The following is a 142,664-nucleotide window of genomic DNA, read 5'->3' on the forward strand; positions in this document are numbered from 1 at the left end:
AAGGAGCATATCTTCTACTCTCTTGACCTGCAGAATTATACTGTTGAATCACGGGAAAAATTTGAAGTTTGAAATCATTATCTACTTCTTTTCCATTTTCAATTGCTTCAATAAGCCCTCTTTCTAATCTAGTTACAGGAGTGGGATTTGTCCAGGGTCATATAGCTAATAACTGGCTAAGGCCAGATTTGAATTCAGAAAAATTAATCAAGAAGACAATAAACCTCATACTCTATCTACTTTACTACCTAACTGTCCCATATCAGAATATACTTTTCTCTTTGTAGATCTGGTGTTTTTCTCTTGGTAGATACCTGGACTTAGGAACTTTCAGACTTGAAGCTGTCCTTAAGGTAACTCCCAAAGTTGGCACTGCCCAGAAAATTTTCCTTCTCTGGCTAGAACACAAATTGAAAGATTTCACTAATTTGGGAATTCAAAGTCCTTTCCCTCCCTCCTATCACCTTTATATTAGAGACTGGGATCCAGGAATAGTGTCTTTGAACTTCCTTCTCAGTCCCAATTGGAGCACAAATCTATGACTGCCATATACTTCTGCTGCAAATTGCTATCCCTTGTCCCTAGGGATGAAGAGAAAACTGTACATGGGTTCAAGGTCCCCATCTTTACACTTCAAGATTCAATTAACCTCCCTAGTTTTCTTTCTTGTTTGATTTGTCTGATTCTGGAAGAGGAAGGTTGAAGCAGCCCAATAATATAGTTTTGCTGTCTATTTCTTTCTATAACTGGTTTACTGTCTTCTCTAGGAATTTGTATGCTCTACTACTTGGTGCATATACATGTAGTATTATTACTGCTTCGTTGTTTATGGTACCTTTTAACAAGATGTAGTTTTCTTCCTTATCTCTTTTAATTAAAACTAGCTTTATCTAAGATCAGAATTGCTATCAGAATTTATATCCTGTGCTTACAATAACCTGCATTTTTCTGCTTCCTCTTTAGGAACAATTTGCACATCTTTTTGTCCATTTTTTTCCTAAACATAAAGATGATATGGTTTAAAACAACAACAACAAAAAGAATATGAGTTCCTTGAGGGCAGGGACTGTCTCACTTCTTTATTTGCATCTTCAATGTTTAGCACAATGCTTTGCCTAGAATAAACATTTAATAGTTTCTTTTTGTTTCAGATGAAACATAAGAAATTCTCTTCCAGCCTTTTGCCCTTATTCTGTGTGTATCTCTGTTTCAAATATGTTTGTTGTAAACAACATATTGTAAGATCTAATTGCTAATCCACTCTGCTATATGCTTCCATTTTCTGGGAGAATTCATCCCATTCACATTCATAGTTATGATTACCAGCTCTATATTCCCATCCATCTTATTTTCTTTTGTTCTCTCTTTTCAGCCTGTCCCTCCTTAGCAGTACTATGTTTTTTAACCCACTTCACCCTCTACCTACCCCACCTTCTTTCACCCTCTCTTCTTTTCTTACCCATTTCTCCTCCTCCTTCTTTATAGGGTAAGATAATTTTTTTATACCCAATGAATGATTAAGTTATTCCTTCTTTGAGCCACAACTGATGAAATTAAACTTCAAAAATGCTCATCCCCTTCCGTTTTTTCCTTCTATTGTAATAGGTCTTTTGTGCTTCTTCATGTGATCTAATTTGTCCCATTATACCTCCCCTTTCCTCTACTCCCAAAACAATCTTTTTTCTACCCCTTAATGTCTTTTTCTTAGATATCATCACATCAATATCCATTCACAACCACACCCTCTGTCCTTGTGATGGCCCCTTAAATGCCCCAATAAGAAATACAGTTCTCAAGAGTTAGATATCATTTTCCTATCTAGGGATATAAACAGTTTAATCTTTAAATAATATATATTTTCCTCCTGATTACCTTTCTATGAATCCTGTGTTTGAAGATAAAATTTTCTGTTTAGTTCTAGTTTTTTATTAAATAAATCATGATCATTTGATTGAAATTCTCTTACTTCATTGGGGATCCATTTCCTTTCCTGAAAGATGGTATCTCATTGGATAGCTAATTTTTGCTTGTAACCCCAGGTCTTTTGTCTTTCAGAATATGGTATTTCAGGCCCTCTGATCCTTTATTACATATGCTGTCAGATCCTGGATAATCCTGACCATTGTTCCTTAATACTTGAATTGCTTTTGTCTGAGAGATTGCAGTATTAGAAATTAAAATTATAGTTCTGGAGTTTTACAACAATGTTCCTTGGGGGTTTCTTTGTGGGATGTCTTTTCAAAAGTGATAGATGGATTTTTTCAATGACTATTTCTGCTCTAGTTTTAGTATATCAGGGCAGTTTTCCTTGAAGAATACTCTCCGGGCTCTTTTTTTTGGTCATAGCCTTCAGGTAGATCAATAATTTTTAAACTGTCTATCCTGGATCTATTTTCCAGATCAGTTGTTTTTCTATTGAAATATTTTACATTTTCTTCCACTTTTTTATTCTTCTTAGTTTGACTGATTCTTGATGTTTCATAGAGTCATTACCTTCCATTTGCCCCATTCTAGTTTTTAATGTGTGATTTTCTTCAATTAGCTTTTGTATATCTTTTCCCATTTGATTAAATTTAATTTTCAAGGTGGATTTTTTGCAATATTTGGCCTATTGTGTTTTTTAAGGAATTCCCTTCCTTTTCCAATTTATTGACTCTCTTTTGTCTTTTAAAGTCTTTTATGAGCACTTCCTAGAAGCCTCTTTGGTCTTGAGACCAATACATTTTGTCTTCATTTGAGTTGGTGTTTTGGATCTTCCCTGTCACCATAGTAGCTTTCTGTGGTTAAGGTTCTTTCTGTTTCTTGCTTATTTTATTTCTTTTTTTCTTTCTTTCTATTTTTTTTTATTTCTCTTTTTGTAACTTTTATTGTTGAACTCTGTTCCTGGAATAAAAGGAGTGCTGTCCCAAACTTCCTGTATTACTCCGAGCCTTGGCTTTGAATATCATCCTTGCCCCTCAGAACAAGGAACTGAGCTATTGGACTCTGTACTCTCTTTTGAAGATGGAAAAATGGAAAAAAAAAAAAAGTCCAAGAGTTAGAGAGGAGCCACAGAGAGGGAAGACTACTAGCTCCTTAGCTAATAGTCATCTTGAGGCAGCTGATGTCTCTGAAATTCAGTGTGACAACTGGTAAAGCATATTCTCACATTCAGGATTGTTGTTTGTCTTTGTTCTAGAAGAAGATCCTCTCATCAGAGGGGTGTTGCCATAACATGTAAGTAAATTGGATTTAAATGAGGGAGATTTATGTAAATTCACCAGAGTCTCTTTCTCATCCAGAACTATTTGGGTGGCAAGAAGATTGAAGATGGCCCTGGATGCAGTGGGAAACCTTGGCCTTTTTCAACTAAGATCTTTAACAGGTCTTAGTTTGACTGAGGCAGTGCCCAAATCAATGATTAAGATTAGGTTAAGAAATGAGGCAGACAAAATTTGATTTGGGAAGGAAAGATCTTTAGGGTTTCTGTCCAAAACAGAAATAATTTCTATTTATATTCACTCTGAGGCAATCAGGGTCCAAATAATAACCAAGTGGGGCTTGCCCCTGTTGTTGATTTAGCTTTAAGGCTTTATAATAAATGTAGCCCATAAATTCCAAGATACCTTGGGAAATTTCAGTGATCAAAAAAAAAAAAAATTTACATTCCTTTGGCCAGAGCACCTGCAGGTAAGGGTATGATACCCTATGAAGAAGAAAAGAAGGAAGAAAGGAAGGAAGGAAAAGGAAAGAAGGGAAGGAAGAAAAGGAAAGGAGGGAAGAAAGGAAGAAGGAAGAAAAGAAAAAGAAAGGAAGGAAGGAAGGAAGAAGCTGTGTTGCCCAACTGACCAGTTTAGTTGAGGTCCCAGTGGGAAAACTCCACTCACAGAGATTTGTCTTTCCTTCACTAGGAGACCATGACATCAGAAAGGGTGATTCCATTACACATAAGTGAGCTACATTTAAGTGAGAGTGGGCTGTGCAAAGTCACCAGCCTCACTTTCTCCTTACATTCAGGATACTTGCCTTACAGTAAGCATGTTTACATCCTACAAGGAGTTGCCCATTAGTTGATTTCAAACTAGAGGATGTAGCCTGTAATGCCATCACACTGATTGGTATACCCAAATTGTTCAGAGATTTCCTGATTGATTACTTCCTTAAATTGTGATTCTACATGCCTTTGTCCTTTGTAGTTTTTTGAATATAAATCATATTTTTCACCCTCCACCCCATTTCCACTTTTACATTGAAGTCTTTGAAAATTAAAGTATATGTTGGTTCATATTTCATTTGGAACATCTATCTAGTTTGTCATAGGATTTCCCTTAAAGTATATGTTAAATACAATATATGTATACATGTTCAAACAGTTGTTTTGCTGTACAAAAAGAATCAGACTTTGAAATAATGTACAATTAGCCTATGAAGGAAATAAAAAATGCAGGAGGACAAAAATGGAGGGATTGGGAATTCTATGTAGTGGTTCATAGTCATCTCCCAGAGTTCTTTTGCTGGGTGTAGCTGGTTTATTTCATTACTGCTCTATTGGAACTGATTTGGTTCATCTCATTGTTGAAGGGAGACATATCCATCAGAATTGATCTTCATATAATATTGTTGTTGAAGTGTATAATGATCTCCTAGTCCTGCTCATTTCACTCAGCATCAGTTCATGTAAGTCTCTCCAGGCCTCTCTGAAATCATCCTGTTGGTCATTTCTTACAGAACAATAATATTCCATAACATTCATATACCACAATTTATTCAGCCATTCTCCAATTGATGGGCATCCACGTAGTTTCCAGTTTCTGGCCACTACAAAGAGGGCTGCCACAAACATTCTTGCACATTCAGGTCCTTTTCCCTTCTTTAAGATCTCTTTGGGATATAAGTGCAGTAGTAACACTGCTGGGTCAAAGGGTATGCACAGTTTGATAATTTTTTGAGCATAGTTCCAAATCATTCTCCAGAATGGTTGGATGTGTTCACAATTCCACCAACAATGTATCAGTGTCCCAGTTTTCCCACATCCCCTCCAACATTCTGCATTATCTTTCCCTGTCATTCTAGCCAATCTGACAGATGTGTAGTGGTATCTCAGAGTTGTCTTAATTTGCCAGAAATAATTAAATTCTTTTAGTTCAGTCTAATTAAAATATAATTCAGTCCAAGTTCAGCATGGGAATGTTGCTTTTAATAATATATAATCTAAGCCCCAAAGGCCATTGGTATGAAACTTTCTATTTATTGACCTGAACCTAAAAGCCCAGGCAGAGTTGTTGAGAGGGGAAAAGAAGAGAGATCCCCTCTCTTCAGTCTCGTTGTGTTCTGCTGGCTTCCAGGTTTAAGAAAGAAGATACATAATGACATGCTTTCTTGAAGTCAATGAAGGGAGAAAAGGAATCTAGAAAGAAGGCAACATGAGAGGAGCTGGCAGTCACTATCATATCTCTATCCCTAGTTTACTGCACTAGAGACTTCAGGGAATTTCTCCTTTTGATGAGATCTGGATCTCTCTCTTTCTCTTCCTCTCCTCCTTTTCTTTCTTCTCTTTCTCTCTCTCCCTCCCTCCCTCTATCTCTGTCTCTCTTCTTCCCTCCTTCCCTCTCTGTCTCTCTGTCTCTATCTCTTTCTTTGTCTGTCTTTTTCTCTCCCTCTGCCTCCTTTCCTCTCTGTCTCTTTATGTGTGTCTTTCTGTGTCTGTTTCTATCTCTGTCTGTCTGTCTCTCCCTCCCTCCCCTCTTTCTGTGTCCCTCCCTCCTTCCCTCCTCTCTCTCATCGAATTCCTGACTGACCAACCATAAAGTTATTCAGGCAAATCTAAAGACCTTGCTTACTTATGATCCTCTCTTATGAAAATAAGATTTATGTAGTACTTTTTGGTTTGCAAATGTCAATGTTTTTCAGAGTGCTATCTAAGAAAGACAGAGTTAGATCTTATATGTGGGTTTATTCCTCCTAAGAAGGAAGGTATGTAGGTTATCCCTAGGCTGGGTTGTTTTTCAGAAGGTATATTGTGGCTCTGTATCAGCTGAGAATAGACATGAGCCAGTCTGAGTCGATTTTGTAGCACTAAACCAACACTGCAAAGAATTTCTGATATGCCCAGCTCAAAGCATGCTCAGTTTGTCACTTCCTTGCTAGTTGAGACTCCCAGGTCAGTCTGGCCTCCTTTGGATAGTAAGAGGCTTGACCAAATCAAGGTGGCTAGTAAAAATCATTAACTGTCTTAGTTTCACACAAAAGACTTCATATCTATTATTTTCATTGGGTCTTCACAACATACCTATGAGGCAAGTGCTATTATCCCCATTTCAATGCCTTAGTTTCCTCATCAATAAAATAGGGATAATAGTACCCATCTTCCAGGATTCCTGCAGGTTCAAATAAGATTATATTTGAAAAGTGCTTTGCAAAACTTAGTGTACCATATAAATACTATATTTTATAATAAATTATTTCACAGATAAGGAAATTAAGGCAAATAGGGGTTAATCGACTTATCCAAGATTACATGGATTTGATCTCAATAATTAAAAACTCTAACCATTTCACCACCTGAATGCATTACGGTGACTAAGTTTCTTTTACCTCTTCCTCTCCCCAGGATACAGAACTGGAAGGGACTTTTAAAGTCATCAAATCTCACTCATTATAGGGATAAGTAAACTGAGTTTTAAATTGCCCCAAGGTCACACAGCTAGTAATTGGCCACGGTGAGATTTGAGTTCTGTTTTCTTCACTTGAAACCCAATCTACTCCAAGATGTTCTCTCCATCTAGAGTCTCTAATATGGTTGTGGGAAATCGACAATGGGGAGAATAACCCCACTTAGCAACCCCCTAAAAACAATCAGTGGCTTCTTTGGTCAGATGACCCCTATCAATCCTAACTTGGGCCCCAGGGCCTCAGCTGTGGGGAGAGCTGTGGACAAAGATTAAGTAAACACATGTTCAGTTATAACCTTGAATTCTGTATCATGGGTGGTTTGCAATGGGCAGGGCTGGAATGAGGTTAGGGGGGAAGAAGAGATAAGTTTCGTTCACCTTTCTCTTCCTGTGACTCCAAGATCCCATACCTTTCCCCCTCCCCCCCCCCTACTCCCTCTCTTTGCAAAAGAAGAGATGAACTAATTACATGATCTTGGCTGGGCAAGAGAGTTTTCTTTTATGAGCCTCAACTTTCTTGTCTATGAAGTCCTTTAACTTTAAACTGAAGCTCTTACTTTAGCTTTCAGGAATGAGGCTTGTGTTGTAATGCCAGAGAAACTGAACAAGATAGAGATTAGAGAGTATTTAATAATTTATTAAATGGAGAGATATACTGGGATCAAATGGATCCCTGGTTTGGTCCCAGGGCTGAATGAGACTATGATCTCCAAGAATCGAGCAAACAATGTGAGTTCCCAAAGACAAATATATATATACTTGGCTCAGATGCAGAGGGTAGACTGAGGCAGGGGCAGAGTCAGGGTCCTGAGATAGAGAAAGGGACTCTGACTGAGTGGGGTGAGCCTCTGGAGATGAGATGACATAATCAGGGGGAGGCACCCCGGACATGGGGAGAGGCATCTTGAAAGACAGTATCTGACATTCTGGTAGCTTGAGATGGGGGAGAGGCATTCTGATATTCTAAAACATAAGATCTTTTATCCTTATCAAGTGTTCTGATAAAAAGGGAGGGGAAGTTTTGCAGAACTGAGAAGCAGGGAAACCAAGGCAAAACTGAGTCAGGATAATTAGGGAAACTAAGTCAGGACAATAAAAGAGAATTGTGGCATAACAGTGTACCCCTATTGACTATATTTAACCCTAAGGTCCTGAATGATCTAGCAAAAAGATTGCATTCTAGTCATTCCTAATCTGAGGAATGTCCGATGGCAGAAATTCCAAGGTTCTGTCTGAGGAAAAGGGAGAGAAATAAAGTGGAGCTGGGGCAGCTAGGTGGTGCAGTGGATAGAGCACCAGCCTTGAATTCAGGAGGACCCGAGTCCAAATCTAGTCTCAGACACTTAACACTTCCTAGCTGTGTGACCCTGGGCAAGTCACTTAGCCCCAGCCTCAGGAAAACAAACAAACAAACAAACAAATAAATAGATAAATAAGTTGGAGCTGGAACATTAAAGTTGTTGCATGGATGTCCCAAACTCTCTCAAGCTAGAACTTTCATTAGGAGGTAATACTATTCAGTAGCCACATATTCTTTATAATATTCTTGAATTTTGTTGTAGTTGAAAAGATGCTCTAATTCCATTGACTTCCAGAAGTTCTCTTGGTCTTTTTCAGTATTCTCTTAAATAATGTCTGCCTTAGCTCAACTATTCCATGGTTTCAGTTTAAAATCCTAATAGATAACTCTATTTCTACTTCCCGCAGACCTTTTCTCAATGAATATGTCTACCTAGATATCTCACTAGTAACAATGACACAAAATGTCCAAATTTGAGTTTATCATCTTTTTGAAACCTGCCTTTTCCTTAAATCTTTTATTCTATTCATTTGTTTGTCTTTAAATCTTCATGACCTCATTTGAAGTTTTCTTGGAAAGATACTGGAATGTTTGCCATTTTCTTCTCCAGTTCTTTTTACAGATGAGGAAACTGAGGTAAACAGGTTTAAGTGACTTGTCTAGGGTCACACCACTAGTAAGTGTCTGAGGCTAGATTTGAACTCAGGAAGATGAAACTTCCTGTTTCCAAGCCCAATGTTCTATTCACTAAGTGTTCTATGGCACTTAGCTTCCCATTCTATTGGTAGTACTACAATATTGAATTACTTAGGCTTCATGTTTAACTTTTCTCTTTCCATTAATCCATTAATCACCAATCAGCTTTCAAGTCCAATTGAGGCTATCTTGGCAAAATCTATTGAACCAGCTGGGGTTCAGGGATGTCTTAATGATGTCTCTGAAAGAATTCAGGCTCAGATCATCTCCAAATCAAGTAACAATATTTATCTATTTGAATTTTATGTACTCAGTGGATCTTTCATAAGGGAAAAAGTCATTTAGCAGAAGCTAGGATTTATATAGAGATGGGAGAGTAAGAAAAACAGGAGAATTGGGCAAAACCAGAAAAATTGATAAGATTTTTCACATATAGGCATTGTATAGGTAAAGTCCTTTTCTTCTTTATGCTTGGACATATCTTAAATAAGATTTTGTACACATGAATGCTGTATGGGGAAAAAAAATAGAATCCTTTGGTGTTTCCAAGCCAATATTAGTTATCAGACATTCTGCTTTAAGTGGGTATCTGCTTGTGACTGATCCACTGGGACCCCCTGAATACTGACATGTTTATTGCTCACTGCAGAAAACTTTTGTTTATCTCATCAAACCTATCCATTTCTTTCCACCTTTACTCTTAATAGTGTCCCCAAAATGAGTGTAGAAGATTGAGTGCTGGGCCTGGAGGGAGGAAAATCTGAGTGCTAAACCGAACCTCTAACACTCAGTGTGAGCTGTTACCTTAGAATAGCTTCTTGACTTCCAGTTTTACAGACTACCATCTGTAAAATGAGGAGCTGAACTATCTCTAAATTTCCTACTAAATTGAAATAAATTAAGATCACTTCATTACCTTTTCCTTTATCATGATAAAATCTTAATTGTCCTCCTGCCTCCGATCTCTCTTCTCTCACACCTGCCCAGATTTCCCTAAATCACTGTTCTAACCATATTACTCCTCTGCTCAAAAAAGTCTTCAATGGCTCCCTGTTTCTAACTGAATAAAGTATATAAGCATTGAAAACCCTCTGTAGACGATTGCAGGCAACTAGGTGGTTTAGTGGATGGGATACCAGGCCTGGAGTCAGAAAGACCTGAGTTCAAATCCATTCTCAGACAATTAGCTTCGTGATACTGGATAAATCACTTAAATTTGTTTGCTTTGGTTTCCTCATTTATAAATGAACTGGAGAAGGAAAGAGCAAATCACTCTAGCATCTTTGTCAAGAAAACCCAAATGAGGTCATGAAGAATTGGACACAACTTAAAAAACAGACACTAGTTCCGACCTATCTTTCTAGCTATTCTCTTATACTTCAAATTGGGCTGCCCATTAACCTGAATGTTTTCATTCCATTTTACACCCTTTTTTCTTTACAATCTACCTTATACTTGAAATGCATAAATTTAAAGTGTCTGGTCGTAGACATTAAGTTGTGTGACCCTGAGCAAGTCATTTACCCCCGTCTGCCTCAGTTTTCCATCTGTAAAATGAGTTGGAGAAGGAAAAGGCAGATCACTCCCATATCTTTGCAAAGAAAACCCCACGCGGTCAGGAAGAGTCCGAAGTGATAGAAATCAACAGAGTAACATTCCTTTATTAGATCATAATCTCCAACCAGTCGGTCAGCAACCACTTATTATGTGCTTGGCTTTGTGCCAAGTGTTTCCTTTACGAAGAAATCGTCACTGCACACAAGGGCTGTGCTTCCAGGAAAACCTGCAGTAGAGTCCTGTAATAAACACTCTACCAGAAAGAAAAGGAAACACTGTAACACTCATATGGGGACTGGGGAGAAAAGAGAGCATCGCGGTTACACAGTAACCAGGTAAACAGTTTTGTCTGCTTGAGACGTCTTCCTTAAGGTCTACGGGGCCCAGGACTAGAAGAGTATCACCTGTTTCTCCACGACGCCGCCTTCCCCCAAAATCCCCGCCAGAGCCCTAATAGTTGCATTCGGCTAAATGGAATTGAATTGAGTGAGAGCCTGCGTCCAGGCAAGGTCCAATCGGGAGCTTCTGGGGGAGCCGTCACGTGTTGGCGCGGGGCCAATGGGCCGAGAGAGGGCGGGGCCAAGCTCAGGTCCGCCAGTGCGGCTCTCGGGGTCACCAGTACGCCTGGGCTGCTGAGTCCGGCAGCTGTGTGGTAGCATGGCGGCGAACGCGGCGCCGAGCGGGAAGCCTGAGGAGCAGCGGCCGCAGCCGGAGGCGGTGGCGTTCCAGGCGAGCGGTAGGGGCGGAGCCGCGGCCTGAGGCTGGTCCCGGGGCAGAAGCTGGTGGAGGCTGGCCTTCCGTCACTGCCCTCAGTCAGCCCGGAGTCCGCCGGGCCCCTCTAGCGCTCTCGAAGTTCCAAGTCCGTGGGGCCCTGAAGGGAAACCGGCAGAACCCCGCCCCCGGGTGGGGACGAGGGCGGCGTGGGGGGGTGCCCCCGGGGTCAGGGAGGCCGGGAACACACTCTCTCTCCCCCCTCCCCCAGTCTCTCGTTGAAATGGACCCCAGGCCAGGACTACACTTTGGGTACTATGGGGGAAGTCAATCTGGGAGAGCTTCCTGGAGGAGGAGTTGTTTCTGACTGATATCCCTCTGCTCCAGAGCATCAGCACATTCGATACAACCCGCTGCTTGATGAGTGGGTGCTGGTGTCGGCTCACCGAATGAAGCGCCCCTGGCAGGGGCATGTGGACCCCCTCCCCACTGACACCATACCTCGGCATGACCCCAAAAACCCCCTCTGCCCCGGGGCAGTTCGAGCCAATGGCGAGGTAACCTGACTTCCCCCTCCTTGGGCATCTTGCTCTCCTTCCCTGATCTACTCCACACGTACCTAGGCCCTTTCTTAAATATCCTTCCTCCCCCCCTTCACAGCTCAGATCCCCGCTTTCAGAACTCCCATAGGGCTTTGAGATTGGGGAGAACAAGAGCTCTCCGGTGGGCCCCATCTAGTGGATAGAGCAGCTGAGCCAGTTGTCAAGACCCTCAGACTCTTATTAACAGTGTGACCCTAGGCAAGTCATTTAATGTCTGCCTTAGTTCTCTCTTCTGTAAAATGGAGAATAATGGCACCTACACCCCAGGATTGATGTGAGGATCAAATGAGATAATATTTGTAAAGTACTTGCTGCAGTGGATGGCACACTATGGGTACTATATAAATGCTTATTCTCTTCCCTGCCCCATGCAGGTAAACCCCAACTACGAGGGCACCTTCCTGTTCAATAATGACTTCCCTGCCCTGCAGCCTGATGCCCCCAGTCCTGGTAAACAGAGATCCTGCCTCCTCAGGAAAATGGGGATTGGGGAAATTTTGACTGATGGTAATTTTTCCCTCTCAGACTGATACCTTCCACTATTATGCTTTCACCAGGACCCAGTGATCATCCACTCTTCCGAGCTGAAGCTGCACGAGGAGTTTGGTAATGGTTTAGACAATCCTCAAAATCTTTTGTATTGGGATGTGCTTGGGAGGAGGGTGTCCTGAAGCCTCTTCCTGTCCAAGATGGTTTTTTTTAAACCCTTAAGTCTGAGTCTCCCCTGCTCCCTATACACTGTGGGCCCTTCCATTCCTTCCTAATCCCAAGTAAGGCCCTATGTCATCTCCTACCTCCATCCTATTAGTAAGGTCCTGTGTTTCCATCCCTGGTCTGATATCACACTGCCGCTCATGTCTATCCCTGAGATTCGAGCTGTCATTGATACATGGGCCTCAGTCACGGAGGAGTTGGGTTCTCAGTACCCTTGGGTCCAGGTCAGTAAGGTCATCAATTGCTTATTAGAGCCCCAAGAGAAAGGAGGGTGGGATCTAGAACTCTTGGTTGCTTAGATTCCTGTAGGTATGTCTTACATTGCAGATTAGCATTGAGTTGGGGTTACTTCTGACCTTGTGGAGAACATAGTAACTATCTTCTAATTATTTGAAGAGTTGTAATTTAGAATAAGTAATTTTAAACTTGTTTTAGTAGATTCCAGAATTCAAAAGTAGTAGTATGCAGATGTTTCAGAAAGGCACCTTAAGGTTTGATATATGGAAAAAACTTCCTATTAGAAGTTGCTCAAAAGTAGACTAGATTGCTTTGGGAAGTGGTCGAGTCTCCCTAATTGGGGAGTCTTCAAACTCTGTAGCAAGATGACCACCTTCTGAACTAGATCGTCTCTGAGGTTCTTTCTAGTAATGATGTGAAAATTATTGTCTCTGATCCAATGGCTGATAAACTTTTACTTCATCCCTAGATCTTTGAGAACAAAGGAACCATGATGGGTTGTTCCAACCCTCACCCCCACTGTCAGGTAAATTTCTCATTTTCCGTTGTCCTTAGTTAGAACGTAAACTCCTTGAGGTTGAGATGGTTTTGTTGGTTTTTTGTTTCCCAGACCCTGGCAAAGTGCTTGGCATGTTGCATTTGCTAATTAAGTACTTGATGGTTTGTTTTATCCATTCCGTTTATCCCTTAGTACACTCCTAACTTTTTTAAACATTTTTTTAAATTTTATTTTCCATTGATAAGGGTAGGGGATGGATACAGAGATTTCTGGATTCCTGGGCTGTAGCTTTGTGGAGAGGAAGTATGGGGTGAGAATGGTTGTAATAGACTATGGGAATTGGATGGGGGTTCTTTCCAGGTGTGGGCTAGCAGCTTCTTGCCAGATTTGGCCCGTCGAGAGGAACAAAACCAACGGACCTATAAGAAGCAGCATGGGGGCCCTATGCTTTTGGAATATGGACGGCAGGAAGCAGAGAGAAAGGTAACCTTAGAGTACTTGATTATCTGAGTGTACCCATTTAGCCCATACCTTCCGCCCCTTATCAGAAACTAAGCCTAACTGCTAGGAAATTACCTTCTATAATTTCCTCTCTCCTCTCTCATCTCTCCCAGAAGACACTGATGACAGATTATGAGTGCCAGGAAGACTAAGCAAAAATGAGGGCAGAGGTGGAGAGAGGGAGGGACAATTCCAGGCTCTCCAGAGGCTCCTACCCCTTACAATGTTTAAATCCCTATCCCTAGCATTTTAAGACACCAACTTTCTCTTCCAGTTTGTAAGGATACTATCTCCTTCTCTCCCTGTCCCCAGGAGCGAGTGGTCCTCGAAAGTGAACATTGGCTGGTGCTGGTGCCCTTCTGGGCTGTCTGGCCTTTCCAGACACTGCTGCTGCCACGGAGACATGTGAAAAGGCTCCCAGAGTTGAGCTCTGTGGAGCGAGATGGTGAGAGGACTTAATCTTCCTCAGATGGGTCCTGCTATTCCCTCTCGGCAGTTTCTCTGGACCTTCTCCCAGTCCCTTTGGTTATTTGAAGGGGCATAGGGGGAGGTGGTAGGGCAGCTGGATGGTTCAGTAGCTAGAGATCTGGGACTGGAGACAGAAAGACCTGAGTTAAATTTTACTTCAGACAATTATTAGCTGTGTGACTCTCATCTAATCTGTCTTAAGGAAATGGCTTTGTCAAGAAAAACCCTATGGACTGTGTGGTCTAGGGAGTTACTGGGAGTCAAAGAATGTCAAGTGCTGAAACTCTGAATAGGTGCACTTGAATCAGACATTGGAGCACTTAAGGCTAATTACCTATTCAAAATAAGACAATGACTATTAGCATATGTTTGGAATTCTCACAGTTAATGCTGGCACTGTGTTTGAGGTTAGAGAATTATAGGTGAGGATTAGGAGGTGGGGTGAGAGAGGCCAGAGAACTTGACTTTGTGGCAGGACCAGGAGAAGGGAAATTCTTGGTGTTCTTGTGGCAATTTGTCTCCTTCACTTCTCCCCCTAAAGACCAAGGACTTTTACTTATCCTGACTCCTGCTGTTTCTTAGGCCTCCAGGAAGCTAGCTGGGACTTTGTAAAACAGGACTGAACATCAAAAAGGAGGTGGTAGCATTGTATCTAGGTAATTAGATGCACGTGGATAGTGCCAGGCCTGGAGTCACTAAGACTTTATCATTTGAGTTCAAATCAGGTCTCAGGCATCTGCTAGCTGTGGGACCCTGGGCAAATCACTTAACATGTGTGCCTCAGTTTCCCCATCTATAAAATGATCTGGAGAACAAAATTGCAAACCATTCCATTATCTTTGCCAAGAAAATCCCAAATTGGGATCACAAAGAACTAGACACAGGTAAAACAATAAAAACTATTATAATAAGGCTCTAGCTTTGTGAGATGGGTTTCTGTCTTTTAGGCAAGGATGGGCAAAGCAGGAAGAGTGAACCCATGAATTTTAAATGTCCTGGTTTCTAAAATTGCAGTTGTAGTTTCTGCTTGTCTAGGTACTGAATTCAGATGATAACAGCAACTCTGTTCCAGATTTGGCCAGCATCATGAAGAGGCTCCTGACCAAATATGATAACCTATTTGAGACATCCTTCCCATACTCCATGGGCTGGCATGGTGAGGTTCATTCCCCACTCACTATAGGAATATCTGGGGTACCTGAATCCAAGAGATAACTCAGATCTGATGTTTCTTTTCAGTTTTGCCCAACAAAAAACACATCTCCCATCAAGCCTTGTTAAATTATCCTATTAATAATATAAAGCATTCTGGGAGTTGTGGTTTCACCCAAGCCCAGCTGAATTGTTGGGAACTGGACATGCTGGGAGTTGAGTTCTCTGGATAAGATGTTTATAGCATGATCTCACTATATTTCCCATAATGCTGTCCTGCAATCTACCTACTGGGTAGGACAGAACAGAAGTTTAGTCTGAGATGAAACTTAGCTTTTTAAAACATGCTTTGGAAAACAGTACTATTTTCCACGGAGACCTGTTGAAAGCAGAGCACGTTCAAAACAAACAACAACAAAAAAATCGACTTAAAAATACTTATGATTTTCTCTTACTTTTACATTACCTTTATTTCAGAATATATCCCAACAAGCCGTTTCGTATAATACAGAATTTGGAAGAAAAAGGTCCACTTAGTAAAAAACCAACCAACACATGAACTGAGTTGGACAGTATATTTTACTCCATATCTATAGACCTTCCCCTCTCAAAGAGGAGGTACAGTTTTTCGGCTTCTCCAGTGTCAAGCTTTAGTCGTTATAATTTTTTGTTCTTTCCATTTACATGGTGTATGTTGTTCTGCAGGGTCTGCTTCATTCTGCACTTGTTCACATAAGTCCTGGGAATAGACACTAATTAGTTATGTGCTGCTATTAACTGTTCAAGAGAGAATGAATCCCTAATCTTCTATTTCCCTCCCTTCCCAGGTGCCCCTACTGGGGCTGAGGCTGAGGCTGACTGTGATCACTGGCAGCTCCATGCGCACTATTATCCACCACTACTTCGATCAGCCACCATCCGCAAGTTCATGGTTGGTTATGAGCTGTTGGCCCAGGCTCAGAGGGACTTGACTCCAGAGCAGGTCAGCCCAGTATTTAATAGGTTTCCATCACTTCAAGGGTCCCGGATGTCAAGGGGACAGGGAAAGGGTCTTCAGGGCTTCTGCCCCTTCTCCCAGTTTTTATTCCCTCTCCCCAGGCGGCCGAGCGATTGAGGACACTTCCAGAAGATCATTATAAGCTTCAACCGAAGGACTCATCTTGACATGTGGTCCTGTGGAGGAAGCCACGCTTAGGACAGTTCCAAGCTGCTCTCTACATCTCCACCCCCAATTTACTTCAACCCCCTTATCTCATAGGTGGAGGAAGGTCTTGAATTGCAAATAAATCTTTTGTTCCTGGCTTCAGTAGCTGCTTAGAGAGGGGAGGAGGAAGAAGACTGTTTCCCCTTGCCTCTGGTCTGAGGCCTTGAGGGGTGCCCTGTGCTTTGGGGGCCAGCCTCCCTGAGGCTCCTGTGGATAGTAGTCAAACCCTAGCCAGGCTGGAGCCAGGTTCTGCCAAAGTCTGGCCCTGTATCAGCCCTTCAGGGAGGGGGCCCAGACAAGCCGGCGGCGGTGCCTCTCTGCTGGCAGACACTCCACAAGGGTGTTCACATGGCTCGCTTTCGCCCTCCCTCCTCCCTCCTCCCTCTTTCCTCCTCCCTCCTCCCTCGGGCTGTAGGCACACTGATACAGTGATCAGTTATGAGTCTGTAGCAGCCTTCCTGGAATGGGGGAATAGGGGGCCAGGGTGGGGAAGGATTCCAGACGGGTAGAGAACTTTACAGACTACTTTAACACTAACTTCACTGAATTTTTAGGATAGACAGCCTGATGTGGAATGGAGAACCGGAAATATTAGTGTTCGTTTACATAAATGGCCAGTCCTAGGCCCATACTCTTGATTTGTGGGCAGGGTGGGGCTTGGCTTGGAGCTGGGTCTGAATCTTAGCCCTGCTTCTTAGCAGCTCTGTGACCTGGAGTGGAAGACCAGGGCCATTTTTTGTTCATGTAAAGTGGGGATGGGGAAGGGAGTCCACAACAAGGAAGAGATTTATCTTTAAAGGTCCCTTTTAGCTGTAAATTGTGTGATTTCTGGTCCGTCGTTATTTCCACTATATTATGGATCCATTCCAAGTCTTGGGTCCTGGCTCTGCTTCAGGAGCCAACAAGAACTCAAAACTTTGGGAAAGGAATTTCACCTCTAGTCCTTGGTTTCCTTGGGTAAAATGAATCCCTTGTGCTAAATCAGGCTTCTTAATCTGGGGTCTGGATAGACTTCAGGGGGTCTGAACTTGGAAGAGGGGAAATTTATACTTATTTTCACTAATCTTTAAATTTGGCATTTCCTTCAATGTAGGCAACAAAAACTTAAATATGAGAAGAGGTCTGAAAACACCAAATTGCCAAAGGGATCCAGAGCACAAAAAACCCTAGATTTGCTATCTAAGAGTCCTTAACATCTCTTGCCATTCAAGAATGGATTTTAGGATCATTACTTTCCTGCTACAGTTTGCCTCATTTCACTTGAGGTTCCCCATTTCGAATATTAAACCATAAAGTGAAGAGAGTAGGAGAAATGGCAGGAATGTCATGAAAGGTTAAGGTCTTTGAGGGAAGGGTCTCGAAGCACTTTTCTTTGAGCTGGGAGCTCTGAAGCCAGTGAAATTGTAAGGATCCTTATTGAAGTTCCCCTTCCTCTTTACCCGACTTAATTAGCCTTCAATTATCTAAATGCTATTAGCTGGCCGACTTCTACCCCAAACCCTTCCATCAATTACCCAATACTGTTTTGTCTGCAATACACTCTTATCAACAGTCTAAGGCATTTTCCAAAGGTGGATTAGTCTAACATCCTATTGGGGCAGCTGGGTGCGGGGGAAGAATGGGGACTTTCCCGTATTCTCAAATTAGGGGACATGTCTTCTGGCGAAGATCCAGGAGAACCAGCCTTGAACCTTTCCAACAGAAATCCAGGGCTCTGGACCTCCGGAGTTACAATTCTCGCTTGGGTTTTCTCAATTTGAAACCTTGGCTTTCCAACCCTAAGACCCTCACTCAGCCTCTTAACACTCCCTCGGTAGCCCCCTTCTAGACTCCCGCCCTCCCTCAAACTTGCTGCCCCTCCCGCTCGCGGGACAGGAAGTGTCCGGGCAGGGGTGGGGGCCTGGGCGGTGGCTGGTGATTGGCAGTGCAGGACTCCAATGGGCCTCAGAGCCCACCCCTTTACCCTTATTCCCCAACTCCGCCGGGACCGGAGGGCAAGAGCCGGCCCCGCTCTGCCCTCAGGGGCGGGGGGCCGGAGGCTGTGTAGCGGAGGAGGGAGCGGGCGGGCTGGCGGCGGCGGCGGCCGCGTAAGGTGAGGACCCGACCGGTGGGCGGGGGGGCGGTGTAAACGCAGCTGGTCCCTCTGCGGGGCTTCGACCCGGGTGTGTCTCCCCAGTCTAGGGTGGAGAGCTTGGATTGGGTGTTACAACGCGTGCCGGTCTCCCCGGCCACCCTTAAATCCCAGGCCCTCTTTAAGCTCGTTCCCTTTGTGCGCGGATCTTCTCGCTATCTTTTCTCATATGTCCCATTCCCTGAGATGTGTTTACGAATTGATATTTTAGATACTTGGGGAAGGCGAGAGGACCATGTTTGTGTTGGGGAAAACGGGAAGCCTGGTACCCCAACTTTGTGTGTGTGTGTGCGCTCGGAGTGGAGGGAGCTATCGGGAGACTGCAAAGTAACATGCGTAGATGCTTGAGAGTGTGCCTACGTGGGGGTAATGTGTGTGTGTGTGTGTGTGTGTGTGTGTGTGTGTGTGTGTGTGTGTGTGTCCAGATATGGCCAAGGACACTTCCTGAAGTTGGACCCCCTTACTCCATATACACCCCCTGCTCCTTCTGCTTTCCGCGAGTAGGGAGAGAGAGAAGGAAACCTGATGGGAGAGGAAGGGAGACGGGAGAAAATAAAGAAAAATGGAGAACAGTAAGGGAGACAGACACCGGGAGACGGGGGGTAGGGGTAGCGGGGCGAGAAACTAGGGAGGGGAGTCAGGGATTGCAAAGGTGGAGAGAAGTGTGAGGGGTGGGAGAAGGGCTTGAGCCAGAGTTTTGAGGGGCCTGAAGAGGGGTTTGGAGGGAGGGCGGGGCTGCAAGTTGCCAGAGTTTCCTGAGGGAGGAGTTTAGGGGGTTGAATTATCTGCCAAACGCAAGAGCTCTCCATCCTCTATCCCCGGCCTCAAGACCTTCCCCCTTCCCTCTCACCCTCTGGGGAGAAGCCCTGCCCAGCTGTGGGGAAACATCTGGTGGAGCTGGAGAAATGGCGAGAGGAAATGTGTATGTGTGGAGGGAATTTGTTTCTTTTCGTCTCTCTATCTGCATAAGAATGTTGATTATGCCTGTGCAGTGTCTTAAGGAAAGGCATGTCTATCTAATTGCTCATGGAGCTTGTTTCTCTGTCTGTACAGTGAGTGCCAGGGTATCTACGAATGTGTCTCTGCAGCTGTTTCTAGGTACCCACATCTGTACTGGTGTCTGGTCTGTACCTGCCTTTCTGTGTATGCTTTGTGAATCTGCTTGAGTGCATGTCTTAGGGGATTTCATTTGTGCAGACCTATGTACTGCCCTCTCTGAATTTAGTGGTGACCATTCAGCATTCCAGTTAAAAGTTGGGTTCTTGTGGGGGGGAGGAGAAGAGGGATACAACATGTGAAGCATTACATTCCCCTTTCTGCCTCCCAACACACACACAGGACACACACATGCATCGTTACACAAATGAACCCACCCATGTGGGCACACACAAATTTCAATTATTCACAGGCCCTTGTTTGAGTGATGGGACACAGAAGAATGGCATTAGGGAAGTGGGTAGACCTGAGGCCTCCTTTCCAGTCTATAGGACTTGGGGGGGGGGGCGTCCTGGCAGTGGAAGAGGCCCATTCCTTAGCTCTGGCCTTACCCCTAGGCTGGGAGTAGGGGAAGGAGGAGGAGGGGGGCCTGGCTGAGGGGCAGCCACATTCTGCCAGGGAATGGTGGGGGAGAAGGGGGTGGGAATTGGAGGAGCCAGGCAAGGGGAAGTGGGGAGAGGGGGGCTGCCTTGAACTCCCAGAGCTCAGAGCTCAGAGCTCAGAGCAGAGAACACAAGCAGAGCTGGAGTTGGCTTCGGGCTGGAGGGAGGAGGAAGGATCATGGCTACAGAGAACTCCAGGAATTAAGGTAGGGGTAGAACAAAACTCGGGGGGGGGGGTGTCCAAAGTGATAGAAGCCCTATCTCTCACTCCATAGGAGAAATTATCTGTGTCCCCATACATACAGTCAAACCACGATACAGACATGTGTACACACAGATACCTGCACACAGTGCCTTGTGTCTGAGACTGGCTGTTCCATGAAGTCTTTACTGCTCTGTTCCCCCTCCCCCCCACTCATCTCTGTCACACGCAATTCACGTTCCTTCTGTATCTCCCAGCTCCATTCTTATTCCTCCTTCCTTAAGGTGTCTCTCATCCCCTCCTCGGTCCCCTACCTCCCTTTTGTCTCTGGGCCTCTGGCAGCTGCTGTTGCATCTGGATCTCATTAGTCCTTTATTTCCCCTATTTCTCCCCTCCCTCTCCCTAAGCCTCTAAGGCTCCTTCCTAGGAGTGAATCCTGAAGAAAACTAAGAAAAGAGAGGGACAGGGTGGCCCAGCAACTGCTCAGAGCCAGACTGTCTCATCTCAGCCTTTTCGGCCCAGAGGGGGAGAGGATGAAGGACTCTGATTGGCTTAGGTGGGATTGGGGGTCAGAATATGGCTACATCCTGATACTATCTCCCCTGTTAGTGGAAGCTCCCCCTCCCCAATCTGAGCCATCCCAGGAGGCATCGGGAGTGAGGTGGGGTGATGGAATGGTTGGGTCTCCAGAATATCTCCCAGAGAGAGCACGTTTCTTAGGTTCAAGGGTTCAAATTTATCCACGTCTTTCTAAATGAGTCTGGCTATCTTCTGGGTCAGACATCTAGAGGAAAAGGGTTAACGGTGAGCTGGGCCAAGCTGGAGTGGGATGGGGGGAGCTGCTTTAGCAGGGCCAACATTCTGAGCTAGCCCCAGTGCCAAGGGTTGTCAGGAGGAGGCGGGGGTCTGGCACGGACCCCAACGCCTCCAGCTTTTGTCCTGGGCTCCCGGCCCAGAAGTGGGGCTCCTGGCCCAGAAGTGGGGCTCCTGGGGGCTGGGGTGGGGGTAGGAGTGGTGGTGGAGGGGGTGGGACTCTGTGTGTATTAGTCTGGCTCTGTGTGGGAGCATACGTATCAGGATTATGAGTGTGAAGTGTGCGTGTGGGCATTTTTGTGACTATATTGTCTCTGTCTCTGCCTTTGTTTGTATATGTGAGTGTATGTGGGTCATTGTATGTGGGCTGGTCTCTAGGGGAAATCTGTCCCCCTGCCCCAGAGAATGAGAGGCCCTCTCAGTGATTGATCTACTTTGTGCCTTGATTTCCCTTTTGGAAGGATAAAGATCCCTGGGAAGGAGAAAAGAAAGAAATAGTGCCCAGGAGGAAACAGCACTCCTGCAAGGGGGGAGGGATGTTCAGAGAAGTCTGGGGTTCCCTTGGGGTGACCTTACACTCTGCTCTTTTGCCAGATGAGCAGCAGTTGCTCTGGCCTGGGCAGGGTCCTGGTGATTGTGGCTGCAGCCCTAGTGTCTGTCTCTTCTACTGGCCCTGAGGCTTGGGGTCCCCCAGGTGAGAAAGCCCAGCACAGACCACAGCCCCAGAGTCCTGGTCTCAGGGAGTTCTCAGACCTTTGACTAGGGAGGGACTCTGGACCCTCCCACTAGGTTCCTTAGGAATGGGGCCCTCTAACTTAAGGGCTGATATCCTACCTACAACCACTGTCTCCTGATGTGGGAGGGAATTGGGGGAAGTCCAGGGAGCCAGCATGGGGGGGGGACTTTCTTCTCATAATTCATACCAACCCCATCCCCAGGTGTCCAGTACGGGCAACTTGGAGAGACCGTTGTGCTCTTGTGCCCAGGAGTGACTCCCGGGTAAGTGCCTCACCTTGTTCCCCAACCTCCTTCATCACTTTTCATATCTTCCAGGGATTTTGGAGTGGGATAGGTAGTTAAGAACTGAGGGTTTGGGGTGAGGTAAAAGGAAAATTGACTTTTGCTCTTGACCTCTTACCTTTTATCCAGAACTTAGAATAGCCCAGTACACACATACAGTAAGTATTTTATACATTTTATTTAATTTAATAAATTTTGTTGCTTGCTCCTTTTCCAACTTCATCCCGCTTGTCTTCGATCCCTCCCCACCTACCCCTTGCATCCTCAGGACACTGATTTCCTGGCATCGGGCTGATGGCCATGCACTCCTGGGGACATTGAGGTCAGAGTTAGGGCTGGGACAGCAGGAACTAGTCCTGGAGCAGGCAGATAACAAAGACGAGGGCACCTACATCTGTCAGACCCAGGATGGGGGCACCAGAGGCTCTGTGACACTTCAATTGGGCTGTGAGTTGTGTTGGGGGTGGGGGCTGAGGGTCATGGAACAATCCAGAGGATAACATGAGCGCCCCAGAGGGGGGATGCCCACTCAGGGCCTGGGAGGAAGTCTGGAGTGGAGTATTTGGTGCCTTCCTGGCAGCCCCCAGCTCCTGTCTTGTCTCCACAGACCCCCCGTCTCGTCCCATGGTTTCCTGCCGGGCTTCAGACTATGAGAATTTCTCCTGTTCTTGGAGTCCCAGCCGGGTCAGTGGGCTCCCCACGAGATACATTGCCTCCTACAGGTGTGTGAGGTGGGGATGAAAGAGGAATGGGATGGGCACATGGGATATGGGGGGGAAGGAAAAGTTGGAGACAGACAAACTACCCAGGACTTCTTTATGAAGTGTTTATAGGTAGGGAAACGCCAGCTGGGGGAATTCGCCTTCCCCGCAGCCCATAGATATAACCAGGCTTCCCTTCTCTCCTTCCTCCTGCCACAGAAAGAAAATCATCCTTGGAACAGAAAGAGGAAGGTAAAAAGCCCTGATCCATCCTGTCTTGTCCTCAGGCAGGGGAATGGTGTAGAAAGGGATGAGGTGGACAGAGGGTTTCAGGAGGCTAAGCCCAGTCCTTGTGTGGGGTCCACATCAGGGCAGCCCTGATGCCCACTGTGCCCTCCCCCCAACATCCAGGCCAGCGCTGTCTGCAGATCCCCGGCCATGCTTACTGGAACTTCCTGGGGCTACTCGGTGTGTGGTCCATGGCTCTGAGTTCTGGAGCCAGTACCGGATTAATGTGACAGAGGTGAACCCCCTGGGAGCTAGTGCCCGCCTGCTGGATGTGAGCATGCAGAGTATCTGTGAGTAAGACCCCCGAGTGACACAAAACAACTGTGCTGGCACCTGGGCCCAGTGCAAATCCAGTCTCAGACACTTAACAGTCCTGGCTGTGTGACCCTGGGCAAGTCGCTTAACCCCGGCTGCCCCAGGAGAAGCCAGAGCCATCTGTGAATCCTTCCCCCACAAGGCTGACCCTCTGCAAGAAAGTATTTATACTGCACAGAACATTCATGAATAACAGCCCCTCCCCACTCCAGTTATGTTGTACCTGCTGCCCTCACCAACCAGGGGCACATTTTAGGAACCTCAGTGACTCTTGTAACACAGAGAATGACCTCTGTGACATCTAGCTGCGTCAACCCTATCATCACCCAAAGCATCCTGCCCATGATCCCCTAGGATCTCCTACGTTGACGACTCCTACGAACTCCCTAAACATCCCTCTTGCCACCCCTTCCCCCTCCCACCCCAGCGTGCCTGTGAATGACCTTCTCAATAGTATCCCCATAAAAAGACGGGCATTGCACACATACTTGGTCATTGTGCAGAAGTTTGGTTAGCGGTTTCCCAAACCCTTTTCCACATAGGGACTATATCAACACATCTCCTCAAGGGACCCCTGAGTGAGGTAGCCCAGTCCTGTAGTGCAGGAAGCCTGGAATCAGTAGGATGTGAATTCAAATCCAGCCTCCAAGCCAAGTCACTTAATCCTGACTGTCTCAAAGCAAACTAATAAGGATTCCTGGCACTGCTTCTTGCAAAACTGACCCTACCAGCACAGAACCTTTTTGATTGTGTCTCCAGTGACCTTTATAGTACCCTATGACACCTTAGTCACTGATTCCTTTCCCACTAATTCCATTAGCACATAATGCATTCCCAACTTGTCAAAATTCTGACCCCTTAGTAATCCCTAACTGTACCCCACCTTCATGGGAGTGATCCTGGAGGGGAACCCGCTCCCTCGCTCTTGGCAGGACTGGCTGACTCCCCCGCCTCTCTTCTCTCTGCTCAAGGATTCTTCCCCCATCACCCACACTGGGACACTCATTAAGTCACTTTGTATGTCCCCAAGTCCTATAGTCACTTAGATTCTTCCTTTTCTTGAGTCCTTTCAAGATGGAAAGGTTACTAAGAAATGAAAGTGACTAAAATCTAACCTCAAACGGGTTGAGAGTTATGGACAACAGCAGGGGGGGGAGATTGAGGGGGATATCCTGTTATTCCTGACTACCCGGGGGGAGGAGGGTCCCACCATGTTTTCTGGTTAAGGAAGGAAAGAAACAAGTATTTAAGTGCCTATCATGATCTAGGTGTTGTGATCCTCTGTTATTACTCATTTAAATGGGGCTTTCTCAGCCCTGGAATACAGAAGTCATAATCTCCACTTTCCAGAGGAGGGCCCTGAGGTTCACAGATTATGTGACCATAGTTGTAGCTAGGATTCCAGCCTAACTGTCCTGCTAACTCCAGGTTCAGGGTTAGCCCAAGTGCGTTGTTCTGCCCCATTCCTCCACTGAGTGTAGCTGCCACACTTACAGGGAGCCCAAATCCCCCCAGGGGCTACTTTCTAGTCCCTCACCTCTGAGTGAGCTTTCTTTCTCCCCTCCCTCCAGCGCCCAGCTAGACTTTGCCTCTGCCCTAGCTTCCCTGACCACACTCGGTCCTACCTTATTCCTGGAGAACGAAGGAAAGAAACGAGCATTTAAGTGCCCACCATGTGCCAAGCACTGTGCTAAGTGCTTCACAAATATTATTTCTGTCAACCCGACCAGAACCGGCCTCTAACCTGTGGTTGGCCAGAGCCATACAAGCAGCCTAGAGACAGGAAAGTCAGGACACAAATGGAAGTTTAATTAATTTTAGTGTGAGGAAAATGGTGTTTGCAAGTGGAAGTGCCCTCTCTTCCTTCCCCCTCCCCTCCCATTCCCCAAGGAGGAGGGCTTAATGCTGCTGATCCCGGGGCCCTTTATACCTGAAAGGGCATGGCCAACACACTCATTCTTAGATCTTAAGATGGTTCTCATGATTAAAATTTCTTGGGACAATACAAGTCTTCTTGGGTTCTGTTGGAACACTCGTCTCAAATCTCAGGGGTAGTGACCACCCTGCAGTACATGGAATGAGTATTCTGTGATGGGAGCAGGAGTGCAGTACCTATCACTGACGAGGAACAGGGGTTGTGAACATGTGCTGGCTGGCTTTGAGAAATAACTGGGACTGCATTCCTTAGTGACACTTTCCAGAAAATGAGATCATTCCAGGGCACAAAGGATTATTGTTATGTCAAACTCAGGGCACATCCAGCTTGCTGAGCCTTAGCTCTGGAAAACAGGGTATCTCCAAAATATTTTAACATTTTATTTGATCCTCATAACAACCCTGGGAGATAGGTGGTATTATTGTCCTTGTTTTACGGTTGAGGTAACTGAGGCAGAATAGGGTTAAGTGACTTGGCCAGAGTTATACAGGTAGTATCTGAGATCATATTTAAACTCAGATCTTGTCTCCAGGCCCAGCACTATATCCACTGGCCCCCACCACCCAGGTTTTCTCTCAGGCTCTTTTTGGCCCGCCAAATTACTTGCCTAGGTTTCCTGCCTTACTTGGATGACCTTGCTTTCACCTTTATATTTGCAGCACTTTGACTTTGACTTTGACATCTCTGACTCTAGCCCCTAACATTCTATCCCCATTCCCGACCTGCCCTTCCTCACTTTATAAAATTGTTTTTGTAAGTCCTTCCATCAGCTGGTCTTGCCCTCTGGTAAAGCTTGAGTTTTCTACCTTTTGTCCCACCTTCACTTAACCTCAGGAGCAATTTTTGACCTAAACATCATCCAGTGTTTCACATTTTGCATTCTGCAATCTCTCTCCAAGGACTAGAAGCATCCTTGCTCCCTGCCTCTTCCTCTTTCAGAGCCCATGCTGGCTTTGGAACCCCATACAAAGCTGTTTTAGCTTCTGGTTGTCCACTCGTCTGCAGGACACTGATGGTGAATAGCAGAGAATCTTGGACAGAGCTAAAAGGCACTAAAGAGTCCATCTAATCCCACCCTCCTATTTTCCACAAAAGAAACAGGCCCAGGGAAGCTATGGGATTTGCCCACGAGCTAGGAAACAATAGAATTAAAATTCGAATCCAATTTTGACTCAAAACTCATCATGCTTCCCACTGGCCCAGTTCCTGAACCTAGTGAGTGTTGAGTTTGGTTATTAGTTCTATCAGCTCCTTCAGGATTTCTTTCTTCCTTTCCCCAAGTTACAAGTCCAGTGGAGGAAGGTGAGATCCTTCCCCAAATCCCTTAATTACATTCCTGTATTACATGATTCCCTCCATTAAAGTACTGCCCTGAGACTCTTCATTATCAAGGAGAACTCATATTCCCAAAGGCTGTTCGTGGAGTTGGAGCTTTGGCAGCTCTTACCATAAAGGAGAAGCTTCAAGTCAGAGGTCCTCTGCATTTGTCACTGGGGGACCAATCTTGCTAATTCTATCGAGTTCATTACCAAATGTTAGTCATAGTGATTTTTTTTTGAAATCTTTGTTGGTACGTGAAGTGCTTATACAAATGAAAATAGTGGATCGATTAAAGTTTGAAGTACATTTGAGTGTCAACAAAAATTCATTAAGCACACATTTGTGCCAGACACTGTGTTAAATTCATTCACCGAATGAAGTCTGGAGGGACAAGAGAAGGGGAATCAAGCCCTGGGGACTTCCAGTCTGCTCACACCAGGACACGAAATAATAAATACATAGCAAAATGACATCAGTAACACATGTATACATACTTTTATACACACGTACACACACACACACACACACACACACACACACACACACAGACACCTGTTATAGATAGTTCTCAGCAAAGTAGAGAGTTATTGCCTAAACAACTTTATGTGACAGGTCCTAATTACAGACCCTTCTGCACCTTCTTTTGGTGCACCATGCTCTTGGTATGGCCTACTACCCCAACCCCAGCTTCCATCGCTCTCTCATCTGTCTCTGATCTAGACTCAGGGGCAGCAAGGAGGAGCTTCTCCCTCCCTTCTGACCCTGAGCCCATTCCCCCTTCCCATTTACAGTAAGGCCAGACCCCCCCCAGGGACTTCGAGTGGAACCAATTCCTGGGGCTCCCCGACGCCTGCTGGTCAGCTGGACCTATCCAAACTCCTGGCCCCTCCAACCCCACTTTCTGCTCAAGTTCCGACTGCAGTACCGCCCGGTGGGCCACCTGACCTGGTCCATGGTAAGGGAAGAAGTGGGTAAGGGATTTGCTCCAGTCCGTGGTCAGGGGGCCTGGTGATGGAATGGAGTGCAGGCAGAGACACAGATAAGTGCGCTCAGATCTGGAGTCCCTGTGGCTCAGGCCCTCTTCCTTAGATCTGAACCTCCTGTTCCTGGGTGGGTGGCGACATCCTGTCCAGGATGGACCGGGGGGACATGAGCACCCATAGACTTCTCTTTGGTTTGCTCCCCACTTTTGGACTTAACAAGTAGACTATGGCTTTCTCTTGCTACTGAGTTTTTAAAAAATTGGCTAGGCAAGTCAAGACAAAGTATCTCTCCTACCTACCTGCAGCCCAACATAGAATGACACCGGGAGTGAGTTTGCAGGTTGATTAAGAGCTAGAAGATTGCCTTGTGGAATCTGAGCTTGACCAAGAATATCCTATGTTTTCTTGGACCAATCACTTATCTCTGGGAATCGCTTTCCCCATCTGTAAAATGGGAGGTTGCAGACTCTACAGAGGAGCCTCTGATACACATGTTCTTCAGTCCTTCCAGCACTGACATTTGTGACTTCTCATTTGTCCAGATTCTGAGTTAGTTTCAGATTTGGACATGGACAGCTAAGCCAGCCATGTCATGGGCCCTGGGTGAACTATTTTGGACCATCCCAGAGCCCTGGGCCTTCACTCTGTACTGTTTTATCTGGGGGCCTTTTGCCCCCGATTTTTACTCCCCTGGAGGGGAAGGCATCCACAGCTTGGCTTGGCTGTCCTGTACCCACGTCCCGCCTCCCTGTTCATCCGGCTCAGGATCAGTCTCTGTGCAATTTGTAGACATTCCAGGGCACTCCGGCAGTCAGCTCTTAGTGTAGGCACAGAACTGTTTCCCCGGGCTCCTTCCCCCTCATGGAATGCCCCTGCCAAAGAACCCCGTGCCCCCAGGTCCCTCCCTGTGACCCCGCAGGTGGAACCAGCTGGGCTAGAGGAGGTGATCACCGATGCCGTGGCTGGGCTGCCCCACGTGGTGCGCGTTAGTGCCCGAGACTTCCTTGATGCTGGCACTTGGAGCGACTGGAGCAAGGAGGCCTGGGGGACCCCGAGTCCTGGTGAGGGGAAGTGTTGGGGTTTGGGCGGATAGAAGGAGGGAAGACCCAGGCCCTGCCCCAAGATATCTGGAGAGCAGCCCTGCATAGGGCCTGGCTCCCTGCTTGTAGACCCAGCCCTTCATAAGCTGCTCTTGCTGTCTTAGCCCAGGCTGCTTTTGGCCCGAGCGTCAGACCCAGTGAGAGGCCTTCGGAGACCACGACACAGATGCAGGCGCAGGCGCAGACTGAGAAGGAGCCAGAGAGACATGCTCTCCCCAGGCCTTCTGTGCAGCCCAACTCTCAGCCACTGATGGGTGAGTGGCCTGGTCAGGTGAGCCCGGGTAGTGTCGGACAGCAGCCTCCCGGGGAATAGACAGACCTCCCAGGACCAAAGGCACAGACGGCCTTAGTGACAGCCCTATCCCCTGGGACCTCTGCTTGCTGAGGAGGGGGTCAGGCTGCTTCTCATGTGGGCTTCCTTCCCCATGCAGAGCCCGGGGACCCCCTGGAGCAGGTGGCCGTGGTGACTTCTTTGGGTGTCTTCTCTTTTGTGGGTCTGGCTGCTGGCGCCCTGGCGCTCCTGCTCTGGTGAGTGCCCCAGGCCTGTCAGCACTCACTCCCCTGGCTCCAGACCCCCTCCAATTGCCTCTCTGCCCCATCTTCTAGATCACCGAGCCCAGACTCCCTGCGATGCACCCCTTCCCCCCCCAGAATGTTAGTTTGTGCTGTAGGTGGAAGAGCACTAGCTCTGGAGACAGGGACCCCCAGGTTCTTGGTTCTGTAATCAAATGATGGGCTCCAGAGAGCCTCTCCTCATGTCCTAATGGAGGTGACCGAGACCCCCCACTGAGCCCTCCTCTGATGCAGCTACCTTGAGGGCTCGGGGGAAAGCTTGTTCACTCTGTGCCCACCACAGGTTGAGGCTGAGAAGCAACAGGAAAGGGGCTGCCCCAAAGCCTGGATTCTTGGCTCCCATGGTGCAGGTGAAGACCATGCCTGGTGAGTGTCTTGGGGGGGGAAGCAGTGGGAGCCTCCCCCTCCCATCCTGGCTAGCCCCTTGAGTCACCTCCTAGCTCTCAGATGGTGTGGTGACTCACCTTTTCCTTTATCACATCTTTGTCCCATTATCAGGGGAAGATTTAGACCCTGAGGTCTCAGTTCTGATCTTTCTGGGAAATCTCACTGGGCCCATCCCTGCCCTCTGGCCCTTTCCCCAGAAACTTGCCACCAAGTAGGTGCTTCTATCCCAACCAAAGTTCCCACTCCCCAGAGCTGGGAGTTGGAGAATAAGGCCACACACCTCTTCCTCAAGGCCTGTCCCTTTGTGGATCCTAACCCTGGTCCCCTCATGTTTCTGTTGCCCCAGCTTTTAATCAGGCTTCAGATTCTTGCTGTTTTCCTGTGGTGGGGGGTGGGGAGCACGGGGAGAAAGATGCCCCTCAAGAAGCTCCTTCCCATGATCAGACAAGCACGTGTGGAATTGTGTGCAGCCGGCCACGGGCTGGACCCCGCCGTGCTCAGACAGGATGCACAAGTTCTGCCCTCAGGTTTTCCCAGCACCTTGGCGGGAAACTCACCCATACTTGGAACTGAACAGAGAACAAGATGAGGCAGTGGGCAATTAGGAGCTAGTGCATGGCTCAGGTTATCAGAAGCTGGAGAAACTAAGGTCAATGGGAACTGTCACAGTCAGGGAAAACTTGCTGAAGCAGGACCTTGTTGGTGGATGAAGAGGAATAGAAAAAGGCATTCTCTCTCTACTGAGAATAGTTTAAGCAGTGTGGAGGGGGGAGAGGAGCTGGGGTGGAAGAAGAAAATACTTAGCTCCCTGTCTCTTCTAAGGGGAATCTTCTTCAGGAACTTTTAAGATGGTTTTCTCTGAGAGTGTGGCCGGGGAATCCAGACATAGGCCAGGGGTACTTTCAGAGACCCTCCCTCAATTTACTTCCCTTTTCTGCTTCTTTACAGTGGCTTAGGTCCAGCTTTGGAGGATCTCATCCCTAATAGGATCTTTACAGTCAGCACCAGTGTGGAAGGGCAGCCAGAGTTTCTGAAAGGACTATTGACTCCCCTCCAACTCCACCGTCTTGAGGGGCTATTATTTGGGGTCCATTTTTGTGGGACTCACAGTATCCCTAATACTTGTTATTCAGTGGGTGGTGAACAACTCCTTAGTCACATGGGGCTCTTGCAACACCCTCCCTTTCCCACTCTACCCTGCTGGCTCTGCAAGGGGAACAGACTTCCCTCTTAAACATCTGGGCCATACAGGACATAAGAGAAATACACATGAGGCAAGGTGGAGTTTCTGTGAATATGTAGGAAATACCCAAGGGTGCCGGACTCTGGGTAGGAGTCAGGTGGCTGACACAGGCTTTCTAAAGACTACTTGTACTTGTGGTTGTTTGGACACATACCTGTGTAAACCTTTCTTGGTGTGTGAGCATTGGATGTTGGTGGAAGAGGAAGCTTGGAGGAAGAGAGAATATTGCTGCCATGTATCTATGTGAATAAAGGGAATTAGGCGTCATTCCCTGGGCATAACCTCTTCTGAAAGAGAAGAAAGCCTGAAGGTGCTGGTGCCCCTGAAGTTATTTCCTAGTTTTTGTTTTCCTCCCCTCCTCATCCCTGTTTCTCTCCCTAAATGTTTTGTGCTATTAGAGGCTTTTATCCAACTCATCTTTATTAGGGGAAGACAGTGACCTGAAGGAGAAGGGGGCTGCTTGCCAGCAGATCTGATCCCCAAGGCTGCTTCCTGATTCCTGTGGCTACAGGTTCATTTGCTGTCTCCCCATCTCTAAGGAAATGACTGCCATCCCACCCCCAGTGGGTCAGCCAACATATTGGATTGGGTTCAAAAACCTCAAAAGGAAAAAGACCTAAACTGAAGGAGACTGGATGAAACAGGGGGAGGGGGGGAGAGGAGGGGAGGGGAGCCGCGGGAATCAGGCGGTTGGGCTGAGCCTGGGCTTATGACTATGACTCTTCCGCATCATCCTCTTTCGGGACAACCACCGAGCTAGAGACGGGTTCTTTGGGTGAACACAAACTGGTAATCCCGATTTTCGGTGCAGCCTGAGGGGACAGGATAAGGATTAGTTGTGAGAGCCAGAGAAGGGCACAGGACAGAACTGAGTGAGGAGTCTTAAAGGGAAGCTTGGGGGGGGGGGGGTCAAGCGGACTCACACATAAGCCTTTATATGACAGTCGCCATTGGCCTCTTGTAGATCTATCCGGTTGACATTCCGAAGGAGTTTAATGGGAAGAGTCTTTTGATAGACTTGGGTGCAGCATGAAATGCTGGGCTCTAGGGGTAGTGCTAAGGGAAGCAGAGGAAGATCAGAGATGTGCTCAGAGTGATCTTAGAGGATTGTGTCCTGTCCTCCCTCCCCAAGCGTTTGAGGGGCCTCTTCCTACAATCTAGGAGACCCCATCTAGCAGCCTTGACAGCCTAATGACACCACCCCACCACCCTATCCAAGAGGACCACTACCCTCCCAGTGTTTTCAGATCCCCCTTTCGTATCTCACCTCTCCTGGGGCTGAAGTTGAGTAGCAGCAGGGTTAGACTTAGGGTTATTTCCATTCCCTTCATGTTGCTTCTAGTGAGTTTAGCCTGTGTGTGGAACCTCTGAAAATGCGCTCCGTGGGGCCCAGCCTTTTAATTGGGGCAGGTTTGGGGGGGGTGGAGTTCCCCTCTACCTAAGATCTGAAGAAGGCATTCTTGGAAGCCCCACCCTCTTCTCTGGGTCTGTGTGGGAGTTCTGTTTCTTTCCCAGTTTACCACCCCATTCCATGGTGGAGTGGGGAACAGAGCCCTGGGGCACCAGATGAATCATGGGCAAGTGGGTCTCAGGTTCTTTATTGTCCAGTGGCCAAACATAACCTGATTAATCACCTGTTAGCAGTCTATTTCTTTCCTAATTCATTCAGAGTAAATGCCATTGGATAATAGTGACCTTTGGACAACACTGTCCTGTTTTTATTCAGTATGGGTCCTCCAGAAGTTTATATTTCTACCTTGAGTTCCCCATCTCCATGTCCTCAGCGCATCTATTTCTTGGCCGATTTTAGGTTCTCCCCTTTAGTGAGGACTTGAAGCCTACAGCTAGGAGAACAGAGGCCTTTTAGTGCTGGGCCTGTTGCTAAATAGTTGTCTGGACAAAAATCCCCCCCACCCCAAAACTACTTCCAGCTTCTTCCCAGATTACTGAATTTCTCTTGTTCTCTTTATTCTCTGATGGGAAGATATGCAATAGTGAGAAGGGGGCAAACATGGAGAGATATTTCTACAGCCATAATGATAGCTGTGACACACTCATGATCATACTATGATACCCCTCAGTGCATTCAGAATCCCATTAGTCACAAAGTACCAGTCACTCAAAACACACATGTATTCATGAGCCCTTATGAGAGGCGCCTCTGGATGGGAAACAGTTGATGTTTGTGAATGCAAACTGAAGTTGATCTGGCAGATTCTTTTCTTCCCCCACCCTTTATTTCTTGTCCCAGCCTGTTGTTCTTATCAGGAAAAAGTGATATGAGCCAATTCCCTTTTCCCCCACAGATAATGTAAATAGGAGACAGACTATAGAATGCAGTCTCAAAGCTGATTTTCTGGAGGATTGAATATGACAGTTGTGCTTTGTCCCAAAGCTCCAACTCTACTCCAATAGATTGTCCCTCTTGTTTTTCCTCAAAATGTGGAAAGCTAACTGAATTTGCTCTCTAGATTCCCCAATTTGGAGGACTGTGAGGCATAAGTGAGGAGATGGATGACAATGATCTTGAGATAATTTTTAAGGAAGTGAGTTTGATTTGGACCCTTTCCTGGAATCAGGGCAAGGGCAGCAGGGATCTAGGCTATTGGAGGTTTGGCTTGACATCCTGGGGGACACCTGAGTGGGAAGGGGAGAATATTCCTTATTTCTTGATGGAGCAGAGAGGGTGGGTCCAAGAAGAGATAAAGGTTAAATTGATACTAGGTTAATCTCAGAGGCACACCATCTTAGGAAAATGCTGAGTTTCTTGCCTTGTCATATCTTGGAATGTGTCAGTCTGAACGAGGAGATATGAGGTTCCTAAAAGGGCTTTGGATCCCCAACCTGACCCCAGTCATGATATTCCATGATGACAAAACCCTATGGCTCAGGAGTTCAAGTACAACTCATCCACTTCTAATGAGGAATGGTTGAAAGACTTGCCAATATTTAATTTGGAAAAGATAAAAGTGAGGGAAACATTTTAAGAGCTTAAAAGGGGTTGAGGGTCTGTGGAATTAGAAACCCTGTGGCTGCAGGCAAAACCAGGACAAATGGATGAAAGAAAGTTAAGATTTTTGCTCAATAAATCCCTAACAATTACAGTTTTTAAGAAAGTGAAATATATTTCCTCCTGTTATTTCCCATCAATTGTGTTGATTAAACAGACGGTAATGTCAGGAATTAATTCATGTGTTAAGGTATCTAAGGTTCCTTTCAATTCTGTTTATGTCTGGGTCGTTTAATGACTAGCTGTATAGGGCATCCAATGGGGTAATAGGGTAACTAAAGTAGGCTAGTACATCTGTGCAACTTGGGGTGGGTTTAAGATCTTCATTTAGCACAGAAACCTGGATTTCAAAGTAGTCTGGATTCAAATTTGAACAATTAAGAACCATGTATTTTGTAAGGAAGTTTTGTGTACTTCGACTGTGTTCATCTGTTTTTACTTTAGCTTCTTAGTAATGGTCGAAAAAAACTTTAAACCAAAATAGTTTTCCAGGAACTGAGTAGAAAAAAGGTTGGTTTGCTCCTTGTGGTCATTGCTGGTAGTAGTTGCAAGTTGCCAATAACCGGGGCTAGAGAATGAATAGAAATGTGTGGCACCGGTCAGTTGTAGATGTGTTTCACCCCCCCACACTTGAATTATAGATTTAGAACTGGAAGGGTCCTTATAAAGATCGTCTATTTTAAACCCCTCGTTTTATTGATGAAACGGAGGCCAAAAAACCTCCCTCCCTCAGGGATTCCGTGACATTGGTTATTTGGCAATAGAAGTCCCTGACGCTTGCACATAGATGGGATGTTGCTGATGAATGTCACTGGTGGGCCGCTGGTACTAATTGGGGATCACTGATGAGGGCGATCGGTGATATTTATTGATAGCCCCTTAGAGGGGGATTCCTGATACTGATGAGAAGTCCCTGATGAGGTCAATGATATTGATTTGGGGGGAAGAGGGGACTGCTGCAGCTCGAATGAGAAGAGTGAAGAAAGAAGGGTAACGATCTTCCCAATCCCAAGGCTTTCCCCTTGGGGTACGGAAAACGTAAGCACCAAACCCAGTCCGCACTCATGGTGGTTCCCTTCCTCTTCCCTCCCCCCACCCAACAGCGGCAGCGGCAGAGACTGGCTGGCAGAGTCAGGATCCGGGTTAAATCCTTTACTCCACGGCACTGCTGGGGAGCGGCTGGGCCCCGGCCGGATAGACTGATGCTTGCTGGTTCCCCCGGGGCGGAACTGCCGGACGGCGGGGACTGCTTCGCCTGGAGGGGTGGGGGCCCAAGCCCTTGGACAGGCAGCTCACTAGGCGGGGAAGGGGCTCCAGCTTCTGCCTCTGGGGGGGTGCTGCGCTGTGGAGGGTTCACCGGCAAGGCTCCAGCGGCCTGGACAGGAGGGGGACTAGGGGCGGGCTAGTGAGGTAGCGAGGGGCGGGGCGCAGGCCACAGCCAGCCTCCTCCCTCTATCCCCACCCCAGCGGGTTCTGAATCTTGGGGGGAGATGAGGCAGCGCAACTACTCCAGAGGTGTAGCCAGCCTGCCACCCGAGAGAACCGAACCGCCCCCCGCCCCACCCCCACCCCCACTCCCACCTTCACCCCCACCCCCCTAGGATTCTTTTCAGACTTTCCAGGTAGTTGCACCTCACCTCTTTTCCCTCCGCCACATCCGCAACCAAGGGAAGAAGTAAAAACAGCCCCAATAGATCCTAAAAAAAGGAAACCAAGTGGGGAGAGGAAGGGATGGGGGAGGGGTGGGAAGGCCCAGCTTCTCGACTCTGCCGGAGAAGGGGTCCACTTATCATGCCTCCGGCCATTTCTTATCACTTGCTCGCACACCTGCCTCACTTTTATTTCTCAAGCCCCTCTCCCCGCTATTAGTCCTCCCCACCGCCTCCGCCCGTTTGCCCGGTATCCCCAACTCACTCCTCTTCTGCCTCCAGCGCCACTTCGTATCTCTTCAACCCCGGCATGTCCTCGGCTCCAGCCGTAATCCTAAGGAGGTGAATATCGTTGGATGGGGCCTTTGGAGGTCTCAAGGTCCGTCCCTAGCATCCCTCGCCCATTTCTTCTTCCTTTCCCCTCCCCGCCTTTTCTGTGAATCAGGCCCTTACTGCGTCCCACACTTCACCAAGGTCCAACAGCAGTTCTCCTGAAAGTAGGAGAAGAGGAGGAGGGTCCTCTGTCGGGGCCCCGCCGGCACCTCCCCACCTCCCTCCTCAGACGGGATCTCAATTAGGCAAAACAGAGAGGCCCCGAAGAGAGGAGGTGCCCAGGGCGAGAGGAAGCTGTTATAGGTGGTTCCAAGGAGCTAAGCCTGGGTGAAGGAGCGTATGTAACTGTAGTCTCAAGGAGAGATCCTTGCCAGGACTGCGCTCTTCCTACCAGCACCCCAAATCCCCCTCAGGAACATCGTCCTATGAGAAGAGAGGACTGTGAGGTAGTGAGGAGAGGGGTATTGATGGACAGGGAAAGGATAAGACTGGGAGACATTCAGGGGATGGGGTCTGACGGAGAGGGAGAGAGAAGATGAGGAGCATTGGGAAAAGCAGGTAAAGGTATGAGGGCTGATGACAGAATGAAGGCTGAGGGACATAGAAGGACTTAAAACAGATGAACGAGCTAGGGATCAGGGACAAATGAGGGAATGGGAAATTAATATGAGGAGTTAGTCAGGGAGGGTTAGAGAAGGGATAACCCTGGACAGAACAGTGAGGAAAAATGGATTGAGGCAAAGAGGCCATGGAATGAGTGATTATTTCTAGAGGTTATGGTCTGAGACTGAGGAAAAGTTAAGGGCAGCCAAAAGATGAGGTCTGAAAAAGAAAATCCAAATAGTGAGAGACAATGAAAGGACAGGACCCAAGAAAAAAGAGGGGTCGGAGATAAAGGAAATGAGGAGAGGAGGATGGGCAGTGAGGAAATCATGATGAGATATAGTATACAGGGTTGGAACTGAGAGATAGAGAGGAATGAAGACTGAGAGATGCTGAGAGGAATAGGAATGGGGGAATATGATGAAGTAGATAAGGGGAAAACAGGGAATGAAAAAGAGAAGGTGGTGAAAGGATGAGGTGAAGTGATGGGATAGGAGGGAATTATGGTATGGAAAGAGATGAACCCACGTGAAAGGGTATGGAGTGGGGAAATGGGGAGAGGTGGGTAGGAGAGTGGGAAAATGGGAGGGGGAATAAAGAGGAGGATAAGCAATTAAGAGGGATGGAGCACTATGGCAGAAGGAGTGAGTATTGGATAAGAAGGGTCCTAAAGGGCAATGAAAGGAAGAGGATTGAGGGAGTAGCCAGTATGAAAAAAGATTGTTGTGGAAGGATGAAGAAGGTTCAGGGAGAAGGGGGAATAAAAAAGATGAACATGGGGTGAATGAATAAAAGTAGAGTGAAGAAGTTTAGGGTATAGGGTGAATGAAGAGGGTAAGGGAATGGGGTAAGGGATAGAAGAGAGTGAAGCTGGGAGATGAGGGTAAGGAGATGTGAGGAGTGAAAAAGATGGGAGAGAAGAGACAGAAAGTGGAGTAATGGGGATGAGTTGGGTGGGGTGGTAGGGAATAAAAATGAAAGCAGTTGGAATTGAGGAATAAGAAATTAAGGTGATAAACAAGAAGTGAGGGAATTGGGATAAGAGGAGGTGATAATGGGATGGTTTGGAGTGAGAGAAATTGAGATTGCTGAAATGGGAGTGATGGGGGGTTAGGAGGGAACATGAAAAGATAAGGATTGGAGAATGAAGGAGAATGAGTGGGGTATGAAGAGTGAGGAATAGAATAAATGAGGTGAATAAAGGATAAGTGAGAGATAAGGTAGAGATGAAGAATAAGGAGTATAAAGAGGGATACTGAGGGGTAAAGAGTGAAGAAACGGGGGGGGGGAATAGGGGATGAGGAATGAGGGGGTTGATGGAAGATGGGGAGTTATAAAAGGAGATGGGAGGATTAGGAAAAAGGGGGATAAGAAGTGAGAAACAGAAATGAGAAAAAGAATGAGGAAGTGGAGTGGGGATGAGAAGTGATGCGGGTGGGGGATGGGACAATTTGAGTGTTGAGTAGGGGATTTCGGTATTAAAGGAAGGAGGGGAAGGTTAGGAGTGAAGGGAATGGAGATGATGATGAGAGGGTGATGAGAAAATAAGGAATAAAGTGGAATGGAATATGGATGATGTGAATGTTAGGGGGTTGGGGGTTGAAGATTAAGGGGAAAGGAAAGCGAAGGGAATGGGGAAGATAAAAAAAGGGAGAGTAAAAAAAGATGAATGACGGGGTATAAAGTGTGGGAAAGACGGGCTGCAAAGCGAGGGGAGAGAGGAGGTTGAACAGTGAGTGGGGGCCGGTGGATGAATGGGGGTGATAGGGAGGATGGGAAGCGAGAGGAATGATGGGAGATGAGCAGCGAAGGGATGGGAATGAGGATGAGCAGTGACAAGGAAAATGAGAGGTAAACATTGAATAGGGGTGATCGGAGGATTAGGAGGGAGGGGTAGGAGAGGGGTGACGAACGTGAAGCTCGGGCTAGAGGGTGAAGGTAGGGATGGGGGAGGTGGGGAGTCACCTGGGAGGAGGGGCCTGAGGACCTGCGCAGCAGCCTGAGCTCCCTCCCTCCCTGGTTTCGCCCTAGAGACCGTTACACGGTGACGGCAACGTCATAGGGGCTGGCTGGCTAGCGGAGAGGGCGGAGCCTGCCTGACACTCACCCCGGGTGGGTCTCCGTTCCCACGTGGGCGAGCCTGGGCTTCCAAAGCAGTGCCCGCTGCGTCTCGGAGGGACTGGAGTGCTCGGACGTGTGTGTCACTCCGATTTCCTGCCTGCAGTGGAGGTGGGGAAGGAGGAGAAGGAGGAGGTGCTATTCGACAGAAGGCATGGAGGAGCAGTGGTTCCAAGCAGCAGAAATCTCCCAGTTAGGGGACAAGATGCCCTGGGGATCAAGCAGAGTTAGACCCAAGAAGTAAGACTTCCTCTCTTTGTGTCAGCGTTGTAAGGAAGGCTCAGGCCCTTAGCCTTAGGGAGGATGCAGGATACCGAAAAAGCCAATGCAAGGGGGAGAGGGAAAGTGGTTTTTTTTTTTTTTTTCCCTGAATCGGGGAAAGGACCCACGCAGGAATTCTGCTAGCATCACGTGTAATCTCCCTGTCCCTGCTTCTCCTCCCTCAGTCACCTCCCCCTTCCCGGCTGTCTTGGTACTTAGGGATATTTTAAGTTCCTGAGTGATTCCAAATCCATTTTGGGTGGACTCTAATTTGTGGGAACATATGGATAAAAGTTACAGAGGATAAGTAGGTATGGATGGGTTACAGATTTTCTTTGGAAGACATTTCCAAAACGATTGGACTCATTTGGGTATTTGAACTGAAGAAATGGTGAAGCTGCTTCTTCCTTCTGTGGTCCCTCTTTAATCTTATAATTTTCTCCCTAAGCACACCTCTAGCTGTCCAAATCCTCCACTTTCTCTTTATAGTACTTCCAAGAGATCCCTATAAGGGATGAAATCATCCCCTCTGTGTTTCCCCCTTTCCCTTTACCCTTTGACATCTATCTTCACATCACTTCCACTTTTAATCTCCTCAAATTCCCCACCAGATTTCCCTTCTCTTCTCACAAAAGGCACTGCCCATCAGCTGTTAGCCAAGACACAGTAGTGATAGATTCCCCAAAGAGGGACATTTCAGAGTGTGGCCCTCCAAGCCAGAGGGACTCGGGTTCATTAAAGCAAGACATTGGAAAGATTAGAGTTAATAAAAACATTGGACAGGAGCAGGGTAAGAAGATGGAAGAGACTGGAGGAAAGTACTAGTTCCAAAATAGGAGGCTAAGGGAGGGACTGTTGTTTATTCTGGAATCTCTCTTACCTCCATCCAGAAAAACAGAGAAAAAGCTCAGACAGAACAAGGTGAAGACAGGGAGACAGATGAGAAAAGAGGAGAGGGATAGAGATATAGAAAATGAAAAGAACTCATAGTCTCCATGCTGCCCATCTAGTGGGCAGATCTTTCTTGAAATATAGTATTAGATTCTAGTTAAGATGGAACTATTTACAATTTGAGAGAGGGCAAAACTCCCCTTCCTGATGCTTTTCTTTATTGGGAAGGAATATACCTTAACTCTTCCCAGATTTCCCCATCAGGGATCCTGTACACATGCATTTCTCCAAATCATTCAGATCTGTCTGTTTCCAACTCATTTTCCCCTTCCTCTCCTTAGACTTTCCCCTTTCTCTCTCTCTCTCTCTCTCTCTCTCTCTCTCTCTCTCTCTCTCTCTCTCTCTCTCTCTCTCTCTCTCTCTCTCTCTCTCTCTCTCTCTCTCTCGCCTTCTCTCTCTTCCTTTCCTCCCCTCTCTTCCCTTCTTATCCCAAGGATATGAAACTTATTCCTATTAGACTGATATTGGACCTTGAATTCCATTCTTTCAGCTTCAAAGGCAAACCTAGTGTCCAGAATTTGAGGGCAAAAGCCTGAGCCTCCCCTCTATCTCCTGCATGCTGTCATTGTCTCTGATCTTGTTACCTTCCACATCCATGAAAAATGTATACTGTGTCTGCCCTTCTAACGACTTTACTATGGATATGTCTCAGTAAGAGTTAATTCTGGGTTGACATTCTCAGTATCCAAAAGGGATGTGGGCTATGTTTATCTCATAGAGTCATAGATCACAGGATGTCAGAGTTGAAAGGGACCTCTGGAAGTGTCTAATTCTAACCTACTCTCCAAAATACCCAATAGTGGATGTTAAAAATATTTTCCCGGTGTCTTGCAAATCAAATCAAAAAGTTTCTGAGCTGAACAGGAAGAGAGGGGGAGAAAAAGTGCCTATATATATCTACTAAACTAAATGTCAGAGAGAGTAGCAGGAGAAATCAATGTTCACAGAAGACAAAATCTAAGAAAGGACATTGTTGCATAAATCATGGTCTTAGATGTTTTATTAAAAAATGCATAATTATAGGCAATAAGCAAGATCCTAATACTAGGAGGCAAATTTGCCTCCTAAGTATCACCGAAGCTTGATAAAATGAGACACAGACAGGAATATGGCTCTAGAATGATATGCCTGACCAAAAAACCCCCCAAAATAACCAGTATGGGTAATGAGAGGGCGTAGGAGGCATTATTAAGATGATAACAATCATTTGAAGAAATTTGGGAACAAGAAGAAAGAAGAAAAGTAATGAACATTTGGCTGAAGAGCTATAGAAGCAAATACAAAAGTAGTATTGTCCTCATAGTATACCTCAGGATCCTCGAATGAACTGAGAGAAAAAATGATTTTGAGAAAGATCACAAGCCTGGCATAGAGGCATAATATACAAGTGATAAGGGAATTGCAATCATTCAGACATCTGCTAGAGCATATCTCTATCCAGAGTAGTACAACTGATGAGGTGCTGATTTGCCTTAATTTTAATTTTCTCCAGAACACAAAGGAACCAAGAAGGGGAATTTTATTCTGCATCTGATTCCTATCAACAGGGAGAAACTAATTGTTGGAAGGGAAATGATGGGAACTTTCAGAAGAAACAACAATTTCATCTTAGAATTTGTGCTTGAAGAGGAGAGGAAGCCAAATATAATCTGACATGATATCAAATTTTAGGAGAGTAGATTTTTAAAGGGTTCAGAGGAAATATAGGTAGGATCCACTAAAGGAAATCAGCTGGGGAAACTTTCAAGAATGAAATTCTAAAGATGCCAAGAGAAATGTCAAATGATGAGGGGAAAAAAGGAAGCTGTCAAAATAGGTTGATGTGGATGTACAAGAAACTTATTAGTCAATTTAGATTTTTACAAAGACAGAAACTTAAAAACAAAGACTAGTAATACATGATGAATACAAAAGCTTGACTTATTAAAGGCTAGTGTCCACAGTTCAAAAACTCAGAATGAGCTGGAGTTGATGAAGCAAGTTAAGGATAGCAAAAAGTTTTATGTTGAAGAAAAGAAGATGAATAAAAATGGTACTGGATGGACATGATGGAGACAACAATGAGAACCAATGACAGAAAAGCCATTCAATTCTAATTTTGCTTTTGTTTTCTGTGCCAAGTAGAATAATGTTTTGCTTGGTTAAAAAAAACAGAACAAATATGGAATATTATTGCTCTGTAAGAAATGACCAGCAGGAGGAATACAGAAAGACTTGGAGAGACTTACATCAATTGATGCTGAGTGAAATGAATAGAACCAGAAGATCGCTGTACACTTCAATGTTGTATGAAGATGTATTCTGATGGAAGTGGATATCTTCAACATATCCAACTCACTTCCAGTTGATCAGAAACAACTACACCCAGAGAAGGAACACTGGGAAGTGAATGTAAATTGTTAGCACTACTGTCTATCTACCCAGGTTACTTATACCTTCAGAATCTAATACTTAATGTGCAATAAGAAATTGGGATTTACACACATATATTGTATCTAGGTTATATTGTAACACATGTAAAATGTATGGGATTGCCTGTCATCTAGGGGAGGGAGTAGAGGGAGGGAGGGGAAATTTGGAAAAATGAATACAAGGGATAATGTTATAAAAAAAATTACTCATGTAAATATACTGTCAAAAAATTATAAATAATAAAAAAAAGAACAAAAATGACTAATGAGTATGAGTAACATAAATAAGCAGATAATAACAGAGCATCTCACTCCATTTGATGAACTAAAGTGATCTGTCCCAAGTAAACCACCAGTTAGAATCCTGAAACATTTAGTGGATGTGATGGCTGAGAATAGTGGTTTTTGAAAAATTGTAAGAGAATTGGTACTACAAGACTGTTGAAGGGGAAATGTCCCAGTTTCATAAAAGGAAGTGGAATCAGCAGCAAACTATAGGCCAGCGAACTTGTCTTAGACTTATGATAAAATTCTAAAATATATTGGGTTTTTTAACCAATAATATTTTATTTTTCCAAATATTTGCAAAGATAGTTTTCAACATTCTCCCTTCTCTCCCAAGACCGTAAGCAATCCAGCATAGGTTAAATATGCATAATTCTTCTAAACATATAAAATATATTGTTAAAGAGAAGGTTTTGCAGAAGTAATGATCACAAACAGGCAGCGTGATTTCATCAAGAACAGATCATGCTAGGAGCACCTATGCATCACAGCTAATGGAGTTTGGGCCCTGGAATCAGAAGGATCTGAGTTCAAATTTGACCTCAGACACTTGTGTGTGACCCTTTGGTAAGTTACTTAACCCTGATTGTCTCAAAAACTAAAACAAAACAAAAACAAAACATTTGAAACTAATCTTGACATGATTACTAAAATTGTCCTCATTGTACTAAAAATGTTCCCCACATATAACATGGGGATGAGGGTATGTGGTTTGAAGGCAGGTAGAATAGATATCTCTTACCTTTCCTTCCATTTTTCTGCAAAGGAAATGAATTCTGCTAGGAGGGGAAGCAGGTGATTGAAGTAATTTGGTCACTTTGTTTTCTTCACAAAGAGGGAATATTGGACTAGAATTATATTTATATACTCTTTGTATATTTTAGTCTATGGACCCGGCTTTTTCAATTGTGGGTCTCAAACCCATATGGAATCTCATAACTGAACTGGGGTCACTGGGATCACAAAATTATGATTTATTATCAGTAAATATTTGATTCATATACTTATATATATTAATACAAATATACTTTGTATATTTGTATATATTTACATATCCAGGTCATGTAATAATTTCTCAGGTGAAAAGCAATCATAAGTAGAAAAAGTTTAAGAATATCTGCCCCTAGACTAGATATATAGAAACCATATGAATACATATATATATATATATATATATACATGTATATGAATATGTATATGTATATGAAATAGATATACAAATGAAACATTTACTGATAATAAAACATAATTTTGTGACCCTCCAATCCAGTTACACAACCACATATGGGATCACAACCCAAAGTTTAAGAAGTTTTAGTCTAGGGAACATGATTTTCAGGTTCAAGCTAACTTCCAATCACCATTTTATTAATGGGGGAAGCAGAAATCCAAGATTTCTATTTAAGGTTAGATTTCCGTTTTAGCAAATATCAATTCCACAATGAATACACATATAAATCAGCAATAAAACCCATTTATCCAATTCCATAGTAAAACAGAAATCAGAAAACATATACATAGAAGAATACATATTAGTTAATCCAGAGTAAAGAAGCTCTCTCATCGAGAGCAGGGTAACTCAGGTCAATTAAGAGAGAGCATCCCAGATTTCACCTAAGAGGAAAATCTCAAAGTCTCTAGCATAATAAACTCTGAAGATAGGGAGAGTATGGGGATTACCAACTTCTCTCAGATTATTCCTAGAATCTTATTTTCCCTTCAGTATCCTGAAGTGGGGTATTTTCTATTTTCTTTCTCAAAGATGGAAGCCAGAAATGCTTGAAGCAACTGCAAAACCCAAAGTCCTTAAAGATATTCAAAGCAATAGAAAGAAAGAAAAGAGATTGCCAAGCTGGAAGTGACTGAAGAGCAAATTCTCTCCTGTTCTCACTAACTCTGCCCTGTCCCTCAAGCAGGTTTGGGGTTTTGGTCTTCATCAATGAGAGCAGAGTCCCATATCAATGGGCTTTGGGACTCAGGCTACATGTGTATCAAGATAAAACTATAGATACAATTTATCTAAATTTTAGAGAAGCATTGATACAACTTTACTGGAAAAATGGAGAGTTGGTGGACTAGATTATAGCACAATTGGATGGATTCAGAATTAGTTTAATGGCTATATCCAAAAGATTGTTCTTAGAGGTTTGATGTCAGCATGAAGGAAGGGTTCCAGCAGAGCACTCCAGGACTCAGCATTTATTTCGGTGCTATTTTATATTTTTATTAACTTTGTAGAGATTTATTAATTTGGTAGATGATCCTAAACTGGATGACAAAGACAGGATGTATAGATCATAAGATTTAGAGCTGAAAGGGCACATCTAATCCGACTGCCTCTTTTACAGATGGAGAAACTGAAGCCCTGAGAAATGGAGTGACTGGTTCAATTGGGTCAAGTAGGTGGTAAGTGCCAGTGTAAAGAAAAAGACCCATCTTCAAGGACTCCAGAACCAATTCTCTTTTTATTGTTTGTTGATTTAGGTGCTGCTAACTCCTGTACTGCTCAGACCACATATGAAATAATTATGTTCAGAACTTGATGCCATGTTTTAGGAAGAACATTAAAAAGCTGGTGAGCTTCAGAGTTAGACCAACCAGTATAATGAAGTGCCTCATGTTCAGGCCTATCTTCTCTCTCTCCCATTCCCTCTCTCTTAATAGAATATAAAAACTTGACAACAGAGAATATTTCATATTTGTCTTTGTATTATCAGGATCTTGCATTGTTTCTAACAAGTATTTAATAAATGCTAAGTGAATGAAGAATGAATAATTAATTGAAAGAACTGAGATATATAACTTGGAGAAGATATAGGAGGGACATAATTAATATCTCTAAATATTTGGAGAGCTGTTGCTTAGAAGATGAACTAGATATATTTAGTTTGGCCTCATAAAGCAGAAATAGGAATGAATGAGTAAACATTGTAGATAGGAAAATTTAAGTTTGATATGAAAAAATCTCCCTAACCATTAGAACTATACTGAGGCTCTGAATTCAGTTTGAATGTGACCCTGAGCAAGTCACTTAATCCTGATTACCTTTATTTTATTTATTTTTCCTGAGGCAATTGGGATTAAGTGACTTGCCCAGTATCACACAGCTAGGAAGTATGACGTATCTGATTCTGGATTTGAACTCAGGTCCTCCTGACTTCAAGGCCAGTGTTCTATCCACTGTGCCATCTACTTGTCTCCACCCCAATTACCTTTTTTTTAAATATTGTTTTATTTTTTCTGCTTACATATTAGTTTTTAATTTTTAAAAAAATATACATTTCTTTATGAGTTGTGTGGGGAGAGAAAAATCAGAACAAAAGGAACACCACAAGAGAAATAAACAGAAAAAAATAAAAAATGAACATAGCATGTGTTGATTTACTACATTCAGTCTCCATAGTTCTCTCTCTGGATTGAGATGGCATTTTCCATCCAAAGTTTATTAGGATTGCCTTGAATCACTGAACCTCTGAGAAGAATCAAAACTTTTATAGTTGATCATTGCACAATCTTGCTCATACTATGTACCATGTATTTCTGGTACTGCTTGATTCATCAGCATCAGTTTGTGTATATCTTTCCAGGTCTTTCTAAAATCACCTTTTCATCATTTTTTTATAGCACAATTATATTTCATTACCTTCATCCATAACTTATTCAGCCATTCCCTAACTGATGAGCATCTACTCATTTTCTAATTCTTTGCTACCACAAAAAGAGCTGCAACAAACATTTTTGCACATTTGTCCTTTTCTCTCCTCCAATTAATTAAAAAAAAAAACTATTCCAAAGTGGGATGGGCTGCCTTTAGAGTAATAGGTTCTCCAATCAATCAACAAGTATTTATTAGTTATCTAGAATGTTTCAGGTTCTGTCTTGTCCTATATCTAAGAATACAAGTACAAAGAATGAAATAATCTCTTCAAAAGAGTCTGGATGACTATTAGTCAATATATGTCATTAAGGGAATTCTACCAAATGGCTGCTGAGTCTCTTCTAACTTTGAAATTTGGTAAATTCTTTTAACTTCCTCATTTTATAGATAAAGAAATTATGGCCCAGAGAAGTTTTAAAAGAACTTGCCCAAGGTTAGTGAGGAACCAAGACTAAGAGCTCATCATCACAGAATCATAGAAAAGCAGAGAGAGAGGCCTTTTGGTTGGTCCTCCAGCACTTCAACAGCATCTTGAGTCACCAGGAACAGCCCATGTAAGGCTTAGAACTTCCATTCTTAGGTGAGAGTACTAAATTATTTCCCTGTGACCCTCAGCTCCTAAATTCACACACTTTTAAGGGTATCTGCCATCTGCTGCTAATGATCTCACAGTTAGGAAAATTTTTAGGAGTTATCTAGAGCAGAATTTCCTTGGAATGATTCTCTTTACTTGCCAAAGCCTCAAAAGAGCTTAATTTTTGAATTTAAGTCATCATCAAACACTAAAAAACAAAAAGGAAAAAGGACCTGTGTGTACAAAGATATTTATAGCAGTTCTTTTAGTGATGGCAAAGAATTGGAAATTGAGGGGATGTCCATCAATTGGGTTGTGGCTGAACAAGTGTGGTGTATGATTGTAATGGATTATTACTGTGTCATAAGAAAATGATGAGCAGGATGTTTTAAGAAAAAACCTGGAAAGACTTAAATGGATTGATGGAAAGTGAAATGAGTAGAACCAGAACATTGTACATAGCAACAGCAATATTGTACGAATGATCAACTATAAATCACTCAGCTGTTCTCAGCAATACAATGATTCAAGACAATTCCAAAGGACTCATGATGAAAATGTTATTTATATCCAGAGAAAGAACTGATGAAGTCTGGATGCAGTTTGAAGTATACTTTAAATTTTTTTTTTTTTGGAGGGAGAGTCCTGTGTTTTCTTTTCACAACTTGACTAATATGGAAATGGTTTTTGGTGTGATTGCACATATACATAATCAGTGTCAAACTGTGTGACTTCCTGGAAGGGGGGGAGGGGAAGACAGAATTTGGAAGTTCAACATTTTAAAAAACAAATGTTAAAAAAATTTTCATGTAATTGGGGGAAACATTAAATAAAAAGAAGCAAACTAACATTTCAATATACAAAGAGCAAAAAAAAGTACCTCAAACATGTATTGTTTGATTTTTTTAAAAGGAGTGCAACTTAATGAATCAAGAGCTGCCCTCAGGATTAGGAAGTCTTGTACTCAAGTTCCTCCTTTGCCAGATATTAGCAATGTGACTCTGGGCAAGCCATTAAATCTCTAGCACTCAAGACAACTCTTTAAGACACTTTAAGACAAGTTAGAGAGAAGACATCATCCTACATTAGTACAAGAAGCTTCATACACTAGTGATATAAGTCTGATTTTAAAATTAAAGTGAATAGAACAGTAAAAAAAATTATTATCCTTGTTTGTGTCTCCTTTTGAAACTTTTCTTCTGTCATTTGTATGGCTTTACTGATGTTCTGTTCTTTTCTTTTTAAATATGTATTCCTTCCCTTGAAGCCTTCCCAAAGAAATCTTTCTTTGTAACAAATTAGAAGAAATTATAATCAAGAAAAACAAATCAATTGATCATGTCTGAAGATGTGTGTCATATTCTACTCCTATAGTTCAATCCATCACCTCTCTGCCGAGAAGCAGGAAGCATGTTTCATCACTAGCTTTCTGAAGTCATGACTGATCACTGTTCTGGGTAAAGTTCTGAAGTCTTTTCCTTAAGAGAGCTGTCTACAGCTTATGTCCTCTGCTTACAGACTTTGAGATGTTTCTCTGCACACTGCTTCTTTTGCGTTATTGATAAACAAATGAAATATGATGATTCTAACACCAGCCCTTATCCTTTAAGTATAGCACACTATTTAATCTTCTACCCCTTTATCTCTAAAAGTAGAAGCAGAGACAGATATAAAACAAAGAGACAAATCCTAAGTAAGAAAACCCCCATTATGTAAGTTCCACTCTTTTCTTATACTATCACTTCCAGAGTTATGTAATGCTGTTGAGGTTTCCAGATGTTTTTGAGGAGGCCAGAAAAAGGGGCTGGATGGAATTTACCAGGAACAAGGATGTGGATGTTTTCCTCTGCCTTAGTGAGACTCTGCTTTGGACTCAGTTTCTCCTCAGAGGTAGAGCAATCCAGGACTCCAAAAACCATAAAATGTCTACGTTTTGTTTTCTTTTTTAGGTGGTAAAACTAGAAACAATCTTTATGATCAATTGCTTCAACTTCTCACTTTAGATATGAAAAGACTGAAGCTGGAGCTGGAAGGGATCTTGGAAATCACTGAATTTGACCCACCCAAGACCTTCCTCTGAAATTCTCTTGATAAGGTTAGCTCTTAATCAAAGTTAACTCCTTGCTCTAGATGCCCATTGGAGCAATAGCACAGTTAAGGATAAATGATTGAGCCATGGTTAATAATATAGCTGAGTTAGGGAAAATTATGACAGACAAAAGAAAACTGCAGATGACTCCAATTCCTTGGAAGCCTCTTTGACCAAGTGTCTTGTTCAAGGAATAAAATGCTATCAATAAACCATGTGACAGCCCCCTTCTTTCTTAAGAAAGGAGAGTATTGGAGGTCAAGAGACAGTAGCAAATAGAGGAATCAGAACAGAATGAAAAATTCACAGGCTAAACCAAAAGAGTTAAGGAATTCAAACCAAAGCAACAGTGGAGGAGGAGTTGAAAGTTATGGAGGAGTTTCTGAACAAAGAGAAAAATTCTGGGATTTCTGGTCCTCCTGGACATAGAAGAGTTCCTTTATCAAGTCTCCTAAAGAGAGGTTTCTGGATAATTCCTAGTTCCTGGATCCAGTGAGGAATTCTTAGACTAAATGATAGCTACATATAGAGAAGCCAACTTGTATTTTGCTCTTCACTGATCTTATACAGTTATCTCTTCCACATATTGACTTTACCCATCAAGGTTTTGATATACCTCTATCACAGATTACCATAAGAAATTAAATGGGAATTTTGAGGGCGTTTTAAGGAAAGTTGGAAGTTGCAGATGACATGCAAAGACCAGTAGATGAGACAGAAAAAATTTAGAACCTCAGAAATGCATAAAATATATATATAATATTATATAACAAGAATCCATATTTTGTAAAAAGGGTATTGTAAACACCCCATAAAAGAATAATAATAATAAAAAAATTAGATTCTTGTGATACAAAAGGCAGCCAAACATTTTTTTATGTGGATTTTCCAGATTTCAGGGAATGTCATGCCCATAACTCCTGAGATCTGGAAAAGATAACTGTAAATTATGCAGATTGTTCTGGTGGGAAGTAGGGGAGAAAGAGAAGCTTGACTCTTTTATCCCTGAGTTCCAAACATGGTAGGATGAATGTAACTCTCTGCTCAAAGCCCATTAGCACACTTTTCTCATAAGTAGAGTTTTATTATTCAATGTCCCAATCTGCACAAAGAAAGACTTGTTGAGAGTGTGAGAAAAGAGAGATTTTTAGACTTTAATTTTTGAAACAGAGGACACATAGTTGCATGTATACTGGAGGTCCCTGAGGAGAGAGAAAGACTAAGAAAAAGCTGACATGTAAAGGAGCCAGAACCCTCATACTGTCCCTATCCCCAGATATTAGGGAATTTTCTGGTGGATGAGATTTAGGACTCTCTTACTCCCAGGGAGAGAGCTCATTCACTCTCTGTATTGTTTGGTATATATACTCATCTGTATATTTTCTGATTTTTATTTGCTGTTGGCTTGGATGAGTGGGTTTATTTGCTATTTGCTACATATGGTCTTTGTGGAACTGGCATTTACTAAGGTCTTAGCTCCTGTGCCAAATCTGGATTTTTCTAGTAGAAACCCTAGGTGGAAGCAAATATGAGTCAAATTCTGATATTCTCTTGCATGGGGAACATGAATATAATTTTTGAGACCTTTCTGAGCATGAACATAATTTTTGAGATCTTTCCTCCCACCTCTCAGGAAATCTAGTTTCAATAATTATTATTATATACACTTAAGGAAGCAGAGATATGGAAGAAAATGACTTGGGGTGACTGGTAGAAGACTTCAAGTCTTCTGAGTCCCAGTCTAGTATTCTTAAATTACACCACAATGTCAACTGAATTTTAACTCAGACTTTGCTTCCTCTGGGTCTCAGATTCCCTAACATATTACTTTCAGAAACTTCCCCAACCAGACCAGATGGACTAATGGTGTCTAAGGCAGGAATGTCTTGACATGTGTCTGACAGATGATGGGGTTGGGGAGGGGCAGAGGGGAAGAGGAGAAGAATTCTGTTCACTCAAGCAGGAAAAAACCATGCTTCTTTCGCCCTTCTCCTTTCCACTTCATACACAAACTAACACAGACGTGGGTCCTGGTCTTGAAAGAAGTTCTCTCAGCACATTCCTTCCCTTCTCAATGCCTGGCATCTGAACACTGACATTGATCTCTCTCCCCACACACCTTTTATCTCCCAAGGGGGCCCCTGAACTAAGTCTCTCAAGACTCCTGTGTTCTCTGGAGAAGAATAGAATTTATATACTGGCTCCAAATCTATTATTTGTGGAGTTAAGAACAGAGAGACAATGGAGATATTCTGTCTGCCTTTTGATGTGGTGATAGAAGATTTGGCATAGGAGAACTATAAATGCAGACTGACAATTCCTCTGCAGCTTAGAGAAGGACCCTAGAAATAGTGGGAAATAGATTTTCTGTTCACTCTGCTCTGCAATTAATAATCTTACATAATGGCCAGATATACTGAGACTAAGTGATTTGATGCAGGTCATGCAGGTTAACTGCATACATGGAAGGGACGATCATCTACTTCTACACTTATTTCTACAAGAGTACCGCAATCCTTCCACTCCTTATCAGTACCACTATTATTTCTAGTACCACTATCAATTCTACAATTATTTCTACACAATTCTTCCAGTCCTCATTAGAGATTTTCTAATTACAGGGATTAGAGCACTAAGGGACTTTAGAAATCCAGTCTCCCTCTCCTGGGGCTAGAACTGGGTCTCCTGATGATTGAAAATTGTCATTTAATATCCTCCTAATGGGTATCCTTGATTCATCTCTCAGACAGCTAAAAAAATGATTTTCCTAAAACACAGGTATGAGTGTATCCCTTCTTTAATTCAACAAATTCTAATGGCTCTCCATTTGTTACCTTTAGATTTAAATATAAGCTCCTTGTTTGGATTCTAAAGTCCTTTCCAGATGGCCTTGCTGCTTGGATTGTTCCCTAAGTCAGGAAGCCCCTTTCCCCTCTCCTCTTGCATTGGGAACCCCATTAGACTAAGGCCAAAAACTGACTATTGAAAAGAAAACTCTTTTTTTTTTTTTTTTTTTTTAACCCTGATTAAGAAGGCAAAACCCAGGACAAAGAGAATTAAAACAAGTTGATTGGCAGATCATTGGAGATCAGCAATGGCTTAAAAGTGGGGACCACCTTTTTATTGATAACTTTCGTAATGAGTTAAAGACAATTTAGATAGGTCAATACCAGCAAAAGAGGTTGGATCCCTGCATCTCAGTTCCTCCCAAAGATAGCAAGTACATGACAATTTGCAGGTAGGGGTTGTTGTTTGTCCTTCATTTCAAAGAGGACCAGTGACATCATGGGGTAATGTCTTGACTTGTATATGAATTAGATTTAAGTGGGTAGACTTGCAAAAAGTTATCAATCTCACTCTTTCTTCTGACTCAAGAAGGTCCAGTGGCAAGGCTAAAGGCAAGATGACTGGCAGTGATTGATATCTGACCAAGCTCTAAGCACTCCTGCTGCTGCCACTTTCATGCCAATTGGAACAAATTATTCTCATCTGCTCTTTATGCCTCAGAAAATCTTCACGTGCTTTGGACAGATTCCCCCCAACTGATGTGAGGTTTGAATGTTTAAAGCATGATGGTATCATAACTCAACATGGTTTAGCCCGTCTGTGGAAAAGGTTTATTGGGGTATGGCCACTGGGTGTGTGACAGCTTCTCGGAGCCAGCCATCCATAAGCACTGGATAAAGGTGGACACCAAAGGTGGATGAGCAGCCGGAGAAGGAATTAGCCAAGCTCACACCAGAGGGGCTAGTTCTCCCTGAGCACCCCCTATGCCCACAGGTAGTGCAGGTAGTGACAAAGATGAAAAGCAGGTTGAATAAGGAGCTACAGGCTTAGTGTGGCTTCCCCCAACACGGGGTCACTGAGTTAATGTGACTTTCAGTAATTCTGTCCTGAATCTGCTATTGCCATCACTGAAAGCAAGAAGGAAGAAAAAACCACATCTTTAACTATTGATCCTTTGCTCAAAGGATTGCTAAAACCTCCCAAGATTTCCTTCTTAAACCCAAAGCACTTTGGCTCTCATTGACTGGCCAACAAAAGGTCCCAGGTCAAGCCACATACAGGGCCATCTCCAGTTGTCCTGTTCTGTATCTTGCCATTGGACTAGGGGATAGCCAGTGTGAAGTACTGGATTCCAGAAATGGAGAGTCTTGTGTAAGGTACAGCAAGTAGATAAGGATGGGAGAGTTCATGGAAGACAGAAAAGTATAAGAAGACTGGAAAGATAGAAAAAGCCAGGTGATAAAAGGTTTTAAATGCCAAATAAAGGATTTCCATATTTGATCCTGGAAGTAATAGGGAACAACTTACATTTAATGTGTGTGAGTATGTCTATGTATGGGGGGATGGGAAGAGTATAACATCATCACAACTGAAATTTAGGAAAATCACTTTACAGCCACGTGAGGAGGATGAATTCTGGAGTAGGGAGACACTTGAGGGAAGGAAACTAGTTGGAAAGCTTTTGTACCCATTTTGCAACCAACTAGTTATGGTATATGAATGTGATGGGTTATTGTGTCTTGGGAAGACCTTTATGGACTGAAACAAAAGGAAGTGGGCAGAATCAAGAAAAAAATTCATTTAGTAACAATGATACTATTAAGACAAGCAACTTTGAAAGACTTAGGAAATCTTTATAGCCACACAATGGAACCAACCATAGTTCCAAAAGCTCATACTGAAATATGCTATCTGCCTATAAATAGAGAGCTGATAGACTCAGTGTAGATAGAATATATGTGTATGTATATATGTATATGTATTTGTGTGTATATGCATGTAAACATATACAGAGAGAAGTAAGAAAGGGGGTGGAGAGAGAAAGGGGGGAAAGTAGAAAGGAGAGAGAGAAAGAGAGAGAGAGGGGGGGGGAAGGAGAGGAGAGGAGAAGAGAAAAAGGAGAAGGAAGGAGAGGAGAGGAGAAAGAGGAGACTTGGTGCATTGGATAGATTGCAGGCCTAGAGTCTTCCTCAATTCAAATCTGGCCTTAGATACTTATTAGCTGTGTGATTGTTTTTTTGTTTTTTTTTGTTTTGTTTTGTTTTGTTTTGTTTTGTTTTGTTTTGTTTTGTTTTGTTTTGTTTTGTTTCCTCAATTTCTTCATCTGTAAAATGAGCTGGAGAAGGAAATTGCAAAGTGCTCTTTCTTTGCCAAGAAAACCTCAAATGGAATCATAAAAAGTTGGTCAAGGTTGAAAATTACTAAATAACAATGTATGAGGCAATTTATTTTACTTGACTATACATATTCATAGTGCTTTTCTTGTTTTCTCAATGGATGGAGGAGACAGGAGAGAATTTAAAATAAAATACTATTTTTTAAAAAGACTACTTTTGTAGTAGTTTAGTGTAGTCAAAAGATGACAAGGACCTCCATAAAGGCAATACCTTTGTGAGTGAAGAGAAGGTAACATTTAAAAGATATTATAAAGGTAGAAATGTCAAGATACCAACAGAATATAACTATGGTAAATGAGTAATTGAGGAGTTGAAGATAATTTTGAGGTTGCAAAATTGAGTGATTGAATGGAAATTAATAGAAAAGGTGGATGTTATTTCTAATAGTGGTGGTAGTGTTTGACCAATAAACAAGCTTTTTATACCTACTATGCACCAACCATTGTATATTAGGTGCTGAAAGGTAAAAATGAAACATTCCTCATCTTCAAGGAGTTTACAAATGTAATTTAGGTAAGATATTCATCTTTCTATCCAAAATAAAAATAGTTTTTGTTGTGTAGTTCTGTCCAGCTTTTTGATCCCATTGAGGTTTTCTTGGCAAAGATATTGGAGTGGTTTGCAGTTTTGTTCTCCATTTTACAGATGAGGAAACTGAAGCAGAGTTAAGTGACTTGCCTAGGGTTACACAGCTAGTAAGTTTCTGAGGTCGTATTTGAACTCAGGAAAATTAGTTTTCCAGGACCTGTACTCTGGGCACTGTGGTGCCACCTAGATGTTCCAATTTTTGTAGAGAAAAGCTGAATTTTAAATGAAATAAGGGATTTTAAAGTGGTGTGGAGCCAAGTCAACAAGCATTTATTAACTGCTCACTGTTTTCAAGGCATTGTACTAAATATTGGAATGAAAAGAAAGGAAAAGCCAGTTTTTGGCCTTAGTCTAATGGGGCTCTCAATGCAAAAAGGAGGGAAAAGGGGTTTCCTGGCTTAGGGACAAGGCCATCTGGGAAGGGCTTTAGAATCCAAACCAAGGAGCTTTTATTTGAATGTAAAGGTAACAAATGTAAAGGTAACAAATTTGTTGAATAAAGAAGGGATACAGTCAGACCTGTGCTTTAGGAAAATCATTTTTTTAAGCTGTCTGAGAGATGAATCAAGGATACCCATTAGGAGGATATTAAGTGATAAGATCTGGCAATTGATTGAACTATGGGCTTAGTTAGGGAGAGGGAAAAGTTAAGGACAATACCAAACTCCATGAGAACAGGAGGACTGTGGAGCTCTCCTCAGAAATGAGTAGAAGTAAGATGTGATTATCTAGGATGATTGATTGAGTGCCTGTTGTGGCCAGACAGAATCATTTGCATCTGGAAGATGAGAGCAGGACCTGGGGCTCCTCCCTTACATCAGTTTTTGTTTTTCTGGTCACAGTCCAGAGGTTTCTGACGCCAGTCCCTTCCCCTTCCTTCTTCCACCTCCCAACTAGTGATATTTGATCTTTATGGATCATTTGGGGTTCCCAGCTCCCATGGCCTACCTGCTTCAGAGAGTTGGGATAGCAGTGGGGGGGAACAGGGGTCTGGGACTTTCCATCTCCAGCTCAGCCAATGTAGAGTCATTCAGGGATAGGATGCCAATACTACCCACCCTCAAAGGCCTTCTTAGAATCTGACTTAATTAAAACCAAATCCATTTCCATTTGTTCTAACTCAAATCTAACTATTAAAAAATTTTTTTTCACTTAAGGCCCAAATCCACTTTAACTCATTTGCACAAAACAATCTTTTGGCTAATTTGAAAACAACTATCAGTTCTCTTCTAATTCTTCACTGTGTTCTTATAAAGTAGGTAACATTGGAGTTGCCTTCTGGAGGGGCTCCAATTTGCCAATGACCCTTTTAAAATATGGTGGCCAGAACTGAACACAATACTTCAGGGCAGTGAGATTATTGGCCCTTGGCCTAATCACTTGACTAAGTACTAGTTAACATCCAGAAGAGAGCTCTCAGGATGGTGAGGGATTAGAATTATTTTTCATGGGTAGACACTAGAATCAATATGGGGAAGTTACAGGGAGATGTATTTCTATTTAGTATAGGAAATATGACACATGGTAAAGAAAAGAACTAGATCAGGGGAGCTACTTATTTCCACTTCCACTGCTAACTTGCTCTGGATGACTTTAGGCAAATCACTGAATTTTTAAGGGGAGAAGGGGTCTCAATTTCCTCTTTTAAAGAAATAAGAGGTTAAAGAAAATGATGTGGGACTTTTTGAGATTCTGGAAAAACTAGGTTCTGGTCCCAGCTTTGCTTGTATTTCAGTATCTGACCACTGGGGAAATTTTTTACTACATTCTGTGGCTTATTTCCTCAACTGCAAAATGAAGAGATTAAGCTAAATATTTAGAATCCTTCTGGCCGGCTCCTCTTATATTCTTCCTTATATCATCCTTATGTTCCTCCGAGGCTAGCTAAATCCTGACCTAGTTTGCCCTAAGCTCAAATCTTATCTCAGATATTCATTTATTTCAATTACTTATATTAAGCAAGTTACTTAATATCCGTCTGCCTTAGTTTCCACATCTGTAAAAGGAGGATTGTTGGGAGGATAGAATGAGAGAATACTTGTAAAGCTCTTTGGATTTCTTGCGGCTTTTTTTTTTTCCTGTTCTTTCAGTTTCTCTTCTCTTCCCCTTTCTGTTCAAACTCATTTTTTAGCTTTTTATTTTCAAAATATATGCATAGTTTTCAATGTTCACCCTTGCAAAAATCTTGTGTTCTGAATTTTTTCTCCCTCCCTTTCTCCCACTCCCTTCCCTAGATGGCAAGTAATCGAATATATGTTAAACGTGCACAATTCTTCTACACTTCTTTCCACATTTGTCATGCTGCACAAGAAAAGTCAGACCAAAAAGGAAAAAATGAGAAAGGAAAAAAAAGCAAGCAAACAACAAAAAGGTGAAAATACTATGTTGTGATCCAAATTTAGTTCCCATAGTCCTCTCTCTGAATGCATATGGCTCCATCACAAGTCTATGTCCAAACTCTTTTAATGAGAGTCGGCCCAATTCACAGGATGCCAGAGCTGAAAGTTCAGAGGCCATTTAGTTGAATCTTTAACCAAATAGAAATCTTTTCTATAACATTCCTGAAAAATAGTGTCATCCAGACTCCACCTGAAGACTTCCAGTAATGATATCCTTCCTCATAATGCATCTCATCATAATCTTGGGCAGCTCTGTATTTGTAAGGTTTTCTTTACACCTTCTTGAAACCTATCTCCCTAATTTGTTATTTGTTATTCCTAATTCTACCTCCTAAAGCCAAGTAAAATAAGTCTAATCTCTCTTCTAAAAGGTAATTGCTCAAATATTTTAGTACATCTTTGACAGTTCTGTTAAAAGTCTTCTCCAGGCTCAGCATCCCTAGCTCTTTTAATTCATTTTTCTATTCCTGGCTTTGGGTCTCCTGGCTAGCCTGGTTTTCCCTCCTGTATACATGCTTCATTTTCTTGATTTCCTTCCAGTATTCATCTTCATTCTACTCTTCCCATTGGGTCATCCTGTTTCTTGAGAGGTAGTGGGCTATAGAGATGGTTTGGAGGAAAATATACTGGAATTGGAGTACTGGAGTACTTCCCAGTTCTGTGACTTTACAGAATTTTAGGATTGGAAGAAATCTTGATAGTCATATATAGTCTAGTTCATACTGGAATTGGAATCCTCAGTGATTTAATATACCTGAGAAATAATCATGCTGACTCTGCTTGAAGAGAACTCACTATCTTTCAAGGCAGTCCATTTCATTCTTGAATACTTCTAATTTTTAGGAAGTTTCGTCTGAAATCTAACCTATATAAGTGGTGGATGAGGGCAGTCCCTGATCAATTTTTCCAAGTCACTGGATGAGATTACCAGGTCTGGACCATTGTGATACAGAAAACTAATGATTGTCTGTTCTTTTTCAGGGTCAATAAAAGCAAGCTCATCCCATAGGCAGGCGCTCTCTTTGTATCTCTGTCACTCTCACTCTCCTCCTCTGTACCTCTCTGTCTCTTTGTGTGTTTCTTTGTCACTCTCTGTGTCTGTCCTTCTCCTTTTCTCTATCTCTGACTCTCTGTCTGTCTCTCTCCATAGCCTTCCCTCTTTCCATTTTTTCTTGTGCCTTCTGGAATGCAGCAAAAAATATAGAAAGAGGGGATTTCTCTCTTCTTTGATCCTCTTTCCCTCTAGGAAAAGCAGTAGTGATAAAATATGCATATATGTGACTGCATTACACACACATATAGGAATATAGGATATTGTGTGTATATATACATATACACACATAATGTGTATTGTGATATGTATTATATGTATATATACATAATACTGCTTTGTGTTCCGACATAACTATATATACATGCATATATGTACATGTCTATATATGTATATGTTTATACACACATGTATACATACATACTTTCCCCTTTTTCTTCAGGTAGACATTTCTTATACATGTTACTAAACCTCAACAATAAGTGTTGGAGTGGGGAGAATTCTGAATTTCATAAGTTAATAATAGCAGAATCTAGTCTCATAACTGGAAAAGGAAGCTTTCCTAAGCAGTACCACACGGGCAGTCCCAAGACTGGAGAACTCCCTAGTTCCATAATTTAGACATATGACTTCCTGTTTTTTTTTCAAGGTCAATAAGAGCAAACTTATCCTTTAGGAAGATTTCCCTGGCACTGCACTTCTTAGAAAAAGAAGAATGTCTTTTACAAATGATTGCCATGCAACTAAAAATCTAACAGTTCAGCTGGATGGGAAAGAGATCTCATTATTATTCTCATTGCTACTCCTATTGTTGCTGTGAGATCATTATTGTGAGTTGGCCAGTTTTCATGTAGAAGCAAATGAAAATGATTTGTTTATCAGTCCCACAAAGTGTTTTTTATCTTGTGGGGAGGAATCAAATATTCTAGGTCAATGTTTTATGTTCACAGGCACCTGTGAGTCCTTTGTATCTTTTGTATTTTCTGTGAAATATAAAAGAAAACTATCTTTGGAACTTCCATTTTAGGAGGTGCTCATGTCAGCCATGCTCACTTCTTGGAGAGATAACTCCCCTCCCCTAAACTAATAACATTTAAGGAAAAACGTATACATATAATTCTAGCTAATACTGATTCTCTCTGAGAAGAGGAGAGTGATCAGCTTCTGCCTTCTATCTCCTGCTTCCCATACTGGTAGGAGTCCAAAGAATTAGGAGCTATCTCAATTCAGAAGTAAGCTGGGTCACTTCTTAAAATAAGAGATACAACAATCTTCTTTTTAAAATTATTTCATTATTTTTATGGCTTTTTATTTTTCCAAATATATGCAAAGATAGTTTTCTACATCATCTTTGCAAAACGTTGTGTTGCAATTTTTTTCTCTACCTCTCCCCTCCATAGACAGCAAGCAATGGAATCTAGGTTAAATATGTGCAGTTCTTCTAAACATATCACCATATTTGTCATGTGAGCAAGAAAAATCAGACCAAAAGGGAAAAAAAGCACAAGAAAGAAAAAAAAAAAACCAAGCAAACAAAAACCACCACCAAAAAAGTGAAAAATACTATGTTGTGATCCACATTCAGTCTCCATAGTTCTCTCTCTGGATGTGGATGGTTTTCTTCCATCATAAGTTGATTGGAATTGCCTGCAATTATCTCATTGTTGAAAAGAGCCAAGTCCATCACAGCTGATCATCATACAATCTTGTTGCTGTAAACAATGTTTTCTTGGTCTACTCACTTCATTTAGCATCAGTTAATACAAATATTTCCAGACTTTTCTGACATCAGCCTGCTGATCATTTCTTATAGAATATTCTTATAGAATATTCCATAACATTCACATATCATAATTTATTCAGCCATTTCTCAGTTGAAGGATATCCAATCAATTTCCAGTTCCTTAACCACTACAAAAAGAGCTGCTACAAATATTTTTGTGCATGTGGGTCCTATTCCTTTTTTATAATCTCTTTGGAATATAGACCCAGTAGAGACACTGCTGAATTAAAGGGTATGCACAATTTGATAACCTTTTGGGTATAGTTCCAGATTGCTCTCTAGAATGATTGGATCAATTCATAACTCCACCAATAATGCATTAGTCCATTTTTCCTACATCCTACATTTTCTGTCTCAGATTATCAATACGACAGATGTGAAATGGTACCTCAGAGTTGCCTTAATTTGCATTTCTCCAATCAATAATGATTGAGAACATTTTTTCATATGACTAGAAAGTGATTTTAATTTTATCATCTGAAATTTGTCTGTGCTTATCCTTTGCTTATTTATCAATTGGGGGAAATGGCTTATATTCTTATGAATTTGAGTCATTTTAAAAATGCCTTTAATCAGAAACACTGGATATAAAAAAATTTCCCCCGGCTTTTTGCTTCTCTTCTATTCTTGGCTGCATTAGTTTTTTTTTTTTTTTTTTTTTTTTTTTTTTTTTTTACAAAATCTTTTTAATTTAATGTAATCAAAATTAACTGTTTTGCATTTCATAATGTTCTACAGCTCTTCTTTGGCCATAAATTTCTTCTTACTCCACAGATCTGAGGTAAATTATCCCTTTTCCCCTCTCATTTGCTTACAGTATTTTTTTTATGTTTAAATCAAAACCCATTTTGACCTTATCTTGGTATATGGTGTTACATGTTGGACAATGCCTAGTTTCTGCCATGTTTTCTAGTTTTCCCAGAAATTTTGTCAGATAATGAATTTTTATCCCAGAAGTTGGAGTTTTGGGGTTTATCAAACACTAAATTATTATCATCATTGAATATTGTGTCTTGTGAACCTAACCTATTCCATTCTAATTCTTAGCCACTACCAGATGGTTTTGATGACCATCACTTTATATTATAGTTTTAGGTCTGGTATAGCTAGTACACTTTCCTTTGCAATTTTTTTCATTAATTCCCTTGAAATTCTTGACCTTTTGTTCTTCCAGATGAATTTGGGTTTTTTCTAACTTTATAATTTCTTGACAGTTTGATTGGTATGGCTTTGAATAAGTAGATTAAGTAGAATTATCATTTTTATCATATTAACTCAGCCTACACACAAGCACCTGATATCCTATCAATTGTTTAGATCTAACTTTATTTGACTACAACAATCTTCTTAAAAAATTGTAAGTTTGGGGGGCTATACATCAGATAAACAGCCAGAGATATGTCTCTTAGAATGAATTATGAATATGGGGTATTTCATTTATTTATTTTTTTGGTGAGGCATTTGTGATTAAGTAACTTGCCCAGTGTTACACTGCTAGTAAATGTTAAGTATTTGAGCTTGGATTTGAACATAGGTTCTCCTGACTCCAGAACCAATGAGCTATCCACCATGTGAATATTGGATATTTTAAAAATTATAGGAATCAATGAATGTTATCTTTTAAATATGAATATGTCAAAAATAATATTATGACTTTGGGATCTACAAAGCTCTTTCTTTATGACAACCCTATGAAGTAATAATGTAAATAGCAATAGTTCCTAGAATTTTTATAGTGTTTAAAGGCTCTCAAAGCAATATTTATTTAAAAATATTACCTCATATGATCCTTATAATAAGCCTGGGAAGGAGGTGCTATTGTTACCTTAGTCTTAGAGATGAAGAAACTGAGATTTGATATTTTTTATTAAGCAATTTGACCAGGGTCACATAGTAAGCACTGGAGGCTGAATTTGAACTCTTTTAATTGTGAGTTTCTCCAGTGACTCATACTTCTATAGTGTTTTACAATAATTTCTTTGTAAAACAAAGGAACAAAAACCAACCAACAAAGCTGAGAATTAGGTAGTCTAATGTTCATTGATTTAATTAAATTAATTAATCATTAATTTTGCAGAAGAAGAAAACTGAAGCTTAGAGAGTTTAAATGACTCTTCCAAGATCATATGTTAGATCCCAAGTCAATGTTAAATCTGGAACTTAGTCGCAGGTTTTTTGATGCTTCGACACTAAAGGGTTTTACTCAGCCCAGTTGCTGATAAGGATAGTGCAAGAGATAACAAAATAAGGAATCTCAGGGTAAAGCAAACAGATAATTTCAGATATACTACATGGTTATGGTTTTTCTTCCTAACGCACAAGTCCAATTATATCACTTCCATACTCAATAAACTCCTCTATTACCTATAAGAATAAATACAAACTCCCTTGTTAGACATTTGATGCTATTTACAACATATCTCCAATCTACCTTAACAGCCTGATTATATATAACTTTCCTTCAGGTACTTCACTTGCTAGCCAAGCAGGCCTTCTTACCTTTCCTTATGCATGCTTCTCCATCCCTCATCACAACACTTCTGCATGGGTTGTCTCCCACGCCTAAAGTGCATTACATTTATACCTCCATCTTTTCTGAGTTTTAGTTTCCTTCAAACTTTGTTCAAATCTCTGCATCGGGGTGGGGGGGAACTTTTTCCCTGACAAAGGCCATTTGGATATTTATAACATCATTTGCAGGCCATATAAAATAATCAACTTAAAAACTCAAGCTGTGGATGGTCGTTGTTCTTAGCTTTCAATTTATCATTACTTGCAGTTGCCTTGGAAGGGCCAGACCAAATGATTTTGCAGGCCTTTTATAGTCTGCAGACTGGATATCCCCCACCACTGCTCTACTTGATGTTTTTCCTAACCCCCCACCAAAATTGCCTTGTATTTATTGCTAATTTTTTTTTAAAGTGTGGGCAGCTAAGTGGCACATATATGTGATGGATAGAATTCTTGGCCTGGGGTCAGCATCCAGCCTCAGAGATTTACTAGCTGTGTAATCCTTACACAGGTTACACACCTCAGATTAGTGTGCAATCCTTAGACGTTTGAACAAGTACAATCTGTTTGCCTCAGATTTCTTTTTTTTATTAATTTTTATAATTATAACATTTTTTGACAGTACATATGCATAGGTAATTTTTTTTACAACATTATCCCTTGTACTCCCTTCTGTTCCGAATTTTTCCCCTCCTTCCCTCCACTCCCTCCCCTAGATGGCAGGCATTTCCATACATATTAAATATCTTATAGTATATTCTAGGTACAATATATATGTGCAGAACCGAATTTTGTTGTTGTTGTTGCAAAGGAAGAATTGTATTTGGAAGGTAAAAATAATCTGGGAAGAAAAACAAAAACAAAAAAAATGCTCACAATTTACACTCATTTCCCAGTGTTCCTTTTCTGGATGTAGCTGATTTTGTCCATCATTGATCAATTGGAATTGGATTAGCTCTTCTCTATGTTGAAGATATCCACTTCCATCAGAATACATCCTCATATAGTATCATTGTTGAAGTGTATAATGTTCTTCTAGTTCTGCTCATTTTACTCAGCATCAGTTGATGTAAGTCTCTCCAAGCCTCTCTGTATTCCTCCTGTTGGTCATTTCTTACAGAACAATAATATTTCATAACATTCATATACCATAAGTTACCCAACCATTCTCCAATTGATGGACATCCATTCATTTTCCAGCTTCTAGCCACTATGAAAAGGGCTGCCACAAACATTTTGGCACATACAGGTCCCTTTCCCTTTTTTTAGTATTTCCTTGGGATATAAGCCCAGTAGTAGCACTGCTGGGTCAAAGGGTATACACATTTTGATAACTTTTTGGGCATAACTCCAGATTGTTCTCCAGAATGGTTGGATTCTTTCACAACTCCACCAACGATGCATCAGTGTCCCAGTTTTCCCATATCCCCTCCAACATTCATCATTATTTGTTCCTGCCATCTTAGCCACTCTGACAGGTGTGTAGTGGTATCTCAGAGTTGTCTTAATTTGCATTTTTCTGATCAGTAGTGATTTGGAACACTCTTTCATATGAGTGGATATAATTTCAATTTCATCATCTGAGAATTGTCTGTTCATATCCTTTGACCATTTATCAATTGGAGAATGGCTTGATTTCTTATAAAGTCAATTCTCTGTATATTTTGGAGATGAGGCCTTTATCAGAACCTTTAACTGTAAAAAATGTTTTCCCAATTTGTTACTTCCCTTCTAATCTTGTTTGCATTAGTTTTGTTTGTGCAGAAACTTTTTAATTTGGTATAATTAAAATTTTCTCAAAGGAGTTCTCCTTTGGACATAAATTCCTTCCTCCTCCACAAGTCTGAGAAGTAAACTATCCTATGTTCCTCTAATTTATTTATGATCTCGTTCTTTATGCCTAAATATTGGACCCATTTTGATCTTATCTTAGTATGTGGTGTTAAATGTGGGTCCATGCCTAGTTTCTGCCATTGCTTCACATTGCTTCAAATTTCTTGTCTGTAAAATGATCTTTTTTTTTTTTTTTTTGTAAAATGATCTTTTGAAGGAAATGGCAAACCACTCCAGTATTTTTTGCCAAGAAAACCCTAGGAAAGGATACAAAAAGTCAGACATAGCTGAAAAAGACTGAAAAACAAAAAGTTTTAAGTGTATGTGTCATCTTCCTCAAAGCAGGAGTTCTTAATTTGGGGTTTTCCAGATTCCTCAGAATTATATTTTGGGAGATTCAGGAATTTGGAAATGGAAAAAAATGCATCTTAGTTTCAATTAATCTTGATTTCTCTTATAATCTTATAATATTTTATTTTGTCTCTAAACACAGTATTCTGAGAAGGCATCCACACTGCCAAAGGGGTTTAATGGTTCACAAAAAAAGGTTAAGAACCATTGCCTTATAGAATATAAGCTCTTTGAGGAAAAGACTTATTTAATTTTTCTTTGTTTCTCTAATGCCTGGTACAAGGTAATGCAAATAAATACAATAAATGCAAAAAAAGAGGGGAAAGAATTTGGAACTTAAAATTAAAAAAAATCAATGTTAAAAATTGTTTTTACATATAATTAGTAAAAATGCATATAGAGATTTCTTAGTTCTGGAAACCTCTGTCCATTCCCAGATCCATTTCTATCTGGTTTCCCAAAAATTCTGATCCCCTTGATTCTATCCTCACTTCAGACTAAAGCTATCTCTTAGCTGCCTTGGTCAATGAGAAAATAAGATTACTCTAGATTGGTTTTCCAGACTTTGCTTTGGGGATGAGGTTGAACTATAGATCTTTTTAAGGGCTACCCGCTAAGTTTGTCTCCTCAAAGATTTGCCTGGTTCCCAGGTAAGCAGTACTTTACTCCACCCATTTGCTGAGTATGCCAGTAGTGCCAGAAATTATTTTACTACAAAGTAAGAAACATCAGGGTAAAAGGAAAAAATAAGAAATTTTCACTGATTCTTTCTCTTTAAACTGGCTCTTTACTCTCCTCTTCATCTACATCTATTTATATTCCTTTCTTCTTGTACCTTATGCCTTTCCCCACCCAGGAGAATGTTACAGCCAACTGATGCTGGCATGAGAAAGTCATATATTTTCAGTATGAGCATTTATATCTTGGAAATCAGAAATACAAATCAGGCCTTGATTTATTGTTCTGTGATTATCTAGATTTAAGAAAATGATGGAGTAATAAATAATGTATATTAAATGTAAAAATGTGTCCAGCTTTTCCCAGAAAACTGGTTGATAAACATTTATTGGCACTCCACCTTAACCCACAGAACAGACATACAGACAGATGGAAGGCAAAAGTGATTTATTTAAAATCGTTCCACTTCCAGCATCAAACCTCATATTAATTGCCCCAGAACCTCTATTGTACTCACACTCACAGGCAAGCTCACACCTTAAAAACTATTCTCCGCCTCCCCCTCCTCACCCCACCAGCAACCCCATCTCAGTTCCAGGCTGGAGCCAAAGGCTAGATTCCTGGATTCTCTTTCCTCATCGATCCTGGGGCATCAGGATTTCTTCCCAAACTGCTGCTGGATCAAATACTTCCATCTTGATGTCCAGACTCTTTCCTTGTCTCATCCTGGGCCTAAGCTAACTGCAGTTGGGGTTGTACTAAAGGAAGAGGAAAAATGATCTGGGGTTACTGGGCGCCTTTGAAAATCACTGGGGGTGTGTGTGGCCTGAGGTCAGTGGAGATCCCTTCTGAAGGGAGGAGACTTGAGGGCTATTGGAAAAAGGGAGACTTGGGTTGAATTTGGGGACAGGTGGGACTAGGATAGAGAGCTGGATGGGAAGGTGCTTACCTGGGGATTATCCAGTTTCTTGATGAGCCGTTTCACCCAGGGACGGTCAGGGGGAGCACAGAGCTGGTGACCTTTCTGTGTAGTGAACCTAGGGTCAGAGGTCGGAGGGAAGTGAGAGTTCCCTTTTAGCTGACTGAAGACAAGGGTCAGGAGTTAGGGACAAAGCCAGAAACCAAAGCGGAGATAGAAGTCGAAATTGCAAGAGGTCGGGGTGGGTGAAGACTTCCTGGAAGAAAGGGGAACTGCTCATGAGCAAGGAATTCTTTTGGCGTCGGATGTGGGAGCTAATGGGGCCCTGGAGAGAAGAAGGGGACGGAGGCGGGGAGAGAAGGAAGTCGGCTACCCCTCACTCACACTACTGCGGATAATCGGCAGCCGTTCTCTGGGCTGAGACGGCGGTAGGCACACACGATGTGGCGGGGAATGATGAGTTTGGTGACAGACAGACAGCAGTCCTCTGCATCATTGGTTCCGCTCCAAGCTGCGGGAGGGATTCGGAGGGGCGGGGAGTCAGAGGGAGGGCTGGGATGCTCTGGACTCTGTCTCGCAAGGATGCAGAGCCTCTCAGCCAATACCCCAGAGCAATCCGCTCCGAAGAGGAGGCTAGGAACCCGAATACTCTTGCCCCCTGCAATTTCCCGCAAGAGCCGTCATCCCGGTCCCAGGACACCCTAATTGTTGAGAATTCTCAGTAGACCAAACTTCGAGGAAAACTTGGGGTGAACATCGGAGAACATCTGTGCCCACTGACACTCCTACAGAGGCAAGGAAAGCCGGGCTTAAGCACTGAGACCCACCTACTGACGCATGGGAAGCGTCTCATAGTCAGACCACACAGACAAAAACACACTCCTGCAGGCAGTAGGACATGCATACTTAACTTTTTTTTTTTTTTAAGTGTCTATACCTCACTTTCCCTATCTGTAAAATAAGAAGAGTGGATTAGAGGATCCCTAAGGCTCTTTCCAATTCCAAATCGATGATTATAGATCTCGCATGGACATAATCGCAACCACACAATGAAATCTTCACCAGACACAATCAGAAGCAGGGTCAAATTTATAGAGACAGCTATATATTCCCTGATGTCTCTGTCCATTTATTCTCAGGTTTGACAGAAAGACTCTACTCCCTTACCTGGGTCGGTGAGGCAGAGAAGGAGCAGGCTGAGGAGCAGGAGGGGTCTCATGGTTTGTTCTGAGCAGATTGGCCAGTAGTCGATTGGATTACAAAGTAATACCCGAGACTGCCAGCGGCGTGTGTGTGTGTGTGTGTGTGTGTGTGTGAGTGTAAATGTGAGTTTTGAGACCTCTTCTTCTATTTATGTCCCTGTGTAGACTTTCGTTTTTTCGTGTCCAGAAATCCCCGCCCCCACCATGTCCCTTGTGGTGCCCCCCTCCCCCTTCTTGCTCTTCTTTCCCATGGTCTCTCATCCCCACTTGTGCCTCTGGCAATGCCCCTCCACTGGGCTGAGCTCCCACTCTTAGGAAATCTGGACTTTGTCTAACTGCGTATCTCCCTCCTTTGTCTTCCCCCCTTCATGGGGGTGAGCAGTCTGTCTTCATAGTCATTTTCTTCATTATTCTCCACGGGCAGCACCATGGAAGTGTGACTACACTGTCAGTTCTGTTGTACTATCCTTTCTGATGGCATGTAAGGACCAGGGATTGAAAAATTCCCCCCATTGTGGGGAATCACATTTGAAAGATCAGTTTTAGAGCAGAGTTGAGGGATCAGAGGAGCAGGGTTTAGGAATCAAGACTGAAGGTAATGCTGATCAGGACTATAGGGTCAAAGTTGGGGACCCAACTTGAGAAGTGAGGGGTAAGGAGTCATTTTTGGGGAGGATCAGGATTGAATGAATCAGGTTAGTACCATTGGTTACTTTGTAGAAATGTGTTGAAGGATTTGGTTTGTCTTTTCAAATTCCATTTATTTTTTGGCAATGTTGTTCTAGGCCCCGTGCAGGTATGAGGGAGTAAGGGGGACCCCCTAGCCAGTTTCTTCATATATCTCTTTCACTCTTCATATCACTCTTAATGGCTGAACTGGAGAGGGGAGGGAAAAGTGAAGGGAACAGCACAGATCCTCCTGGAACTGGTTTACATGGAGGCTGCTTCTACCATCCTTAAGTTCCCTCCTTTGGAATAAACCCAATACCATCTTTTTTCTATAAGCTCTAACACCCTATCACATTTTGTTTCCACATTTTTATTTGTGACTTTTCTGGAATGGTGTTTGGCCGTTCATGGGGGAAAAGGAGGTTGTTTCAGGAACATCATTTTGGCCAGGGTTGTCACTGACCCATTCCATGCTCTTAATTTACCTCTTCCTCCACTCCCCACTCCCCACTCCCATGACCTATCAATTGCCTACTGGGTCAAGTGGAACATCATTTGGGAAAAAGGGGAGAAATATAGACCGGAAGCCCCCCTTCTTCAGCCCCCATCCTGGGAATCAGGAGGGGAATTTTGGTTGTGGAGGGTTTGGCCAGCTTTATAGAAGTGTAATATCACAAAGATTTGAGGAAGCCTAAAAGGGGAGAGGAGGTAGGCCTTGGTAAGAGATCCCTCTTCTCCAACCCAAGAAGAGACCCCCTCACTCCTTCCCTCATCTATATATATTAGGGATATAGAGGGAACATCCCCTTTCAGCTACCTCTGGAGCCGTGCTCCTTTTCCTAGTGGGATAAAAAAGACCCCAATCCTACTATGGCAGATGCCTTTATTTCCTTTTTCCTAACTACCTTAGATGGCACATTAGAGTGAGCATAGGAGTTGGGCTCAGGAAGGCCTCAGATATCTTTAAGCCCTGCAACTCTAGGCAAGTTACTTACCTCTCCCAGCCTTAGTCATTATAAAGTGCCAGGCTAGAGAGACAAAGGCAAAATATAGTTCCTCCCCTAAGGAGCTCACAGTCTAATGAGGATGCAAACAACTAGGTACAGACAAGCTACATTCAGGATAAATTAGAGATGATCAACAGAGGCTATTACAACTCTACTACTACTACTACTACCACCACTATGAATTACTATTTACTATTACTACCACCATGACTAATATTACTACCATGACTATCATAACCACTACTACTAACATCAACTACTACTACTAGCACCACTACCTATTACTATCAGTAATTAGTACTTACAATAATGATTACCACAATTATTACTAACAACACCACAATTACTATGACTACTATTACCACTAACAACTACTACTATCACCACCACCTATTACAACCAACACTAATTACTACAATAACTACTACCACAATTATTACTAACAACAAAACAACTACTATGACTACTACCACTAATAAACACTACTACTACCACACTCCTCCTCACCTGACACTACTACTATCATTACTATCAACTACAATGATGGTGATTTTACTACTACTTACTACTACCACCATCACTACTACTAGCTATTACAACTCTATTACTACTACTACCATGACTATTATTATTACCATGACTATCACAATGACCACTATACTACTCCTAACTACTACCACTAACAACTACTTCAATTATCACTACCACCTATTACTACCAACACTAATTACTATAATAATGACTGCCACAACTATTACTAATAACAAAACAACTTTTATGACTACTAATTATTACCAGTAACAATTAATACTCGTACTACCACCATTCCTCCTCATACTACAACTACATGATGGTTATTTTACTACTTCTTACTACTACTACCATCACTACAACTAGCTATTAGAACTTTACTACTACCACCACTACTAATTATTACTACTACTACTATCACCACAAATCTTTCTACTACCATGACTATCACAACACCACTATCAGTATTATATCTACCACCACTAACAACTATTACTACTACTTAATACTACTATCACCACCACCACCTATTACTAATGCTAGCTATTATAATGACTACCACAACTATTGCTAATAACAAAATTACTATTACTACTACTATTATTATCACCACCACCATCATCACTACTACCACCAGTATAATGATGACTTACCACAGTCACCACTACCATTACTATTACTACTAACCATTATTACTACTAACTACAAGCTCTACTATCACTACTACTACCTACCACTACTAACATCCACTGCTAACTACTTACTACTACCACCAATAATTACTATAAGGATGATTGCTATGGCTATTACTAATTATTATCACTGACATTAACCACTATGATGTTGACTACCATAACCAACATTATTACAAACGAGTAACTGCTACTAACAAGTACTACTACCTCTACTACCATTAGTTACTATGACTACTATCACTAGTATTTTTTATGACTAGTATTACCATAGTCACTGCTATTAACTACTAATAATACTATCTACTACTAATGATGTCTACTATAAGTATTACTTGCTACTGCTAATTACTACTACCACAACAACGATGATGATCATTACTACCACTAACAACAACTACTAACACTATTATGATGATGACCACCACAACCCATACCACTACTACTAACTGCTACTACTAACAATTACTACCTCTACTACCATAACTACAACTATTAACAATTATTACTTGTTGCTACTAACTACTGCCAGCACTATTTACTATTTCTACTACCACCACTACCAAATGACATCAGCAACTCCTACTCCTCCATGTGTTCATATGTTCCTCCCAGAACTCTCCATCCCTCTTCTTCCTTGCTAAGACTTGAACCCCTAGGCAAGATCTAAAGCACTTATTATCCTGTTTGCACAACTGAGCCACATCCATGGACTTAGGCTTTAAAAGGAGATAAAGAAAGAGGAATCAGTGAGAAATAGTCATTGGGACTATACTTTAGGAACTGGAATGAGCCTTATGGGCCATTTAGTTAACATTCTGATAGTATAGTTGGAAATATGATGGTTCCTGGAGCACAAGTGATTTAGCTAAAGTCACTCTAGAATTAAGCAACAGAAGCCTGGTTTTCTGACTTCAGATTCACCTCCTTTTCACTGCACTTGTTACCTCTATCCCTTTCAGGAGATCAAGGCCATATCAAGACACAGACTGAATTACCTGGAGAGAAGTACTTAATGTACAATAGGATGTACACTTCAGAGACAAATCTTTTCCATTCTGCTTTTTGAACATTTTTCTTTGTGTCCCCTTTTCTCTGTTTATAGTGCCACTACTCTGATTCAAGACCTCATTACCTCTCACCTGGCAGTCCCTGTTTCAGTTTAAGTATCTTCTCTCTATAATCCATCCTCATCCACTCAACTTCCAAGGTGATTTTTCTAAAACATAGATCTGAAATATTTTCTTTTTTTTTTTTTTTTTTTTTTTTTGGTGAATATATTTTAAAGAAATGCATTTTTAAAAAATTAAAAACAAAATGGAAAAAAATTGTCATATATACATCAGAACATGAGAGGATTCAAAACATTAAACAAAAAATTTCCATTTCAAGAAAGCATATACAATAAATGTTACACATTATACTCAGAACTGTCCATCTTTTCTTTGCTTCCTTTTAAGTTTTATTTTATTTTCTTCTGTGCATTTTTTACTTTATTCTTTTTCCTCTTTCCTTCCCTACCTCTCCACTATCCCCAAACAGGTTACAAGTTAAGCACAGATATATTTATACACACACACACACACACACACACACACACACACACACACACACACATATATATACACATACACACATATGCATATAATCATAGACATACATACACATGCATTCATATGTATCTATGTAAGGTTATACTATGCTTGTTTATACTATGTCATGTTCTCTGAAGGTGGAGAACATCTTTATTAGGTCCACATTCTTCGAAATTTACCAACTCATTATCTCAACACAGCCACATTTCAACCTTATATTATCTAGTGGTTTCAAACAGTGTAAAACATTATCAACTAATATGACTGACATAGAGTGTAGTATTTTTCTCTTTTGATCAAATTTATTATAACTTTACCTTTCTCAGACATCAGTGATAACACTCCTACTTTTATGTCTAATAAATTTTACTTCTGATTATTATTATTGTTTGTGTGTATTCTTGTTTCCTATCTCTGATGATTTCTCCATTTATTTTACTTTACCTGCTATCTTCCCTTCTATTATTTAACCTACAGCCCCCATCCAAGGATCCCTCCTTTATCCTCTTACCCTCACTCTTTCTTCCCACCCTTCCCCTCTTTCTGAATAATTCCCACTAATCTACTCACCATTCTGTAACCTCCCTTAACCTATTCCCTCCTTCTCTTATCTCTTAATAAATTTAAAAGACTTTTATCCCCCTCTAGATATGTGTCTTTGTGTATTGTTTCTTCTTTAACTCATTTTTTATGTGAACAAGATCCCAGAGCTACCAGCCTCCTCTCCCATCTAATTCCTCTGTGTCAATTCTTGCTCTCATACCTCATTCATGTAAACTAATTATTATTTTTACTTTTTCCTAAATGATTTTGCTTTTTAGAATCAAATCATACTTAGCTCTGACCCATTCTTTCTTTTGAACTACCCACTTACTAATGATGATCTAGACATTTCTACATTTCTACATATAAAGCATAAATAGTTTGTCCTTATTCAGTCTCTTGAATTTAATCCTTATGCTTACCTGATATTTCTCTTGGATTTTATATGTCAAATTTTTATTAAGTTCATGCATTTTTGCAATAAAATTCTGAAAGCCTGAGAATTCATTAACTATTCTTTTGTTTTTCATTTGGATTATCTGGTAACTTTTTTGGTTGCAATATTTTCAGCCACAACCCTAGTTCTTTTGCTCTTCCATTATAGTGTTCTCAGATGTATAGTCTTTGGTTTTTTAATGTAACCACGTCTGGGGTTTGTGTGAATGGTTTGCCCTGTCCACTTAGTCTCTTAGTTTCCAAGACTTCCTTCCACATTCAGCTCAAAACCTTCTAATTGTAATCCCATCAAATTTGAATTTTCTCTTTGATCTGGGAATTTCAGAATTTAGCTATGATGTTCCTCATAGAATCCTCATAGTAAGAGTTCCTCATAGAATCTCTTTTAGGTGGTGATTGGTGGATTTTTTTCTATTTCTATTTCCCCTTCTTGTACTAACATTTCAGTATAATTTTCTTTAATTATTTCTTGTATTATTATGTCAAGATACTTTTTTTGGTCCTAGTTTTCAGGTAGCCCAATTATTCTTATATTTTCTCTTATTGATTTATTCTTCAGATATGTTGTTTTTCTTATGCGATGTCTCACATTCTTTTTTATTTTTTCATTCTTTCTATTTTGTTTTGTAACTTTTCGGTCTCTTACAATTTCACTTGCTTTCCCTTGCCCAATTCTAGTTTTCAAGGAATTTTTTTTTCTTAAAATTCTGGATCTCCTTTTCTAGTTGCTTGACTTTCTTTATATACTCTTCTTAGTTTTTCTTTTAATTTTTCCTCAATCTCTTTCATTTGATTTTTGAAGTCTTTTTTTAAGTTATGTGAATTCTTTTGGGGTTGGTGACCATTTGACATTATTATTTGGGGGAGTAGAGGCTTTTTTTTTTAAATGTTAGTATCCTCCTCTGAATATGAACCTCAGTCTTTTCCTATTCCCATAGTAATTTTATATAATTGAGTTCTTCTTTCTTTGCTATTGGTGTAATTTCTGAAGTATGGAAGATGGTAACTCTGACCTCCAGTCCTCTTTCTGTTCTTCCCTCTGGCCTAGAAGTCAAAACCAAGAAGTCTACTCTCTTATAAATGTCCATAACCAGGAGCGTTTCTGCTCCATGGCTTCTGCACTTGCCTGGGCTGTGCTGGTTCCTTCTCACCCAAGGTTTGATGCTTTTTATCAGCAGAGGTTTCCTCAATCTTTCTCAACTCTTATACCTGATTCACCACATTGCCCTGGGAGCTGAAAATTCCTGTGGCTGGGGTCCAGGCTACCTTCCAATGCAGCTATCCTTGGGGGTCCCTCCTGCTATTTCAGTGTAACTAGCCCTAGAGGTGTTTACACTGGCCAATCTTCTTGGAATCTTTCTTTGGATCCTCTCTGATTGTTCCAGGAGGAGTTCTGTTCTGCCCCAACTCTTATTTGTTTTAAACTATATTTGCTCCAAGGCACACTTTTATCTTATCTGTAGGAGATATGGAGAACTTGCAATTTTATGACCTACTCACTATCTTCCCAGAATTCTCTTCCCTCCTAATCATATTTCCTAACCAAAGGTCTTAATCACATCAGCCCACAGCATTCCCCAATAAACTCTGTTCAACTATCTTTTCAATCATGTCCAGCAAAGTTTTTGGTGTTTTTCTCAGCAAAGTTACTGAAGTGGTTTGCCATTTCCTTTTCCAGCTCATTTTACAGATAGGGAAACTGAGGTAAAATAGGGTGTTTGAAGCTGGACTTTAACACAGGAAGAAGAATTTTCTTGACTCCAGGCCTGTCACCTAACTTCTCCAATAAATTCTAGTAGCTCCCTATCTCTTCTAAAATCAAAAGTAAAAAGTCCTCCCAGCATTTAGAGATGTTCCTGGCCCTTTCTTTCCTGTTTAGCCTTCTTACACTCCATAATGCTCCAATCAGTTTAGAATTCCTGGAGCATAATTCACCTACAGACTCCATTTTTGCATTGGCTGTCCCCCATGTCTGGAATGATTTGCCCTGTCCACTTAGTCTCTTAGTTTCCTAGATTTCCTTCCACATTCAGCTCAAAACCTCCTGCTGAAGTTTTTTCCTGATTCTCACAAATGCCTTACACTCTCAGATGACTTTCATCTATTCTGTATATTATTTGTATGTATTTAGATATTAACATGGTGTCTTATCATTGAAAAACATGTTCCTTGAGGGCACAGCTTGTAGTTTTTGTTTTTAACCCTTTTTTAATTTCCAGAGCTTATCACAGTGCCTGGCACATAGTCAATACTTCATAAATGCCTGACAAATGCCTTCATAATGGCCGTAGCCCTACGGGATGGATGGAAAAAGAGGCTCTAGGTCAACTTCAAAGAATTTATTTTGGGAGAGAAGGGGGATAGAGAGCAAGTCAGAAGCTACAGGAAGCTAAGCTAGTAGCAGTGGGGATGATGGATCCTCTGTCCCTGAATGTTTAATGAGTTTCTGGTGTAAGCCTGGAACTTATTTTATTTTATTTTTAAAAATAATAATAGGTTTTATTTACCAGATATTTGCATGGGTAATTTTACAATGTTGACAATTGCCAGAACTTTTTTTTCCAATTTTTCCCCTTCTCCCCCCCCCCCCCAAGATGGCAGGTCGACCAATACATGTTAAATATGTTAGAGTATAACTTAAATACAATATATGTATACATGACCAAACAGTTGTTTTACTGAACAAAAAGAATCAGACTTTGAAATAGTGTATATTTAGCCTGTGAAGGAAATCCAAAATGCAGGACGACAAAATTAGAGGGATTGGAAATTCTATGTAGTGGTTCGTAGTCATCTCCCAGAGTTCTTTCTCTGGATGTAGCTGGTTCTCTTCATTATTAAACAAATGGAGCTGATTTGATTCATCTTATTGTTGAAGATGGCCACGCCCATCAGAATTGATCATCATTCAGTATTGTTTTTGAAGTTACAATGATCTCCTGGTCCTGCTCATTTCACTCAGCATCAGTTCATGTAAGTCTCTCCAGGCCTTTCTGAAATCATCCTGTTGGTCATTTCTTACAGAACAATAAAATTCCATATTATTCATATACCACAATTTATTCAGCCAATCTCCAATTAATGGACATCCATGTAGTTTCCAGTTTCTGGCCACCACAAAGAGGGCTGCCACAAACATTCTTGCACATACAGGTCCCTTTCCCTTCTTTAAGATCTCTTTGGGATACAAACCCAGTAGCAACACTGCTGGATCAAAGGGTATGCACAGTTTGATAACTTTTTGAGCATAGTTCCAAATTCCTCTCCAGAATGGCTGGATATATTCACAGTTCCACCAACAATGTATCAGTGTCCCTGTTTTCCCACATCCCCTCCAACATTCTGCATTACCTTTCCCTGTCATTCTAGCCAATCTGACAGGTGTGTAGTGGTATCTCAGAGTTGTCATAATTTGCATTTCTCTGATCAATAGTAATTTGGAATACTCTTTCATATGAGTGGAAATAGTTTTAATTTCATCATCTGAAAATTGTCTGTTCATATCCTTTGACCATTTATCAATTGGAGATTGGCTTGATTTCTTATATATTAGAGTCAATTCTCTATATATTTTGGAAATGAGGCCTTTATCTGAACCTTTGACTGTAAAAATGTTTTCCTAGTTTATTGTTTCCCTTCTAATCTTATCTGCATTGATTTTGTTTGTACAAAAACTTTTTAATTTGATATAATCAAAGTTTTCTACTTTGTGATCAATAATGATCTCTAGTTCTTCTTTGGACATAAATTCCTTCCTCTTCCACAGGTCTGAGAGGTAAACTATCCTATGTTCCTCTAATTTATTTATAATCTCATTCTTTATTCCTAGATCATGAACCCATTTTGACCTGATCTTGGTGTACAGTGTTAAGTGTGGATCAATGCCCAATTTCTGCCATATTAATTTCCAATTTTCCCGGCAATTTTTGTCAAACATTGAGTTCTTATCCCAAAGACTAGGGTCCTTGGGTTTGTCAAACACTAGGTTATTAGAGCTATTGATTATTTTGTCCTTTGGACTTAACCTATTCCACTGATCAACTAGTCTATTTCTTAGCCAATACCAAATGGTTTTGGTAACTGCTGCTTTATAGTATAATTTTAGATCTGGTACAGCTAGGCCACCTTCATTTGATTTTTTTTTTTTTTTCATTAATTCCCTTGAAATTCTTGACCTTTTTTTTCATATGAACTTTGTTGTTATTTTTTCTAGGTCATTAAAATAGTTTTTCTGGGAGTCTGATTGGTATAGCACTAAATAAATAGATTAGTTTAGGAAGTATTGTTATCTTTATTATATTTGCTTGCCCTATCCAAAAGCATTTAATATTTTCCCAATTGGTTAGATCAGACTTAATTTGTGTGGAAAGTGTTTTGTAGTTTTGCTCATATAGTCTGATTTTCCCTTGGCAGATAGATTCCTAAATATTTTATACTATTGGTAGTTATTTTAAATGGAATTTCTCTCTGTAGCTCTAACTGTTGGATTTTGTTAGTGACATATAAGAATGCTGATGATTTATGTGGATTTATTTTGTATCCTGCAACTTTGCTAAAGGTGTGGATTAATAGCTTTTTAGTTGAATCTTTGGGGTTCTCTATGTATATCATCATATCATCAGCAAAGAGTGATAATTTGGTTTCCTCATTACCTACTCTAATTCCTTTAATCTCTTTCTCCACTCTTATTGCCAAAACTAGCATTTCTAATACAATATTGAATAGTAATGGTGATAGTGAACAACCTTGTTTCACCCCTGATCTTAATGGGAATGGTTGCAATCTTTCCCCATTACATATAATGCTTATTGGTGGTTTTAAATAAATGCTACTGATTATTTTAAGGAAAAGTCAATTTATTCCTATACTCTCAAGTATTTTTAATAGAAATGGATGTTGGATTTTATCAAATGCTTTTTCTGCATCTATTGAGATGATCATATGATTTTTGTTAATTTGATTATTAATATGGCCAATTATACTTATAGTTTTCCTAATATTAACCAGCCCTGCATTCCTGGTATAAATTCTACTTGATCATAATGTATTATCCTGGGGGTGATTTTCTGGAGTCTTTTTGCTAATATCTTATTTAAGATTTTAGCATCAATATTCATTAGGGAGATTGGTCTATAGTTTTCTTTCTCCATTTTCAACTTACCTGGTTTGGGTATCAGTACCATGTCTGTGTCATAAAAGGAATTTGGTAGAACTCCTTCATTCCCTATTTTTTCAAATAGTTTATATAACATTGGAGCTAATTGTTCTTTGAATGTTTGGTAGAATTCACCTGTGAATCCATCTGGTCCTGGAGATTTTTTCTTAGGGAGTTGATTAATAGATTGCCCTATTTCTTTTTCTGAAATGGGACTATTTAAACAATTTACTTCCTCCTCTGTTAATCTGGGAAGGCTATATTTTTGTAGGTAGTCCTCCATTTCACTTAGGTTATTAAATTTATTGGCATAAAGTTGGGCAAAGTAACTCTTTATTATTTCTCTAATTTCCTCCTCATTGGTGGACAATTCCTCATTTTCATTTTGAAGACTAACAATTTGATTTTCCTCTCTCCTTTTTCTAATCAGATTTACCAAAGGTTTATCTATTTTATTTGTTTTTTTCATAAAACCAACTCTTAGTTTTATTTATTAGTTCAATAGTATTTTCCTTTCAATATTATTAATTTCTTCTTTTAATTTTAGAATTTCAAGTTTAGTATTTGATTGGGGGTTTTTAATTTGGTCTTTTTCTAGCTTTTTAAGTTGCAAGCCCAATTCATTGATCTTCTCTTTCTCTATTTTCTTCAAGTAAGCCTCAAAGATAGATATAAAATTTCCCCTAATTACTGCTTTTGCTGCATCCCACAAATTTTGGTATGATGTCTCATCATTGCCATTATCTTGAGTGAAATTATTACTTGTGTCTATAATTTGCTGTTTCACCCAACCATTGTTTAAGATGAGATTATTTAGTTTCTAATTACTTTTTGATCTATTTACCCCTAACTTTTTGTTGAATGTAGTTTTTATTGCATTGTGATCTGAAAAGAAAGCCTTTACTATTTCTGCCTTCCTGCATTTAATTTTGAAATCTTTATGTCCTAATATATGGTCAATTTTTGTATAGGTTCCATGAACTGCTGAGAAGAAAGTATACTCCTTTCTGTCACCAGTTTTCTCCAAAGATCTATCATACCTAACTTTCCTAATATTCTATTTACCTCTTTAATTTCTTTCTTATTTGTTTTGTAGTTTGATTTATCTAATTCTGAGAGTGCAAGATTGAGATCTCCCATTATTATAGTTTTGCTGTCTATTTCTTCTTCCAACTCTCTTAACTTCTCCTTTAGGAAGTTAGATGCTATACCACTTGGTGCATATATGTTTAGTATTGATATGGCTTCATTGTCTATGCTACTCTTTAGCAAGATGATATAGTCTCCTTATCTCTTTTGATTAGATCAATTTTTGCTTTTGCTTGATCTGAGATAAGGATGGCTACCCCTGTTTTTTTTTTTTTTTAATTCACTTGAAACATAATAGATTCTGCTCCAGTGTTTTACCTTTACTCTATATGTATCTCCCTGCTTTAAATGTGTTTCCTGTAAACAACATATTGTAGGGTTCTGACTTTTGATCCAGTCTGCTATCCATCTCCGCTTAATGGGAGAGTTCATCCCATTCACATTTACAGTTAAATTACTAAATCTGTATTTTCTGCCATCATAATATCCCCTGATTATGCTTTTTTCCCTTATCCCTCCAAACCCCTTCCCCAGTATTAAACTTATGAGCCCCACTTGCATCACACAGCCCTCCCTCTTTAATATCCCTCCCTCATCCTCTTAAATCCCTTTCTGTAAGAGCCCTTTAAATGAGCGCCACAGTGCATCGGGAGATTGAGTGGTCCGGAAGTAATTTCTATGGATATTAGGACTGCCTTGTAGGTGGGATCCTGTCCATTTTGAGATAGCTTCGTAATGGGTGACTGTCTCGCTGATTGGCTGTGTGTGTGACCTCACAGGCCCTATGTAAGCCCACTGTAGGCAGCAGTCGCTCTCTTTAACCTGGCGCTCTTCACCCTGGCTCCCTAGCCTGGGTGGCCAAGCCAAGATGGATAGCCAAAAGAGGTAAGGATTTTGGTAGTGAACACGTGGGTCTTCTGACCAGGTGTTCACTTGGGAACCAACAAGTCAGGGCATCAGTCAGGGCATTATGTGAGTATGTATAATAAAGGCTTTTAAGATTACACGTGGCTGTTCTTGAGTGCGGTACCGGTTATTAAGCTATAGATTCAAGAGATAGTGACCAGAGACCTTTGAAGGCCTCAGAGGAGGCGAGCCGGGTAGAGTTCACACTGCTAAGCACAGTGGTCCAAGGTACTCTGGTGGGTCTAGGACAGACTAGTAATAGTAACTGCCAGGAGAGCACGTTACACCTTTCTCTTTCTTATTCCCTTTCCCTTTTCCCTTTTTCTTTCCCTCTTTTTAATGAGGTGACAAAGAATTTTCTATAAAACTAATATGTTAATTATTTTCTCTTTGAGCCAATTCTGATGGAAGTAAGGTTCACACAATGTTCCTCCCCCTCTCTAACTTCCCTTAGATATGACAGGTTTTCTTTGCTTTTTTGTGAGATGTAGTTTCCCTCTTTTTATCTCCTCTTTCCCCTTTTTCTTACACTATACCCTTTCCATTTCTACTCCCCCCCCCTTTTTTTTTGGTTATATCCTTAAAATCAAATTATACATGTAGTCTTAATGTATATCCACAATAGAAATACAGTTCTCAAGAGTTCATTTTACCTTTTTCTGCTTCTCTTGAGTCCTACAATTGGAGATCAAATTTTTTCTTTAGATCTGATTTTTTCCTTAGAAACATATGGAATTCATCTGTTTCATTAAATGTCCATCTTCTTCCATGGAAGAAAATGCTCAACTTAGCTGGGTAGTTTATTCTTGGCTGCATTCTAAGTTCTTTTGCCTTTTGAAATATCAGATTCCAGGCCCTTCAATCCTTTAATATAGAGGCAGCCAGATCTTGAGTGACCCTTATTGTGGCACCTTGGTATTTGAATTGTTTTTTTCCTGGCTGCTTGTAATATTTTTTCCTTAGTCTGATAATTCTGAAATTTGGCCACAATGTTCCGTGGAGGTTTTTTTTTAAGGGTCTTTTTCAGAAGGTGTTTGATGAATTCTTTCAATGTCTATTTTACCTTCTGGTTCTATTATCTCTGGGCAATTTTCTTTGACGATTTCCTGTAAAATAGTATCTAGGCTCTTTTTTTCATCATAATTTTCAGGAAGTTCAATAATCCCCAGATTGTCTCTCCTAGATCTATTTTCCAAGTCTGTCATTTTGGCAAGTAGATAGAGGACATTTTTCTCCAGATTTTAATTTTTTTGGCTTTGCTTGACTGATTCTTGGTGTCTCAGTGAATCATTCATTTCTATTTGTTCAGTTCTGATTTTTAATGAGTTATTTTCTTCATTAGCTTTTTTTACTTCTTTTTGTATGTGTTCAATTGAATTTTTAAATGAGTTGTTTTGCTCTATGTAATTTTTTCCCATTTCACTAAATTTGTTTTTTTAGTGAGCTATTTTCTTTTTCCAATTCACAAATCCTACTTTCTTGGGGATTCTTTATCTTTTCCAATTCAGAGATCCTACTTTCCTGTAATTTCTTTACCTTTTCCAACTCCTTAATTCTGTTTCCCTGCACTTCCTATGAATTCTTTACCTTTTCCAATTCACATTTCAGGAAGTTGTTTACCTTTTCTAATTCACATTTCAGGACATTGTTATTCTCTAGCATAGCTTCTCTTTCCTTTCCCCATTTTTCTTCTAATTCTCTCTTCAGATTTTTAATAATTTCTTTTAGGAGAGCGTTATTTGGGGAATTGTTGGGAGGCTGTCTGCCATTAGCCTCCTCAGGTTTGGAAGCCAGCTCTTTTTCTGCATAGAAGCTTTCAATCGTTTTCTTCATTTTATTGCTTTTTTTTTTTTTTTTTTTTTTAAGCCTTCAAGGTCTTCCCTCAGGGCAAGGAGATTACCAGCTTCCTCTGCAGATCGAGGATGGGTTTATGGGTAGTATTTGCCCTTTCAATGGGCTTCAAGGAACGGCGGGAGCTGTGGAAGGGCTCTGGGAAGAGCTCCACTAGGAAGTGACTAAGCCTGGGTATCACGTCTGGCTGTGTAAGTGCCCTGCTGCCAGGAGCCTCACAGTGAGGATTAGTGATTGCCTTGGGGCTAGAGGTTAAGAAGCAAAGGTATCACTGTCCCCCCCCCCCCAATTCCCGCTTTGAGTATTCCTGATAGTCCTGTCCCTCACCACACCAGAAATGTCCCTGCCTGGGGAGCACAGTTGGGCTGGGGAAATTCTACTACCCCTGGCCGAGCTCCTCACTATACAGATGAGAGGCTGCCCTGGGTTGTGCCCCTGCTGTGTGTGACTGCCCCCACCATGAGCCCCTCACTGCCAAATGCTGTGAAGAGCTGTGTTATGGTCTGCGCTAGGTCACTTCCGGTCCTGGGTGGGCACAGCCAGAGCCTCTCAGGCTTTGGCGTCCCTCAGAGTACCTACTACCCTAGGCTCCAACTTCTCTGCTGGTCCTCTACTCCGCCACCAAAGCAAAGCAGTTAGGCCACAGCAGAAAACTCTGTGTAAACCTTTCAACCACAGATGCTGCCCCGCTCTCATTTCTCTCCCTGCTCTGCACTGGTCTGCTCCCACCACATGAGATCAAACATTTTCTGGCGATATTCCAGATTCTCTTCCACTGGTAAGTTTTTGTATTTCCAATCTTCGTGGGTTTTACCCATCAAGCGTTGTTTCTGAGGCTGAATTAAATACTTGGTAGAAAGGGAATTAGAGAGTTTAGAAAGTTCCATCTAGCTCCTCCACCATTTTGGCTCCACCCCAGCCTGGAATTTTAGAAGATGGAATCAAGCTAATCCAGAGCTTCACTGAAGAGTAATTCTTATGCTCAATCCTAGCCAAAACCCAGCCCTGTATTACTCTGACCCTCCCCCTTCTATTCTTATTCTTTACCTACTCTGCTTCTGAGCAGACCTGGAAGGGAAAATCAGACAAATCTGTTGATTGGGTCCTTTACAGATTTATGCTAACTAATTTCAACTGGGTTATTATCTCAGCAAGACAATATTTTATTCCTTCCTAATCAGCTTTCTATCCTACTCCCCCAAAAGATGATTTTCTTTTTTCCTAAACCTCCCACATTATATCTTTCCTCACACTCTCAATAGAGGATCTAACTTTTTACTTTACTGAGGAAATAAAGCCCCCTAATTAGTTCTCCAACCTCAAATCTCTCTTCTCTCCAATTCTTCCCCAACATAGGCACCAAATTGACTTGACTGCTATTTCCTACTCAATATTAGCTCCCTATGTGTTTAAGGATCAATAAAACTCCTCTATTTGGTATTTAAAGTTCTTTACAATCTGGTCCCAATCCATCCCAATTTTATTCTGGCTCACTTCTCTTCTTGTATGCTTTAATTTAATCAGACTTTCTGTTCCTTATACAATGTACTCTACCTCCCATTTATCAACTTTTGCATTAGTTGTCTCACATACCTGAAATGCACTTCCTTTTCATCTGTATTTCTCAGAATCCCTTATATTCTTCAAAACTCTGTTCAAAACATCATCTAGGGGACAGTGTTGCACTTGGATTAGGTAGACCTTAGAATCCTGATCCAGTTGCTTACCAGTTGTTTGATGCTGGATAAATCATTTAATCTTTCTTAGGCTCAGTTTCTTCATCTGTAAAATGGGGATAATAATAGCACCTATTATTGCAAGGTTCAAAAGGGATAATATGTAATGCACTTTGAAAACCTTTAAGCACCTTTAATAGAAATGCTATTATTCAACTTATTATTAAATATACTATTATTATTAACACTACAACTAAATATATTAATATGTAAATGCTAACTATTATTAAATTCGATCTTCTCTTGGAAGTCTTTTCTGATTTACCTGGCTACCAGCACCTTCTGCTCCTCAATTTAACTTCTTTTTTTATTTTGCATATATTTATTCATGTATACATGTCTCCTCCTATAGAATGTGCTGGGTTTTGGGGTTTTGTTTTGTTTTGTTTTTTGGTGATTTTTTTGTTTGTTTTTTTGGTGAGGAATTGGAATTAAGTGATTTCTCCAGGGTTACACAGATAATAAAAGTTAAGTTTTTTTGAGCTTAGATTTGAACGAGGTTCTTCTGACTAAAGGGCTAGTTGCTCTATCCAAAGCACCATTAGCTGCCAGACCCTGCAGAGAATGTAAGAACCTTTATGAAAGAGATTGTTCATTTTTATTTCTACATCCCCAATACCCACTTAAAACATGGCATTTAGTAGATTGTTAACATGTGGTTTATTGATAGGTTGACTTCTTAGTAACCCCCAGATATTTCCTCACATTGAGCAAGAAGACCTCACTTAGGCTAGTAAGGCATGGCAAGTCAAATAAGCATTTATTAAATACTATATTCCAGGCATTATGCTAACACCATGTGTTTTAGTATATTGAGTCAGGAGATAGTGTATATATTCCTGGGAAATATGGGATGCACCAAAAAGCTATTTCAAGGTATATACAATGAATGGGATAGCATAGAGAAGTTTGTATACAGTACACTGGAGGAATATTGGGGAGCATATTCCTTGAAACTCTAATGTATACCATGGGGCTTCTGGACACTCACACTGCTGGACTGTTTCTCCAGGTATTTCCCTTTGACTGGGGTTCAATATGGATGTCTCTAGGCTTACTAATTGGAGCTTCATGGCCACTCTACTGGTAAGTGTTTGAAGGCTGGATTTGGAATGAGATCTTCTTGACAAAGACTAGCTCTCTATCCATGAGGCTACGTTGTAATTTGTCCACTTGGGTGAGAATGTGTTTTGTATATAAGTGAGTATGTAAGTGCTTGTGTGTGTGTGTGTGTGTGTGTGTGTGTGTGTGTGTGTGTGTGTACAGCCCCAGGGACCTTCCTCCAATGGATTTTTCTGAACGGGGGTCTCTTGTAGGATACCAGAACTTATGTTAAGATTTAGAGTAAGGTCGTCCAATTAAGGTGGCACAGTGGATGAAGTCAGGGAGTCAGGGAGACCTGAGTTCAAATTCAACCTCAAACATTTACTGACTGTGTGACCTTCGGCAAGTTGCTCCATCCTATTTGCCTCAGTTTCCTCATCTGTAAAATGAGCTAGAGAAGGAAATGACAAACCATTCCATTTGCCAAGAAAACCCCACATGGAGTCACAAAGACTCAGACACGATTGAACAACACTTACCCCTTCAAGGGTATTGGGAAATGTAATTCAGGGGGATTTCTAGTTATAAGGTCAACATCGATAAACACACTGAAAGAACCATTCAGCTCTGGAAGGATCGTAGAGACTCCAGAGCATGAGACAGAGTCGGGAATGAGAACTGGAACTGAAGGAACAGCCTGAGAAATACTGGCATGTGAGTGACTCAGTCTAAGCCTGGAAAAGTCCCGATTCTTGGAATGCAGCCTTCTGCTCCCTCCCCCTCCTTCCCCTCGTCCCCACCCTCTATTTCCCGAGGGAAAGACCAGGGCTACACTACTCCTGAAGGTTGAAAGAGAGACACCTGCGGACACTTCGATGCGGCTGGAGGGACCGAGGTAAGCGGATGGGAAGGGCTTTCAGGTAATGAGTCTCAGAGCACTGGCACTAATTCTCAAAGTGTGAAAATCGCGCCCTCCCGCGTTGAGAAATTGTGCTCCAGCCTCCGTCCAAAGGCTTTGAGACTTACTGGAACGTGGGAGATTTGGCTTGTCACACGACAAACTTTCGTGGATCACAGAGAGCAGATTTTCTGCCATTAAAAATAAAATAGCGCATTTATTAAAAATGTTCCTTACATCCCGCGGTGTCTCAGACAATTAAAGCCTCCTTCGGCTGGTGGGAGTTAGGGTTGGGGGAGGGGGTGTGGAGGGCGAGAAGAGTGGGGAAGGGATAGCTTCCTTTCTGAGGATGTCAGAGTTAGGGACTGAATGGGGTGGGCTGCGCGTGTATTCTCCACTTAGCTTCACTTTAATGATGATGATCATTCACACTTACATAGTGCTTTCAGGTCTTTCTCATGGCCAACACGTGAGGTAAGTACATATTATGTCTCTCTTGGAGAAGAGGAAAATTCAGCCTCAGATTAGAGAAAATGATTTGTTCAAGATCATAAAACTAGTAAATATTAGCAGCCTTCCAAGTATAATCCATTGTACTTCCACCATAATCCATTGGCTGACCCTCAGATCCAATGCTCCCTCCTCATTCCCCTCTCCATTTCTTATTAAGAAAGCTTAATCTGAGGCTTTATGAATTTATCCCTCAAAACCATCGTTGTCCTTTCTTCTTTGACCTGTAAGTATGATTCCCACAAGGTGTATGGGGAGGGGGAGGGAGAGGAAGAAAGTCCAGTAGGACTTCTTGGGAAGGAAATATATGACTGGCTACAAGGAGAAGAAACTCCCTAAAGGGAGATCATCCCCTTATTTGCCCAAGGGAAATTTTCTTAACACATCTAAACTCCAAAGTTTTTTAAGTGAATTCCAACACTAGCCTCATTTATTTATTGGTCTATTATGTGGACCTCAATAGGCAAAAGTGGAAAAGTGCTTTGGAAAGCATACCAGAATAAAGGAAGACAAGACAATCTTTGAGAATAAGCTTGCTTCTTCAGCACCAATTGCTTAGAATCTCCTCTCTCCCTTCCTTATATGATCTATGTTGCCCAATATATATAAATGTATATATACAAATAGGTGTATACACATATACAATGTTCATATCTGTGTACACATACACACATGCATGCATATGTAGCTTTCAATCAATACAAACATGTGTGCATGTGTACACACACCTACACATCTATGAGTGCACACAAAACATGCATGCATACAACACCACATGTCTAATGTGGGCACACATATTTGTACATATATACATTAATGTTCTCCCTGTTCTGCTCACTTCACTCAGCATCAGTTTATGTAAGTCTTTCCAAGTTTTTCTGAAATCCATACAAGCCTCTTTTTAAACCCTTAAGGCTAATCTTTAGTTTTGATCACCTTCCTAAGATTAGAAGCCCCCTCTATAAGACTAGAGTCTCCTTGTTCCCTACCCTTTGGAGGAGCAGTCCAGGAAAAGTTCTCTCAGGTCTTGCTCTAAACCCATGCTAAGTTCTCCCAGAGGATAAGAGCAGAAGCCGTCCAAAATTAGTGTTTTCTGATTCCTAGTTTCAAAACTATTTCCACCCTTTCTTCAGTTCTTTACTATTCACTATTTTTTGACCCCATCATAAACACTTTTTCTTCTTTGATCTTATCTCAGAAGTAGCTACTGAGAAGCAGAACTGTAACTATTAGTTTTGGAGGCAGTAATACATAGCATGAAAAAGCCCTTAAGTTATCTTGGTAATTTATGATCTGTATAATAGTTGTGACCTGAAAGAACTTAATAAGGTCAAAAGATGAAGCTTTTAATTTAACCTTGAAGATATCATCAGGTGTGGACATGCCCATTTTATAACTCAGTATCATGCCCATCCTGGTACAACCCAGATGTGCATCTGATCATGTCTCCTTGATGAGATGTAAAAAAGACCCTTGTCAGCACTGGTCCGAAGGTCAGAAGACTCTGAGTTCAAATCCAGCCTAATTAGCTGTGTGACTCTGGGCAAGTCACAACCACATTTGCCTCATACACACAACCCATTCTCCACCCCCCCCCCCAAAAAAAATCCCACAACAACAATAGAAAACAAAAACAAAAAAAGACCCTTGTCATGGGTCTTGCCCTTTCACCAACACCATGTTGGTGATGATTAAGTCATAACTTATGTAGTTCTGGGTTCTACCATTTGACTTGGTATTTAAGAACAAAGAATAGAGGCTAGAGAGAGGCTCCATATGAGAGTATTCTTGGGTCCCTGGAGAGGGAGGATGAGCCATTTATTCTCCTTATTTCCCCTAGGGAAGAGATGATTCTAGACAACAGACTGAACTAGGCTTTCTGGAGAGAAGAAATCACTTAGCCACAGAGATGAAGACAGAAGAGCCCATGACTCAGAGGAACAAATTTAGACCACACTGTCCATTACTTCAGTGCAGATTTGACTCTTTAACAAACTTAAATACAAAATCTTCTTTCAGAGTTTTCAGTCTTGGGGTACACAATAATTCTGAGGCACTATATAGGTCCCATATGGGAAGGGGTAGGATGTTGGTTGTGGTTGTTGATTCATTCAATCGTATCTGATTTTTTTGTGACCCCATGGATCATACTATCCACAAGGTTTTCTACTGGAAGAGTTTGCTATTTCCTTCTCTAGCTTATTTTACAAATAGAGTAAAGTGACTTTCCCAGGGTCACACAGCTAGCAAGTGTCTGAAGCTGGATTTGAACTCAGGGGCTTCCTGACTTCACTCCCAGAGCTCTATTCATTGAGCCACCTAGTTGCCAATCATCAGAAGGCATAGGTCAATTCACCAGTGACTTCAACTGTCTTCCCCTTTTGTAGGAGAAAAGATGCTTTTCACTATAGGAGGGAGCTTCACTCAGGATAGTTTTATAAGTCTGTAGGACTATATAGATTTTTGTGAAGAGGTGGCAGTCACTGGAAAGGGAAGGAGAGCTGAGTTGCCTATTTATGTGCTACAATGCAATTTTTTTGTGTTTTGCAATTTGGTTTCTTTTTACAAAATGAAATTTTTTTGGTACATTTAAAAAATTTTACATTTAAATACAAAATGAGGAAAGAAAAAAACATTGCCATGGTCTTTAATATTTACCTTATATTTCTCCTAGATGTTATATGTCAAATTTTTCCTTAAATTCTGGGGAGTTTGCACAAAAACCCGAAAGTCTTTGAGTTCCTTAAATATTCTTTTTTCCTTTCAGGATTTTACTTAGCTTTGCTGGGTAAATTACCATTGGTCATAACTCTAGTTCTTTTGGATATAATGTTTCAAGTTTTATGATCCTTTAACATAGTAGCTGGTAGATCTTGAAGAAACCTTTTTGTAGCTCAATGATATTTTTTTTTCTTGTTACTTCTGATATTTTCTCCTTAACTTGGAAGCTTTGAAACTTGCTATGATTGTATTGTAAGTCTTCCTCCTGGGATCTCTTTCAAGTGGTAATTGATGAATTTTTTTCTATTTCTACTTTGCCTTCCTATTCTAAAACGTCAGGGCAATTTTTCTAGATAATTTCTTGTAATATTGTATCAATATATATTTTTAAAATTGTAATGTTCAGGTAATTAAACTACTATTATTTCTTCTTGATCTGTTCTTCAGATCAGTTGTTTTTCTGATGAAATGTTTTACTTTGTCTTATGAAATACTGTTATTACTTGTAATTTTTAAATGATATGTTTGCATAGATTCTAGGGATTCTTTTTACTTATTTCTTTAGAGACCTAGACACATATTTTATATTTTTAATGGAGGAGAGACCCTGGGTATGAACAAAGTAAGTCAGAAATTGATATTATTAGAGGAGGTCTTTAATAGGGGTTTGAGTCAAAGAGTGATTTGTGGGAATTTCTCCCATGTTAAATGCCATCTGTGACTTTGGGATTTTGAGCCATTAGTCACATATGAAATCACTACACAAAATAATTAAGAAAATTTTAATTATTAAATTTGGTGTCCTTTAAATTTTGGTCCCCTGGGGTAATGTCCTTGATGTTCCTCCTTGATGTTCCACCTTAGTTACAGCTCTAGTGGAAAGCACACTAGAAATTTCTGGGTTCAGATTCTTCCTTTGATATTAAACTAAGTTACTGTAAATATGGATATGCACACGCAACAGTTAGTGATATCAGTATTTATTCAGTCTCCCATGTTTGAAACCATGATATTATCTGTGATTCATTTGTCTCCTTTACCTCATGTATAAAATAAGTTACTAGGGCCTATCATTTCTACCCTAGCAAATGTTTTTATATCCATCCACTTTTTTTTGTATGCTCAGATTTACAACACTAGCAGGAAATGAAAAATGGTATAGTTGCCAGGATGCTAGTGTTGGAGATATGTAAGTTTATAGCTGGGAGGATTTTGGAAGTCATTGAATTCAAGAATCAAATTTTTCTTTCTTTCTTTCTTTCTTTCTTTCTTTCTTTCTTTCTTTCTTTCTTTCTTTCTTTCTTTCTTTCTTTCTTTCTTTCTTTCTTTCTTTCTTTCTTTCAAGAATCAAATTTTACAGATAAGAAAACAATTAGGTGGCACAGCAGATAGAGCAATGGCTCTGGAGTCAAGAGGACCCGAGTTCAAGTTAGACCTCAGACATTTACTATAGTTTTATATATTTAGGTAAGTCACTTGACCCCAATTGCCTTAAAAAGAAAAAAAAGAAAGAATGAAAGACAGAAAGAAAGAAAGGTAGAAGGGAAGAAGGAAGGAAGGAAGGAAGGAAGGAAGGAAGGAAGGAAGGAAGGAAGGAAGGAAGGAAGGAAGGAAGGAAGGAAGGAAGGAAGGAAGGAAGGAAGGAAGGAGGGAGGGAGGGGGAGGGAGGGAGGGGGAGAGGGAGAGGAGAGACAGAGGGTGAGGGGAGAAGAAGGAAGAAAGGAAGGGAGGAAGAGAGGTAGGAAGGAAGCAAGGAAAGGAAGGAAAAAAGGAAGAAAAAGAAGGAAAGGAAGGAAAAGAAGGAAAGAAGGAAGAAAAGAAAGAAGGAAAGGAAGGAAAGAAAGAAGGAAAGGAAAAAAGGAAGAGAAAAGAAAATTGAGGCCCAGAGATATTAGATTATTTGCTCAGAGTCTTGGGGCAGAATTTAAACACTGTTGTTCCTGATCCTAAGTCCACTACTCCATCTACTGTTACAAAATGACAGTCAATCAAAAAGTATGTATTCTACACTTGTTACATGCCAAGTACAAAGGAATGCAAAAATATTCCTTGTTTTCAAGGATCTCACTTTCTGATGGAGGAGACATATGCATATAACCATGTACATATAAAAATACATTATAAATAAAACTACTCTCAGAGAAAAGGAAGTTGCATGCTTTGAGGTAGGGGACAAGAGAGAACACCAGGTAAGACCTTTTACAGAAGTTGGAATTAGAGTTGAATTTTATTTTAATTGCTTAATAGTGTTACTTTTTTTTTCAAATTACATGTAAAGACAATTTTTATATTTACTTTTTGAAAGATCTTCAGTTCCAAAATTTTCTCCCTTTCTCCCTCCCCAAGATGACAAGCAATTTGATGTTATTCACAAGTTCACAATCATGTGAAACATTTCTATATTTCTATTGTGAAAGAAGAAACAGAACAAAAGGAAAAAGCTTTGAAAAGATAAAGTGAAAATAGTATTCTTCAATCTGCACTCATATTCCATCAGTTCCTTCTCTGGATGTGGATAACATTTTCTATCATGAGTATTTTGGAATCGTCTTAGATCATTGTATTTCTCAGAAAAGCTAGGTCAAACATAGATGATCTTTGCACAGTGTTACTGTTACTATATACATCTTCTACTGGTTCTGCTCACTTCACTTGTTAGTCCTTCCAGGCTTTTCTGAAATCCTTGAGGTGAAATTTAAAGCAAATCAAGCAAACTAGAAGTTGAAAGTGAGAAGGGAAATCATTCCAGGTATGGGGAACAGCCACCAAACAGGCATAGGGTCAAGGGTGGAGAGTTATGTGTGAGGAACAGCAAGTAGTCTAGAGTGTAACTGGACTGGGGAGTAAACTCTAAAAATAGTAGAAAGACAGGAAGGTTATGAAGGGCTTTAAATGCCAAAGAGATGATTTTGTATTTGGTCCTAAATGTAATAAGGGACTCCTAGAATTTACTGAACAGGGAGATTTTATTGATGTAGTCAGGTCAGTGCTTTAGGAAGATCCCTTTGGTAGATGAGTGGGAGATGGATTGGAAGGAAGAGAGACTTGAGGCAGTGAGACCAATTAGATTATTGTAATAGTCCAGGAGAGAGGTGATGAGGGGCTTTATTAAGGTGGTAAATGTATGAATGGAGATCTAATATGAAGGTTAAAATGATAAGATTTGACAATGGATCTGATGTACAGGGTGAGTTTGAGTGAGCTGAGGATGAGACAATGGTTATAACTCTGGATGGTGGTGCCTTTGATAACAGTAGAAAATCTGTAGAAAAAGGAGGAGTTTGTGGGGGGAGAGAATTAGTTTTGTTTTGGACATGTTGAGTTTTAGATGATTATAGAATGTTTAATCTGACATATCTATGAGATGACTATGGATGTGGATGTCTAGCTCAGGGCTAGATCTGTAAATCATCTGCATAGAGAAAATAATTGAACCCCTGGGAAATGATGAATTCATCATGTGAAATGCTATAACAGCAAAACAGAATAGGGTTCAGGATAGAATTTGACAGTTTATTTGTTTAATAGTATATTTTTTCCAATTACATGTAAAGACAATTTTCATATTTGCTTTTTGAAAGATCTTCAGTCCCACATTTTTCTCCCTTCCTCCATCCCTTCTCCAAGTTGACAAGCAATTAGTGGCCTATAAACTAAATGAAGACATAGAACAGGAGACTGAGAAGGAGAAGTCAGTTAAAATAGGAGAAGAACCAGAAGAAACCAGAGAGAGAAACCTGAAGAGAATAGAGTAGCCAGGAGAGGATGATGGACAGTATCAAAGGCTGCAGAGATGTCAAGAATGAGACTTGAGAAAAAACCATTAGACTTGATAATTAAGAGTCACCAGTAACTTTGGAGTGGGAAGTTTCAATTGAACAATGATGTCAGAAGCCATATTTGTAGAGTTTAGGCAAGATTTTAATCAAGTTTTTCCAATTCCAAGATCATCATTCTATCCATCATAGCATATTACCTGGGTTTACTCAGATCTCCAAGTTGTTTGTTCACAAGGCATTTAGACTCACAGATCTTAATTCTCCTCATTTGCAAAATGGTGGGTAGCAGTTGTGGAGTGGATTGGGGATTAAAAATTCTTTTTTTTTTAAATTTTATAATTATAAATTTTTTGACAGTACATATGCATGAGTAATTTTTTTAAATGACATTATCCCTTGTATTCATTTTTCCAAATTATCTCCTCCCTCCCTCTACTCCATCCCCTAGATGACAGGCAATCCCATATATTTTACATGTGTTACAATATAACCTAAATACAATATATGTGTGTAAATCCCATTTTCTTGTTGCACATTAAGTATTAGATTCCGAAGGTATAAGTAACCTGGGTAGATAGACAGTAGTGCTAACAATTTACATTCACTTCCCAGTGTTCCTTCTCTGGGTGTAGTTATTTCTGTCCATCATTGATCAGCTGGAAGTGAGTTGGATCTTCTTTATGTTGAAGATAGGGGATTAATAATTCTTACACTTTCTGCCTTATTGGTAGGATGGTACTAAAATGTGAGTTATTATTATTGCAGACCCTTATTATCACTTACACAAATGACTGCAGTATCCCCATGTTGTTGCTTGTCCTTCTCAAAGAGCACCATGACCTCAGGGAGGGGATGCCATGACATGCAAGTGAGTTGGGTGTCAGCGAGGGAGGGCTGGGCAAGGTCACCTGCCTCACTTTTCCCTCCAGAGCCTCTGGGTGCAGTGACCAGACACAGCTCAGGACGACTGGAGATGGACCTGGATGCTGTGGGGAGACCCTGGTTATTTAAGCTGAAGTCCTTTTGACTGAGGAAATACCCATTCAGTGAGTATTTTTTTTTTTTTACCTAGTCTGGGAAGAGAAGACTTTCAGGGTTTGGGGCCAAAATCTCTAATAGCTATTCCTATTCCTACTCTCTTCCCCATCCCAATCTATACTTCCTATGGCAATCAGATCATGTCATATGTCTAGTCATCTCAAAAATCTTCATTCTCTTTATTGCCTACTAAATAAAATCCAAATTCTTTTGTTTGTCTTTCCAGCCCTGATTTGTGCTACTCCCCACCACAAACACTGGTGCTCCAGCTAAATTGAACTGTCCCTAGGGGTTCACACAGTACGTACATGCCTACATCCTTTTGCTCATAATGTTTTCTATGTCTGGACAGTCTTCCTGAATCTTTTGAATTCCTTCTTCTCCTATAAAAGCCCATCTCAAACTTCTTACTTCCCCAAAATTTTACCTGGTCCCACATAAGGAATATAAACTTATTTTCTCCCCTTGTTTATATTCTTTTTATTTCTTTGGTGGGGAAGTTCTATTCCTGCCCCTTTCCTTCTTTCAGCTCTCCACCCCACTGGAAAAGAAAGAAAAATAAAACTCCTGAAACAAATATGAAAAAACAAATCCTTATATGAGCTATGTCTCATTCTGTATCTCAAATTCTTCTCCTATCAGGAGGTTTCATCACTGGCTCTCTTGGAACCTTGGCTTATGTAAACATTATATGTCTTTATTTCACTTCTCATGAATTTTATATTGCAGTTTTATGTTATCAATCCTGCTACTAGATTATAAGCTCCTTGTGGACAGGAACGATATTGTTTTATGCATCCCACCCTACAGTTTAGGACCTTGTTTTAGCATAGAAAATAGTCAGTTAATCAACGTCAAATTGAATTGATATCACCATACCATATATATATGCAGGCAAAATGTGAGATTTTCTTAGTTCATATGCATGCAGACAAAAGTAATGTACATGCATATATATGCATATGTATATTTATAATACAGACATGTATTGATTTCACATAGATATATGGATATATACATACCCATATATATGCATACATGTACATACACACACACATACACATATATATATATATATATATATATATATATATATATATACACAGATACATGGATATATACATTTATATCTGTATATGTGTATGTACATATATGTTTATATACAGCAATACACCCGCAACAAAGGGTAGAAGGCAAAAGCTAGAGAATTCAAACACTTTATTGAATCATGATACAGAAAATATTTACAATGGGGAGAGGGACAAGTCAATCTTGACTCCTAGCATGGGTAGGCTATGGGGAAAGGGCCAAGGCAGGCATAGGAACCAGAACTAGGTCCCAGGGGAGGATTGGGGAAACTTTTCCCAGCAAGGACCCAGTATCTCACTCTGAGAAATCTTGCAGGCTTTAAAAGGCCCTGGGAACATAGATAGAAAAGTCAAAGCATAAAAAATAGGGTATCTGTGGGTGAGCTAGGCAGACAAGGGGCGAGAACTAGGAGTCATAGCTAAGTCTTTTCCATGACCTGAATATGGTAGCTCAGAGCCTGGGAGGAGAGCAGTGAGGGAACCAGGGGTCAGTGGAGTCTTGAACGGTATCACTGGGTAGTAGTTCTTTTGGAGACTGTGGTCTGTTCAGTCCTGAAGGGGAAGAATAAAGAAAAAGGTGAAGGGAGAGGGACGACTTCACCTACTATCTGGGGAATGCCCTTCCCTGCATTCTGAACCCCATCACCTCCACCCGACGCCTCTTCCCTCACCTCTTGCAACCCTTGGCGCCCTTCTTGCCCTGCCTGGAGATTTCCTTATCCTTTTTGCAGGTCCGGGATCTGGGTTTTGGCAGGGTTCCCCCATGTTTGTCAAGCCACTTCACCAGGTCTTTCACCCATTTCATCGAGGGGTCAGCACACAGATCTGCCTGTGATTTTTTCCAGGTAGTAAATCTGTAGGGACCACGTTCAACAGAGTTGAGCCCAGATCCTAATTCATTATCTCCACCCTCATATAGTTTCTCCCCCCACCCATGCCTAAGAGGCTTGCCTGTTCTAGACTCTCAAACCCCTTCCTCTGACCCCTCTCCCCATTTTGTTCCCCGAGCTGTGCCCTCACATTACGGCAGGAATGATGCAGCCCTGGTTGACTTCTTGCCGCCTGTAGCTTTTGACGATAGAGGCTGGAATCTGCTTTTGACTGTACTTGAGACAGCAATCGAAAGCTCCACTGTCACTCCCTGAAAAGTAGGGGAAAAAACAGGAATCCAGGGATTGAGACAGTCCAACCCGACTGAGAACTTTGACCTGATCATCCTTGTTCCCCTCTGCTCCAGAAGTAAAATATCAGAGAGAGAGACTGAATAAGAGCCCTCGCCAGACTAAAAGATTTCCCCTCTCTTTGGGAGCCTCCTTCCTATTCACACCGATGCCCTCCTCCTCTCCTATCCTCCCTAAGTCCCTGCTTTGACTTCAGGGGCTGCCGAAACACTCGGTCTTGATCCATCAGTACCTTGGGTGCCTGGGCTGCAGACAGTGAGGGCCAGCAAGGCCAGCATCAGAGCCAGCGCCATGGAGGACAAGGACCAGATTTGGAGCTGGGAATTGAAAGCTGGAGCAGGAGGTCGGGAGGCTAAGAGCCAGACGCTGGGAGTTGGAGGTGGGAATAGAAGGCTGAGTGTGTGGGCTGTGTAGACTCCCACTCCCTATTTATCAGATTCCATTACTTTCACTTCCCCCTTGGAACCGAGCCCTTTCTGTCCCCAGCTGTCCAAAGAAGGATGGGGATCTCCCTTCCTTTTTCCTGGAAGGCTGGTTCTTGCCCCTACCCCTAACTTGGCTCCCAGCCTCTCTTCTTTCCTTTCTATCCTGAGTTGAAGTGCAGATGGGAGGGGGCTAAGCTTAGGGAGCCCCTCATTACCTTGGGAGTAGGATGAGAGAAAAGCGGTAAAGCTGCTGAAATTTTATTATGGTGGAAGGAGAGAGAAATTTCTCCTTTTTTGGCCCTTTTTTAGTGCTTTTTGACTGGTCTCCATCTATCAATGAGGAAAATTTTTAATATGATGAGGGCCTGGGACTGTATAGGTTCCTCCTGCCAAGGAACATTGTAGTTTAAAAGAGAGACTGATGCTGAAAACCAGACATAAAAGTCCAGTAATGGAATTTCAGGTGTGATGAAATGATAAAGAGAAAGATATTTAGTCCAGTAATGGAATTTCAGGTGTGATGAAATGATAAAGAGAAAGATTTTTTAAAAAATTACTTTAAAAAGCATGAGCTTGACAAATGAAAAAAATATGAACATTTTCATACACAAGGAAGAACAGAAGATATTATTGGGCATGACTGAATATTTATTACATTTAGCTCTGTAATGTATTTGTTATATTTAAAATGGTAATACCAATATTGCCCTTCTTGTCTATCCCCTTCTGAATTTCTTTCTGCTTACCTCTGTATTTTTCAAAGAAATGTTTCATTGATTTTGGGGGGGCATCATAATCAATTCCTTCTCTTCCTATGCAACTCTACCCCTCCCCCAAAAGTCCTCCTAACAAATAAATATAGTCAAACAAGATAAATCCACACATTGACCCTGTCTGAAAACGTACATCTCATTTGTTTCCTCTAGACTATCACCTCTCTGCTAAAAGATAGAAAGCATGCTTCATTATCAGTCTGAAGTTGTCTTTAGTATATGAATTAATTCTAAGCTGTTTTCCTTCATAATATTGATGTAATTTTATCAGTTGTTTTCCTGGTTCTGCACATTTTTCTCTGCATCAATTCATAAAAGTCTTTCCAAGTTTCACTGAGAAATCTAAAAACACTTGGGGATGTGAAAAAGTGTGGGAAGAGTTATCTTATACCAATGAAATCAGAGATCCAGGACTTATCCCCACATGCTAGGCTCTGTAAAAGAAAAAAAAAAAAAAAAAAAAAAAGAAACAGGTGAATAAAATGTAGTCTCTGTCTCTCAAGGACCCACAATCTATGTAGGAAAATAGAACAGTGCCAGGCACTGTATGCATAGATATATCAGAAACAGATCCATTGAAAAGATGGAACTTTATCTGAGACTCTAAGGATGGGTAGGATTCACCTAAATAGAAAATTGGGCTGGGAGTAGTCGGGTGGTAGGGCAGTAGAATATAGTTCAGGGGAAAAGAATGTTGGAAGTGACATGAGAGAGTAAGATCAATTTAGCTGGAGCAGAAGGGATTTGAAGGGGAGAGAATTCAGACAATTTTTGGGAAGCTCCAATGAAGAACCATTGAAAATTCTCTTGCATTTTATATCTTATTAACTTCTTGCCTGTACTACTACAATAGTCTCCTACTTGGGTACCTTATTTCAAGTCTTTTTTCTCTCCACCACAGAGTCACTAAAGTGATAACCTTTTTTTTTTTTTTTAAACTATTATAGCTTTTTATTTACAAGATATATGCATGGGTAATTTTTCGGCATTGACAATTGCAAAAACTTTTATTCCAATTTTTCCCCTCCTTCCCCCCACCCCCTCCCCCAAATGGCAGGTTAACCCAATACATGTTAAATATGTTAAAGTTTAAGTTAAATACAATATATGTCTACATGCCCAAACAGTTGTTTTGCTGTACAAAAACAATTGGACTTTGAAATAGTGTACAATTAACCTGAAGGAAATAAAAAATGCAGGTGGACTAAATTAGAGGGATTGGGAATTCTCTGTAGTGATTCATAGTCATCTCCCAGAGTGCTTTCGCTGGGTGTAGCTGGTTCAGCTCATTACTGCTCTATTGGAACTGATTTGGTTCATCTCATTATTGAAGAAGGCGACATCCATCAAAATACATCCTCATACAGTATTGTTGTTGAAGTGTACAATGATCTCCTGATTCTGCTCATTTCACTCTGCATCAGTTCATGAAAGTCTCTCCAGGCCTTTCTGAAATCATCCTGCTGGTCATTTCTTACAGAACAATAATATCTCATAACATTCATATACCACAATTTATTCAGCCATTCTCCAATTGATGGGCATCCACTCAGTTTTCAGTTTCTGGCCATAAAGTGACATTCCTAAAACGGAGCTGACTATGATACTTTCGGTTCAGAAAATTCCGGTGATTTCTTTTTGTCTGTAGGATCAAATAAAAACTCTCCTGTTGTGCATTCAAAGATCTTCCATTACCTTGTTTAGATTATTGCATATTCCTCCCTTCTATGCCCCATGTTTCAGCTAAATTGGTCTACTTGTTGTTCTATACACATTCTATCTATTCTATATGCCTTTGCCAGGCTGTCTCTTATGCTCCCTACCTCTCTCCACCCCTTACAATCCTTTCCTCCCTTTGGGAATTAGACTCAGGTGCCATTTACTATATGGAGCCTTTTCTTATCTACCCTGCCCCCCACTCCCCAGCTATTAGTAGTCCTGGAATTTACTTAAATATGTACACCTCTAAGTATATGTGCAATTTCTCCTGATAGAAGACAAGTTTCTTAAAACCCCAAAATGTAGCTTACTCCCTGAAAAAAGTCACTTAATAAGTACTTGGTTGATTGATGCAAGGAAGAAAGTCAGGTGATATAAAGGATTAAACATTTCAGACAGGTGAGCTTGGTCCCTGCCTAGAAGATGAATGGGAGAATAGAACCAGTTCTGGATTTTCTAGGCAGAACTAATTGTGTGGTGGTGGTGGTGGGGGAACTGCCTCCTCCCATGTTTTCTCCCCTCAACACTCTGGTCCCCAGCTATCTGTCACTCTTAGAAAAAGAGTAAAATGACTGAAGAATCATTGAAGAAAGGGATATTGAACTTTAAAGTCTTGGGGGAGGGGAAAGAAGAGAAGATATAGGACAGGTGTCTTCAAGTACTTGAAGGCTGTCATGTGAAAGACAGAGCAGCCATGTTCTGTCTGACTCCAGAAGTCAAAACCAAGAGTATGAATGAGTCATATAGAAGACTATTTTGCCTCCAGGTAAGTAGTTCTAGAGATCCAAAAGTGAAATAGGCTGTTCCGATAGGCAGCAAGTTCATCATCCCTGGAGGTCTTCAGGTAATGGGAGCGATGTTATAAATAGTCCAGTTATTGACTGGTCCAGTGACCTTTGGCATCCCTTTTGCTTCTGAGATTTTGTAATTTTTGGAAGCAATGGGAGGGGCTACTTGGGCCTTGGCCCCACATTTGGTGAATGAGGGCCAGGACTGGTACTAGGATAGATACTATACTTTCCTTGTAGCTTTGAGAAACAGAACTGGGCTAGAAAAGAGATCTGAGGAAGGGCCTAGAACAGAGAGAGTCATAGGGAGATTGCCAGGCCAGGTGGTAAGAGAGGATTAGGATAGGGGTGAGGTGGATTAAGGTTCACAGTATATGTGTTTAGGGACTTTCCAATTTGGCACTGCCAGTGGAGCATGTATTGGAGTAGGCAGGCAAGGGGAGGGGGGTATGCTAGTGTCTCATCATTTTAGCAGCAGGTCTGCATTTCCCTTTAGAATTCCTGGTCCCCAAAAGCTTCTGGGTAGACCAGTCTCTTTCCAGAACACAGTCTGTCTCCTGTTGATACTTGAACATCTTCTAAGAGGTTAAACCCCTACAATTTCATTTGTTCTCCAGTCTCCCTCTCAGACCCAGTCCCTTATCATCTGTTTGGGTCTGATATCTGAACTTGATATCTCCTAATGTACCCTCAGGGAAGGTAGACTGGTTGCTGAAGAAAGTGTTAGGAGTGTCACACTGGGAGCCAAGGGGTTGAGAAACAGAGAGAAAGGGACAGGATATGGCTTGCAGTAGGATGGGAGCTGACTGGTGGACATGCTGGGGCAGGAAACAGCTGTCCTGGGAGTAGAAATATTATCTCCTTTCCCTAGAGAGTGTGTGTGTGTGTGTGTGTGTGTGTGTGTGTGTAAGAGAGAGAGAGAGAGAGAGAGAGAGAGAGAGAGAGAGAGAGAGAGAGAGAGAGAGAGAGAGAGAGAGAGAGAGAGAGAGAGAGAGAGAGAGAGAGAGAGAGAGAGAAGGAAAGAGGGGAGGAGGGGGGGGGACAAAGAGGAAGGGACAAAGAGGGGAAGAGAGAGACAGAGAAAGAGGGAGGGAGGGAGAGAGACAGATAAGACAGAGTCAGAAGAGTCAGAGTTTGTGTGTGTGTGTACTTAGGATGAGAATTGCTGGGTCAGGGAATAGGACAGGCTTGGCTTGCAGGAAGAGAGAGGAGATCCCTCCAGTGAGTGTTTGGTGGGTCTAGACCACTCCAGTTTCTGGATCCTAAATTCAGTCATCTTATCTCCAGAATATCTTGGACCTTTCTTTCTTTCTTTGTTTGTTTCTTTCTTTCTTTCTTTGATCATATTTGAACTCGGGTCCTCCTGAATTCAAGGCTGGTGCTCTATCTCTATCCATTGCGCCCCCTAGCTGCCCCTGGACTCTACTTTTCAAGGCCCCTTGGATGAGCATTGTGCTGGTCTCCCATGTCTAGAGACTAAGGTTCCCAATCAGGGTGTGATGGGATTGGAGCTGTTCCTCTCTCCTCCCAATTCCCCAATAGCTCTACCATTGGCTGGTTGGTTATAAAATCTGGAAATCTACCATTAATTTCATTCTTGGCAGGTTAAAGCCTTGCCCCTTGGGAGAACACACATTTTTCAGAGAAGATAAAAGTACATGAAGGCCTGAAGCATATTGATACCTTGGCAGGAATGGCTTCCCAGAACCATTTCTGTCCTGAAATTCCTTCATTCAAGAGAAGACAGGTTGGTTCTTTGAGGGAAAGGTAGAAACAGAGCACTGGAGGGGGGAGGAAGGAAAGGAGAAGGGAAGCTGAGGAGGATATGATTGAACAATTGTGACTCATTGGAAACCCTGGGAACAGATAGCAACTGTCCACTCTACACAGTTTTGGGAGTTGCACATGAAGAAAGGTAGTTAAAGATTTCTTTTTGGAGTCTGCCTTAGCCCCAGCCCTTGTCCCCCATATCTCAGGGTGGAGGAGTGCAGAAGAGTCTAGGTGGGAAAATGCTAACTCTCCAGGTGTAGGAATTTCAAGAGGCTGGAAATCCCCATCCTGAGAGACCCAACCCTCCCCCGTCTCTAGCTCCCCTCAATCCCACCCCTACCCCCCAGAGACCTAAAAGGTCCCTGGGGCCCATCTGCTCCCAGCCTGCTGGTGCAGCCTCTCAGGCAGGAGACATGGCTTGGCTGACCAGATACCAGGGAGGGCTCTGCCGGGAACTGTGAGCTCAGGGGCTGGGCCAGTCCGGGAATGAGGCTCCTCTAGCCTCAGTTATCTGCACCCGCTGAGGTTTGGTTACAATGGTCAGGATCAAGAAAAACAGGGCTTGTTGTCTCATTTAGCACCTGGGTAGTGGGGAGAGTGACAGAGCCCTCTGGGGACTGTGGAGAGAGTTCTACAAGTTGTGGTTATCTGTGGACATGGCACAAGAGCTCGGTGATGGTGGCTCATTCACATATGCCCACACATTTTAGGTTCATGTAGTGCTTTTCTTACAACCAAGTATTATTAAGTCCATCTTACAGATGAAGAAATTTGAGTCTCAGCTTCAATGGCCTTGCCCTAGATTACAGAACTAATAATCAATGTAGGGGCCAGGATTTGAAACTGGCTCTTCTGGCTCCAACTCCAGTGCGCTTTTTGCTTTATTATATTATTATAGACAGACTATAAAATGTATGTTTAGAATTAAAGTATCAGATTAGAGGAGGAAAGATTAGAGCATAGATTTGTATGAAGTGCAGTAGGAGTTAGGATTTAGACAATGGCTAGTTTTAGGGTTCAGTTTAGCTTTGGGGTAATGTTTGATAACCACAAATAGCTCTCTGAGGACAAAGAGTTCTTTGTTTTTGCTTTGTGTCTCTTCAAATTGTAGGATCTTAATCAATTCTTAAAGTCTAGGTTCTGCTTGTTTTTTTTTGTTGTTGTTGTTGTTGTTGTTTTTGGGTTTTTTTTTTTTTTTTCAGTAAGGAAAGGGTTAAATCACAGGGCCAAGAGCCAGATTGTTAAATTTTCTATGAGCATTTACACCATAGAAATACTACAAATCAGGATTTGATTTATTGTTTTGTTGATTGTTTGACTTAAGAAAATGATGGAGAAATGCAAACGAGAAAATTAAACTTAACTTTTTTTTAAGAGCAAGTTTATACAACATTTACCAGCATACTCTTGATTGAGAGTCAAGTTTGGTTTTAAAATCAGGGGCTGTTATTTCTAATTAGAACTCAGAGTTAAGAAACTGGGGTAAGGGCCATGACGGAGGCTAGATTTAAGGATGAAAACGAAGTCTAAAGTTTGTGATAATAAGCATAAATTGGGCAAAAGTGCTGCTTAAGTAAGGTCTGGACTAAGGTTAGAGGGAAGCTTATTTAAATTTCTGGATATGGTTAGAATTCCAACAAGAGTTAGGATTCAAATTATCCAACCTGTGCATTGAGTTCTATGTATTTGGATCCTGAGATTAGTTTCAACATTTCCCAATCTTTGATAAATGTGTGCAGGATGGTGTAGTCCATAGAAAACAGAGAAGAGTGACTGTGGTTCTATATACATATATTTCTATGGTTGGTTTACCTATTGAGTATACAATGAAGTTGCTGGGGCAGGTTAGTTAGTCAAATATTTATTAAGCTATGTGCCAGGAATTCTGCTAAGTACAATCCAGCAAGATTATGAAGAAGATATAAGATAAAGATATGGTCTTTGATCCACAGGAACTTATGGTCAAATGGAAAAGGATTGGGGAAGATTTGCACATGGGAGACAATTCAATTACAACAAAAAAGTATAGTAAAGACCAAATGAGTAGTATAGAGAATAAATGCTATAGGAATATATAGGAGGAAAAATCACAGTGACCTGGTCTAGTCCAGGAAGGTATCATGGAATGGATGAACCTTGAAGAATTGGTAGAACATGTTTTTTTTTTTTTTTTTTTGTTTGTTTTTTTCTAAATTCAATTTTCTTTTATTTTCAGTTGAAGATTCTCTCTTCTCTTCTGTTTCCCTAGCCCATTAAGAAGACGAAAAAAAAAATCCATTCAAATATGTATGGTCATATAAAATGAATTCTGCATTAGCCATATTCTTTTAAAAATGCCTTTTAAAGCAAGAGGAAAAAAAAGAAACAGAAGAAAATATATTTCAGCATGCACTCTGAATCCATCAGTTCTCTATCTGGAGATACATAGTATGTTTTATCAGGAGTTTGTAGACTATACTTGGATAATCAGAGAGAAGAAGGGAAGGAGGAAGAGTATAGGATCAAATATAGATTTAGATTTAGAGATGGAAAAAACCTATTATTCTAATTCTGACTCTCTGGTTTCCTATAGGAACCTCAGGGTTCCTATTCCAACTAAAATCCCCCTTCCTACATAAAGCCATTCCTAACTCTTCTTAATTTCAGTAGCTTTCCTGTGTTAATTATTTTCTATTCATATTCTCTCCTCTCTCTCTCTCTCTCTCTCTCTCTCTCTCTCTCTCTCTCTCTCTCTCTCTCTCTCTCTTTCTGTATATATATATATATATATGTATATATATAAAATCTCTATAATCTATATTCTATTCTCTATCTATATAAATCTCTCTCTATATATAAACATATCTATATTTGCTTTGTAGATATATATGTTTGTCTGTTATATCTCCCTCTTTAGACTGTAAACTCCTTGAGGATAACAATTGTCTTTTGCCTCTTTTGTATCCCCAGTACTTAGCCCAATGCCTAATACATAGTATGTTTGTTGATTTGAAATGAATGATTGGCTATTGTGCCCAACTTCTTTTTATAGATGAGAAAGCCAGGGTCCAATGGGATTATAAAGTGATTTGCCAGGTCAAACAGCTAGTAAAGGTCTGAGGTGGGATTGGAAGCCATGGTTTTCCCACTCCAAGAGCAATATTTCTATCACACCATGCAACTTCAATGATAGGTAAAACAGCGGAGTCCTAATTCCTCTATATCCTGCCAAATTTCCAAGTATATCATAACCCCTGAAGCCTGAACTCAACTTTTTTTGTAACATGGATGAAGCTCACCAATCTTTTTTCAGAATAACATTTTTAAATAATTAAAAGAAATGCAAATTTTGGTTCATGGACCCCTGCAAACTGTCCCAAAGCTAAGAACTCCTGTTCTGATATCTAGAAAGCATTTATATTGGTATACTTTGTGTATGTCTGTGTGGGTATGCATATACCTATATGGGGCATACAAATTGGACTAGTTGTGCTATCACAGGGTCTGCTTTATTCTCTCACTCCCCCCACCCCCACTAATGATTTTCCACAAGGAGACCTATCCTTTCCTGAAGTCCAGATTCCCACAGGCTGCTTGCCCAGCCCCAGGTCCAGCCCCTATGAGGGTCCTGACCCCGAAAGCTGCAAACTTTGGAAAGTCCCTTGCTTATTCCTTCCCTGGCAGGGATTTCATGAAAGAGGGGTTTAAAGGGGGGGAGAAGGAGCTAGAGAACTGGCAACGTGGCCCCCTCTTGCTGGAAATTAGAATCTTTGTCTGGATCTTTCCTGGCATTGTCCAGAATGCCCAGATTCAAGCTTTTCAATTGAACTCTCCTGAAAACTATGCTAACCTTCCCGACCCGTTTCCTGAGCTTGCCTTTCTCTCCCTCACATTTCTCTTGAGCACCTGCTTGAGATTCCCATTCCTTGTTCTGTTTTCTCTTCATGTACAAGGCTTAGGACATGAGTGGCCCCAGCACCTACCATCAGCCAACACAACTCTTGTCCACTCCTCAGATCTCATGGATGACCAGTACCAAGGCTATAGTGCTGTTTCCTTTAGCCCTACTGCCTCATTTCCTTCCAACTTTCACTTTTTTCCTACCTTGCTTTTTCACTTCCTTCCATGTTGGTCCCATAAAATGTTTTCTCTGGTATTGGGCTCTGGTAAAGGGCTCAGCAACAGGAAACAACAGTAATATAATTTTCCTGCCCTACTCCTGTTGCCAAAACCTTGAGAAGAATTCACTAGCCTCAATTTATTCTTTAGAAAAGTCTAAAGAATTCTTTTTCACTTAATGGTATTTTATTTTATCTTCCAATTACATGTAAAGATAATTTTCAACATTCATTTTTGTAAGATTCATTCTTTAGACTTTTCATAGAAAACAAAGAATCTCAGATTTGGAAGTGACCTGAAAGATTATCTAGTCCAATGCATACCTGGGACAACTAGTGATCATCCAGCTTTCATCTGAAGACATTTGATGGTGAGGAACTCACTACCATTTCAACCAGTCTATTCCATTTTTAGAGAGCTCTATGAATTTTCTCTTAAATTGAGTGGTGATTTGCTTATTTTAATTTCTGTTGCTCTTAGTTTACTCCCTGAGGCAAAGCACAAACCTATTTTTTTTTTTAAACTATTGCTCTTTGAATACTTGAAGAGAGCCATCTTCTGTCCCCTAAATATTCTCTTCTCCAGGCTTAAACCTTTTAGTTCCTTCAAATAATCCTTTTATTATAGGAATTCAGTTCCTTTCATCAATCCTAGTTCCTTTCCTTTGAATGCATTCCAGATTGTCAATGTCCTTTCCAAAACATGGTGCCCAGGACTAATATAACATTCCAACATAGCCTGACCAGGTCAAAGAACAGAAGGACTACATCTCAACAACGCTCCCCCTCTCCATTCTGAGAATTATGTTTCTATTAATATCATCCAAAATCACATTAACTTTTTTGTCAAACTACTGTGTCAAACTCATAATGAGTTTTTAGTTCACTTAATCCTGAACTTTTTTTTTACATAGGAATGTTGTCCAGCTATATAATGCTCTTCCTATAACTGTCCAGTTTGTTTGGTTTTCAACCAAAATGTAGGAATGAATATTTATCTTTATTAAATTTCATCTTATGAAATTTTGAGCCCATCCTATTTTACCTCTGTAGTCATTTTTGGATGCAAACTCCATTGCCCAATGTATTTGTTATGTATCCTTCCTAGATCTATGGCATGTTGGCAATGTTTGTGTCATTCTTTTCTTCATCTAAACCATTTAAAAAAAAAAATGGAAACAAATGCAAAGCCCCATGGCACTCCACTAGAGACACTTTCCAGATGGAAACTGATTAAGTGAACAAGTCAAAAATTTACTATTTGCCAGGCACTCTACTAAAGTGTGGGGAATACAAATATGAGCACAAAGAAAAACAGTTTCCATCTTTAATGCACTTATAATCTCATGGTAGAAAAATAACCCATAAAGAGGGGAAGGATGAGCAGGGATACTATGGTGCCCAGCAAGGTCAAGCATGGTAGAAGAAACCCAGAATGCAACCAGAGGAGTTGACCTGGAAATTCTGCTTAAATGGGGAGGAACCATCCAATCAGAATGTATGAATTCCAGGACTGAACTGAGTTTCTAAGATGAAGAGATTTCTGAGGACAGGGTAAAAAGAGTTGGGAGTACAGCCTGAAGAGGAATGAGAAATGATTAATCACCATTCTTTGGGAATAGTTGTTCCACTAATTTCAAATCCATTTAACTTATCTATTATCGGACCCACCATTCTCTATTTAGTTCACAAAGATATAATGAGAGATTTGGTCAGATTTCAATTATATTTTCCCATTGGGAAAAGAATGTGCTGACCAGATAACAGCAGCATTCAGGTCCACTTGGCTATTCCACTCAGCTTTTATTGGAATACATTGTTTTTCTGTTTCTTTCAGTTTCTGGTGAGTTTGGATATCCTGAGTCAATTCCTGGAGTCTAATTAACTGGGTGGAACACCATTTCTGCATCTAAGCCCCATAGTAGCCATAGAGTCTAACCTCCCCAAATACGGGAAGCCATAGGGTCTAATCTCCCCAAAATACAAGCCTGCCTTGCAGCTCCCTTAGGTAATTCAATTCAACAGAACACAATACTTTTATCCAGTGCCCATTATGTGAAAGGTACTATACTAAGTGCTGGAGAGATGAAGATATTTTTTTCTTAACAGTACTTTATTTTTTCCAATTACATATAAAGGTGGTTTTCAGCATCATTTTTGTAAGATTTTGAGTTCCAAATTTTTTTTTCTATCCCTCCCTTCTCTTCTTCAAGACAGCAAGCAATCTGATATAGGTTATACATGTATATTCATGTTAAACATATTTCCACATTAGTCATGTTGTGAGAGAAAAAATTAGAACAAAAGGGAAAAACCATGAGAAAGAAAGACAAAATGAAAATAGATGCTTTGATCTGCAATCTTTCTCTAGATGTGGATGGCATTTTCCATCAGAAGTTTATTGGAATAGTCTTGGATCACTGTACTGCTGAGAAGAGCTAAGTCTATCTCAGCTGATCATCACACAATTTTGCTGTTACTGTATACAATGCTTAGAGATGGAGATTTTTTTTAAGTGACCCAACATCCATCCTCAAGCTGACAGTCTAACAGGGAAATGAAGCATACATGGGTATGTATGAAACAAGGCACGAGGAAATGAGGGCAAAAGAAGAATTCTGGTGAACATTTTAGGAGGAAGAGGACATGGTTGGAAGAATGAAGAAGGTTCCAGGCACAAGGGTCTATCCATTTCCATCTCTCCTAATATTATAATGCCACAAATGTGTACTGACCAGACACCTGTGAAAGGGGACTGAGGTCTGAGATTATGAATCCATCAATCAATATCAGTTTACTGTGTGCCAGACATTATGTTAAGCAGCAGTCCTTGCTTTCCAAGAGCTTATCAATTAATAATTATGACTGCAGTTTGGACTCAGAATTAGGTCTGAGGGGTCAGTTCTGTGGCTGGCATCTCTTTGGAATGATCAGAATCACTACTATCATGAGTGCAGAATGTGGTGATTGGGGTTATTCATGTATCTCAGAGTCAATAAGGTTCCTGGAATGGGCTGTGGTAGGACTAATAAATAGCATGTGGGCACTGTGATGATCAGGGATATTTCTGTGATAGCTGAAATAGGAAGTGATTAGAATCAGTGTTTTGACCTTACTGTCACCTAAAATTTTCACTTTCATATTCTTGAAATTTGAAATTTTTCCCTCAATCAATCAAGCAATCAACATTTACTAAGTTGATTATATGTACCAGGCACTGAGAATATAAATACAAAGAATGTGATGATCTCTGTTCTCAAGGAATTTATATGAAAAGGTGTAATATCACATCCTTCTATCTCTTCCTCTTTTGGTTCCTCTGAAAACTATTCTTTGTCCTTAAATTAAACCTTAGTAAATCTACCCATTCATGTTTGTCCAGTGTATCATAACTTTCATAAAGCTATGCTACAAATTTCTTACCCACCAAATCACATTGTATCTCTTTTTACAAATACTCATATAAGTCTATATTGTCTTTTCTTACCTTGATTGCTTTGAAGGCACGGATTTTTTTTTTCCTTTTCTTTCTTTCCAAAGCCTAATGCAGTATCTGACTAGGTACTTAATACATACCTGTTGATTGGAAGATCAATTAGGAAGACCAATAGTCCAGGCAAAAAGTGACAACAGCCACCTCCCCTCTCCCTTACCTGAGACAATAAGCAATCTGATATAGATTGCACATGTGTAATTATGTAAACTGTATTTCTATATTGGTCATGTTGTTAAAGAAAAAGAAAGAAAGAGAAAAAAAGAAAAAAAAGGAAAGAAGGAATGTGTATGTGAACATTTTTCATCATGAAACCTTTGGGATTATCTTGGATCATTCTATTGCTGAGAATAGCTAAATCATTCACAATTGTTTACCACAATATTGTGATTACTGTCCAATGTTCTGTTGATTCTGCTCACTTCACTTTGCATCAGTTTATGTAAGTCTTTCCAGGTTTTTCTGAAATTATTGTTTGTCATTTCTTATAGTACAATAGTATTCCATTACAATCACATACCACAACTTATATAGCCATTCTCCAATTGATGGACATCCCCTTAATTTCCAGTTCTTAGCCACCACAAAAAGAGCTGCTATAAATATTTCTCTTGGATACAGACCAAGGATATGCACAGTTTTATAGCCCGTTGTCATATTGTTCCAAATTGCTCTCCAAAATGGTTGTATCAGTCCACAATTCCACCAAAGTGCTTTAGTGTCCCAGTTTCCCCCACTATCACTCCAATATTTATCATTTTCCTTTTCTGTTATATTCGTCAATCTAATAGATGTAAGATAGTACCTCAGGATTTTTTAAATTTGCAGTTCTCTAATAATAATTTAGGGCATTTTTTTCATATGACTATAAATAGCTTTGTCTGAAATCTGTTAAAATCTTTTGGCCATTTATCAATTGTGGAATGACTTGTATTTTTTTCATTAAAGCTTTTAATTTTCAAAATATATTCATAGATAATTTTCAACATTGACCTTATAAAATTTTGTGTTCTAAAATTTTCCCTTCCTTCCCCCCACCCCCTCTCCTAGGTGGCAAGTAATCCAATATATATATGCAATTTTTCTAGACATATTTCCACAAATATCATGCTGCACAAGAAAAATCAGATGAAAAAGGAAAAAAAAAAAAGAAAAAGGAAAATGCAAGCAAACAACAACAAAAAGAATGAAAATATTATGTTGTGATCCACATTCAGTTCCCATAGTCCTCTCTCTGGGTACAGATGGCTCAAGATTATTGGAACTGACCTGAATTGTCTCATCATTGAAGAGAGCCCCGTCCATCAGAATTGATCATTTTATGATCATCTTGTTGTTGCCATGATCTCCTGGTCCTGCTCATCTCACTCAGTATCAGTTCATGTAAGGTTCTCCAGGCCTTTCTGAAATCATTCTGCTGGTCGTTTCTTACAAAACAATAACATTCCATAACATTCATGTACCATAATTTATCCAGTCATTCTCCAATTGATGGATATCCATTCATTTTCCAGTTTCTTACCACTACAAAAAGGGCTTCCACAAACATTTTTGCACATACAGCTCCCTTTCCCTCCATTAAGATCTCTTGGGGATATAGGTCCAATAGAAACACTGTTGGATCAAAGAGTATGCACAGTTTAATAGCCCTTTGGGCATAGTTCCAGTTGCTCTCCAGACTGGCTAGATCAATTTACAATTCTATCAGAAATGCATCAGTGTCCCAGTTTTCCCACATCCCCTCCAACATTCATCATTATCTTTTCCTGTCATCTTAGCCAATCTGATACCTCAGAGTTATGAGTTGTATTCTTATAAATTTGCCTCAGTTCTCTATGTATTTAAAAATTCCCCCACATCTTTCCTTTCTACTCCCCCCACTTTCCTTCTAATTTTTGTTGTATTGATTTTATTTATGCATATAATCAAAATAATTTTGGGATGCTTTCTATATCTTGCTTGGTTTTAAATTCTCCCCCCATCCATAGATCTGACCAGTAAACTATTCCATGCTCCCCTAATTTGCTTATGGTATCAGAATCAGAGTTACTTATTGTTATATAATTTGGATCCTTATGTGACAGTTATAACAAAGATAATATCTTTAATTGATATTGTATTATTCAATTTTCAAAAGTGCTTTCATAAATACAATTTTATTGCATTGCAATTTTATAATAATGACCTGAAAACAGGACAGCTGTCATTCTCATCTTATAAATAAGAAAACTGAGGCTTAGAGATGGTAAATGACTTGTCCAAGCTCTCATGACTAGTTCAGTGGATCCAAGACTAGAATCTTCTGGCTCCTAGTCCAAAGCTCTTTCCATCTCTTCATCCCAACTGTAGACATCTGTGCTACATTCTGCATTGGCCAATAAAAGAGAGAAGTAGGTGTCAGTGCTGAGCTTAGGGTGAGCTTAGGGTGTTGAGTCAGTGAGTAGTGTCTGTGAGGTAATTGGGTAAGGCAATGAGTTTCAGTAAGAGTCAGTAGGAGGCAATAGGTCCACAGTTGAGATTAGGATTGCAGCCTATGCTGTCTCTAGAATCTATGTATCATATTGGGTTCAGAACCTCCACCATGATTAGTGCACAATTGACTTGGTTAATGTAAGGGAGACACTAAAACATGGGAAAGAGCATTTGGCTGTGGAGTTGGAGGATCTGGATTTCCCACCTATGACACTGCCCAGGTGACAGGAGGCAAATCACTTAACCTTCTATTGTAAAGTGAGGAGGGGGTATTGGACTAGACTTTCCTCAGTCAACCTGTTGACCTGAGCTTAAAAAGGCTGAGGTCTTCCACTGCATCCAGGACCATCCAATTGATAAGTGGTCAAAGAATACAAACAGACAATTCAAATAAAGAAATTGAAACCATTTCTAGTCGTATGAAAAGGTGCTCCAAATCTCTATTGGTCAGAGAAATGCAAATTAAGACAACTCTGAGGTACCATTTCATATCTCTCAGATTGGCCAAGATGACAGGAAATGATAATGATGTGTTGGAGATGATGTGGGGAAACTGGGACACTAATGCATTTGTTGGTAGAGTTGTGAATGATTCCGGAGAGCAATTTGGAACTATGTTCAAAGGGTTGTCAAACTATGCATACCTTTTGATCTAGCAGTTTCTCTACTGGGTTTATATCCCAAAGAGATCTTAAAGGAGGGAAAAGGACCTGTATGTGCAAAAATGTTTGTGGCAGTCCTTTTTGTAGTGGCCAAAAACTGGAAACTGAGTGGATGCCCATCAATTGGAGAATAGTTGGGTAAATTGTCGTATATGAATATTAAGGAATATTATTGTTCTGTAAGAAATGACCAAAAGGATGATTTCAGAAAGGCCTGGAAAGACTTACATGAACTGATGCTGAGTGAAATGAGTTATGATGTTGTGACTGAGATAATAATGGGAGATCCTTAGTCTTAGTTATTGCAGGCTCTAGATTGGTAGGGAAAGATCATCATTGATGGGAACAGTTCTTAGGTCTGTCCTTGAGCTTTCTTTTCCTTTTCCACAATTTCCAACTTAGAGTAGATAGTATTTGGTTATGGAACTAAAGTATCACAGGTTCTTTTTATGAAGAATATTTATACCCTAGAAGAATAGCCATATTGTATAGTTTAAAGATTTTCTTAAGCTTCCTTCTAACTTAAATATAAGAGAAAATGAGAATCACTCTCTTGGGTCAAGATTCTTTCCCCAAAAGACCAAAGGACATTATATGGAAAGACACATATATTCTCCCTGATGCCAGCCTAAATACCACTTTTACTCCCACCAGTTTTTCATAATCATTCATCCAGGCTTCTGAACCCATTTCAAACATGGATCGATGTTATCTTCGTCATGTTCTTTTTTATTTGTTCTGAAATTATTTCCCTCAAACTTTGAGAGCACCTTTAAGAGGAGAGAATTTGGGAATAAGATTCAAATCTGGCAGGATTTCATGGATTTTAAATATAATTCTTATCCCTGACCATATGGAATGGAATTTTAAATTTCTCTGCTTGGTCTATTGTTCTGTATTCTATTCTTCTCATCGTGATGATGGAAACTCTGTACATGACACAGTGTCATGCCTTGGTTTGGATCAGGTAAGAGCCGGTGTTGTTTCACCACAGAGCCCTACACTGTCAGGATGCCTGGTTTCTCACCCCGGCTTTGCCATTCACTCACTCTCTGACCCCTGGTGACTCACTTCCCTCCCTTGGGCGTTCCTTTCCCTTCTGACTACTTGCTCACTGGCTTCCTGATCCCTGGGGAAGAGGCTGGAAGGATGAGATGACTCCAGGGGTCCCCTTTAATTTTTGCCTGAGTTGTCATTCCAGGCAAACATCTGGAGTACTGTGGGTGGGCCTGAGAGTATCGGGGTCATCCATCCTTCAGGAATGAGGACATTCTGGGCAGGGGTCACATTTATATTTCTTTCCAAAACCAGATTACAGGGAAGGAGGGTGAGTGTGTGTGTGTGTGTGTGTGTGTGTGTGTGTGTGTGTGTGTGTGTGTGTTAGGAAAATACAGCTGTCACTTCCCCAGAGGTGTTTTCTAAAATAACTCTTGTGTTTTTGTGTCAGAGATCCCTTGAGCAATCTAGTAAAGCCTGGGGTCTCCTCAGAATTATGTTTTTAAATGAATTGAGTAAAGTGTATAATATTGCAAAGGAAACCAATTATATTGAAGTACAGTTATAAAAAATCAACAACAGTAGTAAAAAAAATTCATACATCTCCTGAAATCTATTTATGATGAGAGTTTTTGCACTAGCAGGTTGGCCATGGAAAACACTGCCTCCATCACCCCACTTCACTACCCACTTCATAAAGAAGCCACAATTTTACCTATCCAGCCCTTACCTCTCTCAATTCACTTTCAGTCTATTATTTCCAACTGACTTTCTCACTTGTCCCGTTGAGCACTGAACTCAACAAAATTGATGTCCTCCTTCTCCATAACCCTCTTCCCCTTCCCACACCTTTGTCCTATTACTATGGAAGGCAATAGCATTTTTCCAGTCCCTCATTCTCACTAGCTATGAGTCACTCTGGGGTCCTCATTTTTCATCCTCATATCCAAGCTGTTGACAAGATCTGTTTGCAAATACATTCTTTTCTCCTCAGATACTGCCATCACTAAGGGACGCTGTTATCAAGGGTCTCCTGGATTATTGTATTCACCAGCTGCTGGTAGATCTACATGATTCAAATCTTCCCCCTACTCTGGTCCATTCTCTGTTAAACCACTAATGTCATTTTCCTAAAGCTCATGGCTGATTACATCATCCAGCCTTACTCAATAAACTTCACTGGCTCCCTATTACCTCCATGATCAAATACAAAAATCCTCTTTTTGGAGTTCAAAGCCCTTCATAAATTCCCACCCTACCCCCACATCTTTCTAATCTTGTATTTTACACCACCCCTCCCTCAAGTACTCTCATTCAGAAACACTGGCCTGTTTAGTACACAAACCTGACACTCTTTATCTCTTGGCTAAGTCATTCTCTCTGGCTATTCCCCAAGCCTGGAATGTTTTCCCTCTTTAAATATGCTTCCTGGCTTCCTTCAAGTCCCAAATAAAATCTCACTTTCTATAGCCCTTCCCAACCCCTCTTAATTTCTATTAATTAATAAGCATTTATTAAGCACCTATTATGTGCTAGGTATTATGCTAAGCCCTAGGATAAAGAAGAGTCAAGAAACTTCTTTTAAGGAGCCTACGATTTAATGAAATATTGAACAAAACAAACCATATATAAGATAAATAGGGGGGAAATTGTTTTATTTAACAGTATTTTTTCCAATTACCTATAATTTTTACTTCATAGTATTTTTCCCAATTAATATGTAATTTAACATTCATTTTTGTAAGATTTTGAGTTCCAATTTTTCTCCTCTTCTTCCTTTATCTTCCTCCTTTTCCAAGACAACAAGCAATCTGATATAGGATATACATGTATTTTAATTTAAAAATTTTAAACACATTTCCCTATTTTTCATGTTATAAAAGAGAAAGCAGAACAAAAGGGAAAAGCCACAAGGAAGAAAAAAACTAAAAAAAGTGAAAATGGTATGTTTCAATCTGCATTCAGTCTTTCTCTTATGTCATTTTCCATCCTAAATGGGATAAATTGAGTGAAACCTCTCATAAGAATATAGCCTTGACCAATGCTAACTTGAGACTTTGCAATAACAAGTTGAGCTTTAGCTAAAAGCTGCAAGAGTACAATTATTTTGGATAAACATTTCTCTCCCGTCTCCCCTCTTTCCCCCCTCCCATTTTTATTAACATTTAAGTGCCTAATAAATTGTGTTCTGGGGTTGGTATTTAGTTTCTGGTTAAATTAGAACTCGACAGCCAAGGGAGAAAAAGTCAGAAGTGGGGTTGCATAATTCTGTGTTTGTAGCTTGTGCTTTGCATTCCTCTACTGATACCTAGTCTGTTGGGAGTTGCCCTTTGTCATGAGATCGTAATAAATCCTTTTTTGCTTTTAAGTACCTTGAAAGTCTCTGATATTATTTTGGGAAGGGTCAGCTGTCTCACACAATTCTTGAATCATTGTTTTGCTGAAAAGAGCCAACTCTATCATAGGCAACTCTCACATAGGTTTGCTGTTACTGTGAACAATGTTCTCTTGGTTCTGCTCACTTCAAATGGCATCAATTCGTGTAATTCTTTCTAGGTTTTTCTGAAATCAGCCTACTCATCATTTAAGAGTATTATATTACAAGTATTCCATTACATTTATATACCATAACTTATTCAGCCATTCCCCCAAATGATAAGCAGCCACTCAATTTCCAATTTCTTGCCCCTACAAAAAAGGCTGCTACAAACATTTTTACATACCTAGGTCCTTTCCCCTTTTTTATTATCTCTTTAGGATACAGACTCAGTATCCTAAAGTATCAGTATCCTCAGTATCCTACTGCTGGATCAAAAGGTATGCACAATTTAGTAGCCCTTTCAGGATAATTCCAAATTGCTCTCTAGAATGGTTGGATTTAATTCACAACTCCACCAATAATATATTAGTGTCCCAGTTTTCCCACATCTCCAACATTTATCATTATCTTTTCCTATCATTTTAGCCAATCTGAGAGGTATGGGGCGATAAATAGGATATAATAGAGAGAAAGCACTATATAATTAATAGGATTTTGGAAAGGCTTTTTGCAGAAGTTGGGATTTTAGTTGGGACTTTATTATTTTTTTTTTAATTTTTTTTAAAATTTTATTTATAATTTTTTTGACAGTATATATGCATGAGTAATTTTTTTTTATAATATTATCCCTTGTATTCATTTTTCCAAATTATCCCCTCCCTCCTTGTACTCCCTCCCCTTGATGACAGGCAATCCCATACATTTTACATGTGTTGCAATATAACCTAGATACAATATATGTGTGTAAATACCATTTTTTTGTTGCCCGTTAAGTATTAGATTCCGAAGGTATAAGTAACCTGGGTAGGTAGACAGTAGTGCTAACAGTTTACATTCACTTCCCAGTGTTCCTTCTCTGGGTGTAGTTGTTTCTGTCCATCATTGATCATTAGTTGGGACTTTAAAAGAAGCCAGGAGGCAGAAATGAGAAGGGACACATTTATATAGCTCAAAGGTCTAGGAAGCACTTTATGTATGTTAATTATATCACTCAGTCCTTACAATAACCCTGTGAAATAGGAGCTTATTCCCTTTTTACATAGGAGAAAACTGGAGCTTCTTCAAAACCATCCTACATTTCTGATCTTTTTTTTACTTCCCATTACATACTAGATCCAATGATACTGGCTTCCTGACTATTCCGCAACCTCTCAACTTCAGGGATTCCTTCTATAAATTACACCAAAAATATTCCTTCTCTCCCATCCCTGGCTTCCTTTAAGTCCCAATTAAAATCCCACCTTCTTTGGGAAGCCTTTCCCAACCCCTCTTAATTTTAATGTTTTCTCTGTTTTAATTATTTCTTATTTATCCTGTATGTAGTTTGTATATATTTGTTTGTTGTCTCCTCTATTATATTGTGAGCTCCTTAAAGGTAGGGATTGTTGTTTATTTTTCTTTTTTTGGTGTCTGGCACCTATTAGTCACTCAAAAAATGTTTATTGATTGATTGAGAGATTTTTTTTTTTCTTTTTTTTCCTGAGGCAATTAGGGTAAATGACAAGTGACTTGCCCAGGGCCACACAGGTAGGAAGTGTTAAGTGTCTGAGGCCAGATTTGGACTCAGGTCCTCCTGATTTCAGAGCTGGTGTTCTATCCACTGCACTACCTAGCTGTTCCTGATTGTGAGTTTTGGGTTTTTTTTTAAATTTACATTGTTGTAATCATTGTGTTTATTGTTTTCTTGGTTCTTCATTTGCCATCTGTACATATAGATCTTTTTATGCTTCTCTGTATTCATCATATTCATCATTTCAAAATACAGTAATATTTTGCTATGTGATGGGAAGATTCTATTTTCCTTTTATTATATTTTCTTTTGTCATTTCTCCTGAATATCTGGTTGCCTCCTGAAATCAGTTTCCAGTTAATTTTAACTTCACCTGACAAAAAAAAAAAAAAAAAGAAAAAGAAAAAGAAAAAGCCTGCCTCATGATAGTATTAATAGAAACATTTTGACATTCCTGAGATAAAAAACTAAATGGGAGGAAGAAAGAAATATAAAATCGTTAAAATCTTCTAAAAAAGATTTTATCTGTGAAAGAAAAAACTTTCCTGTCTCAGGTCTTTGAAACACGTAAATGACTTTTTCATATAGCACATTGTGACTTCTGTAAAGTGTAGCCTTGTAGCTTTGTAAGTATAGGATTTTACACTCATTTTAAAAATCTGTAACCTCAGTTTGTTTAACTATAGAGAATTTGTTTAACTAAGTTTGTTTCCTTATCAAACATATGAGATTATGATTCTGTCTCATTTAGTTTGTTCAGCCTTACTGAAGCATAAGATCCATTTGATTGGGCCTGTATGCTCTTTATGGCCTCAGAAGCTATAAAGATTTTTAATATTTAAAAATTATTTTTCTGATTCTCTGACATAATTTTCCCTATTAAAAGCTTGTCAGAAAATTTTTTTTTTAATTATAGCTTTTTATTTACAAGATATATGCATGGGTAATTTTTCAGCATTGACAACTGCAAAACCTTTTGTTCCAACTTTTCCCCTCCTTCTCCCCCCTCCCCCCAAGATGGTAGGTTGACCAATACATGTTGCATATATTAAAGTATAAATTAAGTACAATATATGTATACATGTCCAAACAGTTGTTTTGCTGTAGAAAAAGAATCAGACTTTGAAATAGTGTACCATTATCCTGTGAAGGAAATAAAAAATGCAGGTGGACAAAAATAGGGGTATTGGGAATTCTATGTAGTGGTTCATAGTCGTCTCCCAGAGTTCTTTCTCTGGGTGTAGCTGGTTCAGTTCATTACTGCTCTACTGGAGCTGATTTGGTTCATCTCATTGTTGAAGAGGGCCATGTCCATCAGATTTGATCATCATATAGTATTGTTGTTGAAGTATATAATGATCTGCTCATTTCACTCAGCATCAGTTCATGTAAGTCTCTCTAGGCCTTTCTGAAATCATCCTGTTGGTCGTTTCTTACAGAACGATAATATTCCTTAATAATCATATACCACAATTTATTCAGCCATTCTCCAATTGATGGGCATCCACTTAGTTTCCAGTTTCTGGCCACTACAAAGAGGGCTGCCACATACAGGTCCCTTTCCTTTCTTTAAAATCTCTTTGGGATATAAGCCCAGTAGTAACACTGCTGGGTTAAAGGGTATGCACAATTTGATAACTTTTTGAGAGTAGTTTGAAATTGCTCTCCAGAATGGTTGGATGTGTTCACAACTCCACCAACAATGTATCAGTGTCTCAGTTTTCCCACATCCCCTCCAACATTCTGCATTATCTTTCCCTGTCATTCTAGCCAATCTGCTGTCAGAAATTCTAATTTTTTTTCAGGGTTTGTTTTTGTTTTATTAAATCTTGAACCTGTTCAATTATTTCAATCATATCTTACTCTGGTAAATTCATTTGAGGTTTTCTACAAAATAATGTAGTAGATTGCCCTTTCCTTCTCCAGCACATTTTAACTAATTTTTTTTTTTCCCTTTTTGGGTGAAGTAATTGGGGTTAAGTGACATACTTAGGGTCACATAGTCAAATGTCTGAGTGTCTGAGGTCAAATTTGAACTCAGGCCCTCCTGATTTCAGAGCTAGTACTGTATCCACTGTGCCATCCAGCTGCCTTCCTTTTTATTTCCCTCCCCAAAGTTATTTTATTTAAAGAAACAGAATTTAAAAAAAGAAAAATATGAACAAACAAAATGAAACAAAACAAAAGAGAACATTGTCATTTGCCCAGCAGAACATCAGGGAGGAATCAAAATATATAACAACAAATTACCAGATCAATAAAACATATAAGTGAAGAAATTATATTCATGAGTGTCCATCTTTCTTGTACTTTCTTGTAAATTGTCCTTTTGTTCTCTGATGTTCACCTTTTTTACTTTATTCTCCCTCCTTTTCATTCCTCCTCCCAAGCCCCTGATAGTTAAGAAGATATATTTATGCATACATATGTAGGTACACACACACACACACACACACACACACACACACACACACACACCCCCCTTTCCTATTCCTGCTGACCCTTACTTAGCTTTAATTCTGCTCCTAACTTGCCTTGCTATTATTTAACCTGTCCCCACCCATGGATCCCTCCTTTAATTTTTTCCCTTACTCTTTGCTTCCCCTTCCTTCCCATCTCTCCCCCCCCACACCCCCCGATTTCTTTATAGATTTTGGAGGGTGCTATATCTTTCATAGTATATATATGTAGTGTTGCCTATTTAACTCATTCCCGATGTAGGTTTTCAGAACTAAAAGCATCTCATTTGTGTGACATAATTACTATTTTTACCTTAATTCTGCTCCAATTTTTCTTTTGAGTTGTTGTATTATTGATGTCAATCTTAAACATTTGCTGTAAATTTCCCATTTATTTTATTATTATTTAGCAATTTATCCATGCTGAGTTCCTTGAAATTAATCTTTAATATTGGCTCATATATTAATTTTTCTGTTAAGTTGGGTTTGGCTGATAGAAAGTACCTAAAATCTGCAAGTTCATAGAATGTCCTTTTTTTCTCATTCAATATTATAGATAATTTTGCTGGACATGATATTTTTAGCCACAGACCTAGTTCTTTTGATTTTTGGAAGATAATGATTCCAGAACTTGAGGCCTTTTATTGTTGATGCTAATAAGTCCTATACAATTTGAATTGTAGCTGCAGCATGTTAAAATTGGTTTTTTTTTCCTTGTTTCTAGTAACATTTCTCTTTGATCTGGAAGTTTTGAAATTTGACAATAATGTTCCTATGTGTTTTTCACAAAGGATCTCTTTGAGGTAATGATCAAGGTACTTTTTTTCTATTTCTATTTTCCCCTCATGTTCTATCATTTGAGGACAAGTTTCTTGAATTATTTCTTGCATTATTGTATCAAAGTCCTTTTTTTGATCACAACTTTCAGGCAGCCCCATTATTTTTATGTTTTTTCTTCTTGAGATGTTCTCCAGATCTGTCATTTTTTTAATAAGATGTTTTACATTCTGTTCTATTTTTTCATTCCTTATAATCTGTTTATTTATTTCTTGGTCTCTCATAGCTTCACTGGCTTTTCCTTGCTCAATTTTAATTTTCAAAGGGTTATTTTTGTCTTTGAGAACTCTTTATCTCCTTTTCTAGTTGATTAGCTTTTTTTCATCATCTTCTTGTTTTTCTTGGATGTTATTTATTTATTTATTTTTACAGTTTTTCTTCAATGTCTCTCATTTGATTTTTAAAGTCTTTTTTGAATTTTTCTATAAATTCTCTCTGGGCAGGGAGCCATTGCATGTTACTCTTTGAGATAGAAGAAACTCTTTTTACTTCAGTGTCCTTCTCTGAAAATGAATATCCACCTTCCCAAACAAAAATATCTTTTTTTTCTTTCAATTTCTTCATCTTTATTTTTTAAAATAGTTTTTAATTTATAAAATATATGCATGGGTAATTTTTCAGCATTGACAATTGCAAAACCTTTTGTTCTAACTTTTCCCCTCCTTCCCCCAACCCCTTCCCCCAGATGGCAGGTTGACCTATACATGTTAAATATGTTAAAGTATAGATTAAATACAATATATGTATACATGTCCAAACAGTTATTTTGCTGTACAAAAAGAATCAGACTTTGAAATAGTGTACAATTAGCCTGTGAAGGAAATAAAAAATACAGGTCAGACAAAGGTAGAAGGATTGGAATTCTATATAGTGGTTCACAGTCGTCTCCCAGAGTTCTTTTGCTGGTTGTAGCTGGTTCAGTTCATTACTGCTCTGTTGGTGACCACGTCCATCAGAATTGATCATAGTATAGTATTGTTGTTGAAGTATATCTCCTGATTCTGCTCATTTCACTCAGCATCAGTTCATTTAAATCTCTTCAAGGTTCTCTGTATTCATCCTGCTGGTCATTTCTTACAGAAAAATAATATTCCATAATATTCATATACCACAATTTATTCTGCCATTCTCCAATTGATGGGCATCCACTGAATTTCCAGAAAAACAAAATATCTTACCAAGAACTCCACTGATATACTGATGAATGCAGGAAAAATTTATTTTACATTCTTGCAAGAATGGGTGCCAAGAGGAGTAGAACCACCTTTGAAACTCCAAAGGCAGAATTTTATTTCCTATCCTGAAGCACATGTTTTACAAGTTAAGTTTATAAAGAGTGATTTTTGTCTGATAGATTATTTGGACATTGCTTATGAAAATTATGAAAGTACACCTGGAGAGGTAAAATCATGATGGTGGAGTAAAGGCAGGAACTGAACTCTTCCAAAATCCCCATCCAAACAATTTTAAATTAATACCTCAACTTGGAACACTGGGAAATGAGTGTAAACTGTTTGCATTTTTTGTTTTTCTTCCCAGGTTATTTTTAGCTTCCAAATCTAATTCTTCCTTTGCAACAACAACAAAAAAATTCGGTTCTGCACATATATATTATATCTAGGATATACTATAACATATTTAATATGTATGGGAATGCCTGCCATCTAGAGGAGGGGGTGGAGGGAAGGAGGGGAAAATTCAGAATAGAAGGGAGTACAAGGGATAATGTTGTAAAAAATTACCTATGCATATGTACTGTCAAAAATGTTATAATTATAAAATTAATTTTAAAAAATACCTCAACTTGAATTCTGGAGTGGACAAAAAGTCTAGATGAAATGATTTTCCAGCCCAAGAACATTGAGGTGGATGCAGGTCAGGTTTGCAGCACGGTGAAGCAGCCATCACTCAGGCCTTGGAGGTGGTATTCTAGGATTCTATTTGTGAGGGAGGGATTCTATTTGTGATCTCCATACCATTTTCATCATGACCTTCAAAATTCTTTATCTGTCAACCCCACTCTATGTGTTTGCTTTTATATTCCACTATATTTCAACCTAAATAACACAATTCGGGTCTCTCTAAGAGGCTTCAGCCCAGTGTTTTATATGCATGGAAAACCTCCCCCCAAAACTTTTCTTTTCTAGCTACCAAAGCCCATTCTTCTTCTCCCTTAAATCACAGCCCAAGGCCAGCAACTCCTTCCACAAATCTTATCTGCTTAATTCCATCCATTCTCCAACCTGGAAGCATCATCCCTAACCCGCTCAGCTTCAATGTACTCATATTGATCTGTACTTATTTGTGTTAATTATATGTCATTTTATTGATTATATATCATCTCATTTATATATTATCTTCCCTTGAGGCCTGAGGTCATTGTTATTTTCTACTTTGTACCCTTTAAGGGAAACAAAAAAAGCTGCTTCTTATTTAGCTCCCTTACTCTCCTTGAAACTATATTACTAATTCCTGGCCCTAGCAAACAATTAGTTGATCAATTAAAAATATTTACTGAGGAGTGCCTATGTACAAAGAACTGTATTTGGCACTTGTAAAAGGTGATATGTGAATAACTACTGGGTGTCTATAGTCTATGATTTACAAAGCATTAAGGCGGGTCATGAAAGCATTTCCTAGATGATGAAAAAACTGAGACTCAAAGAGGAGGTAAATTAGATTCCCGAAGATCACACATATCTGAGGACTTGAACTCTGGTCTTTTGATTCTGGATAATGGTCTTTTCTTCCCATTACATCTCTCTATTTCTGAAGAAAATAGAACTTAATGGCACAGTAAATACTGTTCTCTATTTCGTGGGCCCTGTTTGGAATCACATTAGTAGAAATAACTCCCTCAAAGTGCTATCTGCATCCAGATATGGAGACTAAATGTGAACCAAAGTGTATTTTCTTTTTGTTTGTTTGTTCACAAGAAACACATTTATTTATTTATTTTTAATACACATTGATTTGTGAATCATGTTGGGAGAGAAAAATCTCAGAGCAAAGGGGAAAAATCATGGGAGAGATTAAAAAAAAAAACATAAAAAAGAAGTGAATATAGCATGTGTTGATTTACGTTCAGTATCTATAGTTCTTCTGGATGTAGATGGCATTTTCTGTCCAAAGTCTATTGGAATTGCTTTGTATCACTTACCCACTGAGAAGAACCAAATCTTTCATAATGGAACATCACACATTCTTGCTGTTATTATGTACAATGTATTCTTGATTCCGCTTGTGTGCTCAGCATCAGTTCATGTAAATCTTTTTGGGCCTTTCTAAAATCAGCTTATTCATAATTTTTTATAGAACAATAATATTCCATTATCTTCATTTACCATAACTCGTTCAGCCATTCCCCAATTGAAGGGCATCTACTCATTTTTCAAAAACCATAGTTTGGTTATTGTTGTTTGTCTGCTTTTTTTTTTCTTTCTAATTTTTTTCACTTTTGATATGATTTTTTTTGTGCAGCATGACTAATACAGAAATATATTTAGAAGAATTGTGTTTAACCTATATTGTATTGCTTGCTATCTTGGGGAGGGAATGAAAGACAAAGAGGGAGAAAAATTTGGAATATAAGATTTTGCAAAGGTGAATGTTGAAATCTTTGCAGGTATTTAGGAAAATAAAATATTATTAAAAATAAATCAATATGCTCATGAACCTCAAAAAAGGAAGAATTCCCTCTATTTCATAGAAAAAATAGAATCTTGGGGCAGCTAGGTGGCGCAGTGGATAGAGCACCAGCCTTGAATTCAGGAGGACCGAGTTCAAATCTGGTCTCAGACACTTAACACTTCCTAGCTGTGTGACCCTGGGCAAGTCACTCAGGGAAAAAAAAAAAAAGAAATAGAATCTCGATGTTGGAGTGGATCTTAGGCCTTTTGGTCCAAAGTTTTACCTATGAAGAACCTCTTATATAGTCAATCAGAAAACATTAATTAAGCATTTAATATAATCCAGACACTGGACCCTGATAGGGTGGTCATCTAATCTTGGCTTAAAAAAGTTCTACCAAAGGAGAATTTTCTCCAAAAAAACTCCACATTCTATCAACAGCTCTGTCTATTATTCTGATTTAGAATGAGATTCAAACTGCTTTTAGAAACCTCCACCAATAAACTCCAATTTAGCTCTCTAGAATGTTAAAGAATGAGTCAACTCCTTTTTTTCCACATCGACAACTCTTTAAGCTATTTGAAGACATGGTTAGGTTTCTGAAGGATATTGGCCAAGCTCATGTAGAGAAATCAACCCTCTTCTATTTTCCTGAATGCTCTTGCCATAATCAGACTGGCTTTTACCTTCTTCAGAAAAGGAACATGCTGAGTATAGCTGACATGGCAGGTAGGCAGACAAGTCCACTCACTCAGTGGTCTTTTCAGTATCAGGTTGCTTTGATTCACACCTTTACTCTTTTTTTATTTTAATTTTATTTTTTATTTTATAATTATAACTTTTTTTTTTGACAGTACGTATGCATGGGTAATTTTTTACATTATCCCTTGCACTCACTTTTGTTCTGATTTTTCCCTTCCTTCCCTCCACCCCCTCCCCTAGATGGCAGGCAGTCTTACACATGTTAAATATGTTATAGTATATCCTAGATACAATATATGTGTGCAGAACCGAATTTCTTATTGCACAGGGAGAATTGGATTCAAAAGGTAAAAATAACCTGGGAAGAAAAACAAAAATGCAGTTTACACTCATTTCCCAGTATTCCTTTTCTGGTACGTGTAGCTGATTCTGTCCATCATTGATCAATTGGAATTGGATTAGCTCTTCTCTATGTTGAAGATTTCCACTTCCATCAGAATACATCCTCATACAGTATCATTGTTGAAGTGTATAATGATCTCCTGGTTCTGCTCATTTCACTCAGCATCAGTTGGTTTAAGTCTCTCCAAGCCTCTCTGTATTCCTCCTGCTGGTCATTTCTTACAGAGCAATAATATTCCATAACCTTCATATACCATAGTTTACCCAACCATTCTCCAATTGATGCGCATCCGTTCATCTTCCAGTTTCTAGCCACTATGAAAAGAGCTGCCACAAACATTTTGGCACATACAGGTCCCTTTCCCCTCTTTAGTATTTCCTTGGGATATAAGCCCTGTAGTAGCACTGCTGGGTCAAAGGGTATGTGCAGTTTGATAACTTTTTGGGCATAATTCCAGATTGCTCTCCAGAATGGCTGGATCTGTTCACAGTTCCACTAACAATGTATTAGTGTCCCAGTTTTCCCACAGCCCATTCATCATTATTTTTTCCTGTCATCTTAGCCAATCTGACAGCACATCTTTATTCTTGAACTTCAGAACTCCCCAGATACTCTGCCTGGTCTTCTCCATGGTGTCTCCCTTGGGCTCCCCCTTCTAGTAGTTCTCTATCAATCCCATGCTGAAGTGCTTATTTTGGTGGATTTGATTTTGTCAGTGTTGTCTCTGTTTCTGCTACGTGGCAACTAGGAATACAGATTTGCTACCCCTTCTTCCCTCACCTCCCTCCCCACCATTTGTGTTTGGACTAACTGCAGATCTTTGTCACAATATTGTATGAAAAAAAAAAAAAAAAGAATTCAGGGCAAAACTGGAACCTGTGAATCCAGCTTTCTAGTTACTTTAGACTATTGCCTTGCAAATTTCTTCTTCCTCATCTGTCATCATTACATCTCTAGCCACAAGACTAGCTTCCTCCCTAAAGGTTGGTCATTTGAACTGTCTGCTACACGAACTTGGAACTGATGGAATGGTTTGTTTTTCTCTTGTGGTTTTTCTGTTCTTCCCTGTTTATTGTTTTCTCCTGCAGGCAGTCCCTGGATTTTAAAGCCAAAGCTTCCTAAAAGAAAAAGAGCAGAGCCACCTAATTATTTATGGGACATAAAAATTCTTCTGAATCTCACCCCTAATTCTGCCATTTGCCTCCCTAGGTAAGCTGGCAATTCAATTTCCCTCAAGAAGCCAATGTCTGTTCCACCCTCATTTTGGAATGAAACAATCCACTGTGTTTTCCTGAGAAATTCAAGGAAATATTAGAATGACAGTGATAAATGGGCAGGTTATATTCTGGAGCCAGTGATTTTTTGTTGTTTTTATCAAGGACCAAGAAGTTTGGACAATTTGTTCTGGGCATTCAGAGGCCGATTTAGCAGCAAGGATTGGGAAAAACAAGAGAGCCCTAGTGGGGTGGCAGGCTGGGCTGCTCAGAAATTAGGAAGTAGCATCCAGAGTGGTTCCAGCAGAGTTAGGTAGGCTGTTTGAGAAGCTCCATGGAAGAGGTCTGAGAAACTGCTTTATTTTTCTTTTTCTCATTTCTTTGATGCTGCTGATAGATCCCAGAGAAGCTAACCCCTCTCTTTCTATTGAACTATTCCTTTAGACTTTCTCTCCTTTCACCACTTGGAACTTTAGGGAATTGCACACAAGAATATTTGTGTTAATGATAAACAGATATTTTCCCAGAAAGAACAAAATATTGGACATTCCCAATGTCCCAAAGAAGGAGCCAAAATCCTGAATTACAGGAATTCAGCTCCAGAGCAGCTGATGTAGCTGCTTAACAGATAGCTTGGGTTCCAGATTTCTGGCTCCTGTTTCATGGCAGGATCTTGGACAAGTCATAGCCACTAAATTTAGTGTCTTCTTAAGGCAAAGGAGGATTGGGCTGGTGTCCCCTTTCCCAGGATTCAGTGGCGGGAGAAGAAGAATGTCTAGAGAGGACTACCAGGGATTGCAAAAGTACCATATGTAAGAGGTTGGACCTTGTGGTATGAGAGGCATGGGAGGGGTAGATCCACATGTAGCATATATACAGCAAAGCATGGGGAGCTCCACCTATAAATGGTATGAAAGATAGCTGCAAGTCCCACGGAGAATAAACACCCCACAGAAGCTTAGTCAGACTTCATTTGCCTTAAGGATTTATCTCAGATGTATGTTTATATTACATATGTATATATTAATGCATGCAAATATTATGGCTCTGCTTATAATTCTGCTGTTTATTGGAAACTTATGCTCACATTAGGGTATGATAATAGTAATTTTGCTTGTGGTACTTCCATATGGGATCAATGTCTGTATCCCTCATCCTCAGCCCATATTGTAGCAAGCATGTATTTCTTGTCCCTCAAATGAACAAGATGTCTTCCCAAATCTCAACCTCTACTTTCCCTAATTATACCAAACAAGGCTTTGGAGACTCCTAAAATTTGTCTGTTTATAATCAGACAGGACGAACATTTCAACATTGGGATGGAAGGAGAATCCCATTGGAAGAAAACAGCACCAATAATCCTGAGCTACTTTGACTCCAGCCTGGTCTCAGGGCCTGTTTCTTGCTTTGATTTGAGCAGGAAGCAAGGTGGTCTAGCTGCCGGCATTCATCCTCTCATTTCTGAGTTGCTGCTCCAACTCTGCATTTAGCCACAGTTAGAATTCTAGAATTCTAGAAATCTAGAATTCCCCCTTGCCAGTATGTTTCCTGCTACATGACTCAAGATGGAAAAAAGACTGAACTTTGTTTCTCTTTCCAGAAAGCCTCAGAAATACATCCCCAAACTGGTGAATTCTGAGATACCCTGGGCTTGAAATTCTTATCTCCTCAAAGGATTGTGCTGGTCCAGGTGTTACACAGGTAAAAGAAGGCCCTTCAAGCTGAGGGGCAAGCAGTGAGCAGAACCTGCCTTTGTCCGGGGCTGCTTGGCCCAGCTGGGAATGAATGCTTAACTGGGGATCCTGCTGGGAACTGAAGAATGCTAATTACACATTATTTCAAAATCAGCCCCACTCTTTCCATTTCAGCCCTGATTCTGCTACTAATCCACTTGAGGCAAGTTATAGCAGCTTTTTTATGCTCAATTATATCATTTATAGATTGATATTTTTCCCTTCCTTCCCCACTTCAATTCCTTCCTTCCTTCCCTCCCTCCCTCCTTCCTTCTTTCCTTCCCTCTTTCCCTTCTTCCCCACTTCCTTCCTTCCTTCCTTCCTTCCTTCCTTCCTTCCTTCCTTCCTTCCTTCCTTCCTTCCTTCCTTCCTTCCTTCCTTCCTTCCTTCCTTCCTTCCTTCCTTCCTTCCCTCTTTCCCTTCTTCCCCACTTCCCTCTTTCCTTCCTTCCTTCCTTCCTTCCCCACTTCCTTCCTTCCTTCCTTCCTTCCTTCCTTCCTTCCTTCCTTCCTTCCTTCCTTCCTTCCTTCCTTCCTTCCTTCCCTCTTTCCCTTCTTCCCCACTTCCCTCTTTCCTTCCTTCCTTCCTTCCTTCCTTCCTTCCTTCCTTCCTTCCTTCCTTCCTTCCTTCCTTCCCTCCCTTCTTCTTCCTTCCTTCCTTCCTTCCTTCCTTCCTTCCTTCCCTCCCTTCTTCTCTCCCTCCCTTCCTTCCTTCCTTCCTTCCTTCCTTCCTTCCTTCCCTCCTTCCCTCCCTCCCTCCCTTCCTTCCTTCCTTCCTTCCTTCTTTCCTTCCTTCCTTCCTTCCTTCCTTCCTTCCTTCCTTCCTTCCTTCCTTCCTTCCTTCCTTCCTTCCTTCCTTCCTTCCTTCCTTCCTTCCTTCCTTCCTTCCTTCCTTCCTTCCTTCTTCCTTCCTCCCTTCCTTCTTTCTTCCTTCCTCCCTTCCTTCTTCCTTCCTTCCTCCCTTCCTACCTTGCTTTCTTCCTTTCTTCTTTCCTTCTTCCCTCCCTTCTAAATATATCCCTCTCTGATCCCCTACCCAGTGAAGTTTCCATTAAAAAAAAAATTAAAAAGAAAAAATGGAGAAAAAGTTGAACAAGATCATTAACCAAAGGGAACTGGTATTATATCTGACACCTTATACAACATTCCACACCTGTCATCTCCCACCTCTCCATGAAAGAAGGAGGTTTATTTTCTCACCTTTCTCTCTGCCCACGGACTTAGCAGAAAATGCCTGCTGCTTTCATCTACTTTCTACACTCTTTTTCTCCCTGTAATCCTGACAAGTTAAAAATACCTTTCTCCTAGTCAGGATCATCTCCCAGAGAAAGATGAGGAGGAAAAGGGTTGAAGACTGGATTTGCTGGTAGAGATGACTCAACAGCAGTCTGTGTAGGAGAAGATGCTCTAGAAACAAACATATATGCAAGAGGCAGCATGCACAGATAATTAGTTAACGGATGTGAATGAGATGAGGATTTTTAGGTCATGGTTTAAGTTACAGTTCCCCAAATTTGTTGGTCTCAAGATCCCTTTGCATTCTTAAAAATGACTAAGAACCTCACATAGCTTTGTGGGTTATGTCAATCAATATTAATTATATTAAAATTTTAAACTGATAATTTAAAAAATATTTATTCATTTAATAATAAACCCATTACATACTAATGGTTTTTTGGTGAAAATTAATTATTTTTCAGACCAAAAAAGAATGTGAGAAGAGTACCATTGTTTTAAATTATTTTGAAAATCTCTTTAATATCTGACTTAATAGAAGACAGCTGTTTCTCATATCTGCTTCTGCACTCAATCTGTTGGATTAAATATGTTGTTTGGGTAAAGTATATGAAGAAATTCTGATTTTACACAGATACGTGGTTGGAAAAGGAAGGAGTATTTTAATAGCAAATAATGTCTTAGCCTTATTATAAAAACAGTTTTGACCTCCTGGATTCCTTAAGAGTGCTTTGGAAGGCCCAGGAGTCCTCAGAACTATTATGTGATAATAGATGGTTTAAGTTATAAACAAGTGAAGCTCCTTAGGGCTCACAGCAAACAAGAACTAGCAAAAATATACAGTATTTGAATAGAGTCTTTAAACTGTCTCCAGGTGTCCTGACCTATATCTGGTCGAATATGGCTTTGGAGGGGAGAGTGAGGCAGGTGACCTTTCATAGCCTCCATAACTTCAATCCAAACCGTTGGGGGATGGGTATAAGTAAAACCATTCTGACAGAGAAAAGTGTTTTGTTTTGTTTTTTGGGCCCATTTAAGGGTAACAACTCAGTCTTTGAGTGCCACCTGGTGACTAACTCAGATATTGCATTCTTGAGTTTTCCTCCACTGATTTTTTAAAAATGAGTTTTTATTGATATATTTTTAAATCCTGATCAAAGTTTATTTTACTGAATTTTGACTATATCACAACTGTTTCCCTGAATGTTTAGAGGAGGCTATTGCCAAAACAAATGCCACAGAGAAATGTCACAATAAATTAAAAGACACTCTGATGAAATGATCAGTTTTGGTCCTGGAGGTCAGATGAAGATAAATATCTACTTTCTTTTCCTAAGGAATTGTCATCCTAAGGATGACAGGTGCAGAATGCTGCATGCAGTGTCAAAAGTAGCTTCTGTGATGATCAATTTGCTTACATCTTTATGTTTATTTTAAAGGAGAATTCTCCATGGGTGATTGAACAAAAAGCAATTTACTTTCTCTCTCTTCCACCTTCCCCTTCCCAGAAAAAAAGAGGAAAAACAAACCCTAAAAGCAGATACACATAATCAAGTAAAACAAATTTCTACATTGGCCCTATTGGTTTAGAATTTTGTATTTCTTTATACATCTTGAGCCCATCATCTCTTTTATCAGGAGATGTGTAGCATTTTTCACCATTAGTTCTCTGTAACCTTGGCTTGTCATTGTATCAGAATTCTCAAAGTCCTTCAAAGGTGTTTTCTTTTAAAATGTTGTTGTTGAAATCTTTGTGAGCCCATTTGGAGTTTCCTCCGCAATGATCCTAGATGGTTTGTCCTTTCCTTGTTTGACTCATTTTACAGATGAGGAAACTGAGGCAAACAGTGTCGCATGACTTGTCCAGAAAATGTCTGAGAGCAGATTTGCATCTTTCTGACTTTAGGTCCTGCATTCTATCTGCCGCACCATCTACCTTCCCCTTCTAATATTGTTACTGCTGCATAAATTGTTCTGATACTGCTCACTTCATTTTGCATACCATTCATCTATGTCTTCCCAGGTTTTTCTGAAAATGTCCCTTTTGTTATTTCTTACAGAATGATAATATTTCATTATATTTATTTGCCATCTTTTTTTCAGCTATCCTCCAATTAATGGGTATTTCTGTAGTTTCTGGTTCTTTGTCACCACAAAAAGAGCTGCTATAAATATTTTTGTATATGGAGATCCTGTCGGTCTTTATGTCTTCGAGAAAGAAGCCTAACTATGGTAATGCTAGATCAAAAGATACACAGTTTAGTCATTTGGGGGCAGAGGCATCATTTCAAATTGCTTGAACCAATTAACAACTCTGTTAATAGTGTATTAATGTGCTCCTACAGCCCCTTTATCATTTGTCATTTTCCTTTTTTGTCAGTTTTGTCAGTCTGATGGATACGAGCTGTAATCTCAGGTTGCTTTGATTTTTATTTGTCAATTAGGAATTTGGAGCATTTTTTTTTTCAAATGGCTATTGGTAACTTGGATTTTGGCAGCTGGATGGCACAATGAAGGGAGTGTTAGGTCTGGAGTCAGGAACATTCATCCTATTGTGTTCAAACATGGCCATAGGCACTAGCTGTGTTTTGCTGAGCAAACTCCTTAACCCTCTTGGACTCAGTTTCCTCATCTGTTAAATAAACTGGAGAAGGAAATAGTAAATCACTCCAGCATCTTTGCTAAGAAAAATCTTAACTAAGGTTACAAAGAATCAGACAAGACTGAAATGAATAAAGAACAAAAAATTTGGACCTCTTCCTTAGAAACTACCTGCTCATATCCTTTAACCATTTATCATAGGGAATGATTCTTATTCTTTCAATTTGAATCAATTCCTTATATGTCTTGGAAACAAGAATAGTTTAAAAATAATAACTTTTTATTTTTCCAAATATATGCAAAGATAGTTTTCAACATTCACCTTTACAAAACCTTGGGTTCCAAAATTTTCTCCCTTCCTCCTTCCCCTTTCCCCTAGATAGAAAGAAATCCAATATAGGTTAAACATATGCAATTCTTCTAAACATATTTCCATATTCGTCATGTTGCGCAAGAAAAATTAGATCAAAAGAGAAAAAAACACAAGAAAGAAAAACAAGTAAACAACAAAAAGATAAAAAATACTATACTTTGACCCATATTGAGTCTCCATAGTTCTCTCTGTATACAGATGGCTTTTTCCATCACAAGTCTATTGGAATTGTCCTGAATCTCTTCAGTGTTGAAAAGAGCCAAGTCCATTACAGCTGGTCATCATATAATTTTGTTGTTTCAATGTACAATGTTTTCCTGGTTCTACACACTTAGTTCATGTAAGTCTTTCCAGACTTTTCTGAAGTCATCCTGCTCATCATTTCTTAAAGAACAGTAATATTCCATTATATTCATATACCAACTTATTCAGACATTCTCCAGCTGATGGGCATCCACTCAGTTTCCAATTCCTGGCTGCTGCAAACATGGCTAGTATAAACATTTTTGCATAGGTCTGTCCTTTTCCCTTTTTTCTGATCTCTGGGATACAGACTTTGTAGAAACACTGCTGGATCAATGAGTATGAACAGTTTGATAACTCTTTGAGCATAGTTACAAATTGCTCTCCAGAATGGTTGGATCTATCTAACAATGTGTTAGTATTCTAATTTTCCCACATCCTCTCCAACATTTATCATTTTCTTTTCCTGTCATTTTAGCCAATTTGAGAGGGCTGAAGTACCTCAGAATTGTCTCTGATCAATAGTGATTTAGAGCAGTTTTTCATATCACTAGAAATGACTTTAACCAAAGTTACCATTCATATAATGGTATTGTCTTGGCAGATAGACTCTCAAATATTTTATATTATCTACAATTATTTTAATCAGAATTTCTCTTTCTATCTCTTGCTGTTGGACTTTGTTGGTAACATATAGAAATGCTAACGGTTTATGTGGATTTATTTTATGTCCTGCAACTTTATAAAGTAAATTGTTTCTAGTACTTTTTTCATTGCTTCTCTAGGATTCTCTAAGTATACCGTCATATCATCTTCAAAGAGTGATAATTTTGTTTCCTCATTACCTATTCTAATTCCTTTGATTTCTTTTTCTTCCTTATTGCTAAAGCTAACATTTCTAGTAAAAATTGAATAGTAGTTGTGATAATGGGCAACCTCATTTGACCTCTGATCTTATTGGGAATGCTTCTAGTTTATCCTCATTACATATAATGCTTGCTGATGGTTTTAGATAGATGCTACTTATCATTTTAAGGAAAACTCCATTTATTCCTATGCTCACTAGTGTTTTTTAATAGGAATAAATGTTGTATTTTGTCAAATGGATTTTTCTGCATCTATTGATATAAACATATGATTTGTTAGTTTGGTTATTGCTCTGATCAATTATACTGATACTTTTCCTGATACTGAACTAGCCCTGCATTCCTGGTGTAAATCTACTTAGTCATAAATTGCTGTAATCTCTTTGCTAATATTTTATTTAATTTTTTGCATCAATATTCATTAGGGAAATTGGTTTACAATCTTCTTTCTCTGTTTTGGCTCTTCCTGGCTTAGGTATCAGCACCATATCTGTGTCATAAAAGGAATTTGGTGAGACTCCTTCCTCGACTTTTCCAAATAGTTTATATGGCATTGGAATTAATTGTTCTTTAAATGTCTGGTAGAATTCACTTGTAAATCCATCTAGCCCTGCAGATTTTTTCTTAGGGAGTTCATTAACAGCTTGTTCAATTTTTTTTTTTTTTAGAATGAGACTAAGTAATTTAGTTTCTCATCGTTAATCTGGCCAACCTATATTTTTGTAAGTATTCATTCATTTCACTTAGACTATCAGATTTTTTGGCATACAATTGGGTACAATAGTCCCTAATTATTGCTTAAATTTCCTCTTCATTGGTGGTAAGTTCACCTTTTTCCAATTTGGTTTTCTTCTTTTCTAATCAAATTAATTGAAGGTTTTTTTTTTTTTTCATAAAATCAACTCTTAGTTTTATTTATTAGTTCAACAGTTTTCTTACTTTCAATTTTATTAATCTCTTTGATATTCAGAATTTCTAATTTGGTATTTAATTGAGGGTTTTAATTTTTTCTTTTTTTAGCTTTTTTAGTTGCATGCCCAATTCACTGATCTTTTCTTTCTTTTATTTTATTCATTTATGTATATAGAGATATAAAAATTCCCCTAAGAATTGCTTTGGCTGCATCCCATAAAGTTGGTAAGTTGTCTCCTTATTGTTATTTTTTTTTGAATGAAATTTTGATTATTTCCATGATTTGTTGTTTCATCCACTCATTCTTTAGGATTAACTTATTTAATTTTCAATTGAGTTTTTAGTCCATCTCTCCCTGGCCAAAGCTTTATTGAATGTAATTTTTATCACATCATGATCTGAAAGGGATGATTTACTATTTCTATCTTTTTGCATTTAATTGTGAGATTTTTATGTCCTAATACATGGTCAATTTTTGTGTGAGTACCACATACCATTGAGAAAAAGATATATTATCCCCATACAATTTTCTCCAAAGGTCTATCATACCATATTTTTTCTAAAAATTCTATTCATCTCCTTAACTTCTTGTTTTGTAATTAGACTTATCTAATTCTGATAATGGGAGGTTGAGAGCGCCCTCTAGTATAATTTTGCAATTTATTTCTTCTTGTAACTCACTTAACTTGTCCTCTAAGAATATGGATGCTAAATCACTTGGTACATATATGTTAAGTATTGATATTATTTCATTATCTATGGTACCCTTTAGCGAGATGCTGTTTCCTCCTTTATCTCTTTTAGATTTACTTTTGCTTTTGCTTGATTTGAGATCAGGAACACTACCCCTGCTTTTTTTTTGTTTTTTGTTTTTTTTTTAACTTCAGTTGAAGCATAATAGATTCTGTTCCAGCCTTTTATGTTTTCTCTGTATCTCTCTGATTAAAATGTGTTTCTTATAAAGAACATATTGTATGATTCTATCTTTTAATTCACTCTGCTATCTGCTTCATCTTTTAGAGAGAGTTGCTTTAATTTACATCTTTAAATATTAGTGATCTGGAACTTTTTTTTTTTTTTAATGTGGTTATTGATTGTATTTCTTCCTTAAAAAACTGCCTGTTCAAATTCTTCAACTATCCATCAATTGAGGAACAGCTCATTCTTATAAATTTCAGTCAGTTTTTTATAGATCTTGGAAATAAGACTACTAATTATAAGTATGTTTTCTACTTATCTGCTTCCCTTCCAATTTTAGCTACATTGGTTTTGTATTCAAAACCCTTTAAGTTTTATTTAATTATGCATTTTGTCTTCTGTAATCCTCTTGTTTTCTCATGAACTGTTCTTCATCCATAGACCTGAAAAGTATCTTCTTCCCTGCTCCTTTGTTTGTGGTATCATCCTTTATACCTAAATCAAGGCGTCTATGTGGAACTTATCTTGGTATATGATATGACATATTGGCAGGGACATGTTGGAGCCAACTCATATTGGCTTAAGAAAGGTATTTGTTAAATTTTCATTGTGCAATTTATATCTAGGAAATCAGCAAACACTGGAAATCAGGACTTGATTGTTTTTGTTGATTGTCTAGATTTGTGATGGAGAAAATGTTAATGCAGATTAAATTTGTGTGTTGTGTACTTTTTCCTCAACCTCCCCCCCACCAAGGAGAGCCATTTTAAAAATTAATTTTATAATTACAACATTTTTTGACAGTACATATACATAGGTAATTTTTTTTACAACATTATCCTTTGTACTCCCTTCTGTTCCGAATTTTTCCCCTCCTTCCCTGCACTCCCTCCTCTAGATGGCAGGCATTCCCATACATATTAAATATTTTATAGTATATCCTAGGTACAATATATATGTGCAGAACCGAATTTTGTTGTTGTTGTTGTTGTTGTTGCAAAGGAAGAATTGGATTCAAAAGGTAAAAATAACCTGGGGAGAAAAACAAAAAATGCTGACAGTTTACACTCATTTCCCAGTGTTCCTTCTCTGGGTGTAGCTGATTCTGTCCATCATTGATCAGAGAGTTATTTGTTAAACATTTGTCAGCTCATCCACAGATATTGGCCTATATCTAGTTTCTGCCACACTGCTTTCCAGTTTCCCAGTGGTTTTTATTCCATAGAGCTCTCTTATCCTAGTATCTAGGATCTTTGAGTCAATAAAAAAACCAAGCTACTGGGTACATTTGTGTCTTTATTGATACTTAAATCTATACAGATCTTAACCTTTCGTTGATATATTGACTCCCAGATATTTTATGCATTTTATTGATTTTGAATGAGACTTCCCTTTGTATTTTTCCTTTCTGGATTTTATTGTATATAGACATCCTTTTTTTATTTTGGGGGGTTTGCTACTACTGATTTTCTCAGTTTCTTAGCTGATTTTCTAGGAATTTCTCCATACATCATTGTGCTTTCCTCAAATAATTCTCTACCTATTTTGTAGTATTGCTATTTCTTCTAGAATATATTATAAAAGGGATAATGTGAGCATTTAACAAGGGAAGCAGTGATTACTAAAAGCCAGCATGATTTCATCAAGTATTGATCATGCCTTGTTGACCTTATTTTCTATTTTTATAGGAATATTAAATTATTTAGATCAGCAGAAAAATAGTTATATTTCAGTCAAGCATTTGAGAAAATCATACATTTCTTGTAGAGTGATGTGGACTAGGCAATAATAAATTAGCATTTGGAAGTGACTGAATGGAATTAACCCAAAGAGCGATTTGTTACTTGGAGGGAGGTCTCTAGTAGAGTGCTTTAGGGGTCTATTCTTGGCCCAGTGTGCTTCAACTCTTTTTTATCATCAATGTGGATGAAATGATACTTATTTACTTATCAAATTTCATATGGCATGAAGCTGCAGCAGATAGACAACAGTCAAGGTTCAAAAAGATCTTGCTAAGACAACTGTAATAAGATGAAATTTAATAGGGACAAGTGGAAAAATGTGACTTAATGTCACACAATTCTACTACAGAAGCACAGCATGAGGGAAGTGTGGCTGGGCTAGTTTGTGAGAGAGAGCTGTGGGTCTTTGAAGACTGTACACTCAATGAATCAACATTCAGGAACATTACCTCGATCTTAGATTGCATTACAAGACAGCATAACCTCTACACTGTGGAAGGTGATGTTCTATGGGACTCTGGCCTGCACAAACCACAATTGGGGAATTATGTTCAATACTGGATGCTATCTTCAGGGAGCATTTATATCTTCTTGAGTGAGTACATTCAGATTAATGCAAATAGGAAGGTGAGAAACTTAACAGGGATGGGATTCTGAGAATGCTTAGTCTAGAGAAAACTATCTTCAAGTATTTGAAGTCATTTGGAGTAGAGATTGGATTGATAGAACCTCAGAAATGAAACTAGGAACAGAACCAAACCTAAGCACAGAGACAAAGTTAAATCTTCATGTAAAGAAATATTTGAACCACTCAAAAGTGGGTTGCCATTGGGAAGTAGCAGATATTCCTTCATTAGAAAGTTTTAAGTTGGACCTTTTATGCTTCTTGTTGGTGAATGGTACAGAGGGAATTCCCATTCAGGTATGAGTTGAGGTTCCTTCCAACCCTGTCATTTTCTGAGTGACTTATTTAAGATCACTTAGCTAGCTGGAAAGATACACAACAGAATAACTTTTTTTCTTTCTTCTTAAAAACAAATTCAATTTTATTTTATTTTTCCAGATTCTCTTTCTCCCATCTCCTCTTCCTCACCCATTGAAAAAAATAAGAAAACCAAGACTCATTACAAATATAGTCAAGAAAAACAAATTCCTGCATATTCTCTCTCTCTCTCTCTCTCTCTCTCTCTCTCTCTCTCTCTCTCTCTCTCTCTCTCTCTCTCTCTTTCTCTCTCTCTCTCTCTCTCTCTCTCTCTCTCTCTCTCTCTCTCTCTCTCTCTCTCTCTCTCTCTCTCTCTCTCTCTCTCTCTCTCTCTCTCTCTGTCTCTCTGTCTCTCTCTCTCTTTCTTTCTCTATTTATCTATCTAAAACTTCAAGCAAACTTTGAGTCCATTACTTCTTTATCTTGAGATGGGTAGCATGTTTCATCATGAGTCCTTGGAACTAAATAAGTTCCATTATATTGATCAGAATTCCTAAGTTTTTCAAAGTTATTTGTCTGCACAGTGTTGTTGTTTTATAAATTGTTCTCCTGGTTCTGATCATTTTATATCAGTTAATAAAATTTATTAATTTTCCCAAAAATTTCCCAAGTTTTCCTAAAATCATGCCCATTTCTCTTACAAAACAATAGCATTCCATCATATACATATACTATGACTTGTTTAACTATTCCTCAATTGTACATCTACTCAGTTTCCAATTCTTTGCCACCAAACCAAAAAAAAAAAAGCTGCTATAAATATTTTTGTATGGATGGATCCTTTTCCTATTTTATTGATCCTTTTGATGCATAGGACTTCTTATAGCATTGCTAGGTCAGATGATATCCAAATTTAACTTACTGAGCACAGTTCCAAATTGCTTTTCAAAATGACTAGAAAAGTTCACAGTTCTACCAATCGTACATTAATGTATCTGTTTTCCCATAGTCCCTCCAGCATTAGTCATTTTCCTTTTTTTCTTAACTTTGACAACCTGAGGTATGTGGTAGTACCTAAGAGTTGTTTTAATTTGCATTTCTGGTGTTACTAATGACTTAGATTTTTTGGTATGGCTATCAATAACTTGGATTTCTTACTCTGAAAACTATCTATATCATTTAATCAAATATCATTTGGAAAATGGCTCTTGTTATATTTGAATCAGTTCTATATATCTTAGAAATGAGACCTTTATCAGAGAAATTTACAGTGAAGATTTTTCCCAATTTCCTACTTTTCTTCTTTTATTTGCATCAGTTTTGTTTATACAAAAACTTCATAATTTTATGTAATTGAAAGTATCCTTTGTATTTCCTACGAACTTCTCTATTTCTTAATTGATAATGAACATTTCCCCTCTCCATAGATCTGACAAGTAATTTCTTCTATGTTCCTCTACTTTGATCATGATTTTGTCCTTTATCTTTAAATCATGTACCCATCTGAAGTTTGCCTTGTATATATTATATGAGATGTTGGTCCTTACCTTTTCCTAACAGACTGCTTTCCATTTTCACAAGAATTTTTTTTATCAAATAGTGAGTTTTTATCCCTATAGGTAGGATCTTTAGTTTGTCAAACATTGGGCTGCTGTGCTCATGTGCCAATAGAATAGTCTTCCTGGCTTCTTGTTTGCTATTCTTCATATTCTACCACACTATTTCTCTGCCTGTGCATTCACCAAGGCCTAGGGGAGAAAGGTGATAATAGTAGCTGTCACCAGTTAGCTAGTCTGCTGCTAGGATTCATGAACCCAAACCCTCTGTGGTTGAAGATGCCCAAGCATCCTTCCCCAGGCTTGTCTTCCACCCCATCTGCCCTCCAGATAGAGATGACAAAATGTTGTGTCTGGAGTCAGAGGACCTGAGTTGGAATCCCTGCCCTGTCCCTGATTACGTGGGTAATTTGTAACGTCACCTAACTTCACTGGATCTTAGTTTGCTCCTCTGTAAAATGAAGGGATTGGATTAGTTGCCTTCTACAGTACCCTTCAGATCTAGATCTGTAATATATTCCAATTCTGTGATTTTAGCTTAGCTGAATTGATTATAGCTGGGTATAAATAGAAATGTAAATATTACCTATGTGTTTAGGAGAGGTAGTATGGTGCAATGGCTAGAGATGGCTTCAAAGCCCAGAAGCCCCAGGTTCAGGTCATTTCTGTCACCTCCTGACAGTGAGACAATGCTCTTGGCCACTCCAAAGCTTCAAAGAGTTGAAAAGAAGATAACTCACCCAAAAGTTCCCTGGACTAATGAAAACCAACAAAACAACATTTTCATACATCATCTCATTTAAGACTTGGGTAACTACAACAGATATTTTCCCCCCATCCCTTTTTTTGTTTTTGTTTGTTTGTTTGTTTGTTTTTTTTACACTTGAGAAAAGTGAGTTTTAATTAAGTTAAATGACTTGCCCATTATCATTCAACTAGCAAGTGCTTCAAGTAGGGGTTGAATCCAACTTCAGGTTCAAGTATTCTTTTGTTTTTTTTTCCTTTTATGAGGCAACTGGGGCTAAGTGACTTGCCCCAGGGTCACACAGCTAGAAAGCAAGTGTTAATTAATGTCTGAGACCAAATTTGAACTCAGGTCCTCCTGACTTCAGGGCCAGTGCTCTATCCACTGCACCACCTAGCGGTCCCAAGTATTCTTTTTCAATAAACAAATATGCATTTTTCTACCTTCTCCCTTCCCTGCCTCCCATTTTAGTAGTATTTCCAGTGCACTAGAATAAATCCCATATAACATGGCCTCCTCCCAGAGTTAACCTTTGACCTGATGGTATTTTAAGTGGGTTTTGTGCATGTATTTGAGATAGAGAATGAATGGGGAATGAATAACTATCTTGCTAGGCCAACCCCAGGACCTTTGAGGACAGATTTCTATAGTTGATCCGCACTCTTCCCCTGGTCCCCAAATCACTGCAGTCAGTCATGGACCAAAAACTGCACTTTTACTCAAATTAGAATTAAAGAGATCACTATCTTCTATGGAAAAGGCCAGGATGAAAAATAAATCCTACTATTGTTCAATGACGTCCAACCCCCAAACACATTAAGTGGAGAAGGAAGGAAGAAGAAAGGAGAAGAGACACAGCTTATACAAGAAGTCCTCCACACTCTAGGGAAGTCATCAGAGCTGCATTATTTAAACAGGGGGATTCCCCATCTCTTAGAATCCTGGAACTAGAAAGGGCTTCAAGGCAATCTGATTCAACCTTCCTGCCAAGACCAGAATCCTATCTGCAGCACTTAATCGATGGGCGTGTAAGCGCTATCTGAAAGCATCTAGTGACCAGTAACGGGAGCTTCATTGGTCTTATCTTTGAAGCTGACTTAAAACTTTTTACACAAAGGCACGATTTCTGAACAGCAGCCCCAGTTGGTTGCCAAGATCCATTTTCATTGTGAGCATTTATGATCCTATGACTTTTGACTCAAGCTGGGTGTAGCACTCCAGGGATATGATGACAGCAGAGGAAGAGAGAAGGAAGGTAAGCTTTTACATTGTTTTAGCATTTTTCTTATCCTCTCATCACTGTCGTTTCAACAGCTCATGCTGGGCTAGTGTTTGAGACTTCCTCCTACCTCTCTGGCCCAGACGTCTATTCTGTTCTACTCTTTACTCTTCTGTGATAAAGGGCACAAGGTGACTCCCAAATGCCTTTTCTCTGAAATGTTTTATCAGGACTTTGTGACCCCCTCAAACTCTATATTAGCACTTATGAGTAACTTCCCTAAAGGGGTTTAAAAGAAAAAAAAGAGGAGGAAAGGAATGTTGAGGCATGGGAGGGAACCCTGTTGCCTAAAGCATGCTTCTAGTATAAGCTCCCAAGAGTCCTATGCTTGCCTTTGATGCTGCCTCTAGAGAAGGTTAGAAGAAAGCCTGGGGAAAATGTATTTTGTTGTTTAGAGAGTTATAGAGAAGTGTGCTCTTGGATGGAAGCAATTGATTGGAGGAAAGGAAAGGAAAGAAAATGGAAAGGAAAGGGAAAGGGAAAGAGAAAGGGAAAGGGAAAGGGAAGGGAGGGAAAAGTAAGACAGGGGAGGGGAGGGGAGGGGAGGATAAGATAGGACAGGACAGGAGAGGGAAGGGGAGGACAGGATAGGACAAGGGAGGGGAAGATAGGATAGGATAAGATAGGACAGAACAGGAGAGAGGAGGAGACAGGACAAGACAAGACAGGATAAGACAGGGGAAGGAAGGATAAGGTAGGACAGGACAAGGGGAGGAGAGGGAAGGGGGAGGACAGGAATAGGATAGGGGAAGAGAGGATAGGATAGTTCAGGAGAGGAGAGAGGAGGAGACAGGACAAGACAAGACAGGATAGGACAGGACAGGACAGGACAGAAGAGAGGAGGAGACACAGGATAAGACAAGACAGGGAGGGGAGGACAAGATAGGACAGGACAGGGGAGGACAGAATAGGATAGGGGAGGGGAGGGGAGGATAGGATAGGACAGGACAGGACAGGAAAGAGGAGAAGACAGGACAAGACAAGACAGGATAAGACAGGGGAGGGGAGGATAAGGTAGGACAGGACAAGGGGAGGAGAGGGAAGGGGAGGACAGGAATAGGATAGGGGAAGAGAGGATAGGATAGTTCAGGAGAGGAGAGAGGAGGAGACAGGACAAGACAAGACAGGATAGGATAGGACAGGACAGGACAGGACAGAAGAGAGGAGGAGACACAGGATAAGACAAGACAGGGAGGGGAGGACAAGATAGGACAGGACAG

At 40.0% G+C, this 142,664-nt stretch overlaps 6 protein-coding genes and 1 long non-coding RNA gene across 16 annotated transcripts; 3 read left to right on the forward strand and 4 right to left on the reverse strand.

Moving 5' to 3' along the window:
- Window positions 1–10,377: 10,377 nt before the first annotated feature.
- Window positions 10,378–16,389, forward strand: GALT (galactose-1-phosphate uridylyltransferase). Of its 4 annotated transcripts, none has more exons than XM_074280256.1 (11): window positions 10,378–10,939; window positions 11,302–11,471; window positions 11,891–11,966; window positions 12,074–12,122; window positions 12,325–12,454; window positions 12,937–12,993; window positions 13,327–13,449; window positions 13,780–13,912; window positions 15,008–15,091; window positions 15,915–16,069; window positions 16,186–16,389. In XM_074280256.1, exons 1-11 carry the CDS (start codon window positions 10,861–10,863, stop codon window positions 16,249–16,251), a joined length of 1,122 nt encoding a protein of 373 aa, XP_074136357.1. In that variant the 5' UTR covers window positions 10,378–10,860; the 3' UTR covers window positions 16,252–16,389. The 4 variants fall into 4 exon arrangements, with proteins under 4 accessions (XP_074136357.1, XP_074136359.1, XP_074136358.1 ...); XM_074280258.1 differs by having other exon boundaries at window positions 10,378–10,932; XM_074280257.1 differs by having other exon boundaries at window positions 10,378–10,538.
- Window positions 16,390–18,228: 1,839 nt separating this feature from the next.
- On the forward strand, window positions 18,229–34,406 carry IL11RA (interleukin 11 receptor subunit alpha). Of its 6 annotated transcripts, none has more exons than XM_074280249.1 (13): window positions 18,229–18,383; window positions 21,630–21,729; window positions 21,974–22,034; window positions 22,324–22,502; window positions 22,663–22,777; window positions 22,976–23,008; window positions 23,168–23,334; window positions 27,407–27,570; window positions 28,518–28,659; window positions 28,803–28,952; window positions 29,130–29,226; window positions 29,555–29,637; window positions 31,328–34,406. In XM_074280249.1, exons 2-13 carry the CDS (start codon window positions 21,630–21,632, stop codon window positions 31,375–31,377), a joined length of 1,341 nt encoding a protein of 446 aa, XP_074136350.1. In that variant the 5' UTR covers window positions 18,229–18,383; the 3' UTR covers window positions 31,378–34,406. The 6 variants fall into 6 exon arrangements, with proteins under 6 accessions (XP_074136350.1, XP_074136353.1, XP_074136352.1 ...); XM_074280252.1 differs by lacking the exon at window positions 31,328–34,406 and adding an exon at window positions 30,607–31,166 and having other exon boundaries at window positions 18,239–18,383; XM_074280251.1 differs by lacking the exon at window positions 18,229–18,383 and adding an exon at window positions 19,481–19,520.
- On the reverse strand, window positions 31,175–32,232 carry CCL27 (C-C motif chemokine ligand 27). The gene is made up of 3 exons (XM_074280688.1): window positions 32,169–32,232; window positions 31,825–31,999; window positions 31,175–31,713 (listed from the first exon to the last, which is right to left on the reverse strand). The coding sequence occupies exons 1-3, from the start codon at window positions 32,230–32,232 to the stop codon at window positions 31,584–31,586; spliced, it is 369 nt and encodes a 122-aa protein (XP_074136789.1). The 3' UTR covers window positions 31,175–31,583.
- Window positions 34,407–34,586: 180 nt separating the features above from the next.
- On the reverse strand, window positions 34,587–38,552 carry LOC141550054 (uncharacterized). Its single transcript, XM_074280261.1, has 4 exons — window positions 38,462–38,552; window positions 35,826–35,894; window positions 35,549–35,608; window positions 34,587–35,253 (listed from the first exon to the last, which is right to left on the reverse strand). The coding sequence occupies exons 2-4, from the start codon at window positions 35,870–35,872 to the stop codon at window positions 35,064–35,066; spliced, it is 297 nt and encodes a 98-aa protein (XP_074136362.1). The 5' UTR covers window positions 35,873–35,894; window positions 38,462–38,552; the 3' UTR covers window positions 34,587–35,063.
- Window positions 38,459–101,276, forward strand: LOC141550055 (uncharacterized). 2 transcript variants are annotated; one of them, XR_012484507.1, is made up of 5 exons: window positions 38,459–38,854; window positions 44,871–44,928; window positions 93,453–93,569; window positions 93,788–93,861; window positions 101,140–101,276. It is a non-coding gene; the product is annotated as an uncharacterized LOC141550055 (long non-coding RNA). The 2 variants fall into 2 exon arrangements; XR_012484506.1 differs by lacking the exon at window positions 101,140–101,276 and adding an exon at window positions 96,027–96,147.
- On the reverse strand, window positions 65,653–67,474 carry CCL19 (C-C motif chemokine ligand 19). The gene is made up of 4 exons (XM_074287210.1): window positions 67,307–67,474; window positions 66,524–66,650; window positions 66,170–66,257; window positions 65,653–65,978 (listed from the first exon to the last, which is right to left on the reverse strand). Exons 1-4 carry the CDS (start codon window positions 67,356–67,358, stop codon window positions 65,958–65,960), a joined length of 288 nt encoding a protein of 95 aa, XP_074143311.1. The 5' UTR covers window positions 67,359–67,474; the 3' UTR covers window positions 65,653–65,957.
- On the reverse strand, window positions 94,763–96,197 carry CCL21 (C-C motif chemokine ligand 21). The gene is made up of 4 exons (XM_074280260.1): window positions 96,063–96,197; window positions 95,670–95,790; window positions 95,321–95,503; window positions 94,763–95,201 (listed from the first exon to the last, which is right to left on the reverse strand). The coding sequence occupies exons 1-4, from the start codon at window positions 96,121–96,123 to the stop codon at window positions 95,159–95,161; spliced, it is 408 nt and encodes a 135-aa protein (XP_074136361.1). The 5' UTR covers window positions 96,124–96,197; the 3' UTR covers window positions 94,763–95,158.
- Window positions 101,277–142,664: the final 41,388 nt, after the last annotated feature.

Source organism: Sminthopsis crassicaudata, chromosome 1, assembly GCF_048593235.1.
Source record: "Sminthopsis crassicaudata isolate SCR6 chromosome 1, ASM4859323v1, whole genome shotgun sequence".
NCBI lineage: Eukaryota > Metazoa > Chordata > Mammalia > Dasyuromorphia > Dasyuridae > Sminthopsis > Sminthopsis crassicaudata.

What these genes read in the sequence shown, in the direction of transcription:
- GALT (XM_074280256.1), top strand. Translation starts at nt 10,861, where the DNA reads ATGGCGGCGAACGCGGCGCCGAGCGGGAAGCCTGAGGAGCAGCGGCCG. An exon ending in GAAGCTGCACGAGGAGTTTG is followed by an intron (nt 12,123 to 12,324) that starts GTAATGGTTTAG and finishes CCATCCTATTAG; the next exon opens with TAAGGTCCTGTGTTTCCATC. An exon ending in CTCAGTACCCTTGGGTCCAG is followed by an intron (nt 12,455 to 12,936) that starts GTCAGTAAGGTC and finishes CTTCATCCCTAG; the next exon opens with ATCTTTGAGAACAAAGGAAC.
- CCL27 (XM_074280688.1), bottom strand. Translation starts at nt 32,232, where the DNA reads ATGAAGGGAATGGAAATAACCCTAAGTCTAACCCTGCTGCTACTCAAC. An exon ending in CAACTTCAGCCCCAGGAGAG is followed by an intron (nt 32,000 to 32,168) that starts GTGAGATACGAA and finishes CAATCCTCTAAG; the next exon opens with ATCACTCTGAGCACATCTCT. An exon ending in TGTCATATAAAGGCTTATGT is followed by an intron (nt 31,714 to 31,824) that starts GTGAGTCCGCTT and finishes CTGTCCCCTCAG; the next exon opens with GCTGCACCGAAAATCGGGAT.
- LOC141550054 (XM_074280261.1), bottom strand. Translation starts at nt 35,872, where the DNA reads ATGCCGGGGTTGAAGAGATACGAAGTGGCGCTGGAGGCAGAAGAGGA. An exon ending in GCGCTGGAGGCAGAAGAGGA is followed by an intron (nt 35,609 to 35,825) that starts GTGAGTTGGGGA and finishes TCCTTTTTTTAG; the next exon opens with GATCTATTGGGGCTGTTTTT. An exon ending in ATGTGGCGGAGGGAAAAGAG is followed by an intron (nt 35,254 to 35,548) that starts GTGAGGTGCAAC and finishes AACCCTCCACAG; the next exon opens with CGCAGCACCCCCCCAGAGGC.
- IL11RA (XM_074280249.1), top strand. Translation starts at nt 21,630, where the DNA reads ATGAGCAGCAGTTGCTCTGGCCTGGGCAGGGTCCTGGTGATTGTGGCT. An exon ending in AGATACATTGCCTCCTACAG is followed by an intron (nt 22,778 to 22,975) that starts GTGTGTGAGGTG and finishes CTCCTGCCACAG; the next exon opens with AAAGAAAATCATCCTTGGAA. An exon ending in CAACTCTCAGCCACTGATGG is followed by an intron (nt 28,953 to 29,129) that starts GTGAGTGGCCTG and finishes TTCCCCATGCAG; the next exon opens with AGCCCGGGGACCCCCTGGAG.
- CCL19 (XM_074287210.1), bottom strand. Translation starts at nt 67,358, where the DNA reads ATGAGACCCCTCCTGCTCCTCAGCCTGCTCCTTCTCTGCCTCACCGAC. An exon ending in TCTCTGCCTCACCGACCCAG is followed by an intron (nt 66,651 to 67,306) that starts GTAAGGGAGTAG and finishes TCCCTCCCGCAG; the next exon opens with CTTGGAGCGGAACCAATGAT. An exon ending in TGCCGATTATCCGCAGTAGT is followed by an intron (nt 66,258 to 66,523) that starts GTGAGTGAGGGG and finishes CTCTGACCCTAG; the next exon opens with GTTCACTACACAGAAAGGTC.
- CCL21 (XM_074280260.1), bottom strand. Translation starts at nt 96,123, where the DNA reads ATGGCGCTGGCTCTGATGCTGGCCTTGCTGGCCCTCACTGTCTGCAGC. An exon ending in CTGCAGCCCAGGCACCCAAG is followed by an intron (nt 95,791 to 96,062) that starts GTACTGATGGAT and finishes CCTACTTTTCAG; the next exon opens with GGAGTGACAGTGGAGCTTTC. An exon ending in TGCATCATTCCTGCCGTAAT is followed by an intron (nt 95,504 to 95,669) that starts GTGAGGGCACAG and finishes TGGTCCCTACAG; the next exon opens with ATTTACTACCTGGAAAAAAT.